Below are 144,179 nucleotides of genomic sequence, written 5' to 3' on the forward strand. Positions count from 1 at the left end.
ATCTTAATTCTTAGAGACATGATAACACCAACATATTTAGTAACTAGGAGATAACTCTTAGGGTCATAAACTTGATTGAATTTGGACAAAGACATGAAAAATGAGATTCACATCTATACAAAATTGTGCTATTTATCACTATATAAATATACAAAAATATTTCCTCAAAATTAACACACAATTGAATGGGAACTGACATAAGAATGCACCATTAAATTATGATGTATATACAAAATAAAAATTAAATCTTTTCCATTAATTTTGATATAATTTTATGCTCACCAAAATGATACCTTTAAAGATACAACCATAAAATTACTCCCAAAAGAGAACAAAATGAAAAAGAAAAAAATATGTGCAAACATATATTGAAAGAAAATACATAATCTATTGGTAAAAACACACGTTGCGTTTCATTTTCAAATGAGCGTTGTGGTATGCATACAGAGTGGCAGGTTTTGAAATAGCGAAGGCTTTTTCATTCAGTAACCTAGGGTTCCTCTGCATCCTCATCAATGGCGGAGCCATCTCCTCATTTTGTCTCCGACGAGATTACAATGGAGAAAGAGGAGGAGGAAGAGAAAGAGGAGGTGGAGGATGAGGAGGAGCAGGAGCAGGATAGGGAGGCGAAAATAGGGCAAGTTAACAGACTCATCCAGCGATTATCCCGCGAGAAAGTCCCAATACGTGTTCACGACATTAAGATAAAAGGTAACACAAAGACGAAAGATTGTGTGTTGGAAGGCGAGCTGGAGGAACTAAGGAACGCAGGGACGATGCAGGAGCTGGTGCAGGCGGCCACGCGTGCCAATGCCCGCCTCCACAGGCTGGGAATCTTCCAATCCGCCACCATCACCCTCGACGCTGGACCCCCTGATCTTCCCGACACCGCCAATGTCATCGTGGAGGTTGAAGAAGACACCAGCCCTTTCACTGGTGACATCGGCGTTTTCACTAAACCCCAGGTATTTCGATACTTCAATTTCCTAACGCCAACTCAACACCATACAAATACTTTTCAGTGCTACATAAATATCTTTTAAAATACAAATGCATACAATTTCAGCAGTCTTTAATGTGGCATAAAGCTAGCAATGCCGTCACTGACACGCTGAAGCAAAACAATGCAAAGAAACTAAATTAACCCATAGTCGATAAAAACAACATAAAGCTCACAACGCAAACCTTTTTTAACTATTCTAGCTCATAAATGGGAAATGAAACTAACAGAAAGAAAACCCGAAATGCAAAGTAGCTGATTGTTTTCCTTTTTGTTAAATAAGGAATGTTGGATTAGAGAATGTAACTGTTGATTTCTTAAATCACGCAAACACCGAATTCAATTTTTCTAATAATAATTCAACGAAATTCTAGATGTGATCTAATTGAGACGCAACCAATGGTGGTCTCCTAATATTGCAAAACTGAAATAAAAGAGATTTGCCAATTTTCTGAAAGGTACATTCCTCTTAGTCTTAACAATTATTATACTGACCTTCAGAAGTCCCAGGAGAGTTGGAGCACTAACTGAAATTTTGGAGTCTAATGGCCGTGTGATAGATTAAGGTAGGAAGGTGTTTGTGATCCATGTCTTGATGTATAGAAGCTGCTCAACCACATCCTATCCAATGTATGAGCAGATGGTCCTAGATCAGTGAGGAGGATTGGTCGAAAAAAGCTTCCATGATAACCCTTATGCTCTAATGTCCCCTAATGGGATATTCCTATATTTTTGCCCAAGCACCTTGTAAATGCACAGGTCTGCTGTTTATTTCAATCTGATCTGCTGCCTATACTCAGATATAGGTGTGTATGAGAATCCTTTCTATTCCATCAGGTTGAGTATGATTAATTGCTGTTGTTTGGATATAGTTTGGTGAAGATTTTTGGTTATGTTTCAAATATGTTATTTTTAATTAAAAATTCTGAAAGGGACATTACAGTGGTATCAAAGTACCTTTCTAGCTAGCCCGTGAGTGTGTGGTGGTGTAGGTTCATACAAATAAGTGATAGAGAAATCAGATACCTGTGAAGGGAGAAGAGAAAAGAATATATCGGTGATAGGAGTTAAATGGCATTCAAAGCCAAAATTTTAAAACGAGTATAGATAGAACCCTTTAATAAAGAATTGATGAGATATCATGTTTGTTGGTGTTGGAAATAAGCCACACCCGGACCGACGATGGACTGGTCCAAGAGGGGCCAGTAGCTCAGTGGTAGAGCACTCTAGCAGTGTATGGAAGGTCCTAGGTTCGAGTCCTAGCTGGTCCATGTCTCAACAACGTTGAATATATTGACCTGGATCCAACCATCCGTTGGGACATGACTTTTACTCAGTATGGTGAGTTTCAAAGAAATGGGTAGGGGAGAAGAAGATTTGAGGAGCAGCCTTGAAGAGAGGGTTTTGGAATGGAACGATGGGATAGAGATGACATGAGGGATTTGAATAAAAGAAGCCATTATGACTTCATAAGAAGAGGGAGAAAAGAAGAGGGAGATTCAGATTTCACTAAGGAGATTGAGGAGTAGGAGCCAAAAGAATCATTCTTGAAAGAGGGAGAGCTTAAGTCAGTGGAACCTGAAATAATGAAGAGTATGCTAGAGCCAGAACCACAAGAGAAGGTCAAGCAAGAAGTGATGTTGTAGAGGAGGAACAAGAGGACACCTCAATTAAAGAAGGTAGTGAGGTCCAAGATCACACAACATTGTCATTGACGAAGAGCCGGTATTGCTTGTTGAAGATGTGTCAGTAATTACAAATGATGTCCAAGAGACATCCACCTAATTTTCAGGTATGGAATTATTTGCACTTACTATAATGACAATTTGCAATGTATGGGAATGATTGGACCATGTAATGATGATTTGCAAGATATTTCATATTAGTTATGCTGCTGTGAAGAATGATTTGACTTTGAATGACCCCCATGAAGAGGAATTGCAAGTTGATCATTAAAAACCTAATGATATCGGAGAGATGAAGGTTATAACCTATAGCTTGGGGCATGGGGATCTTTTTATTCAGGATCAAGGACATTCATGTGCAATGGTGTGGGATATAGGAGAGTATGTCTTTGATGGAGTTACTCTCATTGTCACTTGTAGATTTTCCATCTTTTACATGTTGACAAAATAATAATTAAGCTTGATCATGAGCAAGCTTGAGGTATGTGGTGACTTATATTTTGGGACTAACATGTTGAGGTATTCGCCTAATGACATCTCACAAGTTGATTGGATGCTTGATGGAGTTTTGAAAAACAATAGAGAGTTGCTCAAAATGGGCCACACATTTTCCAATCCCTTTGCTCTTTCGGCAATTGTTGACACGAGGGAATGGAACTCCATGATGATGCATGTTGGCTACATAGATGTTGATCGGGAAACATTAAAATTGCTTTGCTCCAAGATCATTGAGCTTGTTGATTGGTTAGTTTTTTGACATGAAAAGGAGACTTGTGGTTCACACATGATAGATCTAGGAGAGGCCAACATGGACACTAAAGGACAATGGATGCATTCCCCAAGTTGTCACTTCATTACACTTAAAGATGAAATGGAGATAGTCACCTTGGGAAGTTTGATGCTAGATGAAGGTCAGCAAAATGGGTGTCATTTTGATGTTCAAGATTTTGTGACTAAGCTTGGTACGGTGTTGTGGGTTTTGAGCTACAAGCAAATTGGATGATTCATGAAGATTGAGACCCCCAAGAATGAGACACCCCAAATGCCAAGCATCATGGAAGCAGAGTGATTTGTTGCCATTTCGGGTGAACATGTGATATGCAAAGACTTCTATGTGGAGTTTCAATTGGCAACAAGAACCTTATTCAAAGGTTAGTCATTTATCAAAGGCTATACTTGGTCTAACTTGGACCGGCAGTGTGTGAAACTTGATTTTTTAAGGCTATTGTTGAGCAGAGAATATCATCATGAGTTTTGGCACCATGGTGTTTTCATTGAAAGATTCTAGGGAGAGTCTGTTGTATGATAGGGTAGCATAGCATGAGTAGAATGGGATAATTGATCTCCAACAAAGCAAGGTGGTTGAGTTATGATAAGATGGTATTGTTATATCACGACAGGGGCATTCCTAGGATAGCGATGAACCTAATTTCCAATCCTAATATTATTGTCATCATTGTTAACAGCACCTTATTACTTCATTGGTGTTCACACAAGTGGTTTTGCAAGGATTCCCAACTATGGTGAAGAGCAATTTATAGTTGGTAGCTTCTAATGAGGTGTTCTCAGTTTGTGTGTGGCTGTTTACCACTCCTATAGTGATTAGATGGCTAATTTTTGCATAGGTTGCTATGGAGGTGTAATGTCCCCTTCCAATATTTGTCCTAGAATTATAATTATAACAAATTAGTGTTAGGGTTACTCTTAACTAAGTAAGATTTATGATACTTCTTACTAGGAAGATCAACATATTTCAACATAACTATTATGCTTAGATTCAATGATTGCAACTAATCAACATTTAGCTTTTTTAATACATTTGATAACTATTATATTTAATCCCCAATCCCTACTTCTAACCTAATCCTCAACCCTACCAAGGATGGGGACTAACCATGTTAGGGTGCTACAAACTATCCTTCACAAATAGCGCCTTTATCTGATGTAATACATGCCCATTCCACCGCAGGTCTTATCTTTTGCCCTTGTATGATGTAGCGTGGTCCGTTCCACCGCAGGACTTACCTATCTTGCGAGGTATTTGTAAGAACCTCAAAAGGCCCTCAATTGAGACAACTAACGTTTTGCTGAACCTGTTGTGTTTCAAGTGTGTTCTTTGCAAATAATGACAATTTTGACAATCTTAAGCACAAAAAGCAACTAATGGTATTTGCTGGAAATCAATTTATATTCAACAACACTGATCAAACCCTCATTACATCCGTTCATCATTTATTTAATACTCAAATAAAAATACAACAAGCTAGAGAAGAACTGATAAATACCAGTATATTCTGTTAAAACCCTTATTTTCCTATTGCTGGTCATGCACAGATTTTATGACAGCAAGCTGCAATTTATTTTAAACTGACCCGAAATACTTGCACATAGCCCGATGGAAAGACATTGGCAAGGCATCCCTTCTGGCATTTGTTTCGGAATTTTTGGACTCCTCCTTAGCAAAAATCGTACCCTTTCAAGGAAGAAAGGTATGGCAGATCAGCAAGCTGTACATGCACAAAACCCCCATCTGTCACACACTTATTCCTTCCTCTGTTTTGACTCTGCGGCTGCAATCAATCTTTTTCATAAAAATTAATAAACCCCTTTCCAATCTGTCCAATCTTGGTTTTTGGATAAAACCAACTGAAAGAGCAAGATCAGCTGATATTTCACAACCTCTGATGCTGTTGCACAAGAATCCCACGTTTTCCTGTACCGATACCTCTGATCACTGCAGAAGAGTCTTCTGCTGAAACCTTAGGCCAAAAATCCTCTCAGAGCTCCAAACAAAAATATCAAAACTTAGCATAATGAAAAGAAGACCTAAAATCTTCTTTAATCTTCTCCATTTAGGGTTGGCGCGATTCCCAAGAAGGGTGCGACTTGGCCTTTAATGATGTTTTAACTTTTATTATTTATTTTTGACTATTGAAGTGTCAAAAATAAATCATCTTCCCTTTAATATAAAAACTGGCCCCATCTGATGAGAAATAGACCCTCACTTAAGTTATAACTTAAAGTGACTTTTTAAAACTTTAAAACATTAAAGTTCGCCATTTAATATTTAATTAAAAATAATTAAATATTAATCTCTCTCTAAGTATTCATCAGAAATGCCTGTAGTCTGAACTGGAGACTGCCAAACCATAATCTGTCCTTGCCCAACCTACTGGCTATAAATAGCAGGACTGCTAAAAATAGAAAGTATCTCAAACGGAGTCTTGGAGACCTCAAACAAAGACCAGACCTGGAGTGCTTGCTCTGAAGGTGGTGAATCAAACTCTAGAGGACCCTCTACCCAACCTCATCAGCCTACGAGGGTCAGTGATAGGCTAATCTACTCAGCTGACAGATGTCAACTAGAAGGGGACATCACAGTATTAATATTGCCTCTCCCTAACATTCCTACATTCGCACATTCAATCCTTATGAGGGGCAATAGGAAAGATTAAAGAATGTATATGAAATTAAGCATGACTGTCATATAAATCTGAAGTCCAGTATTATGCATATATTCAAGGACCACTATATATATATATATATATATATATATTTTTGAATCTACGGTGTTTTCCATTTCTTATTTTATCCCCATCTCCCCCTTTCCTTAAGTGAACCTTCATGAGAGGGAGAGGTCACACCATTTCATCATAAATGCCCTTTGGCAAGAGACAAAACCTTTCACCATTAGCATCCTTTGAAAGAGTGCCACTCTTCATTATTTCCTCCTTCTGAAAGGGACACAACCTTTCACAATCAGATCTGCACTTCTTATTTAAATGATAAATCAGATCTGCACTTCCGATTCCCAATTATCCCACCTTCCAATGAGTTCCCTTCTCCCTTTTATACCTCATATTTGGGGGAGTCACAACTTATCATTTCATGCCTTTTGACCATTCATTAACTTTAATCAAATTTTAATTATATTCTTTTATATTTTAATTTTTTTTTTTATTGTTTTGTATCTTAATTTTATCTTTATTATTTATTATTAAATTATATTTCAAAGTGGGGACATTACAGGAGGGCAATCATAGCATTGATAAGGAAGAACAAGTGGCTACAATAGCTTGCCACCATAGTAGATGGATACATGGAATGCAACAACTTCTACATCATGGGGGAATTCACTTTGAAGTTTGAAGTTGAATCCCAAGAGAGAGGTGGTAGAACTTTCAGGCACTGAAGAAGGAGATTGTAGAGTTGCCATAACTCTATGGATGAAAGATCATTTGATGCCACTCACAATCTCCTCCAAAGGTAAGATGCTTAAGGAAGAACAAGTGGCTACAATAGCTTGCCAACATAGTAGATGGATACATGGAATGCAACAACTTCTACATCATGGGGCATTTCACTTTGAAGTTGAATCCCAAGAGAGAGGTGGTAGAACTTTCAGGCTCCGAAGAAGAAGATTGTAGAGTTGTCATTGCTCTATGGATGAAAGATCATTTGATGCCACTCACAATCTCCTCCAAAGGTAAGATGCTTGACCCAAATGGTATTTTGTCATGCTCAATATTACACTTCTAAGCTTGACCAAAGGGAATAAATGTTAAATGATTTTTTTTGGTTGAGGAATATCAATTTGACATAGTTGGGATGAGTATTGGTTGCAATAGATATGAGTCAAGGGCCATTTGGAGAATGGTTCCAGAATTTGTATCTGTTACTGTCAACATCTCTATTAATTCCCACAGTTTTATAGCAGCCAAAGAAGAACTTCCAGTCACATGATGATATTTCCAGATCACTTTCAGTGTTGAGGTTTTGGCAGGTTGATATCTAACCATTACATTTCTGATTTTGAGTGAAGAAATGCAGTATTACATGGATGTTTTTGGGAAGATCATCTTGCCTCATGCTGTGTGTAAAATTTCACATCCCTTGGGAATATTAAGTGCCAATAGTCTAGCTGATATATCACTGTTTGAAGGGAGATTTCAAGCCAAATATGACTGTGACAGCTACCTTCCAGTATATATATAATCTGATATGAATTATCTTTGAAGTGGCAAAGCTTGGGGCATCATTTGAACAGTCTTTGGCGTTCAAGGTGAACATCATAGTTGACAGACATTGGCCACATTTTGTCGAAAGGTATATTATAGAGATAAAGTTCAAGGGAAATGAGTCCATACATGTGCATTCAATCACATAAAACTGAGTGATCTTTAGTTTGATGCTGCTGTTGGAAAATTTTCAAGCATCGTATGGTTGTTTTCAGTGTTTCTGTTGCTGTTTTTTGCAAGAGATTTTCAGTGTTGTAGCAATTGTACCATTTTAATACTGTTGATTTTTAGGGTTTTTGATATTGAACTGCCATTTTAAAAATATATCCAACTGCCAGATTGCAGATTTTTGGAAAACTTTCATGAACCATGCTATTTGTGAAAGGGTTCAGCCATTGGAGCTGCAGAGGACAATTGCTTCAGCTACTGCACTGCTGTTTTGGATGAGATTTGGGATAAGTTTTGGTTGTTGCAACTTGATTCCACCGTGTATGTAAGCTAAGTGGTCCAAACTCATAAGGGTTCCAACCTATAGTATGAGGATAGCATCCACTAGGACTCAAGGGATTTATCATCATACTCATCTGGAGATTAGAGTGGCACAACAAAAATATGGTGGCCAATGCATAGAGAAGCGTTTGGTCTAATGGGAGTTTGTGGATCATCAACATATGGATAATTGGTTGTCTTATTACTTTCCGAGCCGAATATGGAAAGGTACAAGATCCAGATTACATGGGCATTATAGTGGGATTCATGATATTGGCATGGAGACACTTGATCATTCGAATTTGCATAAGACTCATTGGCAGAAGATGATCATCTAACAAGTATAGAATTTTGGCTCTATGAACTCTACATCATGATTTAACTCACTAGCACAAAGATACCCGAGCATTCCAATTCGCATTGCTTGAGAACAATCAATCTTGGGGAGGGAGGATTTGTCATGTGCCCTTTTGCAAAAATCAGACGAAATACTTCTTGCTCAAGGAGACATAGAAGATAGGGGGTTGGAATTGCTACCTAAGTCATGCTAGAGAGATGTCTAAGATTAGAGATCTAAACTATCGCTTGAATCATGCCTGAGAGTTGTCGGAGATTGGGGATTGAAGTTATTGCTCAATGCATGCCAAGAACCTATTTGAGGTTGGGGAATGGGGTTGCTACTCGATGCATGCCAAGGACACGGAGATATCGATGATGAAGGGTCGGGAGTACGGCTTGACTCATTCTTGGGAGACGTCGAAGATTGAAGATTGAGACTATGGCTTGACTCAAGCCCAAGAGGTGTCAAAGTTTGGGGATTGAGGTCGTTGCCCAATGCATGTCAAGAACGTATTGGAGTAGGGATCAAGGTTGTTTCATCAAGGTTGTTTCTTGATGCAAGCCAAGAGCTTGTCGTAGGTTGGGGATTGGGAGTGTTGCACAAAGTATGCCAAGGAGCTATTAGAGGTTAGGGATTGGGGTCATTGCCCAACACATGCCAAGGACATGATGGATGTCAGGGATCAAGTTTGTTACTTGATGCATGCCAAGGAGCTATCAGAGGTTGAGGATTGGGGTTGTGGTTTGCATGTCAAGTCAGAATGAAGGAGAAGTTTTGAACCTTCAACGGGAAAGTTAATAACGCCTGTAAGGTTGATATGCGATGTAACATGCAAAAGGCCCACTAAGGCCACCTGTGATGTAGCATGTAGAAGTCAAATTCAAGCCTTGGCCCCGACTTGGGTCTAGGTTGACTTGTTTGATCTTTTTTTGGGGGGAGGGGTAGCATAGAAAACTAGGAAAATATTTCAATTGTAAATGTCATTTTATCTTCTTGACACTTTGTGTTAAAGTCTCTTCTATGGATGAAAACCCATAGGAGATCACAATTAGTGGACAAAAACCCATCGGTTGTTGGAATCAAAGGACGTAAACGCTTTGGTTCTTGAGGGCATTCTCACTCTAGGAGCGCATTGGAGCTTCAAGGTTTGCAAAATAGTTTAGTTTTTCAGTGAGTAAATCACTTGCAGATTTGTAATTTTTGTTTGCTGCTGTTGTAATGATTGTCATAACAATTCCATTTGCTATGGAAATCAAAATTATATCAATATAAGAGCTGTGGGAATTTTTGAGTTGTTTATGCAAGTTGTCTATGTTATTTGGTGCTTTTTGTCATAATTTGGTGAAGTTTATCATTGTTGTAGAGATCTGATCTAAGTTCATATAAATTATTGTTGGAGGTGTTATTCAATTGTGCAAGTTTATGTGTGTCTAGCCAATTACTTGTGCTGTTTTGGTATGATTAATTAATTGCTATTGTTTGAATATAGTTTGTTGAAGATTGCTGGTTATGTTTCAAATATGTTATTCTTATTTAAAATTCTGGAAAGGGACATTACCTCTTGTTCTTTAGAAAGCCATAGCAAGGTCAATAATCCATGTGGCCACAGCCTGGACAAGCCTTGTCACTGACACAATTATACACTTGAATGTCAAAATACTCACAAAATGAAGCTTTTGATCCTACTCCATATAAAGGCAGCAGAAGGGAGGAGCTACATAAGCATCTACATACTGACACAAGAACGTCAAAATGAAATTCCATATCACCAATGACTAGCCATACTGAATATGAGACACATCATTCCATGACTTATATGTAATAAGCTTGGTCGGGGATAACTTCAGATTAACAAATATTTACAGAGGCATAAAATCAAATAAATGATTAATCCCAGGCCAACAATCCAAATTATCACTGTGGAGGGCTGAAAAGGGAGCTTGATTTATTCCAACATTCAAAACAAACCGCCACTTTAATCCATTCCCTGAAGCAATGACTGAATTGGACAACCATAAACTAAGACAAAAGAGCAAGTTCTTCTTCAATAAAGCAGCTGTTTCTCCAACTTGGAAAAGAGCCTTTCTTCAGACCTCGAATAAATTTTTTTATGAATCATCCTTGATCATAAGTTTCTTACAGTTAGCTGAAGAAGCCAATGTAAGACCAACAACTATATCAACTATACGTTACTGTCCAGATTTATTATTTGATTTGTTGCCTAGTAAAAGGCAACACCTTTTAACAAAATGACCCACAAAATCTCTAATTACCACACGCATATCAGCGAGGCCAGGTTTCCCCTTGAGGAACCATCAAAGTTGAGCTCAAAGATTCCCTTTAGAGGTTTTTCAAGAGCAAGAGTCCTGAACATCCTTTTTAGTGATAACACCATTAATAGGGTACATATAGATTGCATCATTAGTTTATAGGCTCGCACAATTATCTACATCTCGACCTTAATCCAATTCAAATGCAAATACAATAATCAGGTTCACTTCAAACATAATAAATTTTGAAGAATTTTTGTAAAGAAAACTTTATTGATTTTGCACGTCTGAATTGCTTTTAGTATTAAAGCAGTTTTCAAGAATCTGTACCTTGTGAATAGGGAAAATTTTGAGGGGTTGAAACAAAGTTTCACCAAATTTCATGGATGTGGGGACATGAGAACAAGGACAGATTTTCAGAATGGCAGTTTTTTTTCTTCAGATTTTGGTGATGGTTGGGGGAAGGCAAGGGTACAAGTACAACTATTGAAATAGTATATAAATTAATATTTAAATTAGGCAAGGGTATGACTCTTAAAATAGTATATAAATTAATATTTAAATTTAAAAAATATAAATAGACAAAAATATCTAAAAGTAACATAAACAAACCAAAAGAAATTGAAATTCCAAAGACTAAGTACAATAACAGTTCATTGATTCCATGAGAGACTGATAATCATACACATTATGAAACATGATGTATATTGAGACTGCCAATAAAATAAATGTTACATAATGTATAGTATATATGCCAAAAAAAAAGGAATATTGCATCATGCATAGCACATGGGTATATTCTGAGCAACAAAATCAGAAACCAGTCATCATTTGGTAGACATCTTGGTAACTAGTTTGTCCTCTCTTTACTCTTCCTGTTATTCTCTTTTGGTGAATGCAAAACAATGATGAGCATGCGTTTAAAAAGCTTTTTTTGGGTTGGGGGCCTTGGTGGGTCCCCTTTTCAGACCTATGTCTACCAATCTCTGGGGCAACCTTTCCCTAATTCCATAGTAGTAGCAGCAATGGATTCAAAGCATGGGTATGGATCTGTTTTATCTGTTTTTCATGATTTTGATTTGGGAGACACCCCAAAGTGCAGAGGATGGCTAGGGAATATAGGGACATGTAGGGGATGCCAAAAGGTCCTCAAAAGGACCAAGAAAATGTTACGAACAAGTAATTGGTAAAAAACTTGATTATATTTACAGAATGATCGAAAGATCATTATAAAGAATTACAAAAACGATGTTTCTAAAAAGAAACAATCGTAAATAGAAACAATCTAATTATTCACAATATAATACATAATTGACCATTAATTAATGATAACGATATTATTCTAATACCCTCCCTTAATGGTCAATCTGTCAACAACACCAAGCTGCCCCTTGAATTTAGCAAACTTATCTAGGTTGAGAGACTTGGTGAGAATGTCTGCAGTTTGATCCGCAGTTGGAACATACTGCAACTAAACTGACCTGTTTTCAACAAGCTTTTGAATAAAATGACAATGAGTTTCCACTTGCTTGGTTCTTTCATGGAAGATGGGATTCTTGGCAAGTTTGAGAACTCCCTGATTATCATAGAACAAGGGAATTGGATCTGCTTGAGATACTTGCATATCCGCAAGCATCTGACGAAGCCAAACTGCCTCACAAGCTGCCTTAACTGCTCCTCGATACTTTGCTTCTGTCGAGGAGAGAGCCACTGCCTGCTGCTTTTTACTAGTCCATGTGACTGCACAAGATCCCAAACTGAACACATACCCAGATGTTGATTTCCTGTCATCAACCGAACCTGCCCAATCTGAATATGTGAAACCATTGAGTCTAGGATCATGACTCCAAGTGTAAAGAAGTCCATAATCAGAAGTGCCCTTCACATAACGCAGCACAGGCTTCGCTACTACCCAATGATCAGCCTTAGGGGCTGTCATGAAGTGTGAAATGTAGCTTAGTGCAAAACTGAGATCAGGTCTAGTGGTAGTGAGATAGATGAGATTGCCCACTAGTTGCTTGAATGTTGTTTCATCTATATGAGGGGAATCAGACTTGGCTAACAACTTCAGTCCTGTCTCCAAAGGTGTGGAAGTAGGTTTACAATCCTGCATTCGAAACCTATCAAGCAAGTTCCTGGTATACTTAGATTGAGAAATAAAAATGCTACCATCAGTCTGCCAAACCTCAACACCTAAACAATAATGGAGAAGCCCCAAATTTGTCATATCAAAAGCCTTGCACAGGTCTTGTTTGATTTCTGCAATCAAATGTGCTGAACTACCAGTGATGATCAGGTCATCAACTTAGACAACAAGAAAGAGATCATCATATACAGATTACTGTCAAAAGGGCTATGTCGAAAACCATGAGCAACCAAGTATTGATCAATCTTGATGTACGACGCTTGAGGAGCTTGTTTGAGTCCATAGAGTGCTTTCATGAGTCTACATACTTGATGTTCTTTACTGGCAACCTTGAAACCAAGAAGTTGCATCATGTAAACTTCTTCTTGCAGCTCACTGTTGAGGAAGGCACTCCATTTGATGGACTTTCCATCCAAACTAAGCTGCAATAGCGGGAAGAAGACGAATTGTACTCATCTTGGCAGTAGGAGCAAAAGTCTCCTCATAATCAATGCCCTCTTGCTGTGTGAATCCTTGAGCAACCAATCTGACCTTGTATTTATCCAAGGTACCATCTACATGATACTTGACCTTATACACCCATTTGCAGCTAATGGACTTCTTCCTTGGAGGAAGATCAGAGAGAACCCAAGTGTTGTTCTTTAGAAGGCTCTGGTATTCTGCGTCCGTTGCCTGTTTCCACTCTGGAATCCCTTTTGCCTTTGTATATGTCTGAGGCTCATAAATACTATGAATGTTGGCCGTGAGAGCAAAATTAATTGTAGATTGGTCTTTGCTCTTGTTTTTGGATGATCTACCCTCAATGAGCTCATCAGGACGAAGATCACTAATGGTCTTAGCTCACCATTTAGGCCGAAGAGTAGAAGAACCAACATCAAATGCAAAAGGAATAACTGGAATTGGAGGTGGAACTGAAGGTGGAGCAGGATTTGGAACAAGTGGAAGATTAGCATCACCTGTAGGAAATCGAGGTAGTGCATCGTCAAATTCAGAATCTGCATCATCCCTCTCATCAGGTGAACCAAATGGAAGACGAACACCTAAATAAGAAGCCTTCAAAGGTTGATCCTCAAAATGTTGCTTAGATGAGGAAAGCTGAAAAGGTCCTCGTTCTTCATCAAAGACAACATCACGATTGAAGATAAGACGATCATTGTCGACATCAATCAACCAGTAAGCCTTGTGGTTGTCACTGTACCCTGTGAACATAAGCTTCTGACTCTTGGAATCCAAATTGGAACGCTTGCCATCTGGAATCCAAACATGTGCTAAAGAGCCAAAAACTTTTAGATGATTGATCTTGGGTTTGCGACCAATCCAGGCTTCCTCAGGAGTCTTCCCCTTAACAACATGAGTGGGAGACCTATTAAGGAGATAGACTGCAGTAAACACTGCTTCTGCCCAATACTTCCTAGGAACATTCCTGTGTTCCAACATTGACCTAGTTATTTTTGTAATGGTGCGGTTGCGATGTTCTACAATGCCGTTTTGTTGAGGGGTGTATGGTGTGGTTAGTTGACGTTTTATGCCATGTGTATCACAGAAAGTGTAGAAATCAGTAGAACAAAACTCCCCCCCCATTATTAGACCTAAGAGTAATAATAGAACAACCAAACTCTTTTTCTACAAATGCCTTAAATTTCTGAAATACAGGAAATACATTTGATTTTTGTTTAAGAAAGTACACCCACATTTTACAACCAAAGTCATCAACAAAAAGCAAGAAATACCTGCACTCAGTAACAAAAGGTGTATTCATTGGACCACATACATCAGCGTGGACCAACTGTAGTACCTTAGAGGCTCGCCATGAGTCACCATCCTTGAACGGTGTCTTGTGTTGCTTCCCAGCTTGACAAGCTTCACAAACTCACTGATTATGAGTTTGAATTTCAGGTAGGTCATGTACTAAATTTTCCCGAACAAGCTGAGCAAGGTAGTGAATGTTTAGGTGACCATATCGCTAATGCCAGAGACTGCTTATAGAGGAGGATTTAGGTGCAAAAGCATGCTTAAGAGAATCACTCGTATCCACAAGTCTGTAAGGACCATGGTCCTCGATGCCAACAACTACACTAGTGCGAGATGCACGATCAACAATCGAACACTTGTGTGAACTGAAAATAACATCAAGCCAAGGAGAATGCCGCATAATTTGACTCACTAAGAGTAGGTTTAGTTCCATGCCAGGAATGTCGTATACATTGAGGAATATGAGATTCCTCTCTCCAGACTTATCTGAACGTTGCCCTTGCTAACAATAGTATACTCTTCAACTCCAAAAATGACTGAATCAGTATAGGGAGAGAATTCTGTAAACTAATCACGCCTGTGAGTGAAATGCCGAGATGCACCAAAATCTATATACCAGGCAAAAGACTTCACATGGTCTGTAGGTCTTTTAGCCATGAAGGTGTAAAAGGTAGACTCTTTCTGCTCTGTGTGCTCAATGACATTGGCTTTAGGCTAAGACCCCCCTGCTTCTTCTGTTTGGAAGCTATGCGATTGCAACAATCCTTGATCATATGGCCATATTTGTGACAGTAGTTACATTGAATCTTCTTCTTCTTCGAACCATCCTGAGATTGACTGGAGCCCTTCTCCTGAGATGACTGAGATTTGCCTTTATCCTTGTGAAAGGTTTTAGTTGCGAAGGCCTATTCTGAGGAGGACGAAGTGGCACTGCTACCAAACTGTTGTTTCCAACGATCCTGCTACAGAAGTTTGGTGCACAACTCTGGAAATTTCAGATCAACATTCGTTGAAGTAATGTTGAGAGTTTCTATAAAGTGCTCATAGGATTTAGGCAGACTCTTCAAGGTGATAACTACCATATCCTCTTCCTCCATTTTTCGACCAATAGCTTTGAGCTGATCTCGAATGTCCTTAATCTTCGTGAGATGTTCCTGTAAGGACATACGTTCATCCATCATAATGGAGAACAACTAGTTCTTCAAAAAGAACGCTTGACTTTTGTCGGATGTCTCCTGCAATTCCTTTAGATGCTTCCAGATTTCTGATGCTGACTTGCTAGAAGGAATCTGAGGTAATTGGTCATCTGTGATCTCAAAGCTTGAGAAGCATGACGACTTCTCGATTTTGGTCATCAAACTTGTCTTAATCTGATTCGGCTATGGTAGGACGAGACTCTTTTCCCAAAACAAGATCATCAAGGCGACAATATTAAAAATAGTCAGCATGCGCTACTTCTAGGTGTTATAATTTTTGTCGTTGAATCTCTGATTGCCTTCCAACATTAAGTTGGTCAATGACGCCATTGTGCATAATTCCCAAGGCACAAAAACGAGAAATCTGAACAGGCGTGAAACTGAAACAGAGGCAGAATTGGGTACAAACTTCGAAAAAGACTAAGTACGATTGACACGAAACCCAATGCAAAAAAAAAATGGTTGACCAAAAAAATCTGTTAATGATCCAAGAAACTTCTCGAAAAACCCCCAAAGAATATGTAGGTTAAATTTGATTCCGACCACAAAATTTGAGGGTTTAGATAAAACCCTAGTCAGTTGAACCCTAGCCACCGAAAAACACAGAGATCTCGCCAAAATACAGTGTGAAACCCGTTTAGAAAAACTCAACACGAAATTCAGAAGTCCTAGCTGAGTTGGGTTTAGGAGGAAACATGGGTGCAAAAAATTGCGATTTTCGCAGGTCGCGAGCTACAAAAAATGCAAGCATGAAATTTTTCCTTCGCATGCTATTGCGCGTCACAATCCGTCGTGCGCAGAGAGGGAGGCGGGTCGCGTAATGCAAGAAAAAAACTTTGAAAAATACCCTTGTGCTAAAAAGATGTGATTTAATGAAAAAAGCGCAGAAAAAATGCCTAGAAATCCAACGTGGGTTAGAAAAGAGCACAGAAAATCGCAAAATATGCAAAGAAGAGTCGCATCGGGAAGAAAAATGCTATTCGTAGAAAAATTATTTTCGAAACTCTATGCTTACAAAAATGTTTTTCAAGATTTGAAAAATTTCTCTAAAGAAATCTTTAGAAAAACAAATTTTTTACCTATGTGCTTTGATACCATATTACGAACAAGTAATTGGTAAAAAACTTGATTATATTTGCAGAATGATTGAAAGATCATTATAAAGAATTACAAAAATGTTGTTTCTAAAAAGAAACAATCGTAAATAGAAACAATCTAATTATTTACAATATAATACATAAGTGCCCATTAATTAATAATAACAGTATTACTCTAATAGAAAAGGGATACGTCCCTAGGCCGGCCCTCTTTTTAGTGGGGTTCTTTGGGACATCTCGTCCAAGTCTCCAATTTCTTGGGTTGCTTTGGATGTTCAAGATGTCATTTAGATCCAATGGACGCATCCTTGCTAACACAGTCAGAAAATGAATGAGCTCATCTTCTTTATGGTCTAATGGTTGTTTGTCTTTTGACATGATTAAGATTTCCCCACTTTGGGTTGATCCTTTTTAAAATCAGAATGTTTTTCAGGTTTTATTTTACTTTTATCAATGTTTTAGCTTGTGGCTTATTTGGAGTGGCTTTTTGTCTCCCTCTTGGTATCGTTTCTAGTTGTATTTCTGAGTCCCATTGGCCTATTATGGTCACTTGTCCACATTGATATAATACCTTTATTTATTTCTTACATCAGTAGTGAAAGGAAATATAGATAACCAATAGAGAGAAGCTATGCCAAAATTGGTTATAAAATCCAAACTTTGTAACATAATGTAAATCAACAGCAAACATATGTGGACATGAGTTATCCCTTGGGAAAAACTTTTATGAAAAACCAAACAACAACACAACACGACAGAATATATTATAAAATGATTATTACAACATATATAGATTTCACTTTTCTTGATTTGATGTCTTCAATCCTCTGCTCAATCCAATATCATAATACAGATGCAAAAGCATATGGATTTCAAAGAATCGATGTTGTTCAATTAATCAAGGAGACAAAGCTCCTTTAAATAGAGCTACAAAGATGATGTTTCTAAAGAAACAATCATTAACTAGAGGCGAAATTAGAAACAACTTAAATGACCATTAATAACACAAAGAGAAAGATATTATTTTAATACCTTCCCTTAATGGTCATTGTTCTAACTACCAAGAGAAATAACAGAGAAGGTTGCCCCCTTCTTCTTAGAACACGCTGCAACAGAAGACAAGAGCTTGCCACTAACTCTGCCACTTGAGATGAGTCTGCCACCAACCCTCCCAGAAACTGCAGAACTTTTGGAGATACCCAAAACAACACCAATCGTCCAACCTGATGTTGGAGAACTGTTCCTCCTTGTAACTAGAGACACGCCAAGAACAGTTGTCACGATTTTGAGGAAAAAATCGGCAAACCCTCCAAACTATTGCAGATGAGCAAGATCCCCGAAAATAGACTGCAAACAAGAGACAAGTGCAGATGTTCGCACAACAACTCCAGGTGCGACTAAATACATACTGCAGCAAAGTACAATTTTTGAGGAAAAAATCATAAACCCTCCCATGGTTTTTGTTACAGGGAAAAAAAATATTTAAAAACCCAGAGACTTTTTTAAGGGAAAAAAATATTAAAACCCATCAGAATTTTTTTTCAGGTAAAAAAATATTAAAAACGGAAAGAAACATCGATTCCCATAAGCCATCTTCATGCTTTTTGAGGCATGGAAAACGAGGTATTGAGAAGATGCTAAGTGCACAAAACCTGAGGTACGAGGTTCAATGCATTGAGACAAGTCCAGACACAAATTCCAATGCAGAAAATAGAGGTAGATATAGGTACATACTTCAAAAAATAGATGAAGTACGGATGACATTGATTTCGAGAAAATTTTATGGCTGACCCAAAAAAATCCGAAGACAACCCATAAATCCTTGCGAAAAACCCAAAAAGAATCTGAAATCAGAATTGAAATCCATTGGCACGAAATTCAAGGCATGGAAAACGATGCACCCCCAAAATTCTGAAAACAACCCAGTTGACCTCTCGAAAAACCCACCAAGAATCTGCAATCGAAAAAACCCTAATCGAAAATGCAGATTTCTGTCCAAAAATAGCAGAATTTTTTTTTTGTAGGTGGAAAAAATTGCGTCACGTGCAGAGGATTAATGGCGTTATGGGACAAAGGTCTGGTTAAAAGAAAATCCACCACAGAAAACACGAAGAACAGTAGAAAAAACCGCCTGAAAGAAAACCCTTTAGAAAAACAAATTTGAATTTCGAATTCTAAAAAAATCACAAGCCCTAGATTTGTTTTTTCAGTGATGAAAAATTTCATTCGAAAATTTTTAGAAAAAACAAAATTTTTCTTTCTGCTCTGATACCATTATATAGATGCAAAAGCATATGGATTTCAAAGAATCAATGTTGTTCAATTAATCAAGGAGACAAAGCTCCTTTAAATAGAGTTACAAAGATGATGTTTCTAAAAGAAACAATCATTAACTAGATGCGAAATTAGAAACAACTTAAATGACCATTAATAACACAGAGAAAGATATTATTCTAATATATCACGCACCTTTAGAGAACCCATTGTTGACCTCAATCTTGTGATCAATTTGACAACATGTGCCCGCTTTAAAAATCTATCATAGCAATTTATTTAAATATAATCACAAGAACTTGTTTAATGAGCAACAAACAAACTGGGAAACAAGGAAAGGTTTCCATTAACTTGGGCCAAAAACCATGAGCCCAAACATGATCAACACTCCTTTAATTAGATCTAAATGCTTCATCTGGTGAATGTACCCCAATGAATAAAGTGGAATTTCTTTACGAGATTCCTTGACTTTTATAACCAAGGAGTTTACCTTGTCAAACCAAGCACTCCAATTTTGTGCAATAAGTCCTCCTACACACTCTTACACAACTATATTTAGCTAGTTAAAAATGCTTTACAATGTCTGTCGATAACCCCTAACTTTCCTCTTATATGTCATAAGAAAATATCGAAGTGATATAGAATTGATCTTACGATGGGAATCCCAATATTCCTCTCCAGTGTGGTGCCCAACTCATGAGAATCAATACTGCAATAATATTGAAGTTATGCAAACTAAATGACAAACCTTTCTAACAATCTTCCAGTTGTTGCATATATTGGATAAGGGGGGTAAACATACAAACAAACAAACAAACAACTAGGGACAAAAATGCCAAAAGCTTCCTTGCACTAAGTAAATATCCTAGTTACAACTGACTTCTTCATGTATTTACTCACAACTCCCACCACACAGGCACTGTCAGCTTGATACATGCCATGACAACATGGCTTACATCCTCAACATTATGAAGACCCTCAGATTTGAATTTCACCCGAGACACCCTTTTGCCACCAACAGATTTAGGAACCATGGAATATCCCCCAGTCATAATGTGGGCATTCAACTTTTACATGGTCCCAGGAAAGGTCTAGGCCACTTTGCCAAAACTTATGGTTCTTTGACCATCTTGCAGCTATCTTTGCTAAAGACTACCAACACGTATGCATCTTTCATCTTATTCACAAAGATTAAATTTTTGGCTAAATCGGGAACAGGAAAAACTATAGGGAATGACTTTACTCTTCTATTTCTAACATCAATTTGACCTTACCCCGATCCATGATTTTATGACTTGAGCTGTCACTTAAGAAGACATCACCTCCATTGTAACTTTCATTTTCAGAAAACTACTTCTTACAAGGAGTCATACAACAAGAAGCTCTTAAGTTAATTGCATGCATGTGTGTTTGAATATGCCAAAAACTCATCTTTTTGCTTCTTTAGTGGAAGGTTCCAATTCCAAGGAAGAGGCATCATTAGGTGCCTTGTCTTTTTCAGTCTCCTTAAATTTCTCTTCTCTTTTTATATGCTGAAATTTACCTGAATTCCAACATTTTACCTTAGACTTTCGAAGAGATTTACCTCTTGACTTGCTCTTGACTTTATTGTGGAATGACCTCTCACAATGACAAGGAGGCTACAGCCAGCTCTTCAAGCTGTGACTTAGCAGAGGTACCCTGTTGCCATAAATCAAGCAAAGAACATAATAAAGTAATGCTCTTATCTTCCTCATCTGTATCAACTCCAATAAGTGTTAACTAGTTTACTATAGTGATAAAAGCATCCAGATGCTTCATCTGAGAGTTAACGTCACTCATTCTAAGGGAGTACAATTCTCCTTCCAAAGAAAAAGTTAGTTTCCCAAAGACTTTGTTTGATACAAAGCTGCTTCTATTATATGTCCAATAGCTTCTCAACCATGTTCTCTTCCAAGACATTTAACAACATTGAATCTTACAAGCAAAGCTGAACTTAGTCACTTGCTCCATACATGATGGTTTCGTTTTTGAAACATGTAATGTATACCCCTGAATTTTTTATGAAAAATTATTCACAAATGAAATTCATACAAAATATGCAAAGGGAACACTTGACCGCAATAGTCTGATATTGATTTTATTTCAGTTCACATACACATTATTACATGCTCTTTGGTGGATAAACAATTGCCAAGGTATGTTCAACACATGGGTTGAGAAATACATGAAGCCAACTTAAAAAGTACCTTATATTGAAGATGAATCTGAAGGGTGCAGGTTTGATACAAATCTTCTGAGGGCTACTACAAGCAATGGAGCCAATTAACACCACCCAACATTCTTCCAGCTCACCTACCACACCCACCAATAGACTGTTCTGAGGTTGTACCACAGAAATATCAAACCCCTAGGAAATGTACAGATAAGATGTGGTCAAGTCTGCAACATCAAACTAAGTTGATTTTCAGGTCTGCAACAGCTACCCAAACACTCTGCTATCATCTAGCAAAGATAACCAACAAGTAAGAGTACTTCCAAGTTCCAACTAAGTGGAACATCACCACAATGACAAATGGAGTATGCAACAAGTCTTAAAACACCTTCAACAAGATACCTACAAAATCTAAACCCTTTTAGCTTTTTTTTCTTAATGCTAAAGAAGGTTCTACAACTAGAGCATCATCAGAAACCCTCAGTTGCACAGGCAGCTATAAGAGAACTTGAAAACACAACCAAAAAACACCCAAAATCTTTGCTAATCACCAAAAAGCAAACCCACAAAGCTGCAATCAAATACCTTGTATATTTTCATTTTCTTCAAACCTTGATTTCGGAAATCTATGAAAACCAATATATTTCCTGTGTGAAAACACTAAACTAGCTAGGAAGGATCTTTCACCACTGAAACTAGTGTATTTGATGAGGCTTTTCATTATTAATCAATCTTAGAAAAATTCTCTGTCCATTCCAGCAGCATATCCTTAAGTGTGCAAACTTTGAATAATGCAAATGAGAGCTCCAATTCTTCTTTTATAAATTTTGAGAGCTATTTTAAGAAAAAGCGTTTTTTTTACTATTTTTTTGATTTTTTTTTTCTCTTTTTCGCTATTTTTTGCAATTTCCACTCAAAAGACATCTTTGAAATATTAATAACAATTCATGTGCAACTGCAACCCCCCCCCAACTTTCCTAGGCGTCCACTTTTGAGGAACATAATTTAACTTTATTATATTTAAACACTAAAGTAAATATTAAAATATAACTTTATAACTTTAGTGCAAATATTAAAATAATTTTAAGCACATTGCAGAAAGGCCCACCAAAGCATAGAAAACTAAAACCAAACATTCCGAGACATTACTGGTGTCGAAGAGTGATGTTTGGTGCCGGAATGAGCACATGCTATAAATAGCAGTGTCTCTGCTAAGTTATCAGGTTCGTCTAGATAGCTTGTCGTATTTGGACCGAGCTCGTTTGGGTCCAGGTCCATGTCTGGGTATGCACGAGTGCAGCTCAGGTGCACCCCACGGGCCATAGGTTTACTATAGGTCGGTGAGTGTAGACCCACAACGAACCGGGGGCCCTTGGGTTGCACCTAGGATGCACTTGGGAGAACCCATGTGTGAACTTGAAAGAACCTAGGCCAAAAAGTTAATTTTCATTGAAATTTGTCTAAAATTCATATTGTAAAAATGAATAACGTTGGCAATATTCTCCACTTTGTGCTTAAGTCCTCTTTGTTCATCTTTACCTTTGTTATAGATTTCTTCTACACTGTCACTTTCGATGTTGTGGCTAAGTTAAGCATGTTAGTCACGACCAACGCGCATTTACTTTCTATTATGTTATGCTTCCCCAAATTCATATGATTGCTTAGTAAGCATGTTGTGTTGTTTAAAGATGAGGACGAGTTTGGGTTGATATACCAAGGTACTGCCATTTTCGTTGCGATTGCAGAGAAACGAAAAAATTTCGCTTTGAGAAGATTGAAAACCATATTGAGCAAAGGACAAAAAAGTATTTTACAAAATATCAAACAATGATTTTATATTGACAATAGCAAAAAGTCATATGTTTTAATTTACTTATCAATTATTGGTTTTTTAAATAGAATAAAATCTAGTATTTTTTATTAACAATATTTGCGTTTAGTGTTTTTTATTTTATTTTTATGTAGATTTAATATTTTTATAGTTAAAAACATTTTTGAACTATCAGTTGGCATTTGGCATTGATCAAATGATGAAGTATCATACTATCAAATGTATTTAGTTTGATAATTTTGTATATTTCTTGAAATTTCTGTGTGTGTGTGTGTATGTATATGTACATATACATATGCATGCGTATGCATACGCATACACATGCATCCATATATATATGTATATGTACATATACATACACATGTGTGTGTGTGTGTGTGTGTAAATATACATATATGTAATGTATGGAAATTGGGAATTATTTTTTCACCAAGTAAATCCACTAAATAACCCAATTAACACCATTACATTGTAAGAGGAGTGAACCTAATAGATCTAAGATCAATCCCAATGGGGAAAGAGATTGAGATTCTGATTGGATTGATTGGTTGGAGATTGGTTATCCTCTTTCTTAGTTGAATTTAGAATTTAGTTATGAAGTTAGGGCAAAACCATGAATAATTGAAGTCTATTGTCGAAAACAGATTGCCACAAATGTACCATGAAACCACCAACAGAGATTTGGGCAAAATAAGATGTTTAGAACTTGTTCCTAGAAGTTCGGCCTAATTTTTTGGAACCAGGTAGTATAGATCTGCTCAAGTCCTCCGAATTTTTTGCTGTTGAAAGCTGAACTTGTTTGTCACTGTCAACACTGTCGAAATTCCCGAGTACAACTCTTGCACCTATTTCCTGCACACAAAAAGAAAGTGAAAGCTGTTGGGGATAGGGGTTTGTCTAAGTCAAACCTTGGTTTTGGAATTAACCTTGAATGAAATAATCCAAATACTGAAATGAATTGTTAAGGAGATATACCTTAGATCTGCAATTGTTTATGATTATGCAATGCTCTTTGAATGTAATCACAAATGTTGAATGTAATGGCATGAAAAACCCTAATCACACACACATGCTTGCATGAAGATTGATGTAACTTTGCTCCACAATGCTTGAATGACAAATATGTAGCTTTGAATCTCTAAAAATACTTGATGATGAATACTTCATGGATGCACGAATAATAGGGTGTATAATTCATGTCAAAATGAATTGATAAGATGTCTTTATATAGGGTTCCCTAGGTAAATTACCGATTAGGCCAACCTCCAACGATCATGTGTAGCCTTGGGGACCAAATGCCATTGGGGAGAGATAGGACCTACCCCATTTCAAATTGGGGCCCGTTTGAGGGGGACCAAGGCATTGTGGGGCGCTCTGGTACTTCTACAAATAGGACCAAAGCAAAGAGAAAGGGAGGAGGGGATCCCATGATGGGACCCACCAAAGAGTGCTCATGACATCAAAGTTGGAGAATAGGGTCAAATCGGACCTAGAGAGGGTATGGGGATAGGACACACTAAAGTTGACCGGTTACAATTTACGACACTACAATATATATATACACACACACACATGTATGTGTATATGCATATATATACATTTATGCATATATATATATATATATATATATGTACCTAGAGAGGGGATGGGGATAGGACATACTAAAGTGGACCGGTTACAATTTACGACACTACAATATATATACACACACAAACACACATGTATGTGTATATGCATACATATATATATATATATATATATACATTTATGCATATATATGTATATACATATATATGCGTAAATGTATATATATATGCATAAATGTATATATATATGTATATGTATTTGTTCTTATACATGTATGTATACATTTATATGTACACATACATGTGTGTGTATATATATATCTATATACATATACATATATATGTACACCCACACATGTGTATGGACAAACCCAAACCCATGAACACAAGGGCAATTTTTTTTTTGCTTGTACCCACGAAACGGGTTCACGTACGCAAACCCGTGCCTAAACCTTAACTGGTAACTTAGGTTCTTTGAGAACCAAAGAGATCAAAACCATAAAAACTCAAAAAGATCAGTGCCATGCAAGCACTTACTATAAATAGTAGTGTTCTTTGAGGAACAAAGAGAACAAACCCAAAAAAGTTGGTGCCATGCAAGCACTCACTATAAATAGTACTATTCTTTGAGGAACAAAGAGAACAAACAAAAAAAACCCCCAAAAGTTGGTGCCATGCAAGCACTTACTATAAATAGCTACTACTATCAAAACCCATTGAAAATGAGAATTGAGTGCACCAAGAACATTGGAACTCTCCCAGTGCATTCAAAAACCTACGGAAAGACCTAGAATCTGGCCAACGATTGTAGAATAGGATGGCGTAAAAATGGGGACATTACACAACAATCCACAAATTTTATCAATGAGGAGATCATCTATCTCGAGCTTCCATAGCTCAAAGTTCCATTGATTGTCATTGAACTTTTTAATCTCCATCCTTTACATTGCTCACTATTTCTTGTGCTCAAAACCTTGATTTAGCTACACATAGCTACCAATGAAACAAAGGTTATCACAAGGCCAAAATCCCCTCACAAAACTTAGCAACCTTGTTTTGATACCAAATGAAAAGAAATACAAGTAATCAGTTTAGATAAGCTTTGTTAATTTGGTTACAAAATCCAAACTATTGCCACAAAATGCAAATAAATAGCAAATTTAATGAGCCAAAGATATACATGTTGTGGCCTTTTCACACATCGCCCCATTGCAAATGGGGATCCCCTTGTTTGCTTAGGTGTCTAGTTGCTTTTTTTAGGGTTTTGTTGGTTTGGCAATAGTTCTCGATCGCTAAAAGCAATTCACTTTCAGAAGTTTGCACTTCGAGCTAGCTTAGGTGAAGGTTCCTTATAATCGAAGGGTAGAAGCAACTGTACAATATTGACAATTTTGTAAATGTTTTCAATATTGTCGATATGTTGCAAACTTGTCAGGAAAGAGGTCAAGGTGAGTGTAAATTGGAAATTTCCTTCTAAGGGTCGAATTTCCACTCATGGAGATTGAATGCTAAGTGAAGGAGAAATTGGAAATTTCCTTGTACCCATCGAATTTCCACCCCTTGAAATTGAGCGAATTATCAAGAAGGAAGTGAAGGTGAAATCTTCCTTCTAAAGGTCGATTTTCCACTCTAGGTGAATTTTTTTTTAGTGAAATAGAACGAAGAAGGATGAAAAACAAGGAAATCAAAATCTTCCTTCTACCTTGCATTTTTCCACTTCTTCCTTGTAGAGGTTGATTTTCCACTCTCCAAGCAAATTGATGAACAATGCAAGTAAAATGGAACAAAGAATGATGAAAAATAAGGAAATCAAAATCTTCCTTTTTAAGTGGTGAATTTCTGCTCTTCCTTGTAGGGGTTGATTTTCCACTTTTCCTTGTAGGGGTCAAATTTCCACTCGTTCCTTGTGCATGTTGATTTTCCACCCTTGGTTTAATTTGAATGATGAAAAGGAAAGTGAAGTTTTAAGGCAAATAAAAGTGGAATCTTCCTTGTGGAGTTCGAATTTCCGCTCTTCCTTCTAAATCAAGCATTGAGTGAAACTTGAAAAAACAAAATCTTCCTTGTGCCTAGCGAATTTCCACTCTTCCTTCTTTCCTATGATTTTCCACTCTTCCTTGTGAGGTGCGTTTTTCCAGTCCTAATCTTGGCGAGTGAAGGATGATTAAAAGGTCAATTTTGAAAGAAGAAAATCTTCCTTGTGCATAGTGAATTTCCACTCCTTGCTTCTACCTTGCATTTTTCCACTCCTTGTCATAGTTGAATTTCCACTCTTAAATGGCAAGTAAAACATGGAGTAATTACTGAGTGCTTCACCTTGAATAATTATTTAAAATGCAAAATCTCAAGAAGAGGAAGATGCCGACTTTACAAGTGAAACAAATTCAAATTTTAATTGCAAATAAAAAATGTTTTAAATGCAAAGTCGGCTTTGTTAGGAAGAGGAAAGGGTGCGACTTTTAGTTGCAAGGCCTACAAAGCAAGAGAAGGGTGCGCTATTCACTGCAATTCAAATTCATATTCACTAAACAAGTTTGCACTAAGGAAGTTTTTCTTAAATTCGCAATCAGTCATGTGTAAATTCGAAATTCAATCAGATTTTTCCAACATTGAAGGGTGAATTTAAAAGCAAATATGGAGTTATTGGAAGGAAGAAGAGAAGGCTGATCGAAGATCAAAGCCTAAATCGTTTCTTGTCAAGAAGAGCAATCGAATTCTAAGGCATACAGTCAGCATTCAGATTTAAAGTCAGACCTTGTCAAGTATGGAAAGTCAGGATTTTAGCCTAGTTTGTGAGGAATTTCATATTCAAATTTTGTAAAATTCATGATTCCATTCCTAGAATTAATGTTTAAGGTTTTCATTTCTGATTTTAGGATTTAAATTCAAGATTTACAAGCAGAAATCAGAACTTAAGTAATTCTGGAATTGGTGATTTGAAGGCATTTTTAGTCATTATTCATTTTCAAATCAAATTTTTGACTTCAAATTTCATATAGGAACATGTCGGGAACGAGGACTGGAGGGTAGTGCAAGGAAAGTTCAAATGAAATCAGTGCTTAGAGGTTTCTTCCCAGAATTTCAGATTTCATCAAGGAGGAAAGTTGGAGATACCAACTTGGAAGAGTTGGATTTGGTCAAGCTCAAGAGAAGAATGTTCGACACTTGAGATCAAATGCCATCCACATTAGCAAGCAACATGGTTAAGAACGGAATCTACCAAGTTGCCAGTTTCCCACCAGCAGTTCAATGCAACGAGTTGATGGTCGAGTGTGCAAGGCATTGTGATCCCCAAACAAGGATGATAGTAGCAGCTAACAGAGTAGTTCTTGCATTCCTCTCAAAAGAAGCAATTAGAGAAATATTTGGTATTCCTCGTTATGAGGAGATGTTGATAGAACAAAACAAGAATCATCGACATTATTTGAAAAAGCACCTGGAAGATGTATGGGTCATGTTACTTTGGATTGGATGAGTAGACCAAAGAAACCACAATCCAAGCTACCAAAGAAACTCATGTGCATTGATTTCAAAGATGAGTATAGTGATATGGTGCTCATGTTAAATAGAATCATGGGGAGTCCGCAAGGAGTAGTGTTTGAAATGTGGATGTTCTACTATGTAGAAGAGATCTCGCTAGGTTTGAAAATGATGAATCGGGCTAAGTTGATTAGTGACAACCTAGATGTACAGTTGAGGAACTTAGAAAGAACAAGAACATTTTACATGAGTTCTTATGTGATATACTTGTTGGCCAGAAACTTAAGGTATAAGGGATTGATATGTAAATGTGAATTGCGAAATAAGAGGTCAACTTAAGGTATATGATTGCTATCCCCACTTGCAACTACATGAGAAGGAGCATTATAGAAGAGTAAACGATGCATTCTCAATGTTTCTCACTTGTCTACTACAATGAGGAACACACAAAAGATTATCAAAGGAAGCTATGGCACTAGTAGAAAAGTATGGTTCATGGTTCATCTAGTTTCGAACTTTCACATACATAAGAATCTAAGGGTGTACGTACCATCAATACAAGTTTCCAAGATATCCCACTGATAAGATGGTGTTACTTTAGTTGGTAAGGCAGTTATTCGAACTTGATTTCATTCAGAAGGAGAAGCATAGACCTGGAGTATCCTTTCCTATCTCAGTTGGCAAGACGTTAGAGACATGTCATACAACCCAAGCAGCCGAGACAATTAATATGGAATTACAGTTTTACTAACTTGGCATAGACAAGCTTAGATCGTACTTTGATCTTCATCATAATATTCACTTAGTGGAAGGGAAAAGATACAAGCATAGAGTCAATCTAGAAGATTATTGGGCTAACCTCATGGATGAATTTGCAATCAGAAGAAAGATGTGGTCTGGGATGTCAGTTGATTTCATTAGAAGATGCAATATTTTTCCAGTTCCTAATCAAGTGAAAGATAATGGAGAGTATGAATTGCCTCAATATGAGCAAGAAAAGGATAAACTTATCCTAGCACCAAGCTGGTCACAACCGGAGCTTGTAGATATAAACACATTGATGAATGAAGTAATAGACAATTCAAGATGGTGGATTGACCGACAAATTGACAAGTTGAGAAATCTGGGTATATCCCTTACATACAATAAGGTAGATGATGAGGATTCTTCTTCCAACGAAGATGAAACAGTGAAAAGTAACAAAGAAAGAAACAATGAAGGAGAAGATTGAGTTTCCAAGAAAAGAAAGGATACTATCAAGAGTCCTCAAGCAAAGAGAATTATGGGAAAGGAGGTTGCTAGTGCAGAATCTTGACATAAGAAAGCAAAAACAATTGCTACTTAATCAATTACAAGCACCTCATTAGTTATAGAACTTGAAATGAATCAAGAGAACGATTTCGGATTGGAACGTGGAATAGAATTTCAAGATCAAGAACAACAAACACCCTCTCAAGATCGAGCATCTCTGATTATGGATCATCTTGAGGTAGAAGAGACAGTTGCAAAGGAAAATTTGGGAAATCCTAACCCAAACACAAATGAAGAGCCAGATGTGGTCATCATTTCGGCCTTGAGAGGGATCAATGATAATAGTCAGCTAGAAGATGGAATTGGGCTATCTACAACATCTGATTGGTTGAGAGAAAGAATGAATAAGAAGCTGGTAGAAGAAGTTCAACCCATTGAGGACATAGATGATTTCTTTGTGAGAATTGGCAAAGCTAAGGAGCACAAGAAGGCAAACAAGTTCTCCCATATCACAAGAAACAACTCAGGATCACATGTTCTGCAAGTGGCAGTTCCGATGGTTAATAAGCCAATAGAGTTGATCACTCCAATGGACTATGAGGTTACAACACTTAATCTTGGACCGACAACAAAAGAGCAAGAATTTCAAGAGTTAAACGATTTCGCCAAGGCAATTCAAGAAAGACTCAATAAAACAGAAGAGAAGAAAGATAAGTTGGAATTGGACAATATGAGATTGAAGGAGTTCATACAACAATTGATGAAACTAGTAAGGCACGAAGATGATATGTTTGTCTCACCAATTTCCATTCCACAGGAATCATTTGAAAGTTTTGAAGCCATGAGAAGGACAAATCAAGAAGTAAGGAAGTGGATTGAAAATATTTCAAGACAAAGCATGGTCGAGTTTCACTAAGTCATTCATAGTTTCTTACATTCTAGGATTAGATTAGGATCTCTCAAGCCCTATTCCTTTTTTCATTTTTTTTATAAGTCATTAGTAGTAGTAATCAAAGAACTCCATTGCAAATCATTCGAAAGTATAATTTTGTGATATCAGACTTGTAGGGCATTTTCCTTCTTTTGAAGTGATCATCTCCTAGAACAACTATGTAAGTCCTCTTGGATTGCTAGCATACACATATACAAATCAGTCTATTTGCATGCCAAGACTTGATAGTATAAACCCTGGAGTCACCTCGTATGATCACAAAGTTTTAGCATTTGAGGAGATTTTGTTCAAGAGAAAATAGAGTACTCAATACTTTATTATGTGTTGTAAGGTGTCACAAAACACACATCAAAAATACCCTAGTCCTTTTCGGAAAAATGCAACAACAACATGACCTTACCCAATGTAGTATTAAATAGATGATTACAACGTAGAGATTTCATTTTCTGTGCTGATTTGCTGTTTTTGATCTTCTATCCAATCCAATAACTTACACCTTCAGAGTACCTATTCTCAATGCACTCTAGTTGCTCTCAATTCTGTGATCAATCCAACACATACTACACATACTTGCAACAGCTTTTTCAAATGCAATTCCAAACACTTGATTTATAGGCAATAGGCAAACTAGGAAACAGGAAATGGTTTTTAATACTCATGGGCCCGAAATCATGAGTCCAGACTTGGTCAACACCACAATTAGATCCATGCACCCCATATGAATAGAATGTAACTGATCCATAAGATTTTGAGACCTCTACAAGCAAGGAGTCTACCTAAGCAAATCAAATACTCCTATTTTATACAATAATTCCTCCTACACAATCCTACATGACCATATTTAGCTGGTCAAAGGTGCCCAAACCCACAAGAACCAACATAATAATATTTAAAAAAATTATTTATGTAAGGTTTATGACACCTTCCTAACAAGTTGGGCCATGGTGGTTGTATTTTCTTTGCTATGATTTGGTGTATGTCTTTTGTCTGTTATGGTTGGGTGGGCCATGGTTTTTAAATGTCTGAGAAAATTTAAAATGGGAAACTTGGTTAGAATCCCAATAATCCTACTTGAAGTAGTTATGCAATTGATTCCATGAGATCTGCCCTAGATTGGACAAAGGAATGTCAGTTTCATCCTATGTTCTGATGATGCAGTTCTATCCACAAATTTCAAATTCATTATGAGATGTGAGATGAGTTGCTAGTTTTGTGAGATATGAGATGTGAAATGAGTTGCTAGTTTTGTGAGATATGAGATGAGGACTTTATCTATTTTTTTGGCCATTCTTATTTGATTTCCGTGACGACAACTGTCCCTATAGTCTTAAACCAGGCAAAAAAGCCAATCCTACATGGACGAAATAGGTTGGGTCGGTTTCCCAATCAGTGGGTTAATGACTTGATTGATTTACTTATCAATTCAGTTAGTGGTCGTAGGGTCTTCAGGGCAGTGTCTAGTTGAATGATCAAATCTTGTGACTTTTGGATGGATATCTTCATCTATTGTAAGACAATTCAAATCAGTTGATAATTAAAAAACCTCTTTGAGGCTCCCAAAACTTTAATGAAGCGTAATGTTGATTCATTCATATTATTATTCTATGTAGTATATGGTTGTCATTGCTTGTAGGATTACTAATAGCAATACATATAATCTTATTATTTTTCTGTCTGTTTTAAATGGTAGAACAAATTTCCCATCAAGTAATCATTGTGTGCTCAAGATGGTAGGTTGAGGAATGCCTTAAGGGATTGAAGTGTGTGGTTGGGAATGATGTCTGATGGGATTCAAGGATACATTGGCTTCTTTTTGGCTTCAGCAGTTATAATTTCTCTCTCACCCCCCAACATCAAATTGTGGTTGTTGCTTTGGTGGTTAAAGTTCTGTTGTGTTCTTGGAGTCCACTGTTGTCTCTTACGAAGTGAAAAATGCTAATACTTTGTGCAATATTTTAGAAAAAGTGGTCATTGAAGTGGGTTTTGAGAATGTTATTTAAGTTGTGTTTGGAAATGCAGATATATCTAATTCTTGGGTGCTTAACTTGATGAGAGAGCAAACTGAAGGAAAGCACGTGTGCAATAAAGAATCACAGGATTTGCCACCAATTTTGTTACTTTGTAGAACACTGTAGCCTTGTTAACATCTCTTAAGCATATGCTTGTGAGCACTTGGTGGTTGAAGTCCTCGTGTTTGAAAGGCTGGAGGGCAAATGCTTATGGAGACTAACTTGATATTATGTTTGCCAAGAGCATGGATGACATCCTCAAGTTAATTTTAAACTTAATGATTATGAACTTACAAAGTAAGTTACTCAAGTACTTCGTAAGTGTGTATAACTTATAAATTTAAGAAATATTTATAATTTATGTTTTGTTTATTTTTACTGTTGAAATTATTATTAGTTTTAATTTAATAATTGCATACTGTTTTGTTTTGGGTGACTGTTAGAAGTTTTGCTGTTTGTGGATAGGGAAAAACTCCAGTGGATCATCTCTAGGGCATGGACAAGGCCAAGGAGGCCATCCGACCTTAACTATGGGATAAATAAAAGAAAAGATGAAACCATTTGAGCTCCACTAGCACATGTGCATAATGGCTTATTATTTGAGCCCCAATATGTTTCCTTTGATTTATTCAAGGTTGATCAAGAATTTATGGATGGGGTTAACACATGTATAATGCTTGATGGATTGTAGATTAATGAGAATGTGAAGGGAAAACAGTTTTCTTCACCTTGGGCATTTGAAGGAGAATGGCCCTACAACTAGTTTAAAAGAAATTGAGTCCTCCAAAGGTTTAATTGTAGCTTCGTACATATTTAACCTCTGTTATAAGTGCAAATCTCACTTGCTAACAAAGTTATCACTTATTTCGATGCAGATTTGTGATGGGAATATTATGGTGCAAAAACATCAAATCTTTAGAGCGTAGGAATCCCCATTTTGTGTCAGCCATATATTACTTTTGCGTGTGAGTGCAAGTGGATTGTATTTGAGGCCATTCATGTGTAGTGCAATATGATGACCCAAAAGTGTATCAAGTGTACCTTGTTTTTGAGTAATACAATCTTTGTTTTCGCTTCAAAAGGTGGGGGGGAAGGATACTTCTGATTGAATTGGATAATACCAATCCATATTCAGAATGGATTGCTGAGGATGTGGAGCACTTGTTTACTGAGGAGAAGATCATTAATTTTAAGAGAGAAACAATTGAAGGGGTAGAGGAAGAAAAAGCAATAGGTGGGAGTCGGGACTATATTTGATGATGATATGTTTGTGGATGAATCTGTTCTGGAAGAGGAACTTTTACCATCCAATATGAGGGAGCAGTTAATGGCGAGCTTTTGGTGGAGAAACAATTTATCTATTTGTAGTTTCATATCATGCTGCTCAATCACAACATGACATTATGATGTTTGTTGCACTTATTTTAGGTCTATAATTAATAGAAAATTATATGCTTTCTCCGAATTCTCTTTTATTTTATTTAATGGTATTTTACAAGTTTTTTCAATAGGTTAACTGAGCTTTCTACAGGGGCTCTCATCTAAAGGAAATAAGGAGGAATACAATACAGACCAGAAAATCCGAGAAAAACTGAGAAGGCTTGATACAACATGTAGAGCTAAAATGGCCAGGACAAAAACATTTTCTAAATGAAATACACTGAGCAGTTAACATCATACAAAATTTAAGACAACAAAAAACTTACAAACCTAGAAAAGGAAATCAACATGAGGGTGCCATTGTTGACTCCTCTAGTTCTACCTTAGCTCCAGGCTTTGAGGAAGAGCAATGAGAGTTGCAAAATACCCCACTCTTCCAAACTGATTTTAAGTTGTATAAGCTTGAAACATCAAGACTCTCATCCCAGAGAACAGCATGGAGATTAACCATATATAGGGCCAAGTCTTGACAATGCAAAGACAAATTTGCATGATTTTTTGGATAGAGACTAAGAAATATGATTTAAGTCTGCAATTTCCTCTCCTTGCTGCAAGGCACATGTGTTTCCTCCTAACACGAAAGTATTTGGTAAAAACTGATTCAATTAATGAATGAACAAAACGTTCATTTATAGATTACAAAGGAACGATGTTTCTATTAAGAAACGATCGTCAAAATTAGAAAGAAATCTAATATGTATAATATTTACAATATTGACCATTAAACTAAAATAAAAGGATAGTATGAAGATATTATACTAATACCCTTCTTTAATGGTCAATCTGTCTACTACACCAAGTTGCCCCCTGAACCGAAGAAACTTATCCAAATGTAGGGACTTGGTGAGGATATCTATAGTCTGGTCCTTAGTAGGAACATACTGCAAATCCACGGATTCATCTTCAACCAGCTTGCGGATGAAGTGACAATGAAGCTCAACATGCTTGGTCCGCTCATGGAAGACTGGATTTTTAGCAAGTTGTAGCACCCCTTGATTATCTGATAGCATCCTTGAAAGCCAATCTGCCTCACAAGTTGCTTTGACTATTCCTCAATATTCAGCTTCCGTCGAGGAAAGAGCTACTGCTTGCTGCTTCTTACTGGTCCAAGTGATAGCACCGGTACCCAAACTAAAGACATACTCGGATGTGGACTTTCCGTCATCAACAAAGATTACCCAATCCGAATCTGTGAAACCAATGAGTTTGGGATCTTTGGTTCGTCCATAAAGGATACCAAAGTTTGAAGTGCCCTTGACATAGCGCAGGATCCGCCTCGCTACAGCCCACTGTTTTGATGTAAGAGTTGTCATGAAGTAGGATATGTAACTCACTGCAAAGCTTAGATTAGGTCTAGTGGAGGTGAGATAGATTAAACTGCCTACTAGTTGCCTGAAATTAAATTCATTCTCAACTGGAGAACCGGATTTGGCCGACAACTTCAGGCCTTTCTCCATAGGTGTAGATGCAGGTTTGAAGTCCAGCATTCGAAACTTGTCTAGCAGAGCCCTGACATATTTAGACTGAGAGATGAAGATGCCATGAGACTGCTGCCAAACCTCAACACCTAGGCAGTAGTGCAGAAGCCCAAGGTCGGTCATGTCAAAAGATTGGCATAAATTCTGCTTGATTCCCCGAATCAAAGATGCCAAGCTGCTAGTGATGATCAGATCATCAACATAAATAACCAGAATAATGATATCACTGCCAGTAGTCTTGACATACAAATTTAAATCGGAAGGACTCCTCTGGAAACCTTGATCTGTGAGGTACTTATCAATCTTCATGTACCATGCCCGAGGAGCTTGTTTCAGGCCATAGAGTGCTTTCATCAGTTTGAGGACCTAGTGTTCTTTTCCGGCAACCTTGAATCCAAGAGGTTGCGTCATGTAGACCTCTTCTTGTAACTCACCATTCAGGAAGACACTCTTGACGTCCATTTGATGGACCTTCCAGCCACACTGAGCTGCCATGGATAGGACTAATTTGATGGTGCTCATCTTTGCTATCGGAGCAAAGGTCTCCTCGTAATCAATTCCTTCATGATGAGAGAAGCCTTTGGCAACGAGACAAACCTTGTACTTATCCTAAGTACCATCAGCTTTGTACTTGACCTTATAGACCCATTTGCATCCAATGGGTTTCTTCCCTGGAGGAAGATCTGACAGAACCCAAGTGTTATTTTTCAGCAAACTCTAGTGCTCAGTTGCCATAGCTTGTTCCCACTCAGTTATGCCTTTCACCTTTGTGTATGTTTGTGGTTCATACACTCTATGATTGTTGGCCATGAGAGCAAAATTGACATAATCAGGCTGCTTGATCTTTTTTCGAGCAGTTCTACCCTCGATGAGCTCATCATCATGAAGATTGGCAATTGTCTTAGCCCACCATTTAGGTTGGAGAGTAGAAGTGCCAACATTAGATGCAGGAGGTGCAACAGGATCAGGTTCATCAAACAAAAGATCGGATGAATCCCGAGGAAAATCAGGTGGAGCAGTTGTGTATCTAGGTGATCTTGCAGGAGAAGGAATTGGTGTAGGTGTAGGAGTTGGAACAGCTGGAGCCCTCCCATCAGGTGGACCTAATGGAAGACGGACACCCAAGTTTGAAGCCTTCAAAGGCTGATCCTCAGAATCCACGTCACAACTGAAGATGATACGATCTGTCTTGATGTCAAATAGTCAGTAGGCTTTGTGCATATCATTGTAGCTGGTTAGCATGAGTTTCTGGCTCTTGGCATCCAACTTGGTGTGCTTAGCATCAAGGATCCAAACAAAAGCAGTGGAGCCAAAAACTTTCAAGTGATTGATTCTCGGCTTGCGGCCTGACCAGGCCTCTTCTAGAGTCTTTTTCACAGCCACAGTAGGAGACCGATTCAGATAGATTGCAATGTTAACTGCTTCAGCCCAAAACTTCTTTGGAACATTCTTGTGCTCAAGCATAGACCGGGCCATTTCAGTAATCGTGTGGTTTCTCCGCTCAACAACACTGTTTTGTTGAGGGGTGTAAATTGTAGTGAGTTGGTGCTTGATGCCATGTTCATAGAAATCAGAGAAGGCAGAAGAACAAAATTCTCCCCCATTATCAATCCGAAGAGTAACAATAGGTTGACCAGATTCTTTTTCAACTAATGCTTTGAACTTTTGAAACACAACAAATACCTCTGATTTCTGATGAAGAAAATACACCCACATTTTTCTACTATAATCATCAACAAAAAGTAGAAAATACTTGGACCTAGTAACAGAATGAGTAGCCATAGGTCCACTGATATCAACATGGACAAGTTGTAGTACCTTAGAAGCTCTCTAGGAGTTGCCATTTGAAAACGTAGTCCGATGCTGCTCCCCAGCCTGACATGCTCTGCAAACTCCAAGGTTTTGAGTCTGAATCTTCGACAATCCAATGACAAGATCTTCCCGAACAAGCTGAGCAAGATAGTGTACATTTAAGTGCCCATAACATTGATGCCAGAGTGTACTAACAGAGGAGCGCTTGGCTGCCATGGCAAGCTCCTGAGAATCACGAGAATCAACTAGTCTGAATAGACTATGTTCCTCGAGACCCACAGCAACAGTTGCCTGAGTCTTCCGATCAATGATACTGCATTGATGTGAACTCAAGGTCGCTTCAAGCCAAGGAGAATATCTTAGAATTGGACTAACTAAGAGAAGGTTGAGTTCCATTCTTGGAAAATAGTACACATCGAGGAAAATTATTTTCCTCTCTTGACTAAATCTGCACATTGCCCTTTCCGACAACGGTGTACTCTTCCCCTCCTCAAAGATAACGAAATCTGAGTAAAGCTGAAAATCAGTGAACCAATCTCGACGATTAGTGAAGTGGCATGGAGCACCTGAATTCATATACCAGGCAAAGGATTTGACATGGTCTGCAGGTCTTTTAGCCATGAAGGCGTAAAAGGCAGACTCGCTTTGCTCAGTGTGCTCTGCTACATTTGTTTTTGGCTGCAAACCACTTTGCTTAGCCTGTGTAGCCAAGTGTTTACGACATTGAAGTTTCATATGACCATACTTATGGCAGTAATTGCACTGAACATTTTTCTTCTTCGAGCCTTCTGATGACGGAGTAGAGTGTTTCTGCTGAGAAGACTGTGATTTGCCTTTATCCTTCTGAAAGGATTTGGCTACAAAAGCTTGTTCCGTGGAGGATGAGCTTGTACTGTTGCTTCCACCGATCTTGCTGCAAAAGTTTAGTGCAGAGATCAACAAACTTTAGATCAACACTAGTTGAAGTGATGTTGAGAGTTTCGACAAAAGCTCGTAGGACTTTGGTAAGCTCTTCAAAGTGATCACAACCATGTCCTCCATTTCTTGGCCGATGGCTTCCTACTGGTCACAGATTTCCATGATCCAATTGAGATGATCTTGAAGGGATTTCTTTCATCCATGACAATAGAGAAGAGCATATTTTTCAGAAAGAAGGCTCTGCTCTTATCAGACGTCTGATGCAGCATCTTGAGATGCTCCCATATCTCGACAGTTGTTTTGCTGGAAGGTATCTGAGGAAGCTGATGGTCGGTCATTGAGAGCTTGATGAGCATGACAACTTCACGATTTTGCTCATCGAACTTGGTCTGATCAGGACTGGATGCAAAAGGACGTTGGAATTTTCCAAGGACTATCTAATCAATAATGCAATACTCAAAAATGGTGAGCATTCGTTGTTTCCAGGTATTGTAGTTTCTGTCATTGAATTTCTGACCCCCCCTCAAGCAGAATATTTGTCAGACATGCCATCAAGAAAAACTGAGGTCAAAGTAGGTTGATCGAATGATGGCACAAATATCGAGGTAGGAGGAATCAATGTGTGAAATCGCGTAAACATGACACGTAATGATCAAAACTGAGGCAGAATAAAGACACTGATTTCAAGGCAAAAATGTGACTTTTTGGGCATGGATCCCAATGTATGGATTTTGAAGGACTCCGAAAAAAATTACAAGTACGTAGAAGAGTTCTCAAAAAACCCAAATAGCAGATTTTTGAGAACGATTTTTCAAAAAACCCTAGCCGCAGAACAAGCACGGATGGGTTCGTGAAAAACCCTAGGCGGCAGAAAAATGTAGTGACCCAAAATAAATTGCAAAAATCTTCACAAAGGCACAGAGGGTACAAAGATATTGAGGGAAAGAAAATTGCGTTGCAACTTTGCAAAAAAACCCGAAGTCGGTGGTTTGAAACAGGAGCCGTCATGCAGACCCAATGCGGAAAATATAGAGTACACAGACACAAAATCGTGGGCCGTCACACGTTGCTCAGGCAGGGACAAAGGTCGCAAAAGATCACGAAACAAGCAGAGAATAAAACACGTGGGCCTTGAAATATCACGATTTTTGACCTTCGTGTGGGCGCTATTTTGAGTGGGAGATGGAGACGGAAGTCGTGCAAGGGTGAGAAGATGGATCCGACCCACGAACAAAAGCCAGAAAAATAACTGAAAAAATAAAATAAAAAATTGACCTTCTAAAAAATTTCATAAAATTTATTTTAAAATTTTGAGAAAAAAGTTTTGACGATTTTTTTTATGTTCTGGCTCTGATACCATAATACGAAAGTATTCGGTAAAAACTGATTCAATTAATGAATGAACAAAAGGTTCATTTATAGATTACAAAGGAGCAATGTTTCTATTAAGAAACGATCATCAGAATTAGAAAGAATTCTAATATGTACAATATTTACAATATTGACCATTAAACTAAAATAAAAGGATAATACGAAGATATTATACTAATACCTCATCTCTGGCTTTATAAACTCAGAGCAGTTACCGAAGAAAATACCATCATCATTGGAAACTTAAACAGTGAAAACCCAATCCTTGGTAGCTTTTTTAGGAGTCTGGGTGCTTAGCTTGACTATACAATCTTTAATAATGGAGGCCCTGGTATCCATAGCCTTAGCATTACTCAAGCTGTCATCCCCCAAAATCTGTTTGACACAGTTGAGAGTGGTTGAATTAGGAATGCAAAGGTTCTATGGAGGTGGTAGTCAGAAACTGCCCTGCCTATGAAAAATCCCCAGTGAAGAGCTGGGTTTCACTTTGCAGTGTTCAAAATCCTGCAACCTACAGATACAAGAGAACGAAACAAAATCAAATTACTATGGCTTGAAAAACAAAGGCAGACTGATTTTAAGATTCTTTTCACATGTTCAGCTGCACGTCCACATTAACTCTGCAATGATAGAAACAAGAGGGGTCAGTCCAAATTCCTATGCTTTTGCTAATAATGAAAATTCTAGATCATCCAATTTTTAAATAGTTGGGGACAAATGAAAAGATGATAAAACCTATTTTTTAAGGGAGAGTCCTTCCTAAGCAAAGGAATTATCTCTCACTCATTAGGGAGTTTGTTGACTTTAGTCACAAACTGGAATTAATCAATGGCAGCATTTACTAGATGATCAACAATCTGATTGCATTCTGTCAAACATAGGCCAAATTAAATGTTCTCAAAGCTTTGAGACAACAAACTCTTTTTCTATGATATTTCACAATCTCCAATCTTTGGAGGGTTATTTTTCAGACCTGGAATAACTATAATAGTCTCTTCCACTTCCAATTTTTTACACCTTAAGATGACAGGCATTTTGAGATATTCTAAATTGTGAAAGCCTCTGCTTCATTGTCGAGTTGGACCTAAATAGAAGGGTCTGCCTCTGATAAAACAATCTGAGGGTAAATTAATGATTACATCCTTACCTCCTTTACTTGGATTGCCTCCAACTGTTCCATCGAAGTGCAGTTTCCAATAAACAACAGTCTGCTTGGAATAATTAAGGATTACCCCACTAACAGGGGAATACTATTTGATAAGTGATTTAGTCTATTTTATGAATTTATGCAAACTTTTAATATTCAAAGTTCTTAGCATGTCCTGAGTGTCAAGTTCAAGTCAATATTTTGGCTTGCTTAGTTTTCGCTGAATTCAAGTTTTAAAACTATGAAGTCAAGGCTTTTTCCTTTTTGATATTTGTTTCACCCTGTTTTTCTTATTTTTGTGCATTAACTTCTTCTATGTCTTACTTGTGTAGTTAAAGTATGGCACCTTTCATATTCAACGTCTTGAATTCATGCTCCATATTTAAATCTGATTCACAGAGCACCTTGGGTTGGCAATGATAAATCTACAATTACTCTTACTCTGACAATGTAAGAAATTTATTATTTCTTCTGTCTTATACTGCTATGTAGCAGGTTGCAACCATACTTCTAATCTTGAGTAGAAATTCTTCCTTCAAGAACTCAGGTGATAGCCTGTAAAATTGGATCCAGATAGGGGCATTTGCATGATGAGCTGTTCATGGTCAGATGGTAATCCACTCTTCTGAAGAACCATAAACATTGTGTTTTTCTACAATTGACTTTTATTTGGAACGTGACTAGGAATAAACTCTTAGGTAAAAATTTGATTTTTGTCCTTCAATGCAACCTTGGTTTGATTCCAATCCATCTTTTGAGTGCTTCTAAAATTAGCCTTAGCCCTAAATTTTTTACAGGCTATCCTTCTTACCTCTTAAAACTTGTTTCATGGGTATCCTCTTTTTTGACAAAGATTACTGGATTTTGACAGGTAATTCTTATATGGATGTTAACAGTAGAGAACGTCTGTTCTTAATATTCTTGGTTTTTACTTTATTTTTTCTTTTCTGCCCTTGCTATTTTCTAGTGTTTCTTTGAGTTTCCAGGTTGCAAGGACATGGTTTTGGGGACAGCTAAAATTTTGCTGAATTTCAGGGGATGGTTGGGGACTACCATGAGAATAACTTAAACAATTTAAAAGAAGCTTAAAGTTTAAGAAGCAAATACCATGTGTTGAATTTGCAATGGCAACCCCTCTCGCCATAGCTTTTTAGGTTTCTAAAGTTTTTTTTAATTTTTTCTTAATTAAAAAATTATGCACCAAATGGTGCAGGATAATGGAAGATTGTTAGTTTCTTTGTGATCCAAAGTCTTCTCCTACTTGTGCTCTTCTTTGCATCTATCTTCATTGGTGCTTTCTTGTCGGCTTATGCCACATAGACGCTGGTTATGTAACTTAGGTTTTTCTAATCATAATTTAAAATAAATATAGGTTTTAATCTATGTTTCATACAAAGTTAAGTTTTATTAATTATTGTTGAAGGGAGTATTGTCCATATGATGTCAAATAGAGCCTTCCTTCTGACCCCTAGCCACATTTTAAACCAATAGCCAATGTCTTGTGGTAGTGGCCACTACTGATCCAAATTTGCCATGAATAATTTCCAACATGCTTTCGCATATGGACAACTTAACAAGAAATGATCGGTTGTTTCATTATCTGATTTTTATAGGATGCATCTGCCTGGTCCTTGAATCCCCATTATCTCGAGTCAATCTTCAATCATTTGCAAACCAAAATACATCATCATATAACACTAATGGGCATACAATAAACTGATATTAGAGTAATTTCAACTTCTGCAACAAGCCCAAAAAATGAATACTACTACAGCAAAGCAAAAAGGCTAAGAAATCACACCAACTAGCAAATACAACCCCCGAACAAACGTCAATCTGCACCAAAATACTCCTATGAAAGCTACAATCAATAATGTGTCTTCACTCTTTAGCAGCATTCTACATAAATATAAATACCTACCTGTCAACTAATTTTCTGCTCTTATTTGAATTGAACCTGTTGTATCTGATAACTATGGGGAATTTTGTGTGGAAGACTAGTTCTTGGCTGAGTTGCATGGTCTAATATGCAGCCGGGCTGTTGATTATACATTCTCAAGAAAGTTTCCTGTCATCGTGTATACTGTTCTGAATTGTGCTTGTGATTATTTTTGCGTTTTCCATCTTTCTGTCCCAAATATTTTAGATTTTCAATGAACTCCTGATTAAATTCAAAGAAAGAATGAGAAAATTATATCTTTTCATTTCAGGCTTCATGTTCTAGATCCTTGCTCTTTTCAGAGCTAGTTTGAGTTTCTATGAGATAGCTGTTGTTTCAGCCAGTTTTATTCACTTTAACACTAAAAGGAACTTGGTAACATCTTGGGTGGGCCTGGTGGTGATTGCATGTTTACTCTACTGAGGAGGTCACATGTTTGAAACTAGAAGGGGGTAGGGTTCTACACCATAGAAAGAATTTTTTTGTCAGGTTCCTCAAGGCATGTTTCACACCAAATTGGTGTTTTGCTTGGCAGTGACCTGAAAATACTTTTACTATTACCTTAAATGGCTTATTGTTTAAGCAAAAGAATTATTACTTGAGATTCTAACATTAGTATCTACCAAAGATGTGGCACATGTATGAGTAGCGTTTGCGATAATTCTGTGTGTTATAAATTGTATTTTATGTTTCTATCCAAGTTTTACTCATGCAATATTTTTTGTAAGGATTTGTAGGCACAGACTTGGACAGTCGAGGGATCATTGAAATCAAAAAACTGGCTTGGATATGGAGAAACTTGGGATGGTACAGGGTCCTATGGATGGGACAAGACATCAGAAATGAGTGTTGGATTATCTTATCCTAGATTTAAGGGTTTGCCAGCCGCTCTAATGACTCGATTATCCCTACTTACAGAAGACTGGGTGAAGTATTCATCTTACAAAGAGGGACTATTTGGAGTCTCTGTTGGATTGGTTTCAGATGAACATCATGATTTGACTTACAATCTCACTTGGCGTTCCTTAATGGATCCTTCTCATCAAGCCTCTAGGTCAATACGGAGGCAACTGGGTCATGCTTTGCTTTCTTCAATAAAGTACACCTACAAAATTGATGAAAGAGATTCTCCTGTGAGGCCAACTCGTGGTTTCGCATTTGCTTCTACATCACAAATCGCTGGCATTGGTCCAGATAGCCGACTTTTACGGTTTGTACGTCAGGTGGGATTTTTTTATTCTATATTATGTTTGCATGTTAATTTATTTATATTCATATTTTGATGTTGATCGTCAAAGTCAGCACTATTCTTTCCATTTATCTATATCCTGTTAGATTTTTATGATCATAAGTAATCAACAATCATCTTAAGCACAGCAAGGCTGCTGAATTAGGTGTATTTTTGCAAGTTTTGCTGAAACAATAGGATTAATTTTCCTAGTAACTTTTCTGGCAAACACTCCTATCTGAGGTGGAATCATGATTGGGTGTTAAATGCATAGAGATGTCTCTTGTATGACAGATTTAATTGTTATTAACTTATTTGCATGCACTTGCTTTTACAGCATCGTATCTTTTTTTATTTTTTATTTTCTCCTCTTCTTGGTTTTCTTCTTGATTTCTTTTGGGAATTTGGTATTAAGTGTGTTAAATGTATGTATATTAGTTCCGTGTCTTGACTTTAACCACTTTTTTGTGCCTGCATTAACTTTTCCAAGGACAGCATGTCTTTACTTCCTTTGTCAGTTTTCTTGTTAACTGTTGGCTGTAAATTTGTTGCAAAGGATCACCTAAGTTTTGCCATTCTGTATCTGCTTCCCATTTATTTTTCACTATTTCTTTTAATTTGGATTTCTATTTTGTTGACTTTTTTGTCACACACTATTTGTGCATCTGGGGATAATGAATTCAATAAATCTATCTTTGGCCAAAGTTTGATTTATATTTCATTATAACATTCACCTGGCCAGGAACTATTGTTAATTTCCTTTTATTGTCTTCTCTGCATATGTAGATTTTCTTTTTCTGTGCTGCGTGAAGTGAAATTATAGATCCCATTATTTCTTAACTGTAAAATTTTGTTGTAATTGTATTTAAAAATCTAATTTTTAATTTTATTTTAGCAACTCTTTGCTCTCTTGCACCCCAAAAGAGTAATTAGTCTATTAGATAATCAGAAAATAAGAAACAAATCAAATGGTTTTTTCCCACTTTTTTCAGTCTCCAAATTGTTTTTAGTTTTTACCTTGCCTTTTCACCAGAGTTTTCTTGTCGTACTGTACCATGTACTATTGAATGTAAACCATTGGCAGTAAAAGTGAGAATATGAAACTTTTGGATATAAATTACGTCAAGAAGACTTTTGAGCAAGAAAAGTAATTTGAGTTTAACAGTCTATCTATATACAAAGTAATAGATAATTAGAAAACAAGAAAGAAACCAAATGGTTTATTCCCACTTTTTTCTGTCAACCAATTGTGTTTAACTTGTCTGTTCACCAGAGATTTCTTGTACTTCTGTTCCACATTACTATTGAATGTAAACAATTGGCAACAAAAGTGAGAGAGGAGGAAACCTCTGGAAATAAATTATATTGAGAAGACTTTTGAGCAAGAAACGTAATTTGAGTTTGACAGTCTCTAAAGTTATTTCCTCAAAATGTCGCAAATTATAGGACTATTAGGCTATCTTGTAAGAGCCGCTCCAAAAAGTCCCTTAAGCAGTATGATCTTCTAAGTAGTGACATTTTTCTTTTCCTCCTTGATAAAAGGAGTAGAATGATCTTCAATAAAATCATGTCCTGAAGTGCGATAAGTTTGAAATTTTTCCATCAGTCTTTACAGGATGCCACCAAAATTGTTGAAGTTAAAATCAGATATTTTTTTTCAAGAAGACAACAGATAATTTTTATCGAATAGTCATGCATACTAGATTGCATGACCTACATTCTCTTAAAAAAATCACAGAGATACTCATTTCCAAGCACTGTATCACACGTCGTCAACAGTCCTGGAGTGGATATTTGGAGCAAAAATATGAGTATAGGTGACAAGCCTTGATATAAATCATGGTAAGTGAATTTTAAGCAAAAAGAGATGTCTGATTTAATCTATGAACGCATGTCACTGCAATTTAGAAGAAGAATAAAATCAATCCAGCCTTGCAAGAGAAGCTGGGAAAGTCCCTTGCCTGTAGGGGTACAGAGTAAATTTTGTTTCTTACTTTTTATTTTATGCCAGATTAAATTATTATTAGCATCAATAGGTGCAGAGAACTATACATGATTGTTTTTTATATCCTCATCTAGATGATTTTCTTCTAACAAAAATTCTGTTCGCATTCCACTTTTCAGCAGCTCAACAAAGCTAGGTGTTATACTTTTGTCATGCTATGTTTTTCTGGCATCAAGAAAATCTTGGAAAGTCCCTACTTGTAGGGGTAAAGAGTAATTTTGTTTCTTACTTTTTATTATGTCAGATTAAATTATTATGAACATCAATAGGCATGGAAAACTATATGTAATTGCTTGTACATTGCCATTAAGATGATTTTCTTCTAGCAAGAATTCTGTTAGCATTGCGCTTCCCTGAAGCATAATAAACCTAGGTGTTATAATCCTTTCATGCTATGTTTGTTTAATACAACCCTAATTATTTACTTACTGCTTGGCAATGGCACATTTTTATCAATGAAGGTCTAACTTCTAAGAGCATAGTTGAAAAACTCGGACTCAGCAATAACTTGGCAGGCCCAAAAATTTTAAAAACTCGGCAATAACTTGGCAAATTTATATAAAGTTTTTTAAATAGTCTTAAAAAGATAAATATTATTGGATTTGTGGAACATATAACCGATTTCGATTATATATAAATCAAAATCAGATACCATTTACATATATATTAGTGATGATAAGTATAATCCTTCAAAGATATTAATAATTTAATATAAGCTATAACAATTATTTTCATTTTTTCAAAGTTATAAAATATCTAGTTGATATTTAACAAAAAGAATAGTATTTCAATAATAAATTTAAAGATATTCAAATTATTTTAGTTTTCATAATTAAAAATAAAATAGAAATTAAATTATACAATTAAATAAGATTAATTTTGTACAGAATTTTTTTTATTAAAATGTCCTAATTAATCTTAATTTTTCCTACATCATCAGATGGATCCATTATTTAATAATCCTATTTTCCATTATAATATGCATAATATTATTTTATTTCTCATTATTTCATTTCACATCATAATATATTTTCTATTAATATTCATCCATCATGTTTCATTAAATCCATATATTCAATTATTCTCCATTAATTCATTAATATATTCCATTATTATCCATTTTCCTAAATCTCCTACACATCCACTACACCCTTTATTTATCATCTCTCACCTTTAACCATTTCACTCATCTAATGCATGTGGAATAAACACTCTTCATTTCTACACTATTCTTTTATCCCACATTCGTCCTACAACCTGGATCCACCCTAAGGACACCTATTTAAGCATTGTCCTCTCTCATCTTTTGACATCCATTATTTTGCATCTTTCATTTGCATACTTGAATCTCTCTAGCAATTCAAACTATCATTTTACATTTTTGCATTTTCAAAGTTTTCTATTCATTCGTATTTGCTCATTGTGTTCATCGTCTCATTGATTTGTCATATTTATTTCATTTCATTGCATTTGATAATCTTCATATCCGTCCATTGTAGCTTCTTGTGTACATGCTTATGAGAGTACTCATATTTCGAACACAAGATCTTGATTGGTAGGAGAACAATGGAGTGAATTTTTGTTGCATGCATGTGTGTTTTAGCTTAGATATTTACATTTGCATGTTTGTTTCTTGCAAGTACTCCATTGATAAGAAGTTGAATCATCTAGATCTTGTGCCATAAGATCTCAAATTCGATTTTCTCCATCAACAAATTTTAAAAAAACTAAAAAAATATATTTAAAAATAGACTATATATTTAAAATATATTCCAATTATTTTATGCCTTTAAAAGTATATATTAAATTATACTCTTATATAGCCCTGTAATAAAGTTAATGATAAATTAAATATTATTCTCCATGTTTGTGCGAATGATTGGCATTTAATTGCAAAAGATTTTGTTTTTGGATGTAAGTTTTAATCAGATTTACACAGTATAATTGTATCAGATTTATACAAAAGGTATTTTTACAAATTTAAAGATAGAACATAGCATAACATAGATTTAATATGAATTGTCTTGATACAAGTTCAATAAATATATATATGTACTATATATGGACTACTGTCAGCATCTGACAATTTTAAACTGCTGTATATTTCTTCTAATAATCTGAGTCTGACAATCTCCAGTATGTATAGATATCAATCTTTATGTATTATGTATGAGCCTGACTGAAGGAGACAATCGACTTTTTATATATAAGATTATTCAGGGATGGGTTCACTGAACTTCGGTCTGCAAATGATTCGATGATTATATCTTCAATATCAAAGTTCAATTGATCTGGGAACTGTCTGATCTGCACACAATATCACTATCTTATTAATCTGAGAAGTACGTGTTGATATATATAATATTTTGATAGTCTTCCAGACGTGCAGCATTAAATCAAAATCATCTACATCCGCAATGAGATAAATATAATAGTGGTTGCATCTTGGGAAGACGTGACTTCTCCAAAGGTTGCAATCCCAACTGATTCATTTATGAATCGTTTTAATTAAACTCCGCTAGTTATATAAATGAAACTAGATAAATATAGATAGACAATTTAGATAATTACAATTATGAATTAGATAAATAAACAATAGTGATTTGTTAAGTTAATAGCTGATTTAAACAATAAAGTATATAAGAAATTAAGTAATTATAAACTACAAATGTCAAAGGCCGATTAGGCCAATTTGACATTTGTTTTATCTACATAAGATAATTTAGGAATTAACACTCCCTCTTTATCTATGTATATAAAAGTAAGGCAACACTTCATATTCATGATTTACCATGGAATCACTCAACATGGTGAAATCAAGATTAGACTCTGATTCATCATGGACTCACTCAACATGATGTTCATCATGGAATCACTTAACATGATGTAATGCCTAAGTGCTCAATTGTGGAATTTCTCAATGCAATGAGTTTAGTCAAGGAATCTCTCAACATGGCTTATCATGGACTCTCTCAACATGACCTTAACTATGACATGTCATGGACTCTCTCAACATGACTTTTGCAACCGGGGTTGTCATGGACTCACTCAACATGACAAGGAAGAAGGAAAGAAACATGTTCATACCTCGAGGATTTATTGATGAGAGAACTCCCTCTCAGCAATAGCTTCATTCTCCACAATCCCAAGCTTGTCTCGAAAGTACACAAATTTTGCTCTAGCAAGAGGCTTGGTGAGAATGTCGGCTGTCTGTTCATCAGTTCTAATGTACTTGAGTTGAATAGCATTCCTTTGAACCATGTCTCTTATATAGTGATACTGGATTTCAACATGTTTTGTCTTGTCATGGAACACAGGATTTATAGAAAGCTTTACACAGCTTTGATTGTCACAGTGGATAGTTGTAGGAGTTACAAGTTCACCAAATAATCCAGCTAGTAGCTTTCTTAGCCACACTGCTTCTCGGGCTGCCATACATGCAGCAATATATTCTGCTTCAGCTGTGCTAAGTGCTACAGAGGATTGTTTCCCACTACACTAGGAGACAACATCATATCCTAAATTGAAGCAAGAACGGGAAGTGCTTTTCCGGTCAGTTACACTCCAGCCCAATCTGAGTCAGAGAAACCTTGCAGATTTAGATCCACATTGCATGAATACTTCAATCCATAACCAATTGTACCTCGCAGATATCTTAATATGTGTTTGGCTGCAACTAGGTGTATATGCTTTGGTTCATTCATGAATTGACTGAGTGCACTTACAGCATAACAAATGTCAGGCCTTGTGTTTACAAGATACATCAAGGATCCAATTAATTGTTTGTACAAAGTAGGGTCTACAAGATTTGAATTAGCTGCTGATTCTTTTAACTTCCTTAGATTGGTCTCCATGGGAGTTGACATAGATTTGCAATCTAGCATGCCGAATCTTTTCAAGATGTTGATAGTGTACTTTCGTTGACTGAGAAGAACTTATTAGACTTTTGCCATATCTCCAATCCTAGAAAGTAATGCATAGCAGCTAGATCCTTCATTTTGAATTCTGATGCTAATTCTTTCTTACATTTGATGTTAAGATGCTCTTCACTGGTAAGGAATAAATCATCCACATAGAGAACTAGAATCAGAGCTTTACCATTAACTAGTCATTATGATCACTTTTCTCAATTGAATGACTGGACAAGTTGAGGTGAGAATGTTTAGGCCGTGGATGTTTTACATCTTGAATACAACATGCAAAATTAAAATCTAATTGGATTGGGTCCTCTTGATTAGTAAGTGTATTCACAAACATGCAAACCCGTTAATGCCAAAAGCATGTGAACAAACACTGGTTGAAAGTGAGCAAGAAACAAGTCTTAAAGGTGTTTAGGTGGAATGAGTTCAAGGAATAACTAGTCATTATGATCACTCTTCTCAATCGAGTGACTGGACAAGTTGAGGTCAGAATGTTTAGGCCATGGATGTTTTACATCATGAATACAACATGCAAAAGCAAAATCGAATTGGATTGGGTCCTCTTGATCAGTGAGTGTGTTCACAAACAATTGGTAGACTTTGATCGCACTCACAAGTTCCTGATTTCCTCTTATTTTTTCAATGCTCTCGCAAAGTTAAGATCTTTTACAAAATTATCAATAGCGGGATCATAGGCATTTACCTTAGAATATATTAAGTCTTTGAAACGATATCAAAGGGTAAATGACACCTCCTTGATGCATTCTATAGGAAGATGGATGGGGAGCTTTGTATTAGGATTTTAGAGTAAGCCAGGGCTACAATTTTAGAGTGGGCCAATTGGCTCATCAAGTTTCCTGCTTTCAGCTACATCAGGGTGTTTGGCTTTAATTATTTCCCTACATTCATCCCAACATATTAGTGTGATTAGATTGTTTTATTGGATTTTGGTAGGGAGGTGGATGATATTCATTTCTTCTTGAGGGATAAGCTGAAGCAAGCAGGTGTCATGTTCCCATCTTTGACCTAGAAAGTAACAAGCAATGTACAGTTGTGTGATCAAGCGTGGCAGCCTTGATAACAAAAGTTGAGTAGTTAAGAGTGGAAAATAATGAAGTGTACATAGTATCAATAGTAGGTTATATGGTTGACAAGAATGATAAGGCATAAAGACTTGCAAGCATCCAAGTAAAGCATAGAGAATAAGATAAAGTAGTGAAGACAAGAAGTTTGATATGCTATCTTAAACAAGGAGTGAAGGTTTTAAGAGCATACAACATACTGAAGCTATAATCATCTCTTATGCATCTATCTGACAAGGTATATGAAGAGACATGATATTGATAGACAATCAGCATAGAGAAGGATTGAACAATTAATGATTTTGTGAGGCACGAAAATGACTGAACAATGATAACGTCTAATTGATGACAAACAGAGAATTATATTATGTAATAGTAATTAACAAAGGATGCAAGGGGAGAATATATAATTAGTCCTCAGGCTCCAATTAATGAGAAAGCTAATCGATCACATATGAAAGGAGGCGATGAATATTAAAGAATTGGGTTGCAGCAAGTAGCATTCAAGCAAGGAGTGTTAAGAAACAAGTTAATGTTAAGCATGTGCGATCAAGGAGTTTAATAAACAAACATAAACTGATTCATATATATTGGGAAGAGATGCAATTAAGAGGCGTCATGTCTTTTCAGAGTCCAAGAGATGCAACTCTTAACATTTCAAGCTATATATTGGCGATCCATTCCACTTCAGAAATCACGGTGGATTTTGTATTATTTCTTTATTTAATCGGGATTTAGATCTGCTCTGTAAGAGCAAGTGCCATTGGCTTTATCGGTTGCAAGTAATATCGTGCAGATCAGAGACGGCACCAAGTGGATTGCAAGTATTAAAGATTATCAGAAATAGCATTCATTACCAAGTGCAAGCATTCAAATATCAATCTGAAACAGCAACATATTGCTTCTAGCGATATTATTATATTTGCATAATCAAATTGATATATCAGATATAGCCAACTATTGCTGAAAGCGATATAAATTGATTTCATAAATATACCGTTTATATCGGACATAGCATAATCTCTTTATCTATAAGTGATAAGAAATCTCATTTATAGCATATTTCATATCAGACATTGCTATCAGTTTACTACCAATCTAGCATAAATTTGCATACATATGACAGAAATATCAATTATTTGTAGACATCCTTTTAATTGATTATAATTGCAATTATTTGGATAGAGTAAGAAGGTTAAGTTAGGTGATTGTTCCACTTCCCAAGTTGGTCAATATGGGGACATTACAGCAGGTTAGTTTTGCTATTCAGTTGGATAAGTCAAATTTTGATTGTGCTTTCTTGTGGAGTTAAATGTTAAAGATTTGTTGCCTCTTAACTCTAGGTTTAAATGCAATGAATACAGTGTCATGCTGAATTTCTGTTATAGGGAAAGGTTACAATACCTTGGAGATAGATTAGCACATCTTTTTGTTGACAAGGACCTATTTGATCGAATGGTATAAACCTTTTCAGCTACTTTAAAAGTTCATGGATGCTGGTCTTTTATTTAGTTTTGCTCATGTTCGTGCTCCTTTGACATTCTTTCTGTATTTCTTCTAATGGTCTTTCATTTAAAATTTTATTTGAGAACTTAGTTTTGCCTCCAAAGTTGAGTAGTATGATTGATGTAAGTAGGTCAAGTTAATATGTCATTTTAAAGAGGCTCATGCCTCTGACTAAATGAGTTCTGCTGCTATAAACAATTTTCACAGAAGGTATTTTTTCTGTTGCAATGCTTGCTTTTACATAATCTTGATCTTACATCATTCTCCAAGATTTGATTTTCTGTTACACCATCTCATTGTGGGCAGCCTCTATCTTGTGATTTCAGTTATTAAGCAGTGCTTGCCCTGATTTGATACTTTTTGAGTAAATATATAATCTTCAATAGAATTTCCATAAGACCTGAAAGGTTTAAAATTTCAATAATACCTTTCCTCCTACTCCAATCTTGAATAACCCGACCTATTTTTTTAATGAGCAATCAATTATTCCTGAGTATGATGATGACTCTAACATTTTTTGGGACCATATTGATCAGTGGAACCCATCAAAATCCATAAATATTTCAATTGCTTCAATTTTTGCTGCAAAGGCCCATGTCAAATTTGTCTTTGATGATACTAACCTGTACTATCTTTGGACTCTGCACAGCTGAAGTGCCCCGGAAAAGAATCAATGAATTATGAGAAAATGAAAATGATAAATAATATACATAAACACTAACAGCCTTGAAATGAGATAAAATTAAGAGAGATGCTTTCAAACACACGATCAATTCAAATAAAATAAAAAGCTATTTTCTTGATAATTCTACATGTGTTACCATTTTTAAATGTTAAATGTTTTGATCATTGTTTCTTTTAAACGTTAATATGCTTTTGAGGAATAGTGTTATTAATTGTTTATAGCAGGGCCTAAAGATGCTCGTCATCACAATAGTGGCATAATTCATAATTTGTAGACATTACTGTCGAGAAGTTTGTTCTGGCTACCCCATTTTCATTACTTCTTTCTTGATAATGTTTGCATTCGAGACATAATTTGAAGAAGATTGTCTAATATCTAATGTTTGATTTGAAACTAATAATAGCATTAGGAAATCTCCTGACAATATCAATATTTGTAATTATTTCTTCAAATTTTCTATGATGTAATCTTGTAACTTTACTATATTTTGCATCTTATCCGTTCTTTCGGATTTTTATTGTCTGCAACTGAACAGGAGCTTGATTTTCGTTATGCCATTCCTTTGGGATTTTACAATACAGCTCTGAATATCGGACTCTCTGCGGGGATTATATTACCATGGGGGAAAGGATTTAAGAACCTACCAACACCTGTTTCTGATAGATTTTTCATGGGGGGTCATTCTTCTCCAGTGTGCAGTTTAAGGGGTCCCACAAGCCTGTTGGGATTTAGATCTAGAGGTGTCGGTCCAACTGATGTGAGGAGACTCTTTTCCGATACATCTATGACAAATGATACGTCTGGATCTTCTGGAAGGGACACACTGGGAGGGGATCTTGCTGTCACTAGTTTTGCAGACCTCTCATTTGATCTCCCTCTGAAAATATTTAGGGATGCAGGCATTCATGGACACTGCTTTGTTTGTGCTGGGAATCTTACAAAATTAACAGGTGACTTGCACCGGTCATTGTCACTTCGAGAGTTTGGTAGTTCTTTCCGCTATTCTGCAGGAGCTGGTATCATTCTTCCAACTAAATTGTTTCGTATTGAGGTGAGCTGCTTGTTGTAATCCTTATTTTTTTAAAAATAATATTGCCCTTGACTTAAACAAAGAATAAGGTCCAAATATAGTATAATTACGTACTGTTTGAAGAATATGAAGTTCATGAATCAATTGGTATTCAAATTCTTTACTTTTTCTGCTCTGAATTTGCAGGTCAATTACTGTCAGATTCTACGACAGTTTGATCACGATCGAGCAAAACAGGGCATACAGTTAAGCTTTTCCTCTCCATCTTGAAGGAAAAAGCATCCTCCTAGACTGGATACATTCGACAAACCAATCTTGCCTTTCACATTGCCATGTTCAGATCGGTTGGTCAAGATAGGAAGTCCACAAAGTGTAATGCTTTCAAGTACAAACTTTGGTGAATTTGTTTTGTTGTCTTCTGATGTCTACCAGCTCAGTTCAACGCCAATTCAACACTAACTTGACACTCTAAAGCTTATATATGCCTCATTCTTCAAAAGAATATTTGAGCATTTTTTGGCAATGTTAAATTTTTTCAACGGTATTAAACAATTTTCATTGAGAATCTTTGGGATGGTTGGCTCAACGAACATTTCTTGTCATGTCAATTCATTTGTTGTGAAGTATAGGTATGCCACTGTTATTGGCAGGCTTTCCTTGAAAGTTCATTGCAAAATACTAAATAGCTATCCCACAGTTATTGGCTGGCATTCCTTCAGTATCCAAATAAAAGCATAAACTATTGGCGGGTTTGCCTTCAAATTTTATTACAAGTGCCAAAACCTATGGTTATGCCATAGCTATTGGATGGTCTTCTTTCACATTTCAAATAAAGCGGAGTGCAGGCAAGTCTGTCTGTGAAATTTTGCTTCACGGCAGACATGTTTACACATATAAAGGTAGAATTCTGTTGCTTCATAAGGCGTAGTGTTGGTAATGGTCATTAATATTCAAGTTCGTTGCTGAATGTGGCTACTGGTTGTATATTTCTTGTAGTTATGTTCTGTAAATGAGGTCTAACTTGGTTGATTCAAGTTTTGTTTCAACTTATGGGATAAATTTGTAGTCAATTCCTGAAGTACTTTTGGGTTCAAGTGTTTCATATAGGGCATGAGAACTGTTTTTAATTCTCCTAATAAAAAATAATTTCTCCAAGGGAAACATTAATTTTTTATGTCAAGTTCAAAAGCAAAGTATAAAGTGATTTATCCATTCCATTCTGAAGTGATTACAACTTCTTATATTTGGGATTGTTGGAACTTCCTTCAAATATTAGTTACCACTTCTTATATCTGGGATTGTTGGAACTTCCTTCAAATATTAGGTAGTGCATGAACTGTCTTCAAATTTAAGTTAGCATGCAAGCTGTCTTCTAAATCAGCCATGACATACATTCCTCATAGTGACATGAGGAAGATAGAATGCATAATGCCCATATAATCAATTGTCTGTGCTCTTCAATATCATTTCCACCTTTAATCTTGAATTTCTAATCAGTATTGGTACAAGTACTGTGGAGTGTTGATGTCAAAGGTCTATAGTTATGTTTCAGAAGCCATACAAATTCAGGCATGTATTGATGCCAGAGATTTTGTTCAAATTAAACTTGGGCTTTATTGAGTGTTGTAGGCAACAGGGTTTCTGAAAACTGACTTCATTTCATGGTTGACATAATGAAGCAAAAATTAAGGGATTCAGATAATTAAGTTTTAACTTATCTTCTTCTACAACTATTTCTGTAGAGGATATGGAAATAGACCTTCTGATGAATTGAGTTGTTGATGGGATCATAGCCCTTACTGCACGTTTGGGCAGAATGAGGGACTCAGTACACAAGGTTAGAGGTCATGTTAAGTTCCGCAGGCTCTGGGTGAGTATTTTATAATTCCTTATGCAAGCAGGGGAATGGGGTAGGGCCAACAAGATCTGTAGTTTTGAATTGATGTCTTCATGCATTATTTGACTGTCAGTAGCCCCCTTATAAGAGTTGCCTTTTGTAGGGTATGCTGGACTTCTGCAATGAATTCTTAGTGCAATTAGATATTTTTTAGCCGTGCCACAGTCTAATGCCTTGTGGAATAAGCTATTACCTGATATAACTAAGCCTTTTTTGTACGTTCGATAACTATCTCGATATCAGAAGATTATCTCCTTATTAGGGGGTACCTATTTAACATCTAGTACTATCTAGAGATGGGTATTCTGCTTAACACTTCACTAGGGTAGTTTAGACGTTTACAATATTAAAAATGATCAAAAAGCACAACACACCACAATAGGAATGACTTTTACAAGGTCAAAAAATACATAACGTCACAAGAAAGAGACATATACTATGGGCAATGTATCATCACCAAGGGTACCTAATATAAAAAATTCCTTTAGCTAATTGTGGAGTTGTGTAAACGATACCTTTCCAAGTTTCATTGTTAGAATACCAATACATATAAGTATGTGAGAGCTCGAACCATTATAATAAATATCATTACGTGAGGCGAGATGGCCTGGAGAATTTAACTCCCAGTAATTGAACCAAGAGGTCTTCAAGTCTAGGAAATATGTACATATTTTTGTTGTTATTTTAATGACACCCAAATTGTATACAAAATTGACAACTTTTTGTTTGTTTCTTTGGTAGGTAGCAATAAAATTCTTTGTGAATAAGGTGTACTACTCGATTTTGTGAAGCCCATATCTAATTAGGATTTAATCTGGTCCTTGTCTTCCTTGCAGTCCCACAAATAAGTATTACTTATAGGCTTTAAGTTAAATGATTAACACTTGGGATCCAATTGAATGGAGTATTTAGTGTATTAGCAGTCTAATTCATATCTTTCAGTGTGACACAAAACATAATAGATGTATAGTAGAACCTCCCTTCTAATTAGAGGAAGCATTTTGTAAATAAAAACAAACATTATCTATATAATATATACTTGTTATTTAGAATTTGTACATAATAGATGTGTAGTAGAACCTCTCTTCAAATTAGAAGTCGAAACATTTTGTTAATAAAAACAAACATAATTTATATGATTTATAGCTGTTATTTACAATTATTTCTCTGTTGTGGAGAGGTTCATGATGATGTTGAATAAAGTTAAAACTGTGTTTTTGGATTTGTTTAAGGCAAATGGTTGAGATGTTTTTCCACTTTATTTATTAAGTGAAATTTAGCTCAAGAAGCCTCATTATTGTTTAAGACCACTTCTAATAATAATTTATGAGGAAAAGAGTACTAAATGCTTTTGAATGAATAACAAATTTTGAAATAACAATAACAAATACTTAGTGAACAACAAATAGGGTTGAAAATTGTGATTAGAAACATAAATGCAAATGATATTTATTAATGATGCTTACAAAGATATTGTATGGAATCAAATTTAAAGATAGCTACTACTATTTTATGAATTGAGTGCTTCAAGGCAATGCGAGTTTTATTATAAAGATCCTATTCACTAATGTTAAAACTAAACCTTGACAATCTCCAATTAAAATGTTAGTGAAAAAAGACTGGAGCATCAACTTGAACTGAGAACTTTTGGCAAGCAATTGGATCCGTGTAGGACGACAACATTTAGGTTTCCCCACATTAGTAGTCCTTCTAGTAATACATACCTCTAAGCTTCTAGTTTTAATGTCCTATTTTGCTTATCATCAACTTAAGAGGGTAATTCATTTTTTTAAAATAAAATACTATGTCCTTATACCAAGGACGTTCCTTCATCTAACATGGAATAGTAGTTGGGTCAAAGTTTACTTGATTTACTTTAGTAGCTTCTAAATTTGCTTCAACCATCAATTTGTTTGAACTTCAATGTCAAAATCTTGGATCTTGTTGATACATCTACACCTCATGTATGATGCTCGGTGCACAAATATATCCTTGATAGCTGCATGTGGCACAAAGGTTGTGATTTAAGCCCCTCTAAGGCATGGTTTGAAATTTTCCACAACCTTAACAAGTGTTGTTATATGGAGCCTAATCAGACTCGAAGGTTAAATTTTCCCTACTTTTATTGGCGCAATTTCCCCCCTAATTATTCGATGGGGGTTAGGGGGCAGTGCCCCTGGCGTGCTCCCTGTCACGATACAGGGTGGCCTTGTGAGGCTCAAATGATTTTTATTATTTTATAAAGGCGTCGAGTGTTATTTTTCTATTGGTTGACATATTCTAACCCTATTTTTTTGTAAGCGACATAAGCCTTGTTAAAACGGCTAAGGGTTAGGGTTTTTGGTAGAGAATTATGTAGCATTTTTGTAGCGATATTGAGTTGAAAGGGATTGTTGGTTGTAATCAGTTCAATTTGTTGGATAATAATATTGGGCTCTCTGTTTGGTGGATGTAGCCCAAATTTGGATAACCACGTTAATTATTGTCTCTTCGTTGTTATTATTTCTATGTTTTTCATTCCTCTATTTAATATTTATCTGCATATAATTGGTATTTTCTGCATGCAATTCCTAACAACAAGAACATAGAGATGTTTTTCTATCACAAAATTTATTAATTTTTTGTATCCTTCAACATTTAATGTAGTATGACAACATGGTGCTTTCTTTAATGCATCTTTAATCTCTTAAAAGGAATCACTTGATTCCTTATTCCAACTAGAAAATTTCCCTTTTTCAACACTTAGACGACCTTTATTTTCTCAACCAAGTTGGGAACAAAGCTTACAACAAAATTTATTTGTCCAAAGAAAGATTGCATTGCCTTAACTGTCTTGGGCTGAGGGATAAGACCAATGGCTTTAACACATTCTAGATCAATTCTTACCCCATCCTTGGACACAATATTCCTAAGAAGTTTGCTTTCTTCCACATCAAAAATACACTTCTTGTGTATTCAAAGATATCCCATAGTCTAAAAAACTTTAGAAAACCAACTATAACTGTTTGTAGTGATCATTTCAATTCTCGGAGTAACTTGTCAAATCATTGTGGTAGACAAGCATGATCTCATCTATACGGCCTACAAAAGCTACATCCATAGTTTTTTAAATGTGGCTCCAAGATTCTTTAATCCAAATGGCATTCTAACATACAAGTCCCCCATGGTGGTAAAGGTTGTCTATTGGGATGGTATATTGGAACAAGTCTTCCCTATAGGCCTTTAGTTTGTAATAAGACCAAGTAGAGTATTTTTTGTATTTTCTTAATAACGCATTCAACATTTTCTTCTCTAGTGGTTTTAACCTCTTACCAATATAAATCATTTTAGAAGCTAATTCAATTCCTATATTTATACCTTCTATATCTTCTTCATTATCAGGCTTACTTCTTGTCTTATAACAGTCAACATTATCAAACATCCTTTCTAAAGCAACAAGACCTCTAGGAATGGTATTTGTTTGGAGTTAGCTTCTACTATTTTATAAATTGAGTGCTTTAATGTAATACAAGTTTTATCATAAAATTCTATTCATTGATATCAAAACTAAACCTTGACAATCTCCAATCAAATTGTTAGTTAAAAAGACTAGAGCATCACTTGAACTAAGAACTTTTGGCAAGCAATCGGATCCCTTTAGGACCACAACATTTATGTTTCCCCACATTAGTTGTCCTTCCAATAGTACATACTTTTGAGCTTCTAGGTTTAATGTCCTATTTTCCTCATCATCAATTCAGGAGGGCATTCAATTTTTTCAAATAAAATACTATGTCCTTATACCAAGGACATTCCTTCGTCTAACATGGAATAACAGTTGGGTCGGAGTTTACTTGATTTACTTTAGTAGCTTCTAAATTTGCTTCAACCATCAATTTGTTTGAGCGTCCATGTCATACTCTTGGATCTTGTTGATACATCTACGCCTCTTGATTGATGCGCATTGGTGCACAAAGATATCCCTGATAGTTGCATGTGGCACAAAGGCTATGATCTTAGCCCCTCTAAGGTATGGTCTGGAATCCTTCACAACTTTAACAAGAACACAAGATACCTTTCTATCACAAAATAATTCAATTCAACATCTCATATTTATTGAAGAAGTTTATTAGTTAAGTATTTAAGCTTCTGGATTTGACTGTGTGCCTTTTTCTTATCAACATTTTGAATCATACTCTACAAGTTTATTAGTTGTTTATACCCTTAACATTTTATGCAATATGAAAACATGGTATAAAAAGATGTAAAAGAAAAATAATTGGAAAGGCTTAGAATAATTTGGGCTTCTCAGGAATGGTACTTTCTTTAATACATCTTTAATCTCTTAAAAGCAATAACTTGATTCCTTATCCCAACTAGAAGATTGCCCCCTTTTCAACACTTAGATGGTCTTTATTTTCTCAACTAAATTGGGAAGAAACATTCAAACAAAATTGTGGGTAGAAAATGATGTACACTAGGGGAAATATTCAAAATTGTGGTTTCAACCACAGCGTGTGAGTAAAACTCTCCTAATTAAGGGAAGACTCCCCCTATCTAACTACAACTTTGAAAATAAAATAGGATGGGACAACAATCTTTCTTCTTCTTTCAAGAAAGACAATATCATTTTCTCTTCACAGAAAAGTGATAGCAATGTGATATAAAACAACAGTAACAACTTTCGAAATGAAATGAGAGAAAGGAAATGAAGTTTCCTGAAAGCTCAAAGATCCTTCAGGACAAGAGAGCAATATCAAGCTCAAAGACTTGATTATATGAAGTCCTATCTACCATTTTCTATACTAATTCTATCAAGAACAAATTATAACAGCTCAAGACTGGAATATCTTATTCTTTTCTACTTAAAACAATGGGAAGTAGTATAAGCTCAAAGACTCACATTTATTTCTCACAAAATCTGCTCCTAAATTCTCTTAAGAACAAGTGAAAGCACAAAGACTTACAACTTCTCTCAACAGAATATTTATTTTAATCTATATTAACCTCAAATACTTGCAGCACAAAGACTGCAAATCAAATTCGATTAAGCTCTTTAAGAAACACTTACAAGAAAGATAATATAGAACACTAACTCAGGAATGTAGCACAAAGACCCAAAGCTTGAGCAATTTCCTTCTATTCCTTTCAATTCTTGAATTCACACATGAAAGCTCAAAGACTTCTTTGCTATAAATTTGGCAGAGTTTTTGCTTGCTTTCCAAAAGATAAAGATTACAATAGACCCCTCAAGTATTTATAGAAGAGGATCCTTGAGAAAAAGGTGGGAGGATCCTAACTAACTTGAGAGATTCTCTCAACCACCAAGACTTATTCAATAACTAACTAAGACTACAATAACTAACTAAGACTTATTCCAACTACAGTCCTAATTGAACACAACTTGTAGTTGCTTTACATGTAATTACAAAAGTGCAAGTAATGAGTTAACTTGCATTTACAAAGTTATTTTTTTACATGTAACTTGTCAAAACAAAATTACAAATGCATAACTAAAACTATTCCATGTGTCTAAAAACATGACTCTAACTGCATCATCTTTTGTCTGTGATGATCTTCATGTCGCTTCAAGATGCTAGAACTTGAAGTATTCTGGATTGGTAAAGGCATATTGAACCGGAATGGGAACTTGCATCCTTGTCTTCTTGCTTGGGGTAGTACTAGCTTTCAAGAGGGAAAGGGTTGCCTTCCTCTTTTCATGTCATGACCATCTTTGCCTTGAAAGCATTCTATGCTCTCAACCATGAATTGTTATTGTATCTCTTTTTTGTATCATCCTCCATTCTTGAAATTTTCTTGCAAAATAAGGCCCATGCCTTAATCCATTGATTTGGTAGATCGTGTGTGCAAACTGAACTGACAAGGGAAGGGATAAATTGATGCAAAAATGGGCTCACAAGTAAATTTCGGGTTTTGGAAGTTGCATTACATATGAGAAAAACAAGAGCATTAACTTGCAATTGTGGAGAAAAAACATGCAACTTCATATGTGTGATGGGTAACTAAAAGTTTGCACTTGTTATTGGACCTTTAGAACTCATTTTCAAGTGTTTTTTTAGTGCATTTTGGACCAATTTCGGGTTCTGGATGGCTGACCGCAGGTAGACTTTAAATGGGGAAAATGAATGAAGGTGTGAAATGAGTGGATGAAATGGTATGTACGGATTATGGAAATGAATATGAGTGAAAATGAAAATATTTTGGGAAGATCGTTTTCAAGAAAATGGGAAGAACTTTCAACATGTAATCCAGTTCTAAAAACCCGATTTTGAAAGGATGGGTATTTCTCATCTTTGCAACTTGGAATTTCAACCAAAGATGGTTAAATTATTTTAACCGTAAGGGAAGAACAATTATTTTCATCCAACTTGCAATCGGGATTTAAAATCCCGAATACAAGTAAAGAGGGAAAATGGGAAAGAACAATGCAATTCACAAATTGCCTTGCAAAAAAGAAAAGAAAAGAAATCATACCTTGCTTCAAACTGAAATGCCACTTCAAAAAGATGATCAATTTTTGAAAGAAGGGAGGAAACTCTTAAATAGAGATTAATTGTATTTCAAAACCCTAGCCACGTTTTTACCAAAATGCCATTGGCAGCAAAACACCTTTCAAAAGCATGAAGAATTGGTCAAATAATAACTTCACCCTCCATGGCTAGATGAAAGAAGCCAAAATGACTTAGGAGAGGTATGATTCATGGCATTTGAAGAAGTAAAACGTGACATTTTCAAAAATGTTTTTTCCTGTTAAAACGCCTTCAAACCAGCAAACAAATCCACCAAATGGCATGAGAAGAATTTCAAAATGCATGAAAATAGCAAGGAATCCAAAACGCTTTTCTCCTCCCAAGATTTCTCCACAAAAATCGGTGGAAATTGTCAACAAAATCCTCCAATATTGCTGGTCGGGTTTTTAGGAAAGAATAAGAAGTTTAAAATTGCATGCAATAAGGAAAATTGGATTTTTTAGAGCAAGCAACAAATTTAAAATGGCACTTTATTCATTCCAAGGAAAAATCGGGTTTTTGAGAGAGATGTGCAAGTTTAAAATCACTTGTAAAGGGAAAATAGAATCCCTACAACAAGTTATAATTCACTTGCACACATGTAATAGGGGTTTAAAATCCCTATTACATGTAAAAACCATTAAAGTAGGGGTTTTAGAAAAGAACTACAAGTTTACTTGTAACTTAACCAAAAAATCCCTATTTTAACTGAAAAAACAAAAAAATAACAAAAACAACAAAGGGGAAATAAAAAGCAAATTACAAGTTTTATTTTTCAATAAAGTGCACATGTAATAAGCTAAAAATTTCTCTACAAAGACCAAAACAATGGAAATCATTAAAACTTGCATTTCAAGGAAAATTCTCCACCTGCAGTCAAGGAGAAAAAACCCGAAATTGAAGGAAAGACATAGCAAACGAATCCAAAATGTGACGAAATTAGAAAAGTGGTTTGAGGATGGACTGATAATTATGCCAATCCGAGGATTAGTCGAAATTATACTTCGGGAAGCGTGTCAAAGAGTAAAATTTTCATTTTTTCACAAAAAATTCATGTAATGGTCCTTCATTTTTTTAAACAAAAATGAGAACAACAAAATTTTAATTTGTCCAAAGAAATATTGGATTTTGCCTTAAGTGTCATGGGTTGACAGATAAGACCAATGGCTTTGACACATTCTAGATCAATTCTTACCCCATCCTTAGACACAATATGCCTAAGAAGCTTGCCTTCTTTCACATTGAAAATACGCTTCTTGGTATTCAAAGATATCCTATATCCTAAGCACCTTTGGAAAATCAACTCTAACTATCTGGAGTGATCATTTCAATCCTTGGAGCAACTAGTCAAATCATCATGGTAGACAACCATGATTTCATCTATAAGGCTTACAAAAGCTACATGCATAGTTTTTTTAAATATGGCTCCAAGATTCTTCAATCAAAATGGCATTCTAACATACTCAAGTCTCTCGTGGTAGTAAAGGTTGTTTACTAGGGTGGTATATTGGAACAAATCTTCTCTATAAGCCTTCAGTTTGTAATAAGACCAAGCAGAGCAATTTTGTATTTTCTTAATAATGCAATCAGCATTTGCTTCTCTAAAGGTTTTAACCTCTTGTCAATATAAATCATTATAGAAGCTAATTCAATTCCTAAATTTATACCTTCTATATCTTCTTCATTATCAAGCTTACTTCTTGTCTTATAATAGTCAACATTGTCAAACATCCTTCTAAAGCAACAAGACCTCTAAGAATAATATTTGTTTGAAGTTAGCTACTACTATTTTATGAATTGAGTACTTCAATGCAATGCAAGTTTTATTATAAAAATCCTATTCACTAATATTAAAACTAAACCTTGGTAATCTCCAATTAAATTATTACTTAAACAAGACTAGAGCATCAACTTGAATTGAGAACTTTTGGCAAACAATTGGATCCCTTTAGGACCATAACATTTAGGTTTTCACACATTATTTGTCCTTCCAATAGTACATACTTTTGAGCTTCTAGTTTTAATGCCCTATTTTGCTTATCATCAATTTAGGAGGGCAATTCATTTTTGTCAAATAAAATACTATGTCCTTATACCAAGGACATTACTTCATCTAACATGGAATAGCAGTTGGCTTAGAATTTACTTGATTTACTTTAGTAGCTTCTAAATTTGCTTCAACCATCAATTTGTTTGAACTTCCATGTCATACTCTTGGATCTTGTTGATCCATCTACACCTCTTGTCTAATGTTCATTGGTGCACAAAGATATCCTTGACCATCGTATGCAGCACAAATGTTGTGATCTTGACCCCTCTAAGGTATGGTCTAAAATTATTCACAACCTTAACAAGACCATAAAGATGCTTTTCTATCACAAGATAATTCAATTCAACACTTCACATTTGTTGAAGAAATTTATTAGTTTTTTTAATCCTTCAACATTTTACGTAATATGACAACATTTATAAAAAGATGTAAAATAAAAATAATCGGAAAGGGTTAGAATAATTTGGGCTTGTTAGCAATTATGCTTTCTTCAATGCATCTTTAACCTCTAAAAAGGAATCACTTGATTCCTTATCTCAACTAAAAGATTGTCCCTTCAAACAAAATTTATCTATCCAAAGAAAGATTGGATTGCCTTAACTATCATGAGTTAAGGAATAAGATCAATGGCTTTAACACATTATGGATCTAACTCATATCTCATCCTTAGACACAATATGCCTAATAAGTTTGGCTTCTTCCATATTGAAAATATAGTTCTTGGAATTCTATTATATTGCATATTCAAAGCACCTTTGGAAAATCAACTCCAACTGTTTGTAATGATCATTTCAATCTTTGGAGTAACTAGTCAAATCATTGTGGTAGATGGCCATGATGTCATATATAAGGCCTACAAAAGTTGCATCCATACTTTTTTGAAATGTAGCTCCAAGATTCTTCAATTCAAATGACATTCTAACATACTCAAGTCCCCCATGGTGGTAAAGGTTGTCTAGGAATGTTATATTGGAACAAGTCTTTATTATAAGCCTTCAGTTCATAATAAGACCAAGCAAAGCAAATTTTTTATTTTCTTAATAATGCAATCAACAACATTTGCTTCACTAATGGTTTTAACCTCTTACCAATATAATCATTTTAGAAGCTAATTCAAATCCTAAATTTATACCTTATATATCTTCTCCATTACCAAGCTTACTTCTTATCTTATAACAATCAACATTGTCAAACATCCTTTTTAAAGCAACGAGACCTCTAGGAACGGTATTTATTTTAAGCTAGATAATTTTATTCCCAAACAGAGTGTCCTTACCTTCTTCATCCTTCTCTACCATGGACTATTAGTCAATTATCAAGTAATCAAAATGATGAATTTCTCATTGAAGACTTGCCAAATGTAAACGTATCTGGAATATTAGGCCTAGTAAGGACTTCGACATCATTCTCATAGTGAGGAGAAACACAAGAAGCATCAAATTTTGAGGACAACACAACAAGGACATCAACCACAAAATTATTTTCTCTTTCAACTCAAATGATTTTGAATGCATCAAAAACTTCAATAATATCCTAAATAACATTCTTATATATCCTCAATCTCTTTTCTTTTACTGCATATGTGCATTTCACTTAAAACACCATGAGCTTTTATAACTTTGCACTCTAATGCATTTGATTTCATATTTTGAAGCCATATTTAAACCAAGAAGCAAATCTTCATACTCTAGTACATTATTGGTGCATTCAAAACTCAATCTAAAAGTGAACTTATAGTCTTTACCCTTAAAGGACACTAATACGATACTTGCACCATTACCTTCTTTTGAATATGCACCATCAAAATGCACATTTCAAACTCCATCATGTCCCAGATGCTAATGTGAGGGACTTAGTCATAGGCAACTTGTTTATCAAACTCATCATTATAGTAGCCAAGAAAGCAATCAGGCTCCACATCAAAGTTACAAATTTGATTCTCTGGTTCATTTAGATTCTCTACAAGAACAATCAAATTCTTTTCCTTGTGAAATTGAACTTATTTCCACATGGTAGTATGGTAGGATAAGACATATTCATCTAAATACTACCACCAATTGAAGTTTCCCACTTTCTGGACAACAACATACCCCACTTAGCTAGACAATCAACTATAATAATATCCAATAAAAAATTTACCTAGGTATGCAACAAGTTGTACTAAAACATCATTTACTATTCCAATCGCATTCATCTTGTGAGAATCCATGGCATAACACTTTTGATAAGATTTTGAAACTTGCAAATTTAGGTGGTTCATGACTTCTAATGGCATCACATTACTGGATTCTCTAGAATCTTACATATAATGATGCACCAACCATTTATTAATAGATAAGTATAAAATGGGCCAATTGATTGTTTGTTACTTGTAGAAATAATGCCCAAACATATCTAAGGAGCCTCTTGTGTGTTGACTTTATTTGTCCTACCCTTGTGAACATCTACAACCTCAATTGGTTGATCAAACATAGGAACAGTGAAATACAACAATGTTCTTTATGTATGGTCAAGGATTGTCAGCATTTCCCTTATCGATACTTGAACCTTTAGTTGACTCAAATCTTGTGTCGTCCCAATTGGATGATAGGTATCTAAAGGAGTAAAAGGTAGAATTGTCACAACATTAATATTAGGAACAAAAGACATATCCTAACAATTAGTAGCAAATTACTTTGAATTCATTGTTTTATCAACCTCCTCTATTATCTTTTGTTTTTTTCTTTTTAATTTCATTATCTTACTGTTATTTGGCATTGCATCCAACAACCTCTTAATTTTCTTGTATTGTTAGTTAAAACATCAGTGGCTTTAAGACATATATGGTGCCAATTTATTGGTGATCTAAGTTGGAGGCCCCAAATCCCTAAAGCCTTGTAATCTCCCAAGTGTCAGGGGGGTCAAACTTGGGGAGACCACGACAAATCTATATTCAGGTTGAGCTGATGAGGACCAATGGTTGAGGTGGGTAAGACCCCTTCACTTTTGGCTTTGCAAGACCAAAGGGGATTCCTTGAGGTAATGAATTAATTCATAATGAAAAGGTTACAAACTTCCTTATATAATACTATACCCACTACATAATGTATTATAATAATGGTGTCATAATATACCTATATGCTAGTTTGAACTGATAAGGCTTAGTATACTATTAAATAGATGACTTGTCATATAATTGTTAATGAATTTGTTTTATGATGATCCCCATTACTTTCTATAGACATGCATACATAGAAATAGAATATACAAACTACGAGAACTAAAAAAGATGTTTAATTTAATGCATTTTAGTATGTTGGGGATGGTGGGGAGAGAAAATCAATGACAAATTGAAGTCTTATCCATCTAGATGATGGAGTCTCTAGTTAATCAAGTGTGCAACAACAACAAACAAGGTAATGTATTAACCAATATGCCACAAAAAGACTAAATCTTCCATAATGCATAAATAAGCTAGTGTCTACCTATTCTTTCAATAAAATCATCAATAATTGCAAAATATTAAGTTAGTCTACTTAGTAATCCATGAATATGCTCATTCATTCCTTTTATTATACCAAAAAGATACCTTGCAAAGGCTTTACAAGGATCTTACAAACATCTAATTGAAAAACCAAACAACATATATCTATAAATCAATGACAGACATGAAGACACGCAACTAAGGTTTATTTTTCCTTTAACCACTCAATATTTAGTACTTACAAAGTGTTGTTACAAGCATGAGATTCTTTTTCTTTTTACATCACCTTCCGTATCTTATCTTTTTCTTTCATTTGTACACCATTTCACTTTGCCTTTGATTGACAATTGAAGTTAATAAAGAATCAAGAATCAATCGATGATTCTAATAGTTCCTAGAACCACCAAGAATTATATGAAGATATATAATTCTTGATATAGTGATTTTAAGGAGTTTATACATTCACTTTTTTAAAATTTCTATTTAAATTGGGCTTCTAATTGTTTCTTAATTCTACATTTTTTTACTTGTGATTATATGTTACCTTGCATTATCTAAGACTTCTATATGAATCCACTTTATTTTGACTAAAGAAGGATTTAAAATTTTCTAAAGTTGAGCTCTCTTGGTATGCATTGTGGGAGATGGGAAGATAAATGTGTGTCAACATCTAAAATGTGGTCTCTTTTGCATGTGGTCAAGCCTTTGAAAAATGAATACCTTGATAATGTTTTAAGACCTCCTCTTTAATATTTCAAGATAGAAATTGACTACATAATAAGCAATGTAATACATGACTTCAAGATAGAAATTGAAAGATAAAAAATGATTGATACTAAAATGACAACTAACAAGTTGCAATTTAAAACCAACTTGATAAGTATAATAGACAGTCACACCCCCTACCTTTTAATATATCTATACTTAGTAGACTGTATCTCACCTTTACTACCCCAGTTCATTACACACCTTACATAAAAAAAATGGTATAGTAATAATGAAAAATATTAATCACCGTAATAGAAACTACTTAAAACTAGAAAGATTAATACCTAAAAGAGAAGTAATTTTTTATTATTATAATAAAAAATTACTAATTAACTCATTTTCCATAATATCATACAAGTTATTTAGTTTAATATTTGACTAAGTAGGTTGAAATTTAAGGGTAGTAAAATTAAGATTAAGGGGATATTTTTCAATTTGAGTCTACTTGTATCAAATTGAAATGTTGAAAATCTAGACATTATTCTATTAATACTTAAACTGCCTCACCATTACATTATTCTATTAATACTTAAATTGCCTCACCATTAGGGTGTTTTGGTTTTGTTTTTCATATTAAAAGCAGCAAAACAAGGGTGGTCCCCAAATACAACAGTCCAAAGGGCATAAAGCCAAATAGATACCCGATAGTAGCACATTAACAACACATTAATTGCAACTACAAAGATCAAAACAAAACCTAACCATAACAACACTTCCACAACAAAACAAGCTAGAAAAAATCCTTGTCAAGCCAAAAACCCAAAACTTAGCTTAAGGAGGAGGAGAAGCATCCAAGCCTTGACAAAGAGGGGTTTTGGGGGAGGGTGGTGGACTTCCCCTTCCGCCTGCGACAAACAATAATCCAAGCAATACTGTCACAAGGATCCACAATGGAAGGATCAAGTGGGGAGACCCTACAGTGAAGCTATCCACCATGGAAGCAGGTTGTTGAAGCAAAACAATAGGTGTTTGCAACAAAACAACATCAAAAGCACGTTTAACAAGAGTGGAAGGAGGTTGTGGAACAAGAGTAGGGGCCTCATCAAAGGAGGCTAGAACAGTAGAAGTGAGAGGATCAATAGGAGCATTTGCAACAATGAGGGGCACAAACTCCTCTTGAGAGGCATCATTCTCATGAAAGGAGCCAATCGTGACCATCAAATGATCTGCAGTAGCATTTTTCCACCAAATAGCAACACCCTTATGACAAGAAATAGAATAGTTTGAAGCAAGATGACTTGTTGAGAAGCATTTCCAACAACAAAAGGGGAGGCTCTCATATAATCCAACGGTTGCATCCATAGCACATCCCCAACCATAAGAACCACATCTCTTGAGAGAGACAAAGAGATGTTAATGTCAATTAAAATGAGAGCAAAGGTACAACTCTCCATAAAAGATGTGGCCTCATCCACTTTCAAGAAACGTCCGATAGAATTGTCAATGGCCTCATAACAAGAAAACTCCCAAAAATGGAGAAGAAGATTACAAAGGCAAATCCAAACTGAACACACATTAAATGTTTCAATAAGAGGGTTAAAAGAAGTTGCCTAAGGCTTCACATAAAGAGTGTGATATCCCAAAATCCACAAATTATTTAACACAAATCTCTTTTCTTTTTATAAAAAAAATAAAATTAACAATAAAAAACCCCTTAGCACAAGAATAGAGCTCAATGTTATGTGATAAAAATCAATATTATCCACAACATCCTATCAACCAACCACTGACAAAAAAAGAAGTCGAATCTACTTAGAAGGATGAGCAGCAACTCTAAGCTTCGTCCACACAGAGAGGTCTCGGAGGGACCACGACATCAACATCAGGAGCATCCACATCCCCATCGTCCACACCAAATGCAACAAGACCCCTCAGACCCGCAACAATTGAAGAAACAACCCTCAGTACAAAATCAACGGATGCAAGCAAGCAATCTACAGAGGCAAGAGAGCCGTCTGGAGAGATGTTCGAGTCCATTTCTTTGGCTGGTGTTTTGGTTTTGTTAAGAATACATTTATGCTTGTGAGAATGTTTAAAGAGACAAATGTGAATCTATCGTGTGAACTCATTAACATATACTAGTGCCTATAAACTCATTAAATTGTTACTTGGGTCTTACATTGTGGGCCCATTACTGACAAGTCTTGAAATCATTTAGATAATACGATGTTTTATTTGAATGAGTTTAATGTTTTAAGATTAGAAACGGGTGCATGTCAAACATTATAGGAGAGATAATTTATATATTCAATAGTTATTTATTTTTAAATTAAAATGAAATAAAATCATATTAATTAAATAAAAGAAAGAATTAGCATTTTTATGAATTGCTTTGTGGGTGGTCATAATCTATTGTTATTTGTTGTTGTTTGTTGCTTGAGATGTTTGTATTAACTTTACATACTTTTTTTGTTATTGAATTTGATCAACTCAATAATCTTGTATATGTGTTTTGTATAAGATCAAAATCCTTAATATGTAATATCAAAGATATTACTTTGATGAGCCTTTGACATTATATCAAAACTATTTGTGACTAGGTTAAGATTATAGACACCATTTTGATAGCAATAAAACAATTTGCATGAATCATTGTTAAATATATAAATCCTAAAATAAATTGAAATGATATCAACTCTTTCAAAGATAAGTGTACTTGTTTTCTTAATCATTGTTAAATATATAAATCCTAAAATAAATTGAAATGATATCAACTCTTTCAAAGATAAGTGTACTTGTTTTTTTAATCAAAAGAGCAACATTAACAAGGGCACTAACCCTTTACATAGCCTAAAGGCTATCAAAAAATTAAATAGCATTAACTAGAGAGCTGATGACCCTTTACAAAACCAAAAAGCTTTGGAAAAAAATAACACAAAAGCTACAAATAAACCAAACAAGGAAACAAAACCCCAAACAAACAAATTTAGAGGGGGGTGGAAAAAGGAGGCAGATCTTCCTTTCTGCCTGCAACAAACAACCCTCCAAACAACACTATCATTAAAAACATTCAAAAAAATAAAACAAAAAGAGCCCCACAAAAACACTGCCAAATTACTATTGCAACACAACAACAAAAACAAAAAAATCAACAAATTGTTGCTGACAAACAACAACAAAAATAGAATCAGCAAAGAAAAAACAAAATTGTGAAGCAAGAGCAATAGAGGTAGGAGCCTCCACCACAACACAATCATCAACAATAAGAGACACATCATCAACAATAAGAGACACATCATCACAAGAGGAGAAATCATCCTCTTTTGAGCGAACAAGAGCAAATTCAAAAGCATTAATCGCCAAAAATGCATGATTGACGTCTTGATAATTGTACTTGTTTCCATTTAGTCGTATTTGGTATAAGAAAAGACCGTACTCATATAGTCTGAAATGCATGATTGACGTCTTGAAAAATATTTTGAGCATAGATATTAAGCAGCTAATTTTGATAAGCACGCGAATCTTTTCTCCGACATCTAACCTACACTGGAACCCAAAACAATACCATTTGAGCCCACTCAGAAACTTAAATGAGGGTCTTCGTCTGAATTAATTTGCACCAGATACTGTGAGTGTCATCCACCATTCTCTCACAAACATATTGCGACAATCTTTTTTTACATCACTGAAATCCAAAAACATCAAATTCAATAAAATTTGACATATTACAATCAAATAAACAATTATTACATACAGCCAACAAAAAAAGAAAAAAAAGCAGACATAGTTTAACAAAGTTCTCAGCTCTGAGGGCATCAAATGCGATTCCATTGCGCATGTGGTGTTCCAAAAACACCGTTAAAACTTTAATCTCAGCAGCATTTAACCGCCGAAGCCGTACAATGTCCTGCCCTGCCTCTTGAGAGCATAAACTACATCCATGGCGGTCACAGTCTTGCGGCGTGCGTGTTCAGTATATGTAACAGCATCCCTGATCACATTCTCCAGAAAGATTTTTAGTACACCCCTGGTTTCCTCATAAATGAGGCCGCTGATACGCTTAACGCCCCCTCTCCTGGCCAGACGTCTAATGGCAGGCTTAGTTATGCCCTGGATGTTATCTCGGAGGACTTTCCTGTGCCTTTTGGCGCCTCCTTTGCCCAAACCCTTGCCGCCCTTTCCCCTTCCAGACATTTTTGCTTCTCTCTTCAAAATACTGTGATTGCAAAGAAATTGAATAAAACAGCTCGCAAATGCAGTTAGAGGATGAGAAGTGATCCTTTACTGTTTTATAGCAACAACTTGGTCTGTTCATCCGCGCCCTTTTCGACCGTCGGATCCGTCCGTTATATACGATCCGTGGCAAAAGTCGGGACGGATTTTCAGCCGTTGGATTTTGAGATATAAAATTTGATTGGTTGTAGTAAGCGTAAAGGATCGAACTGGAATGGCAACTGCTTTGTCTTGTTGTTCGAGCCCCTAGGGAAAGGGGACGACGTTTTCGTTGGCTGGATGTACTCTCTTATTAACAAAATTATAATTAATTAACACATAAAGCATCGTCAAATGGATTTTACAAGTAATTAATTTTAATTTTTTATTTTATTTTAGGAAAAAAATAATTCAGGCAATTAATTTATGTTAATAAAATAAAAGTTGGAATAATAAATGTAGGATTAGATCTGTAGAAATTAATTAATGTAAATGTGGTATTTAATTTGAATTTTGAATGGAGTATTTTGGGAATAATTAGGTGAGCATCATAGAATTTACAAATTGGTTGTGGCTTGTTCTATTTTAGATCGACACGTGATTGCAAAAATAATTTGCTATGCGATATTAATCTTAGACCCATATAATTGAACTGACACATATGGATTGGTTATCATAGATGTGTCTCAACTCGTTCTATTTGTTCATATAGTCAATGATGTAAATGAATAATGTTTGAGAACTTGGTTAATGATGTCATATTTATTGGGATTAAGGTGTCTCAACCTTAGAGTTCAAACTTGTTTATTTGAATATTATTTGTTTTGCACTTATTTTGGAAGTCCTAAAGTTCAGGAGACTAGTATCATAGGTTGCTATGTTGGGACTATGACAAATTTCTATTACAACTATGACGGTTACTTGTTCAATGGAAGCGTCATGGAGAGTTATTTTTTGGCAATTAGTATTTATGGTGGAGTTCATTTTTTACAAGTGATGTGAGGTAAGGAATGCGCCTATTTTTTGTCATGGTAATTTCTATGTTGTACTTACATTGTATTTGGCAAGGCAACCATTATGGATGAGATAGGTGTTGTTGCTTTCAAAGTTGCTATGTGTAACATGTCATGGGAATAGCAAGATATTGTTTATGACACAACTTACCTCTTAGGTGTTGAATATGGTTTTGGAAACCATGAGTACCTACCTCTTTCTGTGTATATATATGTGTGTTAGTGTGTGTTGATGCCTTAGTTGATTTCTATGAGATAGGTTTATTATTTTCTAAGACGTTGTTACACTGTCAAAATTGCTCTAGAACTCTTTTTTGGTGCAGTTACTTGTGAAGAGCATTGCTATGTGCATTGTATGGTAATTGTTGATTGTTGCTAATAATACAATTGAGTATAGCTTTTGGAGTGTGGATTTTTTTCTCAAAAGGGTTTTCCCACATAAATCTAGTGTTATGAGTTTATTTGTTTAAATCTAAATTGCGTATCTAATCTGTAACAATTAGAGGGTTTGTAAGATTTTTTTTGCATTCACTCTCCTATTAGTTTTAGCATTTGGAATTGTTATTCTACACTTTGCTTCCTTTCAAATGGTATTAAAGCTTGGCCAACTTTGTAATTGTTGTTGGGTTGAGGGGCTTTTTGTGTTGATCTCGTTTTAGTGGGAGTTTTGCAAGGAAGATTTCATAACCTTGTTTTAGATTTGAGATGGCAAGCACATCAAGTAGAATAGAGATGGATAAATTTAATGGTGGCAATTTTGTGTTGTGAAAACTCAAAATAGAGGATATGCTCATAGATAGAGATATATGGGATGTAGTTTCTTCAATGAAATCCAAACTACATTGTAGGGTATACGAGCTATGATGGATCAAAAATCCAAGGGTTTGATAAGACTCCATCTGGCTAATTTTGTATTCCTAAATGTCCATGAAGAGAAGATTGCAATTAAGCTTTAGAAGAAGCTTGGTGATATTTATCAAAAGAAATCCTTGGGGAGCATCACCTTAGTGCTCTCAATCACCTTAAAGCATGTGAAAATAGGTTGCATCATGATTATAACAAGCTCATCCGCACTAAAGAGTTTGAGATTGGGGACCTTCTATTTGAGAAAAAAACAAAAGAATACTACCCAAGGCAGAGAGAAGAAAGGAAATTTTAAGCCAAATTGGCTAGGCCCCTATGTCATCATTGCCAAGTTTGGATCTAAAGTCTAAAAAGTAGCCACTATTGAAGGTCATGAACTAGATGAGCCTATGACTATTGTCCATCTCAACCACTTCTACACTTAATCCATTTAGCACCAAACTTCCAATTATAAAAAAAGGCAAAAACTAAATTGAAAAATAAAGAAAATAAAAAATGTGAAAAATAGTAAAGAGAAATAAATTCATTCAATGGTGAAAACCACTCCTTGTGGCGCCTTGGACAAGTACTATGATGAAAACCTAGCAAATTGGCATCATATGTAGTAGAAAATTGCTCTAGTCTATGAGCATGCATCATTATTCCTCCATCATGTCCTATGCCTCTCATTATTCAAATCTAAATTGCGTATAATTCTCCTCATATATGAGATGATGCAAAGAAATGGAGAGTAACTCAACCTCTATTGGAAAGATTGCTTTAGACCCATGGACAAGTAAATATGGAGTGGCACTGGTGGGAGTGTGGATGGAGGTGCGGTAGGCCCAAAGAGCATGATTAAGATGAAGATGCCAATCACAACCAACATTATTGATATTTTTCTTAAGGTTTTTAATGGTTTTATTGGATGCCTTGGCTTGACCATTTCTTTGGGGGTAATATGGGGTGGACCACTTGTGTTTAATATGAAAATTCTCACATAAAGAGCGCAGTTCATGGTTTTTGAAGGAATTTATATTATCAATGATGATGGTGGATGGAATGTCGAAATGACAAATGAGATGGTTAAGGATGAACTCGAAAATTTGGATGCTAGTGGTGAAAGTGAGTGGAATTGCTTCAACCCACTTAGTGAAATATTTGGTAGCGGCAATAATGAATTTGTGACCATTGGAGGAAGTGGGATTAATCTTTCCAATAAGATTAAGGCCCCATGTGGAGAAGGTTTGTGGAGGGATAATAGGCTAAAGGGATTGTGAGGGTGCATGAATAAGGTCTACGTGTTTTTGACAAGCAATACACTTCAAGATTGACATATTGACATGCATCTTTTTCTATGGTAGGCCAATTAAATCCTATACGAAGGAGTTTCTTGGGTAGGATTTTGCTATTTGTATGAGCACTACAAATGCCATCATGAACTTCTTGAAGTGCATGATTAGCCTCATCTGAGTTGAGACATCTAAGCAAAGTGCCATCATAACCTATACGATAAAGTGAGCCACCAAGGAGAGTATAATATGGAACTTACATTTGGTGGATGACATATATTGGGATGGATGGTTTGGCTTTGGAGATAAGCATAAATGGCATTGTACCAAGGAGTGTCGAGATCAATGATGTCACATATCATGTTAGAATCCGGAAGATCATAAGCAGGTGTAAATAGTTGCTCTATAAGAAAATGAGACTCTTGAGCTTCACTAGGCATATCTAGAAGAGATTCAATAGTAGCCATTGCATCAACAACTTGGTTATTGATAGGCCAGACTTGTTCAAAAGATATATCCAAGAAGTACAATTTAAAACTATCAAACATGCACTTATAAGCTTGTCATCCTTAGTAAGGAACTCATCATTGACTTGTTTGATTACCAACTGTGAATCTCTAAAGATGTACAAATGTTGAATGTGTCATTGAACTGCTAGTTTTAAACTAGATATCAATGCCTCATATGTTGCTATGTTGTTTGTGCAAGAGAAAGCAATATGGAATAAAATTAGCTTTTGGGGTTATAAAAAGGATGCTGGCACTTGTTCCATGTGAGGTAAATGATCCATTAAAGTATAATGTCTATGGTTTGGATTCTTCAATATGAAGGATGGATTCACCAATAAATTCTATGTGCAAAGGCTAATAACCCTAAATGGGAGTCTTTGCTAATTGATCTATTGTAACTTGCCCCTTAATTACCTTTTGATTGACATAATCAATATCAAACTCACTAAGGAGCATGATCCACTTTGCCATTTAACTAGTAAGTGCTACTTTTGACAATAAATATTTGAAGACATCAATTTTGGGAATAAAATGAGTGGTAGCATTAAGCCTATAATCACAAAGTTTCTATATGACAAAAACTATTGCAAGGCAAGATTTCCCCATGGATGAATAAATGAGCTCACACCCAACTAATGTCTAGCTAAGGTATTAAATGAATTTTTCTCTTCTCTGATCATTATATTGAGCTAAGAGGGCACCTAAGGCATGTTGTGTAATTGAGATGTATAGCAACAAAGGCCTATTTGAAATGGGTGCCACTAAAACTAGAGGATCACACACACGTTCCTCGATTTGGTCAAATGTTTTTTGACATGATTGATACCACTCAAAGTTGACATTCTTTCAGAGTAGATGTGAGAAGGGATGGCATTTATCTACTAACTGGGAAATGAATCATCTAATAGCCTAGAATTTTCCTTGAAAAGTACACAACTGTGTAAGATTTTATGAAGGTGGCATTTATATCATTGTGTTGGGTGAAAATTTAGTAAGCTGATGAAGGTGGCATTTATATCATTGTGTTGCATGACAACACTTGAGATGATATCTTTTAAAAGGCAAGATATGGCCTCTCCTAATTGTAAGGGAAGGCTCCCCCTTTCTACTGCAATTACTTTCTATTCTATCTATCTGCTAACTTTACACTATTCCAAGATGATACAACAACTTAGTTCTCTTTTTTCAAAACCAGTTATATCTAATTCTCTTTTAATAACATATTCCCTTAACGAAAATAATTATAATCTCGCAGTAATATTAAAAACTAAGTTAAGTGGGAAGTAAAGTGTCCATGAAAGAACGAAGTCTTTCGTTACTTCCCTTTTTCTCAAAAATGATATGGGGATGAGAATTGTGCACACTAAGAACTCAAAGAATTACAAATATATTAAGAGAACTTCTACTCTAGCCAAATAATCTGTACAACACAAAGATTTTACTTTTTATCTTTCCAATACAAACTCTTGAGATAACTTGTAAAAACTCAAAGACTTAAAGAAACCTTCACTCAACCAATTTCCAATTCTTGAATTTTCAAAGTAACTCAAAGATTACTTGTAAAGACTCAAAAAAAAAATTCAACATTTAGCAGCAAGAACTATACTCAAATCTAATCATTCTAGAAATTATGATACTGATGACATAAGAACATCCATACCATACATAAGTTTGTTCTCAAAATAAATTTTGAATGCCAAGCTTATCTCCCTTTTGATTAAATCGTAAATTTTACAAAATGAATGGCAAGTCTCAATTTGCTCTTCACTTTAGTAGAGTTTTGTTGCATAAACAATGATGGAAAAAAGATTTGTATTACAATAAAAATCCTCGTATAGAGAGAGGAAAGGTGCAACATGAAATTAGGAAATTATAACTAGTTCTAAGACTAAGTCAAAGGAAGAGTTCAATTTGACTTATGAATTGTGCACTCAAAATGTGCACATGAGCATTTACAAAATGACACCCGAGGTGTTGATTGACATATTTAAATGCTACTGGAAAAATCATGAAACCTCAAGTTGAATCTCACTTCTAAAACTCCTCAAACTTATGTAAAGCATTCTTCATTTGAACTCCATCAGGTCTCTATGTATGGTTGGTGATGATCTTGATCCTGGTGATAAAATCCTCTAAGTCTGTACCACACTTCTTGTGTTTCCTCAAAATAGTATCCAGAAAATGCAAGATAAATTGGAGATCAACCAATTTATCAATCGAAGTCAAGGAGAAGTCCTTTTTATCTATTTCAGTAGTCACAAGCAAGATGAAATCCTTAATGATTTCATCAACATCGAGGACTTTTCATTATCATTAATCAACATTGAGGACTTTTCATTATCATTAAGGAAAGCATAGGAAATTTCAAAGATTTTAGCAACAATCTCCTTCTTCTTATCTGCACATTCTTTTTGGGCTTTCCTCATGTCCTTGACTAGGCACTCTATGATATTCATTTGATTTTCCAATGCCTCTCGTTGCTCAACATACATGTGTTGTGAAGGAATAACACCATTTTGAATGAGGTCATCTAGATCAAAGTCCTCAAGTTTCAACAAGCTTTGAAGTCTTTCTCCTCTATTCCAATTTCTTGGGAGAAAGCTTCTATGGTGTTGTCCACCTCTATTCTTACAACATCAAGATTATTAACAATGGTGCAAGCTGAGCTCAGGAGTCGTGTACCTTGACTCAACATTCTATCCATCCATTCCCCTACAACTCGGCTTCATGATGTTGCTTGCTTTGCTCTTTTCACAACTTGGTCATCCAAAGACGAGCCCACCGGTTCAATAGCCTCTAAAGATCTAGTTACTTTGATGAGAATTGAGGTGAGTTGATCCTTTTTTTCTCTATCTTTATCATATCTAATACTAGGGCCTCCAAAACTTATTGAGAATCCTATGCAATGAAGCCATGAGTCTGATTACCTAGATCAATCTCGTGGATCACATATTCTAACTCCTAAATCTTATCAATATTTGTGTTTGGAGGAGGCATGACAACCTCAACATACTTGTTCCTTTGTTTGCCAACCTTTACTCTTGACAGATTTTTAGCCTTCTTGGTAGTCTTTGGTTTGATAGGAACAAGTTGACTGAAATCAAAATCTTCAGGAGAAACTACCTGCTTATTTATCTTTGGTTTATTGGAAGATAACCATGGCAGAAAAGTCAAATCATCACCCTCACATGCTACCACATCTTGAGAGGGATTGATAGAATCTTGAACGGTGGTGGTTACAACAGGTGATGTCATTGTGACAACATGGGAAGGATTTTCAAGAGATGATTCATTTGACCTAGGGGAAGACTCAGACATGAACTTGTCAAGATCATCTAACATAGTTGTAGATGCCTCAGACAATGTGGGAAAAGCAGAGAAAACATTCTCGATGTTGTCATGAGGAGTATCTAGGGTAGACTCACTTGCACTAGTAGAAGATACACGAATAACATTGGTGGGGGAAATACAAGTGACTACTGAAGACTCTAACTCATAAGTAGAAATGATAACCTATATTGTAGATGGAGAAATAGGTACCTGGGGTAAAGACATATCTTCTTGCGGAAACTCTTCTTCATCAAATTCACCTTGTTCTCGTTCACCTTCTTGACCTTCTCCAGCTAGTCAACATCAATTGGTTCTTCATCATGATGCTCACCTTCTAATATTTCATCGAGTACTTCAGATGCCTACATCTCATGAACATTAGAAGCCAATGGATCTCCTTGAGATTTCCCTTTCTTGGTTCCAATTCTTTTGAAAAATACTCCTACATCTTCAAGTATGCTTATTTTCTTGAGTACTCCTGGTTCTTCTTCCACTCACACTGAATCATCATCTCCTTCTGAAGATACTTTCTCACCAAAAAAAAGTGATCTTGGAAGATGATTGGAGGTCCTTAGAATTTACACCTACCTTTGTAGGAGAATAAAAAGTCCCTCCAAGAGAACCTAAGACTAAAAAAGAAGACAATATGGTGGAAACTAAAAAGCAACCTACTTTGTCTAAACAACTAAGTAACAATTTTGTGGTTACTTCTAATTCAAATAATTCTTCAGAATCTTCTTCTTATTCATCTAATTATGGCATTGATACGTATGAGGCCCCACCATCTCTTCCTGATACGGCATCCCTTTATGATCTAGGTTTTCACATTTTAGATAAGAGTGGATATAATGGCAATGGTTGTGGCACAAATGAAGAAGGGATTAAGGTTTCTTTAGAACAAAATATACGTGAAGCTTCATTTGAAATTGGATATAATCCTTCAAAGCCCACCAAAACATCTAAAAGACCATATCCCAATGTGAATTCTATATTTAATAGTGATGATGACTTCACCTCAATTAGATCATCCTCTACATCTCTCAACACTTATCCCAATCGTAAGGAAATTATGGTGATTGGCAAGTCTCTTTATGAATCTCCCTAAGAGATTTCCAATCCCACTTATGAGGTTGATCTTCTATTCATTCTAATGTCCTCTCTTCTAGAAACAAGGCCCTAATGAATTATACTTCTCCGTCTCCTAAGTTTTCCTCTATGTATGAGAAAATTTGTGTGCAAGAGGAACATGACTTAGTGGCCTATTCTTCTATTAAAGAGTATTTTTTTTATCAAGACATTCCAATACTCATCATCTTATACATGTTTTTGCTCTCACTGAGTGTAGAGCATTTAACATGTCATATTCAAATTCCTCATCCAATTTGTCATTACTGCAAATAACACTAACGACTATTATGTTGCTCGTCATTATGTGACATTGCTAGCTCACTTATTGGAGGCTCATTTTCATTCATGATAGTACAATTTTACGTACAATCATACTTTGAAAGCAATATAATAGCCTATTTTTGTCCCATCTCTTGTCTCTATGTGTGGGGGCAAGAGTGATTTCAAACATCTCTCCTTCTTAAGATTAAAACTTTCCCCTTTGTGAAGTAGTATCTTCTATAAGAATCTCTTATCGATTGTAGAGGTGTATATTCCTTTTGGTAATTCCCTCTCTCATATTGGAACAAGTATCCCTAATGAGGATCTGAAGTACATATCATTAATTGGGACCTCTTCCTTGGTGTGGAAGTCTATAATCATTCATCAAATCATTGAGTGGTATCTTTTATAATGAACCCTTCTATGTTGTGAATGTGCTTATCCCTGATGAGGATCCATGTCCTTCTTTTAGAAAAGTGTTCCTTTTATAAATGATCCCTCTTTGATGTCTTTTCCTATATGCTTGAGGGGCAAGGGTGGTATTTCTATCTTCTATATCTCTTTTTTTTATTCCAATAATTCAACTTTCCTTTGTTGAGTTGCATTGTTCATTCGATGTCATTTCTTGCATAGAATATGTGTGTTCCTTGTTAGGAACTATTCTTTGTTTGAAATAATACATCTTTCGTGAATAATCTCTCCTTAGTGTAAGTGCATAGTCCTTCACTAAGAATCCACTTTTTCCTAAATATTGGAGAAAGTGTGTATTCTTCTTTTTCTTCTCCTCTTACTAAAGATGTTATCTTTATCAAAGATTCCCTCTATTCTTAAAGGAGGATGTCTTTGGATAATGACCTCTTCCTCATTCTTCACAATTTAAAAGGTAATTATTTTCCAAACCCTAATTCGACATTTTTTTCTTATTCTTCCATCTTGCGCTAGAGGGGTTCAATTCTCACACTCTTGGTTGTGTTGGAGTTGTAGCTTAGTTCTCTTTCTTACCAAATTATTATCCATTGGTTTTGATCTTGTATCAAACCTGGCTGTGAGCATTTGTCATCAAATTTTCCTCACAATTTGATGTGGTAAACATGATACCCTATTTCACCTCACTAATTAGCAAGCTGAAATAGGAGGGGCATATAGCTACCCACAAATTTCATCACTTCCATAGTAAGCATTTAGGTGATTTTGTGATTTTATCTAACATTGTGGTTTTGCAGGGTGTGGTTCCTAATAGTGTATTGCATATACCATTGGGGGCTTCGTCTGAAACCTTATGGATATATCCTATTTCATAAATGTTTACTTCTCTATACTTTAGCTTGCATATGCACGTAGTGTCATATGACCGCTAAAATGGGGGCTAAATGTAGCATCGTAAATTGTACACCCTTAATTGGGTGGTACAATTCCATGCTTAGGTTATCACTCACCTTAGTGTGTTTGCATCTTGTATTTCAATTACCTTTAAGCATTTAATTAATTCATCTAATTAAATCTAAAGTCCTCTTTTATCACTCTACACATCATAAAATTGGGCCCTTAACCCAAGTGTGCCCTTTTTATTTTATTATTTCAATTAATCAATTCATCAAAAGCCCTAATTATGTCCTCTTTCGACCTTCAAGGCTCAATTTTGTATACCTAAACACCTTGAATTGTTGCATCCTTCTAGAAGTGACTTTAGAATCACGATACCTTGCTTCACTAAACATTTGGGAAAAAGTCGATCGGACCAGGATGATGCCTCTTGGTCCCTACTTTTTCTCCTTGAATTTTGGGAGCATGTTTTGGTGGTATTTTTATGTTTAAATCCAAAGGATTGTGAAATTATATTGATTTTAGGTTGGCCTATGATAAAAAAAAACAAAGTTAGGGTTTCATACATATAGCCTTCTCTTTCCTCGTTTGAAGGATCCATCTACAAGCAATTGAAGGGGCCTATTATGAAGTGAAAGTGCAGGTTTATGTGAAGTCTTTAATTAGAAAATCAAGCATCTATCAAGTCTACATCAACTATTTTCATCATCAATTGAAGCTTTGAAGATATTGAATAATAATAGGAGATCACCAACTGTTGATTGGCTTGTACCTCCCCCTTAGGGTTTGGTATAATTTTATGTTATTTTTACATATTTGTATGAGTTTCATAACAATCATTTTCAGATTTACATTCATTCTCTAGATCCATTATCGCATTTACATTTACATTTACATTCATTTGGGGTTTACTCTGCAAGCGTAGGGTAGAACTCTAGATTTACTTTCTTGTTCATTTAGGATATTGCATACACATTTCTAGTACATTATCAACTATTTGTGGAGGTGGAAATCACCAAAACAAGGGATTTGACTAAGGAAAAACTCCATATAGCCACCTAGACACCATTTTTTAAGTTGTAGGTGTAGGTACAGGAATTCGACAAATGCACGATCTTCAGGACTGACTGAACACACAGGTGCAGACCTAGTCTCAGAGGTAGATCTCAGTTTTTTAAGACTAGGGTGTGGTGCCTTGGTCTAGGACCAAGGTGTGGCGGCTTGTTCCTCTATGTTTTGCAACTTTTTGTGGCAGTTCAACAGTATAGACTCTCAAGTAGCAATTTCCAAAAGTACAACTCTTTTTGGTATCAGGGACCAGGGCGTGACATTCTGGTCCTACTCAATCAACCTCAAATTTCAGCGATAGGTGCACCTCTGAGTTCCTTTTCCTATTATGTACTCAATCTCTCAGTTTCAAATCTGCAAATTTTAGCATTTTCAATTTGAGTTTGAATCTTTGCTCATCTCCTAGCATAGTTTGATCATTGCATTGCATTTCACACATCTCCTCTTCATAGTAGTAAAGGAATAGAAATCCTAAAGATATTCCTCTCTCTCTCTCTCTCTCTCTCTCTCTCTCTCTCTCTCTCTCTCTCTCTCTCTCTCTCTCTCTCGCACGCGCTCGTGCGCGCACAAGAAGCAATCAAAGTGAATTATTTCCTTAGGCTCTTTCATATTCCAATATGTGCATGAGATTAGGTCTTAATCTACTTGATTCCATTTTCATCCTACACATAGTTGTGCACTGCAACTTGCCTTTCGTCCCCAATTGCAGATAGAACTGGAAAATGTCTCATTGAGGCTACAATGTACACCAAGTAAGAATTCATATAGAACTTGAGAGTGGTGGGCACCTTGGAAATTTTCTCTCAAATAACATCACTGATTTGTTTCCCCAAGAATATTTTATTCTTATTCTGTCTGATCACATGGATATATTGATACATTCATTTGTAGTAGGTGTTGGAGATGGGGAGACCTTTCACTCTACTCAAAATTATCAAATAATTAACTTCTTCAATGAAGTCACTTCTTGGAAGAGTGTTTGGCCATGTAGCAATGGTTGGCCTTGGGGTTTTTAGCCAGTTATCATTCATGTTCTACCTACACTTGTCAAAATTTCTATCAAAATAGGCTATAGCTGATTGCATTGTAATGTCAAAATACTTCTTAATATTGGGACACTTTAAAATAGTGTCAAAGAAATCCTCATCAAGCCTAATCAACTTCTTTTCAGTTTCATCCTTCAAACTTTTACTAACTGGATCAAAATGGTTCACAACTGCCATCACAAACTCGGGGTCCTGAGAAAACATGGGGAAGGCCGCCACTAGATGGATGCTACTATTGATGATAGATTCCATTTTACTATAGGATGAAGGTTGCTCAACCCTCTTAAGAAACTCAGATAGGTCAACATGACATATTTTTGTATCTCTTATGTGATCTATATTGGATGCGACTGAAGAAGGCGAGAAGACCGAAAGGGGGTCTTACTTCTTGAAATTAATTGTTCTCTTGCTTGGAGAAGCTTATGTCATTTGTATGATGATAATGCCGAGAAAATAAAAATCATCAGTATTACAGTGGTACAATTGATTAATCATTTTGTTCATCTATATTTAATAATCTTCAGAAAATGATGTGCTTGTCACCATTAGAATTTCCAAAAAACCTCTTCATAAGATGATATATCCAAGGTAAATTGGGCTTAAAATCCCAATTCACATGTGTGATAAGTGAAATTCAAGTTTATAAGTTTGAAATATCACTTATGAAAAAGTGTGTATAACTGGTGTAATTCGAGTTTTTAAACCCGAATTGCACTTGGGGAGATACAAAAACAAGGTGTAATTCAGGTTTATAAACCCGAATTACACTTACTTAAAATAAAAAAACATCAAGGTGTAAGGCGGGTTGATAACCCCGCCATACACCATGAGAAAGGCATCTTTGGTGGAGAGTGGGTTTATAACCCTGCCTCACTCTAAATAAAAGGCATGGGATAAAATTGGTGTTTGGCGGGGTTGTAGACCTGCCATACACAATGTTTTGGTGCATGGTGGGCCTATTGTCCCACCAAGAATCAAACACTTGCATAACATAGTGAAGGGAAAAACAGTGAACACGGTATGGGGTGGGGTCACAGACCCGCCATGCACCATGTCATTGTATGGTGTGTGGAGGGCCTATGGCCTCGCCACATACCACAAAGGCATTACATGAAGTGCATAGGTTAATAATGAACACAGTGTGTGTTAGGGTCACAAACCCGCAACACACCATGTCAAAGTATGGTGCATGGCGGGCTTACAGCTCTGCCACACACCACAATACAATGGTAGTATACAATGCATAAAAATAAAGGCTTAAACTTAGTGTAGGGCGAGGTCATAGACCCGCTATGCACCCCAATGAATTATGGTGTGTGGTAGCCCTGTGGCCTTGCCCAACACCACAAATACAATGGCAGTGTGATAAATCATACCAGTTATGTCACCTGGAACCATAGACCCAGACGACATAGAAAATGTGATGTCATTTGGGCCGATGATCTTGAGCAACATCGCATGCCAATAATTCATTCAAATCAAATGATAAAAAGATATGCATTCAAAAAATAAAAAGGGTATTGAAACCCTAAATAACTGGAGATAGAAATACATACTTGAATGGAAATTCAAAGAAATCCTTCGCTCTCATCTTCAAGCAAACTCAAATGGATAAAATGCATACTTAAATGATGAAAAAGACTTAAAAACAAAGGAAATAGACGCCTATTTTGATTTGCACAAATGGGCATTTAAAAACTTGAGTGCCATAAATAGGTGCAAATCAGGTTTATAAACCCGATTTGCACTTGCTAAGGTGTAAATCGAGTTTATAAACCCGATTTGCACCTAGGGGAAAAAATGAGTGAACTGAGGTGTAACTCAGGTTTATAAACCTGATTTGTACCTAAAACCCATACTTGGTGTAAATCGGGTTTACAAACCCAATTTGTACCTGAATTTTACACTTAAGTGAAAAAGGGACAAACAAGGGAAACACATGCTCACGATGATGATGACATCTCGTAAAGAATTCATAGAGATTTAAGACCACAAATGGACAAAAAATTTGTCGGGTACCCTCGATTTACACAACGCAAAAATCAAGGATAACACATTGCTTTTACTTTATCTGGATCTACTTCAATGCCACGTTGAGAGAAAAAAAATCCTATGAGTTTCCTGGACATGACCCCAAAGATACATTTCTTGGGATTCAATTTGACCTTATATTCTCTAAGCCTCTAGAAGATACAACGTAAAATGGTTAGGTGATCAATTGCAAGTTTGGACTTCCCTAGGATGTCATCGACATAATTCTTAACGATATCATGGAATATAGCTGTCATGGCCCTTTGATATGTGGCACTATCATTCTTAAAAGAAAAGGATGTGACTTTGTAACAAAATATTCTCCAAGAGGTGATAAAGGTTGAATTATGTTGGAATTTGAGTGCTATTTGAATATAGTTATGTCTCAAAAACCTATTTATGAGAGACAACATCTCATGTCCAACTATCAAATCTATAACCATATCAATGTTTAGAAGAGAAAAATCATCTTTGGGACAAGCCTTATCAATGTCTCTAAAATTTGTGCATACTTGGATCCCCTTGGGTTTCTTGCTTATTGGAACAACATTAGACACTTGCTCTAGATCGTCAATGGTTCGAGTGAAGCCAACATCTAGCAATTTTTGAAGTTCTTCCTTCACTAGGAGGGCCACTTTAGGATGCATTTTTCATAGTTTTTGATGGAATAGTTTAGTATCATATCTAACCATAACATGGTAAACAACCAATTATGGGTCCAAGTCAGGCATGTTGACGTAGGACCAAGGAAAAATATATATATTCATAATCTCTAAGTATGATGGTGATATTTGTCTTTAGTCCAGGATCTAATGCAACTACCATCTTTGTCAACCTAAGTGTCTCATTTGTAACCAAATTTATGTCTATGACTTTAAAAAAAAATAGAGGTCTTTATTTCACACATGTGAAAAAATACAAAAATAGAGAAAAAAATCTTGAAAATATCCATTCCCTAGGTATTGATGTTCTTATTTCAACAAAAAAGAAGCTAAATCAAATGCATACAAAAAAGAAATGCAATATGACATATATTTATGTCCAAATTATAATAACTTTGACTTAAAAAAATTATGAAAAATACATGAATGAAAAAATATGAAAAATATTTATGCACTAGGTATTCGTGTGACAAATCTATATTTTAAAAATTAGAATAAGATGCTCCCTATAATAATTTTATGCATTACGACATAAACAACACTTTTAAAAAATGTTGTTTACCATAACAAACAAGTTATTGAAAGTTAAGTAAAAAGATTCACAATTTATTTCTAATTTTCAAAAGGTATATTTAGAATCTGCACACAAAATCTCACGAACCACTAGTTTGCATCATCTTTGAATTCTTAATTGTTTAGTTGCTATAGGTGTCTAAAAGTGAAGAATTGGTGAAAAATGGTGATTTCACTATTTTGATTTGGTCAAAAAGTGGGACTCATTATTGTGGGCTGCTATATAGTAATTTATGGACATGGGTATTTCTCTTAGAATAATCAATGAATTAAAAATTATTTAAATTATTTCGTGTAGTATTAGTACACAAGCTAATCAATAATTATCCATATCTAATTATCATGTATTGATGAATTATGAGAAAGAATGTTTGCAATTATAACTAGACCCATTTCTCCTAGTTGCCTATATATTTACTATATGTACGAAATAAATTAATATAAATTTTTAAGATAAAATGAATGAATGATAGTGATTCAAAATTTTGTATGGTATCATCTTATGTATCAAGGATGGAGGCATGTGCGTTAGTATAGAAATCTCTTTACCCCTTTATCTCTCTCCTTATTAATGTTTGCGCTTATAAAAATAAAGTGAACCAATCAATTTTGTATCATGCTATACTCTTCTCTTAGTGCATTTATGCAGTATAACCAAGATATGGGTCGATGAATTTAGTTGTGGCATGTTAGGGATTCATGTACTAATTCTCGTGTAGGAAAAAGAGAATATATGCTTTAGATTATTATTGGCTCTACTCTATGCTTATAATTATGAAGATAATTCCAATGATCAATGAATTAATTGTTTGTACTTCTATCTTTCCTTCATTCTTTCTTGATGTTTGGTGATAGATCTATATATTGATTTTAGTGTGAGAATATAATACCTCTATCCTTGTTACAGTTGATGGTTTAGTATACCTTATGTAACTTTTTGTATGCATATTATTTAATATTTTTATGTATACTTACAAAGTCTATTTCTTACTTTTTTGTTATGTCCTTTTTTCAAAACTTTCTATTAAATAGAAATTACTATCTGATGCGATGCAAAAGGGGCACAAGGCACAAACACAGGTTCAAACGTTAATAGATTAGTTCCAACCAAAACCAAACACAAATGAACTCAAAAACCTTAAGATGCATACCAAGAGAGATATAAAGCAAACAATGAAAAGCATACAAAAATGAAAGAGAGAAAGAAGACTCCCTAAGATGCTCCCTAAGATGCTCATAGATGTTCCTCCCTTTCTCTTCTCCTCCCCAAGATCCAAATGGGTTATTGTAAGTAGCTCTCAGCTTTTAGCACAAAACCATGGATGATATGAAGATTTGAAAGTGGTTGAAAGATGATCTAAAATCTATTGCTATACAAATGCCTATAATAAGATTGTTGTGAGAAAGCTCTATGAACATACAAGTATAATAATAATGCAAAAATGCTTCCTCCTTTGCTTTAGAAATGAGGTCCTTTTATAGGGAAAAATGTTGATTGAATAGCCAAGATTGAGTGAGCTTGTGAAGGGCTAGGATTGATGGGTTTGTGATCCATGTGATGGCTTTCAACCTAATCCCATGATGACAAGTGTCAACATGAGATGGATTGAGAGGAGAAGGAAGGAGCATTTAATGCTTGAGGAGACATGAGAGTTACCCTAGGAGGGTTTGGTTAGGCTTGAGCTAGTGGATAAAGCTTTTATCCAATGGATAAACTCTTGTGCAAGAGTTAAATGGATAACCATGGTCAAAGCAATAAATTCTTGAAGATACCCATGAGTTAAAGGATGGTTGAGTTAGAGAAAAAGTCTCTAACCAAGGGTTGGGTTTGAGCTAACCATTTATGATCATGTAAGAGCCTTTAATGGTTATTGAAGACTTTGGAGGGTAAATTGTTGGAGACACAAAGCCTTTAATGGTTTGTGAAAACTTTGCATGTTTTGAGAAGTGACATTTTTCTTAAAGGAATGTGCAAATGATTAGGAGGGGGGTTAGGCTAATTAGAAGGGGGTTAGAAGAATCTAGAAGGAAGTTAGTGGGCAAGTGGGTTTGGTGGGTGAGAGAAAATAGGATTTTATTTAGAAATAAAATCTATTTATTTGTGCAACTTGCATTTGTAGGAAAATGCAAGTGGGATGGGATTTTAAATAAATATTGATTTATTTAAAAGGGGAATTTGATTTGTGTTTTTAAATAAATGTTGTTTTATTTAAATGAGAGGAATGAGGGAAATTAAATAAATTAGATTTATCTAATAACTGGATTATAGATAGGGATTTTAATTTAAATAAATTTATGTAATTTATTTAATTAAAATAGCAGAATGGGGGTTGAATGAATTAATTAAATGTGAATTTAATTACTAGAGGAATATTAGTGTATCAAATAAATATTAAATATTTATTTAATTTAATGGATAAATTTATGTGTCTACTTTTGCCCCTCTTTGAGACGGTGCGGTTTATCACATCATTTCAAAGAAAGAAAGATAGGTATGAGAAATATGCCCCATAAATGTTAATTTAGTGGGTGGTATGCCCCCTCGAGAGATGGGCCATTTTTTTTGAAAAACCAGGCGATCTCTTGAAAAAGAGAAAGAAGTTGGGGGGAGGTAGAATAGAAGAAATTAGAAATAATGGTGAAATAATGGGAGAAGACAGAGTGAATACGGAGAAATGAGAGGCTTCCAAAGTTCACAGGGACCATGGCGGTGAGCGGGGCTAAGTAGGATTAGGGCGAGGGGGGGGGGGGGGGGAGGGGGGGGGTGGTATAATTGGAGGGGAAGGGGTAAAACTGTCTCATTTGCACCTATTTCCTTGGCAGTTTGGAGCTCTGGTAGTGACCTTGGGCGAAGGAGTGAGCATCAGTCATCATGGTCATGCCTATAGTAGATCACCGGATAGAGCGAATCCGTCAATACCAACGGCTAGAGGACTACGGACTGTCGGTATGCAAATGTTTAATTTTGCTTTTGATGCATTTTTAGCATGTTTTTCCAAGTGTCAAAGTCCAAAGAAGACAATAGCGCTAGACCTGTGTTTTAGCGCTTTTGTCCCCTAAAGTAACGCTATTGTGCAGAAATGGCGCTTTTGTATAGTTGGTTTAGTGCTTTTGTTAGTGTAGCGCAATTGCATCATAAGTATAGCGCTTTCATAGTTCTAGCGCTATTATGTGATTGTGGCGCGTTTGTTATGGTATAGCGCAATTGTATAGTTTTGGTAGCGCAATTGTATAGTTTTAGTTTTTTTGTGCATCAGTTGTAGAGCTATTGTTTATGTGTAGCGTTGTTGAGAGACAATGAAGTGCTACGATTTTATTAGCGCTTTTGTGTTGTATGTGAAATAGTGTTATTGTCAGTGGAGTGACGCGATTATGATAGACGTCCTAGTGTTAGATAAAATATCACTTGATGCCTGTGTTGATTGATTGATTTGTTGTTTTGGTGAATCATAGCAACCCCATTGAAACTAGGTCATTGTGATAAATGCTTGTTGTAGTCTAGGATTTCCATAATTGATTACCTGTTGAGACTCGAAGATACTTGATAAAAAAATATCTGTTGATAGTCTAGGTTGAAACTTAAGAAAGTATGTAGCAAAACAACTGATATTTATTTATATGTGTAGGAGGATCTACCCATCTTGTAGATGCTAGAGCGACATCCAGTGACACAGTAGTTGCGTGAGAAGTTGTCCGAGTTGGAGATTGATTGTGTGAGTGCGACTGGATTATACTAGATGATGTATGTGCCCGTGATTCAGATGAATCACGGATTGATGACAACACTAGCCGAGTGGTGGCATAGTGAGACATGCTTGTTTCATTTGGCGATGGGAGAGATATCGGTTACCATGGAGGATGTGTGGCGGATACTACAGATTTCGATCATAGGGGAGTTCGTGACGTATGATCACCACCTAGGGACAACAACCTTACGAAGGATATTTGTCAAGGATGTATATATCGAGGATGGCTCTGTGGCTTCGGAGGACATAGCAGTGCTCTATAAGCCACTACCAGCAGTGCTAGCTGGTATTGTCAGGGATTTGATTTGCCCTGATCGACATTCTCATGGATTGGTTGTTGGTTGGGGCCAGGTGCTAGAGCAGATGGTTATAGAGGGGACCCGTTATGAATGGGGTCCATGTGTGTTGGCACACCTCTATAGGGACTTGCATGAGGCAGTGTATCGGGAGAGTAGTTCACTGGGTGTAGGGATCACATTGTTACACATCTGGGCTTGGGAGCACCTGCCAATCACACGACCAGTGTGTATGAGGTTTAGGGCGATAGATCAACCCTATGTATTTATGTATGGAGGTTTGATGACCCAACCCCATTTGGGGAAGTTGGATTTTTGGCGTCATGCATTAGATGACTTAGATAAATTCATATGGAGGTCGTACATTGATTGTGAGCCATGGGAGGATGATGGAGAGGCCTTATCATATGTATATGTGACTCAATTTTTGATTGGTCACACATCCCATATTGTGGAGAGATAGTTGCCAGGGAGAGTGATGAGACAGTTTGGGCGGAGGCAGGGTATGTCGAGGGGTTCGGGGGAATATGCACAGGTAGTGTGGGAGAGATTTCAGTGGGGGCCGATTTTGCCCTATAATCAGGCCCTTGTGGAGTTCTGGACATTACAGGCAAGGCCATGATAGATGAGGCCAAAGATTACTAACGCAGGGATGACTGAGGAGTATGCTCAGTTTTTTGCAGCACATCCCTTTCCACGGATTTCAAACCTTGGAGAGTCCATTCATGCGTTTGAGGATGAGAGGAGACCATGATAGAGATGTCAGAGGAGGAGATTAGATGGAGAAGGAGGGGGTGGAGGTGATGGTGGTGGAGGTGGTGGTCCAGCAAGTGGAGGTGGTGGACGGGGGATGAGGAGAGGGAGGGGTGGTCGACCGATGAGATTGATACAGGGGCCATTGGCATAGGTTCTAGCAAGATAGGGATAGGTACCCATTAGATAGGCACCACAGGGACAACAGGGTGAGCAGATGGAGGGTATTGAGATAGGCAGAGATGGTGGATAGATGGGAGGAGAAGATGTGGGATGGGCTCAGGTGGGTGGACAGATGGGAGGAGAGGGGGATATCTGAGATATGATGTTGATACGTCTATGGTCTCAGATAGATACCTTGACAACATAGTTGGGTGAGCGGGATGCACGAATTGGTGCCCTCGAGGGAGAGTTGGAGGAGAAAGAGGAGGGGATAGCTATGCGGGATACACAGTTGTTTGCTCGACAGGAAGAGTTGGGGAATATTTTGAGAGAGAGAGAGAGATATAGCCGTGGAGAGGTATGAGTAGGCATGACAATAGATACAGGTATTAGAGAAGACTTGTGCCTGTGGATCTATAGGGGAGGCCTTTCGAGAGATGCGACGAGATTAGGAGGAGATAGATTACTGGAGGGGTTTATATGAGCAGGTAGTGCTGGTGAGCCAACGAGCGATGAGCTTCTCACAGATGCGAGTAGCGAGATCAGAGAGGTCACAACGGCAGGCCAGCAGTGGGGGTGTGATGGGTCCTCCTAGGCATCGAGGATCAGTAGGGGGAGAGTCATCTAGAGCAGGTGTGGGCACATCATCTACAGTGGTGGGTACCCCTACTTTAAGAGCAAATTCTTTTGCCTCGAGGTTAGATACCCCATGAGTTTTATGCATTTGCATTGATATATATTTATATACATTGTATTTGTATGGCTCTTTGGTAGCCGATATTTTTGGACATCATTGTACTCTGAGTATGCATTTTTGTATGATGACGACGATTATGATATGCAGGCTTTGTTGTGTATGATACTTTTTATGATGATTCTTTTATGGATGTGTGATGGGTGATGTGCATGATGTATGATGATGATGTTGTACTTTATATTTTTATTGATGCAGTATTATAGATGGATGGTTTATGATGTATGTATGATATGATGATGATGATGTACTTTATTTTCTTATGGATGTAGGATTATAGATAGATGTTTTTATGATGTATGGATGATATGATGATGATGACAAGAGTCTTTATGATTTTATGGATGCAGGATTATAGATGGATATTTTTATGATGTATGGATGATAGGATGATGATGATATGATTGTATGGATGCGGGATTATAGATGGATGTTTTTATGATGTATGGATGATATGATGATGATGAGATTCTTTATGATTTTATGGATGTAGGATTATAGATGGATGCGTTTTATGATGCATGGATGATATGATGATGATGATATTCTTTATGATTTGCAGGATTACAGATAGATGTTTTTATGATGTATGGATGATGTGATGATGATGATGATGATGATGATGATGATGATGATGATGATGATGATGATGGGTGTTGGTGAAATGTGCAACTAATTATGGTAATGCACCCATTTAAGATGTAAATGAAATGATTGATTGATTGATGAAAAAAATGGTCACGAATGAAATGAGATGTAACTAATGATAAAATGATAATGATATGCGTATGTAATGCAAGATGAAACGATATGCAACTTAATGCAAGATTAAAAAATGAGAATGCATTTGAATGTGATGATAACAATACTACTAATAATGATATAAAAATGTTAATGCACCTAAAAATGCAATGAAAATGTAATGATGAAAAAAAACGTTAATCTAATTTTATACGTTAAGGCATAAGGCAACCTAAGTGTGTATAAATATGAGATGAAAAACTATATGAGTGAAAGATGTGAAATGCATATAAATGAGGTGCGATAGATGTTAGAGTACTCCGTCATGATTTTAGGGATAGTCTTTTACACGTAGATTTCTCATAGCAACCCTATTCCTTGTGTATGCATGCATACAAAATATTGAAATGAATGGGTGGAATGCAACAAAATACAATATAAACAGATGAGATGGAGCAATCCATGGTTTAAATATTGTCAAGTGATATGTTTTCATCATTGAGCATGGTAGTACCAAGCTTGGCCGAGGTATCTGAGACCAAGATCAAAAAGTGTCACTTATAAACAAACATCGCAAACAAGGAAAGTGACCCTCCATTTTGATTCATATGCAGATGGTCGAGGTATACGCCGTTTTAAATCAAGTCAACAAGGATCCCTTTTTTCAAAAAAAAATTATGCATAGGAATTTGTTAACTCAGTAAGCATAGACACCATTAGCACATGTATCAAAACTTTATTGGTCCGATCCATAAATAGAAAACAAAAAGATATTAAGAATCATCACAACCGCTTTAACTGCTCGTGTGTATCCTGGAGTAGCATAGGAACTTAATAGAAAAAATATATATATATCAAAACGACCAAATGCCAATTATCCAAACAAAATTTTCTTGCCAAAAGAGATATGTGATCATGTCTTGTTTTAAAAAGAAAGATGTATCCTTGTTTAAGACGGTTGATTTTGTTTGTTGTCGCTCAGGTGTATGTTTTCTGTTTGATTGATAGTTGAGCTTCCCGTGTTTGTTTTCAAGTTGGTGCGATGTTATATGTTTAAGGAAATAAATGTTTATCTACAATGTTTTGGATTGATTTTGAAGATTTTTCAAATGTTTTTGATTTTATGAATGTTTTTGGGATTTTGTTGGTTTTATGAATGTTTTGGGATTTTGTTGGTTTTTATGAATGTTTTGGGATTTTGTTGGTTTTTATGAATGTTTTGGGGATTTGTTGGTTTTATGAATGTTTTTGGTTTATTTTAGAATATTCGAATGAAAAACATGGTAAATTCAAGATCCACTTCCATCATATAAACAAGAACGGGTTTCCCCCAGCTAAGTGGTGGTACGAATGGATGATATGTGAGGTGATAACCCTAATTGCAGATCAGTAACAAGCCATGATGTGAACAACTTTTTCAGATAACCAAGGATAGTGACTATGCTAAGTGTGTCTAGGATTTTGATTTTTTTGTTGTTCTGATGGTTGAGATGGATGAGTGCAAAAAGGATATGGTGGGATCGCAACGAATCTGATAGACAATGGAGCCAAGCTCTTTACAAATGACGTTTGTTTGCTAGGTTTTCACCACTGTACTTATCCAAGGTGCTACGGAAGTGGTTTCACCCATTTGGATTTTATTTATTTTTTTAATTTTTTTTAAAATTTGTTTTTTATATTTGATGAACCTGATGCTCTGCACAACTTATGTATGAAACTTTTTGAGATGCATGTTGTTGATTGGATCTGCTAGTGGTTCTCCTTCTGAAATTGCTAACTGATATGCCCAAGACCCGAAGACTGTAGTGATGACATATGGACCCAGCCAATTGGATTCAAATTTGCCTCGGTGTTCTCAATTTGGTTGATTGCGTGGATTCTCCCTGAGAACAAGATCACCTACCTCAATTGCATGAGGCTTGACCTTATGATTGTAGCTTCTGCTCATACACTGCTGATATGCTTTGAGGTGGTTGTAGGCAGCCCGTCGCTTCTCATCAAGTAATTCCAAGTCCTGAAGATGTGAAACTCTATACTCTTCATCATTGATTAGGTTGTGCCAGGACACCCGTAGGGATGGTAATTCAACCTCAATAGGTAGAATAGCTTTTTCTCCATAAACCAAAGAGTAAGGGGTTGTGCCTATAGGGGTTAGAATGCTAGTTCGATATGCCCATAGTGCGGGATTTAAATGAATGTGCCAATCACGACCAACATCATTGACTATTTTCTTTAGGATCCAAAGGATATTCTTATTGGAGGCTTCTGCTTGACCATTGCCTTGTGGGTAATATGGGGTGGAAAAGTGGTGTTGTATATGAAATTTCTCACAGAGTTCTCGGACATCTTGATTTTTGAAGGGAAGCCCATTATCTGTGATGATGGACATGGGCACACCATACCGACAGATGATGTAATTGAGGATGAATGAAGCGATCTGCTTGCCATTGACTAGGGTGAGTGGAACAGATTCGATCCACTTGGTAAAGTACTTTGTGGCAGTGATGATGAATTTATGGCCATTGGATGAGGATGGATGAATCTTACCCACAAGGTCAAGGCCCCATTGACAAAAGGGCTATGGTGTTGCTATGGGTTGAAGTTCTTGTGCTGGTGCATGTATTAAATCCCCGTGCACTTGGCACTTCTTGCACTTTTTGACAAAATAATAGGAGTCCTCCATGGAGGGCCAATAGTATCCGACTTACATGATTTTCTTTGCTAGTGAAGGACCTCTTGAGTGAGCCCCACAAATTCCTTCACGTACCTCTTCCAAGGCTTTTGTTATCTCATTTTGTTCCAAACATCAAAGGAGAGTATCATCAAGACTTCATCTTTATAGGGTTTCAGTAATGATGGTGTATCTAGCGGTTTGGCGGATAAATGTTTTTCGTTTGTTGTTTGATTGGTTAGGGGGAGTGTGTGGTCACGTAGGTAAGTGAAAAACTCACCGTACCATGGGGAGTCAAAACTGATAAGGCGACATATCATTTCAGATTTAGGGATATCATAAGCGGGGATCGAAATACATTCCACCAAGAACTCACAATGTGTCGAATTTTTTGGAAGATCCAGGAGAGATGCGATTGTAGCCATTGCGTCGATAGGTCAATTATGATCTCTTGGTATTTGCTCAAATGTGATAGTTGTAAATGATTCTTTGAAATTATCCACCATCCTTTTGTACGAAATGAGCTTATCATCCTTTGTTTGGTATTTATTAGTGACTTGTCGGATGACCAGCTGGGAATCTCCATATACTTGTAGCTCTTTTAGATTCCATTGCATGGCCAGAGTCTTGTGATCAAGGCCTCATATTCTGTTATATTATTTGTGCATGGAAAAGTGAGTTTGTATGACTTCGGGATACTAACACCTTGAGGTTTGATAAAAAAAATACCTGCCCTTGAGCCATGTCTAGTGTATGAGCCATCAAAATATAGCTTCTAGGGTTGTGTAGCTGTGATCATGAAAATTTCATCCGAAAATTTGGAAATAAGAGGATGGTTGCCTTTGAGTGGTGCATCAGCCAACTGATCTGCAATAACTTGTCCCTTGATAGCTTTGCGGTCCACATACTCAATATAAAATTCGTTCAAGATCATAACCCATTTGGCCAAGCGGCCTGTCAATGCTGCCTTGCTAAGTAGGTACTTGAGTGGATCTATCTTGGCAATAAGTTGTATTTTGTGTGTTAAAAGATAGTGTCTTAATTTAGTTACCGCCAAGATAAGTGCTAGGCAAGCTCGCTCAATAGGTGTGTAATTGAGTTCATAGCCTACTAGTGTTCGAGAGATGTAGTAGACAACACATTCTTTTCCTTTCTCATTATGTCATGCAAGCAATACTCCTAATGCCGCGGTTGTAGCTAAAATGTATAACAATAGAGGTCTACTTGGATCTAGTGGAATCAACAATGGTGTATTCATTAGGTAGTCTTTAAGCATTTGGAATGATTACTGGCATTTTGCATCTCATTGAAAGTGGATATTTTTATGTAACAGATGGGTGAAGGGATGACATTTATCAGCCATTTGTGCAATGAACCGCTGAATGGATTGTAATCACCCTTGTAATGTCCTCAACTAATTGATATTCTTTGGAGGTGGCATTTCCATGATCACCTTGAATTTCGCAGGATCTACCTCAATGCCTTTATTTGAGACAATGTATACTAAGAGATTCCCAGAAGTTACTCTAAAGGCACATTTCTTTGGATTGAGACAGACGTGGTATTGTTCCAATCTATTGAAGATTTTATCTAGTACTGCAAGATGACCCTCTCTTGTTAATGATTTAGCTAGTAACTCATCCACATAATCTTCCATTATTGTGTGCATCATGTTGTGGAAGATGGTATTCATGGCTCTTTGATATGTTGCCCCTGCATTCTTTAGACCAAATGGCATTACATTCCAACCGTGTGTTCCCAATGGACATGTGAAAGTAGTTTTGTGTTGATCCTTTGGAGCAATTTTAATCTGTTTATATCCTAAAAAGCCATCCATGAGAAAAAGCATCGCATGAAATGCTGTTAGATTGACAATCATGTCGATGTTTGGTAAAGGAAAGTCATCTTTAGGACATGCTTTGTTTAAATCTTTGAAATCCGTATAGATATGGATGCCCTCATTAGGTTTACCAACAAGTACAATATTTGAGATCCATTCTACATAATCAATTGGTCTGATGAAACCAACATCCAAGAGCTTTTTAAGTTCAGCCTTGACAAGAACGACAATTTGTGGGTGTATCTTTCTGAGCTTTTGTTTGACAGGTTTAGCTCCTTCTGCTACAGTTAAGTGATGCATGACCAAATCTGGATCTAAGTTGGGCATGTCTGCATAAGACCATGCAAAGTTGATTTGGCACTTTTGGAAGAAATCCACAAATTTGGGCTCTTCTTCAGGAGTTAATAGAGATTCCAAATGTATCTTGTGAGGAGTCTCAAGGGTCTCCACATTGAATTCTTTCATTTCTTCTATTAGGATGGTTGATCTCTTCTGATTCATACTAAAGGGGAGGATGTCAAACCTTTCATCCTCAGGTGCCTCAGAGAGGTTTTCACCTTTGGATACACTCTTTGGTTTTACTCTTTTGGGATCTAAAAGTGCCACTGTGTGGTTTTCACTAGAAGATCCATGCTTTATTGTAATATATTTACAGCTGAAAGGTTTGGCATTTGCCCCAAAGTATGTTGCACTGTTAAGTTCAATGGCAAACCCAGCTTTATGATCTCCGCTTGGTATGTTATCTCGTAATTCTAGAAAGTCTATGAGTGCCTCATCGTTTTGGAAATGGTCAAGGCATGGGGGATTTGTTTGGTTCCATTCAATGAGTTTGGGATGAATGATAGGCATTACTTCATCGATTAAGTTGACTTCGTAGGAGGCATCAGTGAGGTTTAATATGGAGGCATGAAGTTCATCGATGGTACTCTCCTTGTCAGATTCGGGCGTAGGATTTGACATAGGGCCTATGGAAGTTTCTTCTAGCTCAGAATCCCCAAAAGTTTTAATCCATGCTTCTCCATAAACTAGTATATCCTTACGAGGTGGTGGAGGTGATGTTTCCTCCTCTTCTGAATCATTTAAATGCACTGAATCCCATTCCCACTCATGTGAGTCTGTCTCAGAATCACTCTCTAGCATCCGATTACTATACCAAACTGGGATGTCGTTTGAATGGAATAGTGCATTAGTTACTGGCCTATGTACTATTAGAGGTGGGGTTGCTAGTGCTGCTGGGATTTCAGATATAGTCAAGGATTGCATCCTTGGGGTAATTGGCCGATACACAAATTTGTTGGTTTTTCCTTTGAATCGAAGCTTAGGAGCAAACTCTCTTTGAAAACCTAGTCCAGTTTTATCTCTTGGTTTCAACTCAGGTTGTAAGGGCTCTTGTTGTCCTTGCTAGCAAGGTCCCAAAGCACTATGGCCATCATAGCCTATTTTTTGTGTTATAGTGAATCCTTTGCCATATTTGTCAGTGGGGAGCTTAGCCTTTGGGCTTTCTTTGTTGAGAGGGTCTGTGTAGATCCATCCTACCAGGTCTTCATCCTTGGTTTCCTCCTCTTGACTTTTACTAGGGGCAAATTGTGCCAAAGTGCAAGTTCTTTTGGCCAGCGGTGATTGAAGTAAACCTTGGGGTTTGCCATGAGTCTTAGGGGATGTGAGTAACTACCCAACATAAAAGAGTTGGCTAAGACTATATTCACCGGGACCTTCCTCAGCCATTTTCATTTTTAATTTCTCCTATTTTAGTGTAGGGGTTGTTAACCTAGAAAGAGAGGTTGGATTAACATACGATAAGGAAGCGACAACTTCCCTGTTGCTAGGTACGGTGATGTCTGGTTGATGCTGAATATTATTACAATATGAAAATGGATTAGCATCACCTAGGATTGCAATTTCTACCCCATTATGTGGAAACTTGATACATTGGTGATAGGTGGATGGGACAGATTGCATGACATGTATCCAAGGTCTCCCTAACAAGAGATTATATGGCAAAGGAAGGTCTAGAACTTGGCAAACTACATGCTTCACCACTGGCCCAACCCTGATGGGTAATGTAATAGCTCTGGAAAAACGTTCTACATCATCATATGCTTTGATGGTTATCTTCTTGATGGCATCCACCGATTCTACAACATAACCCAATGTTGTGACTAACTATAAGGTGCATATGTTTAAGTCGGCTCCATTGTCAATCAAGACTCACTTGATTCTATGTTGGTCTATGAACCCTTCAATATGGAGGGAGGCATTATGGGGCTGTTGGAAGTATGTGTTGTCACTTTCGGTAAAAGTGAGACATGGTGATGATTTTAGACTACCAACCATGGCTTGAAACTGATTTGTGTTGAGGTTGGCGGGGACAAACGCTTCTTGGAGAGCTTGGTCCAAGCTTTTTTTATGTGAGGGGGATAAGCGTAAAATCTCTAATATGGAGATGAGGGCTGGCATCTTATCCAATTTCTCTAAAAGATTATATTGTTTGGGGAGGGGTGTCATTCCTGATGGTGCCCCTTGAATATTAATCTTGGTATGATGTGTAACAACGTTGCATGTAGGATTTTGATCTTTTATGGTAAGAGTTGCAACTTGTTCATCCACATCATAAAGGTGATTCACAGTATAATTGTATGCGGCTTGTGTGTAATTGGTTGTGGTATCTGTGTTTCTCCCTGAGGTTGAAGGACCCCCTTGATCATGTGATGGAAGTGGATTTTTGAACATTAAGTGATCATCATTGGATGTTTTTGGGTCAAGTCCCTCAATTTCGATTTCTCCTCTATCAATAAGATCTCGGACAAGATCTTTTAGCCAATGGCAATTGCTTGTTTTATGCCCTCTTCCTTGGTGAAATTCACAATTTTTCGTGATCTCGCCACCATGGAGGCTTGACTTGAGGCTCATAATTGGATGTTGTTGGTAAGTTCACAAGATTGGAGGATATTAATTGACATAAGATTATTTCAATAGGTTCCCCTAAGGGCATATATGTGCGTTTTGGCTTGTAGTTTTGATACTTTTGTTTTGGTTCCTCTTGTTGTGTATCGTGACCTTGATTTTGTGGATTATTGTTGGTGTTGTTGTTAGGAGGGGGATTTGGTCTTGCAAACCTAACCACAAGTTGTGCAATTTTCACTATTCTTGTGTCCACTATCCCGTCATTGACAATATTTTTGTTTTTGTTCCAAAATTTTGGTTTGTCGCTATTATAGTGTGGACGAGGACCATCTTTGTGTTCGTTATAAATTTTGATAAGTCCCTTTTTTGATGAGGGCTCTTTCACATTTGAGTTATCATTTCTTCAAAGGATTATGTGCCCTTCATGTCCAAATGAAATTCCATTTCATCATTTAAGTTGGAAATGAAAATTTCCACTAATTCTTTCTCAGGTAGTTGAAGAGAGCATCTGCTAGACAGTTTCCCCATCGTTGTAGGATAGTTGAGAACAACTCCCTTGGTTTTTGTTTTGTGTTGCACAAATCTCCCATGGTGACATCACATTCTATGTTGTGTGCATAATGAGCAATAAATTTTTGGACCAGTTCTTCAAATGTTCTAATACTACCCGATAGTTGTGAAAACCATTGTGTGGTTGTGCCTCCCAAAATTTGAGGAAAGAGGCGCATCAGATATGTGTCCTCATAGGCCACCTCTAAGCAAGTGGAGTGAAATTATTGTACATGGTCCCTAGGATCTCCTTTGCCTCTATATTTTTTAAATTTGGGTGTTTCGAATCCTCGTGGAAAAAGTGGCATAAGCATGTTCTTGTCAAATGGATATGGACAAATATCGTTAAGTGAGAATCTATTGGTCTTCACACCACTATTCAGTTATTGGGCAAGATTTTGTACTTGTTGCCTCAATGTGTCTATTTTTGAAGGATGAGGTGGGGGATTCCCTTGATGATTATGGTCATAGCGGAAGTAGTCTCTATCTCCTCCACCATTGTGATGGCTATGTTGCTCAAATATTTGTCGTAATTATGTTGTATCAAAATTGGAGGGAAGTTTGGCACCCTCTTGAGCGAGTCTCAAGAAATGAGCATTGGCATCGGTTCTAAGAATTTCATCAAAGAGTTTATTGAATTTTGGATTATGTTGTGCTCTTTCCAATTCTTCTAGAGTTGGAGTGCTGGGATATTCATCATTAGTGCCTCCTCCAAAGGCCTCATGAAATTCATTGATGTTTTCATCATCCTCTTCAATTTATGGTTGTCAATTTTTCATTGCTCTTGTATGAGCCATGGTTAAAAGTTGATGTTATGAAAATGAATACGAGGTGGTCTTCCTAGGATAAATTCAAGATTCTGAAATGGTGAGGGCATGATGAAAGGGTTGATGGAAGACAAGATTTTTGAAATGTTTGGTGGAAGATAGATCTCTAATACTAAAGGTTGGATACCAACAAAGTTTGTTTTGAATTGCTTTTGTGTTTTTCAATAATTTGATGCGATGAGGTATAGCGAGGTTTGAGATGTGTTACAATCCAAGCTACCTAGTAATGAGAGGATGCACTCATAAACTAGTTTTAACCTATCTAGATGTGTATAAATGCCTCTTAGGATGATTGATCCTAGATGTAGAGACACCCTAAAAGTGATTTATTGGTTTGTTTAAGCAATATGGTGGAAATAACCAAGGACAAGACCTCTTTGTGTGTTGATATTGTGAGATGGATATTGGGATGTTTAGATGTGAAAGTGGATAGGATATGTGTCTCAATAAAACTCTTCCGTTTTCAAAGGGGGTTTCTACTTCTTCCTCTCTTATAGGGGTTGGTGGTTCCTGTCGAGCTTTGTTGTATGTGATACAAATTTTAAGAAAGAAAGCAGGATTGATCTTGCTCCCTTTGTTCTTTCGATAAAAAAAAGCTCTATACTAAGTGAAAGCTCTATTTATCAAAGGCTCTTTGTCAAATTCATTAGATTTTCCCTGAAGGTACAAGCACATATGACGCAAGAATACTCTATGTGAGAGAAAGAGTTGTCTATTGATATAGAGAAATTTCCTCCTATTGATAAGGGCCCTTGGACTAGGTTGTCTCTTCCTCAACTTAGTCTTTTGATGAAGACTTCTTCTTCTCAAGATATGGGGAATGGTCATACAAAATGATCAATGTTGATGTAGATTTGTTGGATGGATACTTTGTTTCGAAACTCAAGCTTACTTGTCAAGTAGAGGTTTAGTTTGATATGATTCAAGCCTCATGATGTAGAGACTTATTTTTGACAACTTGAGATCAAACTAGGTATTGATGTTGCTAAGATTATTGGATGGTGGAACCTTTGATCACTCTATTTGATATTCCTTAATCTAGTTGGATGAAATCTTATCTCAAGATAGTTGATGTTTTTGAAAACCGTTTTCACAAAGGTACTTGTTAAATTTAGAAACTTACTTCTTTGTTTTGATCTCCTTTGGACAAGAAAACATGTCAAGCATACAAGCACATGAACATCACTATGCTAAACAGTGAGTGGATGTTCTTTTGAGGATGTTTTCAAATCCTCGATGTTTTCACTGGGTTGGATACAAATAAGACACACCAAGTAGACTCTTTATTCAAGGGTCATTAACAACATAATATCCCACTAGTCTCGATACTCTGTCAGCTCAAACAACCTTGTCACCCCCTAGAGGGTGCCCATTTTTTTTTTCCTTTGTTCAGAAATTAACCCAAGGTGAATTGCTCCACAATTGGGCAGTTATCTTGGGAGATATATGGTAAGTAATCTTGGGGGCAGATTCTTCCCCACCCTTGCACTATGATATTATCAATGTTTGGATACTGACTCGGCTCAAAGTTTATAATGCTAAGGTTCTTATTTAGGCTTTTGTTCGGTCTTCAATGATAAACTCTCTCAGGAGGCTTCCCAACCTTTAGAACAAAGGCTTTACATACCTTAAACATACTGGGGGAAGGCTAATCATTGAGAAAAATCATTGGAGGGGACTTTCATCAGCCTCCACATTTGATTATAGTGAGTTGGAACACTTGGTGATAAAGCTGTTTCCCACTTAGGTCGTTCCCCTCTCACCAGCCTTAATGGCACCCTAAGGGCAACTCATGAGGGAAGGCCTTCTAAAGGGTTTAATTTAAAGTAAAAGAAAGCATAAAAGAGTGGTTTGGTTTTTTGATCACCCAATTAAGGGGAGATCATATACCTACCACTTTCGAGACAAGGCAAACAATTTTCTTTTTAACTTTCCAAAGCAATGATTTGTTAAGTCCTATTTGGAGATGCTGCTCCAACAAGCATGGTGTTCTTTTTATCCCACAAAGTAATTTGTTTGTTTAACTAGGAATGGAAATCCTAGTGAATGAAATGAAAGCATGTTGCTTGAAAGTAAATCGCTTTGTAATAAATGGACAAGTTGATTGTTCTTTTTATAGTCCAAACTTGAAGTGTAAACCTAACTTGCAAAAACAAATGTTGAAGTTGTTGTAAATTTTAGCTTTGCAAGTGATGTTCTTTTTAAGTCCAAAAGACATGTTTTAAAGCACCAAAATGAAATTGCGAGGTCCTTTTTACCAAAAAGGAAATATGAATTCTTTTTAACCAATCTTTGAAAAAAAGCTAAAAAGAAATAAAAAACCCTAATTTTTACTCCTCCAACCTGCAAGAAACTGTTAGAAACGTGCAAAGAAAGAAGTTAGTGAAAATCGAAAACCTTAGGTGGGCTCCCACAAGCCTAAATTTAGTTCTCGGTTACAATATTGAACTCTTTGGAACAAAATTGCTAATCTGTGGGAAAACCTAAGCGCTAATTCCGATAACAACACCTAATTATGAACAAAAGTGCCATAATATTAACAAAAGCGTTATAATAGAAGTTTCAGACAGAGTAAAGACTAACAGACAGAGAGCACAAAAGCACCTTATCACTTAAAAAGCGATAATTAATGTGTTAAAGTGCTAAAACCCTAACAAAAGCACCAAAGGGGAATGGTCAGGCCCAAAATTCAATTTTTTTGGGCGGGAGACCTGGAGCAGCATCAGGACAACAGGTAGCAGGAAGATCAGGTAGCCCTTTGGAGGGGGATGGATTAGATGGTAAGGAACCCAATGCCCCTTTGGATTTGAATCACCCAGGTGGGGGTCCTAGATCATGTGGACCCAGACTTGAGAAGATCGGTAAATGGTCTTCTCTGTTTGGCATAAAACCCAAAGGTAAGTCAACTTTGCCTCCTGTCAAAAATATCTTGAATATTTCTCAGGGAAAGTAAGCCATATCCATTCCTGATCAAATTATAGATCATAATATTGCTGGGATGGAAAGTACCCTAATAGGAAAATTCTTTGGGGCGAGATCTAACATTGAGGTTGTTCGTAGATTTGTTAAGAGAAAATGGAATCTGAAAGGCCAGGTGGATGTGGTAGCTATGAATAAAGGTTGTCTCTCCTTTTCCTTCTCTTGTGAGGAAGATCACAAACAAATCCTCTGCAATGGAACCTGGAGGATAGGTAAACATATAATGTATATCCAGAAATGGTACCCTAACTTGGGTTTGGATGATGAGTTTGTGGTCCAAGTGCCTATCTGGATAAGGCTTCCAGGTCTTCCAATGGAATATTGGGAGGAAGCTATGTTTGCTGGGATAGCTAATGCTTTCGGGGAGCTTCTCTCCATTGACTCGGTGATGGCGTCCAAAAGAAGACTTATTTATGCCAGAATCTGTGTAGGGGTTGGGCCTGATACGGATATGCCAGAGGAGATAGAGATAGATTCAAAACTTGGCAAATGGATGCAAAAAATTATTTATGAATCTACTCCCTTTGCCTGTTTTCACTGTCAGAGAGTTGGGCATGAGGCTAAAAAATGCCCAAACAAAGAATCCAAACCTCAAACCCAAACCAGGGTTTGTAAAAAGGTGGAAATGAACCCAGATAATAATATAGAAAAATCTTTGAAAGCTTTTCCTTCTGATGGTTTGGATCAGGAGAAACAGTCCCAGATTGGAAGAAATGAGGAGGAATTAGCTAGGGAATCAAAAACGATGGATGGAGTGCAAGATAAGATTTCCTAGTAGGAAAATGAGTAGGAGAAAAGTGGAAGGGATTCTAATGATGGAGAGAAGAACTCACAATGAAACTACCTAAATAACCAAAAGGACACGATAGATCAAAATATAGTTAAGAGTGAGAAGCAGGAAAGTAGTCAGATGGATAAGGGAGACAGTTAAACCAAGGACAATAAGGAGGAGGGAGATGTTCCTAACTCAGAAGAAATTTATTCTGGGCTAGAAAATAGAGTAACCTAGGTTCAAGATGCTCAACACTCATAATGCAACTACCTAAATAACCAAAAGGACACGACAGATCAGAATATAGTTGAGAGTGAGAAGCAGGAAAGTAGTAAGATGGATAAGGGAGACAGTCAAACCAAAAACAATAAGGAGGAGGGAGATGTTCCTAACTCAGAAGAAATTTCTTTTGGGCCATAAAATGGAGTAAGATGGGTTCAAGATACTCAACATGATAATATCCTAGAGCAAGGGCTCTCAGAGATATCTCTAACCTCTTCGGCAAGCTGACTTTCTCGAAGGAAAATGCTCCACTATGGGGAAATGAAGAAGACATAAAAAAGGCTCTGAGAAAGAGTGGGAAAAAACAGGAGGAGGAGGAAATATTGGAGAACAAAAGAAAGGGCAAGAACAAAAAAAATAACAAGAAGTAGACTAGGGGATGTGGGGGCTCAACACACATCACTTGGAAGATATTCAAATGCAAAGAAGAGGACCATGGAAACCAACAAGAATCTAGTGGATGGTACTCAAAGAACCATCTTTGAAGCAGGTAGTTCCAAAAAATCATGAAGATTATTTATTGGAATATACGAGGATTGAATAATCCTCATAAACAAGATTTAATAAAAAGTATGAGTAGAGACAAAGACCCGGATATTATTTTGATTCAGGAAACCAAAATGTCTAGGGAGAAGGTTGAATGTCTGAAAATGTTTAGTAATGGGAGAGTTAGTGTTGGTAGTTCTGAAGGGCATCTGGGGGTATAGCTACTTTTTGGAATAATAATAATGTTAAGGGGGAGGTGTTGATCCAAGATAACAACTTTGCTTGTATTAGATTTAAGCATTTGAAAGATGGTACTTCATGGGTCTTGACTAATGTGTATGCCCCTAACACCAAAGCTGGTAGAAGTGTTTTCTGGAGAAACCTATCCTTGCTCAGAAGTAAGTTGGTAGAAGATAGGTGGATTATCATGGGGGATTTCAATACCCCTCTAAGAGAAAATGAGAAGAAGGGAGGGAGACAAACCATTTTGGACAACAGATTGGACTTGATGGAGTTCATTATTAACCATGCTCTCCATGATCTGGACTTGCAAGGGGTTAAATACACTTGGACCAACAAATGGAGTGGTTAAGACTTAATTTAGGTCATGCTTGATAGAGATTTAATCTCTCATGATTGGTTTAATTCCTACTTTTGTTCTTTATCTGCTCATATCAGAGCTGGGTCGGATCATTATCCCATATCTTTTACTGCTGATCCCAAGCAGGGAAGGAGGCATTTCCCTTATAGATTTGAAAGAATGTGGACCAAACACCCGGACCTTGAAAGCAAAATCAAGGATTGGTGGTAGGTTAGAGTTGAAGGAAATTCTATGTATAAGGTGGTCAAAAAGTTGAAGTTTGTGAAAGACAATATTAAAAGATGGAATAAGGACTCCTTTGGGAACATTTTTGTCTCCAAAGATGCCATTCTCTTAGATCTAAAAGATATCCAAGATGAGATTTAGAATAATGGCTACAACAATGTCTCTAGAGAGGCTGAAGACGAGATTCTTATGAAATATCATGACATCATAGCCAAAGAAGAAACTTTCTGGAAATAGAGGTCGAGAAATATATGGCTGAAGGAGGGGGATAGAAACACCAAATACTTTCACATGTCCACTTTGAAATACAAGGCTATAGACAGGATCTCTCAGCTTAAAGTCAATGGTAGATCTATTGATGATGAAGATTCTATTAAGGAAGATTGCCCTGGAGTTCTTCTCCAATCTTTTGAGTAAGGATAAAAAACTGGACCTTCAAGCTCAAAGGGACCTTATGGACTGCATCCCTTCTATCTTGGATGCTGATAAAAACTCCTATCTTACTGCTATCCCAACTAATGATGAGATTTTGAAAGTTGTCAACTCTTTTGAAGGTAATAAGGCCCCGGACCTGGATGGTTTCCCTATGTTCTTTTTTCAAATGTATTGGCATATTGTTGAAAGGGATGTTTCCAATGCTGTGAAAGAATTCTTTGGTGCTAGGAGAATTTTGAAAGAATTGAATGGTACTTTCATTTCTCTTATTCCCAAGAAGATAGGAGCTGACTCCATGGATCTTTTTAGACCTATCAACCTCTGTAATTCTTTGTACAAGATTATCTCTAAAGTCTTGACCTCTAGAATTTTGACTTTGCTCCCCTCTATCATATCTCCCCAGCAAAGTGGTTTTGTGCCTGGGAGGCAAATTTTGGACTCGATAATCACAGTCCATGAGAACATTCATTCCCTTTCTAGGGCTAAAAAAGAAGGTTTCTTTCTGAAACTTGACTTATCTAAAGCCTATGATAGAGTTGACTGGGGCTTTATGCAGATTGTTCTCTCTGCCTTTGGATTTTGTTCAAGAAGCATCAGTCTAATCATGCAACTGTTTTCCTCTGCTTCTTTTTCTATGTTGGTCAATGGGTCTCCTTCTCCCTTTTTCAAGTCCTCCAGGGGTCTCAGACAGGGAGACCATCTCTCCCCTGTTCTTTTCATAATCATGGTGAAATTCTTGGGCAGATTTATTAGAAAACTAGTTGAGAAGGGAGAGTTTAGAGGGCTTAAACCTTCATCAGCTAACCAAGTGTGTTCTCATCAATAATTTGTGGACGACTCAACTATTATGGGGAATTCTTTTGTGAAAGATTCTAGAAGTTTAAAGAAAGCATTGGACAGATATGGGATTGCTACTGGTCAACTGATTAACTGGTCTAAAAGTTTTGTTTATTTCATAAACACTTCGGAGAGAAGACAGACAAAGGTTAGTAATATTTTGGGTAGCCAAATTGGGAATCTCCCTGCTTCCTATCTTGGGCTCCCTTTATGTCAGGTGCCTCCTGATACCTTCTGGGGCGCTCTAGTGGATAAAGTTCATAAGAAGTTAGTTGGATGGAAAGGCTCTTTGCTCAGTCAAGCGGGAAAGGTCTAGCTTCTGAAATCTACTCTTTCGAGTATCCCTCTATATGCCATCAGTCTTTTTAGAATCCCTATTAAGTTTGCAGAGGCTATTGAAAAAATTCAAAGAACCTTTCTTTGGACTAGGGTTGAGGAAAAGAAGAGAATGAATTTGATTGCATGGGACAAGGTGTGAAAACCTATAAGAAAAGATGACTTGGTCTTAGAAGAATCAGAGATATGAATGAGTTTCTCATGGCTAAGCAGATATGGAGAGGGTATAATACTGAGGGAGAATGGAAATTGATATGGGACAATAAGTATAAAAGATAACTCCCTACCCTTCATAGTTTCCTCAAGGCTGAAGATATTTTGATTGGCTCCAATATCTGGAAAAATGTCACTAGAACTAGAGATATAATAGTCAAAGGAGTGAAATGGAAGGTGGGGAAGGGTAATTTCATTAAATTTTGGGAAGACACTTGGTTGTTAGACTCACCCATTAGTGACAATACTGAGTGGGGCAAGTTTCAGGATTATTGTAAGGAAAAAATTGGTATTACTGTGGCTGACTACGAGAATTTAGGTCAGTGGAAGGACTTATCCTCTGTTGATCCTTCCCTTGAGCATCTGATTAAAATTATGAATTCTATGGTGGTGGTTGATGATGAGGACCAACTTATCTGGAAACTTAGTGATGATGGTAAATTTTCTATCTCCTCTCTTTATTTTCAGCAATATTATAGTCAGGAGAGTCCTTGCTGGGCTAAGGCTTGGGTGAAAGGACTTATTCCCAAAATTAATTTTTTTTTCTGGACTGTCCTTCAAAATAAGATTCTAATGATTGACAATCTCAAAACTAGAGATTTTTGTTTGCCTAGTATTTGTCATCTTTGTATGCAAAATGAGGAAACCATCAATCACATGTTTATCCATTGTCCCTTCTCTGCTGATATTTGGGCTAGATGTGTGGACAACTTCAATGTCAGATGGGTCTTCCCTGAAGCTGTCCAAGATGTTTTTAATTCCTGGTTCCACCCTTTGAAGAACAATTCAGTTACTTTGTTATGGAGATTTTCTTTACCCCATATTTGTTGGGGAATCAAGAAAGAAAAAAATGATAGAGTGTTCAAAGATAAGGCTTCAAAAGCTCAAATTATTTTTGAGAAAATCAAAAGACATATGGTGGAGAACCTCTACATCACTGGTGGAATAATGAACCCCAAAGATCAAGGTGATAACATCATTTTCAAGAATTGGAGAATAAATGGGAGTGACATCATACATGCTAATCCTAGAGAAGAGGCGAGATGGGAATTCCCCCCTCATGGAAGGATGAAAATTAAATTCAATGGTGCTTCCAAGGGTAACCCTGGAAATGTAGGGTGTGGTGTAGTTTTAAGGGATGAAGGGGGAATATGCAAAGCTATCAAATGTATTCCTATAGGTAATCAAACCAACCATGTTGCCGAGGTCATTGCTTCTTATCATGGGTTAGTTCTTGCTAAAGATTCAAATTGCACTAAAGTTTGGGTTGAAGGAGATTATTTGAACATTATTAATTGCTTGAATAATATTTTCCCTCCCTCTTGGTCTATACACAATTCCATCAAAACTGCGAAGTAAATTAGTGAAACTTTTGAAATGTGTATTTTCACACATGCATATAGAGAAGCCAACATGTGTGCTGATTGGGCTGCCAACCAGGCTTGTTGCTCTGACAAAATCATTGCCCTTTATGGTGAGAGTAATCTTAAGTGTGAGGTGAAATCTTTGTTTGAACTGGACCGTATCCAGATGAAACAACGTGTCTTTGCTAATCACAATTTCTAATGCCTTTTCCTCATTTTTCTTTGATTGATCACTATGGTGGCGAGGCTTGTTTTATTATTTGTCATATCATATTAACTTGGAACAAATTCTGGGTGGTTGTTCATAACAACAACAAAATTGTTAGGTTTCTTCACAAAGATCACAAAGAAAATAACAGAGCTAAGATAAGGAGGAATTGTGAAATTAAGGGTAATATGGGAGGTAATAAAAAGAGGTTTGAACCGACTTCTTGCTCAGACTGGAAGAAAAACAATGAATTCTAGGAGATTCTTCAAGAGGGAGGTTTGAGTGTTTTTATGAAAGGCTCTGTGGAAAAGACCCTACTGTCACTAAGCATTTCATAAAAAACTCGAAGAATGGTAAGGTTCTTGTTGGTACCCAGATGATGAAGGTGGATGAAGATGTCATTGTTGAAGCTACGAGTATGGTTAAAGAAGGTATTAAATTTTACAGAGATTGAAGTGTGTCTGACAAGGCTGCAGATAGGTCTCTTGTCACTGATGGAGGAAAAAGGAAATTGGTGAAGGTGGATAATCCCTACCATTCCCCTAAGCATATTTTAAGGCCGTGGAGGTTTGTGCTGTTTGCCACCATCAACTACATTACTCTGGACAAGAGATTCACAAGGGCTTATGGGCATCATTTTGTGCTGCTCAATCACTTTCACCATGGTGACAAGGTTAGTCTACCTTACTATCTTTCTTTCTCTATGGATCATACTATTTGTCAAGTGCAGAAAGACTCTCAAAGAGACCATGCCCTCCACCAGGGTTTAATGGTTTTAGTTTATAAGATGTTGAAGGGGAAAACTATTGAGAAACCCATTAGTAAAGGTAAACAAATTAGGGATGATGATACTGAAAGTGAGAATAGTGGGTTCAATCTCTATTCTGAAACTGAAGGTGAGTCTGAGGATTTCAGCAACAAGGGGAAGACCAAGGGAAAGAGCAAGGGGACTGTTTTGGATTCTGACCTTTCGGACTCTGAGGATGAGTCTTTTGATGATAAATTCATAAAAAGCAAGAAGAGAAAGGGTATGGGCAAGCAAACCCAAAGGACCAAGAAGACCAATAAGGGGATAAACAAGGTGAAAAGGAAGATTATTATTTCTTCTGATGAGGATACTGAGGTTGAAAAAACAAACAATAATAAGGGTAAGGAGGAAGATGAAATGCTGGATGGTGATCATGGGGAGAACCTGAGCACACAAAGAATGTAGAATGAGGGTCAGGAGAACAACATGGGAAATCAAAATGATTGTCATGGTGCCATTGGTAATCACAACATCAAGGGTTTTTGTGAGGTCATTAGCAAAATGGCGAAAGAGATTAGTGACTTGAATACTGACCTCAATATGATATAAAAGGCTACTATGGATGAGAAGCCTCTCTCTGAAAATGTTAAAGAATTAATGGTTGCTATTTACAAGGCTAAAACAATTGAGGCTATGGTTAGTAAAATTCTAGAAATGAAAAAGAAGGTGAAGGAGCTGGAAGGGATCAGAGATGATAAGGGTTTGAATACTAACCTAAACAATTTGGTCAACAGAGTGGATAGGATGGAGCTTACTGTGAAGAGGATTGCTAAGAAAAACTTCCAGATCCTTAAGGCCACTATTGACCATGTTAACATCCTGATTAACAAATTTGAACAGATTAAATGCAAGGAGGATGATAAGGATCAGATGGAGAAGAAGGGTCATGAAAAAAGAACAAGGGCCAACACTCGGAAACAGGTTGATATCAAGGAAAAAGAGCTGGAAGAAATGTAAAATTTTGCGGTCAATGAAGCAGATGGTGATTCATGCTGAAGAACTCATGAGAAACATTTAGCTATCCTTGTGTTGCCTTTGTGTTGTCTTCGTGCTTTCCTTTTGTTGTCTAGTGTTGCTTCCTTTGTCTCGTGTTCCCTTTTTGTTTTGTCTAAGAACTGTTCTATGAGTGGGTGATTAGGCACTATTGTTTTATGCCTCTTTTATACTTTATCTTTCTCCTTCCCTTGTAACAAGGTTCTGGGTTCCTTTCAAAAACCTGTTTTTAATTAATCAAAACAAAAGCACCAAAACTTTAGATTGCAGTAGTGCTAAAAAAAACAAAGGCGCTAAACAACAGAACAAAAGCACTAAAGTGCAACTTGTGCGTGAAAATCTGGAAAATCACAAAAAAAGATCAAAAGGTTGCGTGTTCGATTCACGTTGGGTTCACCAAATGACGCAATGCAAAAGGTGAACAAGGCACAAACACAAGTTCAAACATTAATAGATTAGTTCCAACCAAAACCAAACACAAATGAACTCAAAAACCTTAAGATGCATACCAAGAGTGTTGGTGTAAATAAATATTCATTTTGGATATTATTACACTTACTTAAGTTAACTTAGGATAATGCATCTCTTCGTAGTTTGGATTTGAGACACTTAGGGAAGTGTGCACATAGGGATAGAGCTTGTAGGAGAAATTCCACCTTTTGTGGTCTTATTTTGCTGTTACACTCCACATTCGGTGGGTCATCCACCTCTTGTGGAATATTATATTATTTCTCCTACCTACCCCTAGTATTTCTTACCTACCCTTGTTTCTCATTGAGCCACATGTCATATTTGTGTGCTCATACATCCATATGGCCTTGCCTATATAAGCAGGCCTATATTCATTGTATTGGTTAATCCAGTTGATCATTTGCATATTGATGAGAATACAATTTGTTCTTGTCATTCTATTGTCTCTTTTTAAGCTTTTCATTGTGCCCTTGATCTTGGCAAAATCCTACAAAGAGAGATATAATGCAAACAATGAAAAACATACACAAATGAAAGAGAGAAAGAAGACTCCCTAAGATGCTCCCAAAGATGCTCATAGATGTTCCTCCCTTTCTCTTCTCCTCCCCAAGATCCAAATGGGTAATTGTAAGTAGCTCTTAGCTTTTAGCACAAAACCATGGATGACATGAAGATTTGAAAGTGGTTGAAAGATGATCTAAAATCTATTGCTATGCAAATGCCTAGAATAAGATTTCTATGAGAAAGCTCTATGAACATACAAGTATAATAACAATACAAAAATGCTTCCTCCTTTTCTTGAGAATTGAGGTCCTTTTATAGGAAAAAATGTTGATTGAATAGCCAAGATTGAGTGAGCTTGTGAAGGGCTAGGATTGATGGGTTTGTGATCCATGTGATGGCTTTCAACCCAATCCCATGATGACAAGTGTCAACATGAGATGGCTTGAGAGGAGAGGGAAGAATCATTTAATGCCTGAGGAGACATGAGGGTTACCCTAGGAGGGTTTGGTTTGGCTTGAGTTAGTGGATAAAGCTTTTATGCAAGGGTAATGCTTTTATCCAATGGATAAACTCTTGTGCAAGAGTTAAAGGGATAACCATGGTCAAAGCAATGAATGCTTGAAGAGACCCATGAGTTAAAGGATGGTTGAGTTAGAGAGAAAGTCTCTAACCAAGGGTTGGATTTGAGCTAACCATTTATGGTCAGGTAAGAGCCTTTAATGGTTATTGAAGACTTTGGAGGGTAAATTGTTGGAGACACAAAGCCTTTAACGGTTTGTGAAGACTTTGAATGTTTTGAGAAGTGACATTTTTATTAAAGGAATGTGCAAATGATTAGGAGGGGCGTTAGGCTAATTAGAAGGGGGTTAGAAGAACCTAGAAGGAATTTAGTGGGCAAGTGGGTTTGGTGGGTGAGAGAAAATAGGATTTTATTTAGAAATAAAATCTATTTATTTGTGCAACTTGCATTTGTAGGAAAATGCAAGTGGGGTGGGATTTTAAATAAATATTGATTTATTTAAAAGGGGAATTTGATTTGTGTTTTTAAATAAATGTTGATTTATTTAAATGAGAGGAATGAGGGAAATTAAATAAATTAGATTTATTTAATAACTGGGTTATAGATAGGGATTTTAATTTAAATAAATTTATGTAATTTATTTAATTAAAATAGCAGAATGGGGGTTGAATGAATGAATTAAATATGAATTTAATAAATTGAGGAATATTAGTGTATCAAATAAATATTAAATATTTATTTAATTTAGTGGATAGATTTATGTGTCTACACTATCAATAGTAAGCGCCACTATCTTGAAATAGAAAATTAGGATACATTGTTAGTTCAAAAAATATTATCAAATTTGATATCTTGGGTTAAGTCATGGATATTATTTGCCCACCAAATATAGTTAAATTAAATATCTTCCCAAATTGAGGCATTGTAAATTGGAAAGCCTATCATGGCTTGTCTTTTTGACAATTAGTAGCTTTCAACAATTTTTGAGAAGTTGCATATTTACTTGGGAGTTTTAGAAGTTTGCAAACACTTGGAAAGATGAAAGTTTCCTTTCCCGAGGAGTGGTATTTTGGTGCCCAAACTTGGGTTTTTTAATTGTTTTCATTTCTACATGTTTTTTGCTTCATTTCTCATCATTTTTGTTGCAAACTTTATCAAATATTTTACTTGTTTCTGTTGGCAATTGACACTCATCTGGTAAGGTTCATGTCATTATGGGTTGTCATTGATGGCAACTCATCATCTGAGGGTAAATGGTTTCATTGTTTGGTTAATCAACATTCATTGCACTTAACTGGTATTGGTATTCACATTGATTTACACTAGCACTGACACTGACATTCACTTCATACCCGGCTAAGTCCTGATCCCGGTAACATATCCAGATCCTGGTAACGTATATATGGAACTCGGTAATGGATAGAACCCGACTAAGGAAATCTTTTGGTCCTGATTATGTCTTCATGGATTTTGGTGCTAACGTGTGATGGCCGACATGGTCATTGGATTTATGTTTGATTTTCATTATGTTCCATCAACCGACTGGTTTATAATTCTTGTTGAAGCCAACATAGTTAAGTTAGAAGGATATTTAAGAAGATCACTTCATCAATAGATAAAATGTATTAGATGGAATGCGAACTTGTGGCTGCGAATATATTTTCAGTAAGTGTTGGTATGCATTTTGGTATGCGATTGGAAGAGACTGTGTGCAGTTTCACGTGCACAACTTAACCGGTAGCAGAACAGAGTATCATAAAACAAGAATACAGAGGAGGTTACCAGAGCATTCACCAGAACTTATCCAGCATGGTCAGATGCAATTTATAACTTCATTTTTAGTTGTAAACACTTGTAAGTGTTCTGTAAGTCAGTGAGACTTCCTGTATTTTGTGTTTGAGCAGTGAGCTCTAGGCGGTTGGCCTTTCTGCATGTGAAGACCCTCTTATGTAATATTTATATACCTTGATCAAGTATATAGATATTGTGGGTATCAACCCCACTGTGGTTTTTCCCTTTGCAGGGTTTTCCACGTATAAATCTTAGTGTTATGGTGTTGCCTTTCATTGTGTTATTTTATGTATGCATTCTAATTTTATTTATTGTTAACCGGTTAATAAGGAATAAGTTCAAAAATAACTTTACCAGGAGAACACTGATTCACCCCCCCCTCTCAGTGTTCTTGGATTCCAATAATTGGTATCAGAGCTTGGTTCCTCAAAAGAAGTTTAACCACTTGAGGAAGATCCAGAATTTGGAATCAATGGAAACCGGTTTGCAGCAACAACTTAGACTTTCTCTTGAGGATCTTGATAATGAGCAGATGGAGAACAATAAACTGGAAAATAAATTGAAGCAAGCCCGTGAACACATCATTTCATTGCAAGGAAAGCTTTTAGTTGTCAAGGCTAAGAGAAGGGAACTTTGTGATCAATTGCAAAATCAGAGCAGTGATGAGGAAGATGCTATGAAGGATCATTGTTAGAAAATGACTCAGGAGAACACCATCTTGAAGAATGAGATGCAAGCCCTAACTTTGAGGATGTGCAAGGAGATTGAAGATAGAAAGAAAAATGAAGAAAACCTAGCTCAAGCATTGAATGATAGATATGAGGAATGAAACAAATTGACTCATGAGAATGATATGCTAAAACTTGAGTTGATCCAGTCCCAGAACAATGAATAGGAACTTGAAAGACATATTATAATCATGAGGGATGATTTGGTTATTGAAAATGAGTACAAGGACAAGTTCAAGGATAGCTATGCTAAACTTGATGAATTGTTGAAGAATCAAAGAGATTCTAATGAAAAAAGAGGCCTTGGTTATGAAGAAGGAGAAAGCTCCGGTAGTGCACAACAAGATCAATCATCTGGACATAAGCAAAATCATGTCAACCGAAACTAAAAATCACTGGTAAGACAACCTAATGCTCACGAATTCAATGGTACATGCTTTATTTTCAATAAATATGGTCATATGGCTAGTCAGTGCAAAATTAGGAATAATCAGAACAATGCATCATTCACCAGTCTTGTAAATGTAAGATGTCATGCATGTAGTAGATTTGGACATATGGATAACCAATGTAGATCAAAAGGAAATCAAGGAGTTAACAAGGCAATATAGAAAAACAATATTATCTGTTATGCATGCAACAAGATTGGGCACATTGCTAAATATTGTAGAAGTAAGAATCCACCTGCAACTAATGGAAATGCAGATGAGAAGGGCAGAGAAAAAGTGGAAGACATAAGGAAACAACATGAGATGAGATGGGTAAGAAGGTTTGATACACCACCAGCATAGTCATTAGGTCCTACATCGGCAGTAGATACAACCGGTAACTAAGGCACTCGGCCTTAGGGGTAGGAAAATCATTGAAGATCATGTGGATACCCCAGATTAGGTCTGTAGTCAGAAGATTCTAATTGTGGATGGATACTGAGGAGATTTCAGTGGTTTACCAGAATCTACTTATAGATCATGTGAACTGGTCAAGCCTAACTGACAAAATTTATTACAATAGAAAATTAGGGTTAATGGAGATAAAAGGGGAAGTTAAGCTATTTTCTTTACACAACGATCGAGTATTCAAGCAGGCAAATTTCCAGAGCATTTCAGAGTTCAGGAGAAAATTGAGCAAACACTTTCTTTTGAGAAATTTGATCTCCCGATAACATTTTCAAGTTATTTTTGTGTTTGTTGAAACCCTAGCTTTCGTGTTTGGTTGCAATGGCTTCATCTTCATCCATCATTGATACTCCCTTGGTGGTTGAGATTAAGAACCACCCTTGTCCCATTTTTAGGAAGCATCCATACAAATCCCTTTTGGACAAGCCATTAGGAAATTTTTTGCAAGTTTATCATGGAGTTCTTCATACAGAGAATATTAGGGCATACATCCACTACAATATTGAATAACTTAGAAATTATGAATTGTCCTGCGTTTTCACTGAAAACCTAATCTCTAACAACCAACTGAAACCAAAATTTGCACATTTGTAGAGGAAGGGTTTCACATGGTTTATGTATTTCCCAACTTTTGATGAGGCAGAATGGGTATGCTATGTTTTGAGCTGCATTCCCGGAGAATTTATCTAGTTGGACCGACCATACAAGATTATTGAGGAAGTTATCAAGAATGTCATATGTCTTCACAGAATTGGAGGCGTTCTCGGTACTAGATGTAATTTATCTCACACTGAAATGAATAAACTAACTGGCACAACTTTTGATGGAATGTCTATGAGGGTAGATGATGTTAGGGACATATATGTTAAAATTGCAGCAATAGTTATTGGTTATAAGGTTTATCAGTTAAACCGGTTAAACTCTGTAGTAGGCAACAACATTTTGGTTGCTTATTAGATGGTAAGGGAGGATGTCCATTATGATCTATGCAGTGTAATGCTAAAGGAACTCATGACTAACCTGCAGAATATCAAGCAAGACAAAAAGAATACTTTCCGGTATGGCTCCATCATTTGTTTAGTATTTTACTTTTTGGGCACTGTTCCCAGTTTTGGAAAGACTCAATGGGCTTTTGATCACCCGGTAGCAACCCAAATTTATCAAATTTTGGATAGACAAGGTGATAAGGATAAGAAAGCCAATCTATGGGCATTTTTCAAAACATTTCAGGAGGAAATGAAGAATAGGTCCCGGATTCCTAAATCTATAGTTGAGAAATATAAGGACATAATTTTCTTTATGGTAGATAAAGATGAATGTGTGACGGAGGTTGTACAACCTAGGACTATATGGATAATGCTTATGGGTTATGAGGTTGAGGAAGCTACTCTGGTTGCCTATGCACAACACCTTTTGCAGGCACCGGTAGATGAAAAGGAAGAGAAATTTGGAACTGCTAAGGAGAAAGGACTTAAAGTTCATCAGGAAGAGGTAGCTCCAACAATCCAAAAAAAGATGACCCAACTAGCAACAGAGACATTGATAAATGAAGGTGTTGACCGATCTAAGGTTGAGCAGCATGTTAAATTTTTGGAAGAATAGAGGAAGAAAAATTTAAAATAGAAGAGGAAAGAGGAAAGGGAATCCTGAAAAGTGGCTCAGGCCACACCCAATGTGGTCCCAGTTACATCAGGAACATCCAAACAACTGGAAGCTGAGCCTGCCAGTTAGACACTAATAGAGTCACCCAAGAAGAAACCTAAGGTGACCCGACAATATATGTCTGTTTCTTTTGAAATAGAATCAGATACTGAGATCAAGGAGGTTCCCAAGAGGAAAGGCTTTTTTGCTAGAATGGTAAGGGAGAAGAAAGAAGAACAAAAGGATGAACTCGTCAAGGAGACTCCTTGGAGGCCAAAGATCACCATTATACATAAGAGAAAATCCAAATCAGATGAGCAAGATAAAATTGAATCTAAACGAAGAACTGGTAAGAAAAAGATGAATGCACAAGACTTGATTGAACATATTGTAAATGATGGTAATTTAGATAACATTTCTTCAATATTTGACAATTTTGGTGAGGAGGAAAAGAAGCAAATAGAAGAGGCTATTATTTTATATATTGATTCATTTAGTAGGGCATTGATAGAATTAGAGAAAGTTTTGCCTAAGAAGTTATTTGATAGATTAAAGGTCATAAAGCTACACACTCAATCTTTGGATAGATAGATTAAGGAGACCGAGTTGGTCAATCTTTGTCCTTCTATAACTCCTTCGAAAATGGATGATTTAATAAATAAAACCAGATCATTAGAATTCAATCCCAAGTTCAGAGTTAACAGTCTCATGTTGGATAGACTTGAAGAAATAAAAAAGGAGACAATTGATATATGGGTGAGAGTTCTTTTGGGTCTCGTCTATGAGTTAAGTTCTAGTTTTGTACGATCACAAAACATTCAGTTACCTAAGGATATGAAACCAACTGATAAACCAACTGTAAATACAGAGAAACCGACAAGAACTCAACCAGATACCACTGTACCGGTTACTAAGTCCCATTTTGTAACAAAGGATATCCCGATAGATAATGTACAGATAATAGAGGATACAGAGGCAGATGTAAATAAGGATACAGGTGCATAGGATACTTATGTTTTGGGTGAGGCACCAAGTGGCGAAGCCACCAATGCACAAGAGCTAAGGGATACAAAGGTTATCTCTCTGACTGATAAGGGTAAGGAGACTATGGTGGATCTCTCCTCTGGCTTGGCAATTGACACTTCTGCCATAACTAAAGGGGATTTAACCACAACTTTCCATCAGTTTTGACAAACCATACCACTAGATGTCACCGACAAAGAATATTTTGGCAGTGGTAGCTCTTCAAGCACTGGCTACTCAGGAATTGGCTCAAGTAGAGTCAAAGGACAAGAAACTAATTAAGCACAGTTTTGAGGTTTTGAACCAGTTAGTCCCGAAATTTCAAGCTCCGGATGGTGCAAGCTCTTTGGGTAAATTAGAAGAAATCATTGATTTTATTCCCAAACATTATGATTGTTTACTGAAGATCTCACTAACAGAGGCTAAAGAAAGTTTTGTTGTGGCCCGAAAGTTAACATTTTTGCAAATGATTGATATGGACAAGGAGAAACTTCAGACTTGTTTGCAATCCATTGATGCAACTTTGGCTGAAGGAGGTAATGTTTATAAGACTTGTCTAGATTTTGATAAGCTAACCGGCTCCATAGACAAGCAACTGTCTAACTGTAGGAAAAACTTAATTCAAATTTCTAACTCCTACAACCCGACAGTCAATTTGACAAATTCTTTGGATGGTCCAATTTTGATGGTTATGGATCAAGTTTTTGAATTGGAGAAGGATAGGGACAGGATAATAAGGAAAGAAAATGAGCTCTAGAATCTAATTGGTCCCCGACTTGATAATCTGGTATTTCATAAAACGAAGTGTATTTCTAACTTGCAGAAGGAGGTTCCCACTACTTTGGAAGAAAGAGAATATTATGCCAACATCTTGAATGGATTCATCTCCATTATTGAATCTCTTAAGAAAGGTTGGGACACCTACTTTTCATTTTTGAAGAATATGTATGTAGATGTTTTGAAGTTTATATAGAACCAGCTCATGTCTATAACTGTACATAATTCTTTGTGGGCACCCCGCTTTGTCTTTGATGTCAAAGGGGGAGGAATAAGTGAAAAATATATATATTTCTCAGGGGGAGCATCAGATGTATATAGTAGACACACGTACAAATCAACATATATAGATTCAGTGGCAATTTCATGGATGGTGTCATTTTTCACATGAGTGTTGCCATCAATGCCAAAGGGGGAGATTGTTGGCAATTGACACTCATCCGGTAAGGTTCATGGCATTATGGGTTGTCATTGATGACAACTCATCATCTCAGGGTAAATAGTTTCATTGTTTGGTTAATCGACATTCATTGCACTTAACCGGTATTGGTATTCACATTGATTTACATCGGCACTGACATTCACTTCATACCCGACTTAGTCCTGATCCCGGTAACATGTCCAAATCTTGGTAACGCGTATATGGAACCCGATAATGGATAGGACCCGACTAAGGAAATATTTTGGTCCTGATTATGTCTTCATGGATTTTGGTGGTAATGTGTGATGGTCGACATGGTCATTGGATTTATATTTGATTTTCATTATGTTCCGACAACCGACTTGTTTATAATTCTTGTTGAAGCTGACATGGTTAAGTTAGAAGGATATTTAAGAAGATCACTTCAGCGATAGATCAAATGTATTAGATGGAATGTGAACTTGTGGTTGCGAATATATTTTCAATAAGTGTTGGTATGTATTTTGGTATGTGATTGGAATCTACTGTGTGCAGTTTCATGTGCACAACTTAACCGACAACAAAACAGAGTATCAGAAAACCGGAATACAAAGGAGGTTATCAAAGCATTCACCAAAACTTATCCAGCATGGTCAAATGCAATTTATAAGTTCATTTTCAGTTCTAAACACTTGTAAGTATTCTGTAAGTCAGTGAGACTTCCTGTATTTTGTGTTTGAGCAATGAGCTCTAGGCAGTTGGCCTTTCTGAATGTGCATACCCTCTTATGTAATATTTGTATACCTTGATCAAGTATATAGATATTGTGGGTATCAGGCCCATCGTGGTTTTTCCCTTTGTAGGGTTTTCCACGTATAAATCTTGGTGTTATGGTGTTGGCTTTCGTTGTGTTATTTTGTGTATGCATTCTAATTTTATTTACTGTTAACCGATTAATAAGGAAAAAGTTCAAAACTAACTTTACTGGTAGAACACTGATTCAACCCCCCCCCCCCCCCTCACAGTGTTCTTGGATTCCAACAGTTTCTTCAATGACTAATAAACCAATGGAGAAGGAGATATTGAAGGGTTACAAATGAAATAAGCATTGGGGTCAGAGGGTCATCAAGGAGTAATCTCATTCAAAGATTGCCATTGTGCTAAAACTTTTTCAGATTTCATAGTTTATTCTAGAAGTTTGAAGGGGTTTGCTAATAGTTTGAGATAATATTTGTGGGTTTGCTTTTTTATATCTTTGATAACAACATTGTGGATATGATTTTTTTTCTTCTTATAATTTCAGACCTATTATTTCATCATTCATTAAGTTTTGGTGTGTTGAATGAAGTTTCATTAAAAAAATGTGGTTTTGCAGTGCCTGCTAGCTCCCTGTTTAGGAGTGTTTGGGGGTTTTCTTGTAATGTAAATTGTAGAATTTTGTTTCTAGCCTATAGCCCATGATTTTTTAATTTTGGATATGCAATTTCATATATAATATCATCAAATCTAGATTTGGGAAGTTTGGCGAAGATTAATTGAAAACAATTTTGATTGGTTATGCCTGCGAACACTATTTTGTTTCCAATTATGAAAAATTGATTATAGAAGCTTATTTTTTGTATTAACCATCTTAAAATAGTAAATAGAGTTTGTTTCTTTGCAAAAATCTAAAATTTTATTTTATTTTAGAAATCATTATCAAGTATGATATAATTTTTGTAATGGATATTACATTTTCTATGTGGGATATTTGCATCAAGATGCATGCCACCCTTTGTAAATCAAGATGACACAACCTTTCTACTTGAACATTATTTACATGTATCTTCCATAGATGTAGAGTGCTAGTGTGTGGTATAGTCATACATGAAGGTTACGACTATGTGTGAACATTTATTACTTCATTTTAAAGTTTTACAATTGTTAACATAATTTTTTTGTCATCCTTTTTTTTTCTCTATTTTATTTTTAAGCATTACATTGACAAAAGTTATAAAAAAAAAATCATATTTGAATAATATTGAAATTGGGATATTGGTTAATTTATACTAATTTCAAATTGTAATAATTTGATGCTTAATAAAAATAGTTCTTAGTAATTATAAATACCAATTCAAATAATTAAACAACATAGACCTCCCTTCATTTATTTCAAATTTCTACAATTCTTGGTCTTGGAAGACCTTTTTTATCTAGTAACCTATAAAGTTAAAATAAATTATTTCTAAAATTCAAGACAAGTGTTATTGGTGATTCTTTAGATCCTTCAACACAACCTTAGTTATATTTAATTATTATTTGTTAGATCTAGTTAATACCTTAATCTTTTCCATTCAAGAGCAAGCCTTCACTATGAGTTTCATGATTATTTTATCTCCCTTCCCTAAAAGATGAAATTGATTTTTAAATTTGATGATGAAACTTTCAAAGTACCCTCAAAATCACCATAAGAGATTTAAAATTGTTATCCATCCTAAATTTATTAGAAGCCTACATCAATGACAACAAATTAGATTTTTGTTTAAGATATATATTTGACTACCATTCCAACATATAAAAATCCCACATGATTCCTCTCGTGGTGAAAATGAATTAGGGTGTCAAGTAAAATTCAAGTCTATTCTATTCAAAAGTAGCAATTTTAAGAATTAAAAAAACTAGAACATTTTCTAACCCACCTTGGGATTGAGTTTTCACAACACCAAATATTGTGTCTCTACTTAGCTCTTTGATTTTTTCTTAAGAAATCAACTCAGTTCATGATTATGTTATGCTCTTCTCTTGAGATGATACACCCTATTGATGTTTTTGATTAATCAAGCGAGGAAAAGGGCCCTGATCTCAAATAAAACAATAGTTTAGTGCATCCAGAACATAAGCAACTAAACCTAGAAGCAACAAGAAGCTATTGAAACCAACCAAACATATCAAACCCCATTAATCAACCAAAAACATCAACAATAGTAACCAGAGGACTGAAAAAAATGGAGAACATAATAGCATATATACCCTATTGATGTTCCTCATGGATTAAGAATTCAATATTAGTTGGAGAGCCTTTATAATTCAATGTCTCTTCTCCTTGTGAACTATTTTAAATAATTTGGATGCATGACCCTTCTTTGAATTAAATAATTTAATTTCAAATAAATGAAATTAATTTACATACATAGTTTCGACTAATTTAGACTCATCTTCCATTATCTTAATTTAAAATATCACTCATGTATATATTATTTTTAATTAATAATTACACGTTTTGAATTATTAAGATTAATTAGTTTTTCTTTTGATAAATAAATCGCTGGATATGGCCAGCATCCATTATATTTGATCAAAAAAGTTAAACAGTCCACATGGTAGTAGTCAATTACATAAAACATAATTTGGACCCATTTCCCACGATTGATAGCTTCAACAATTACAAAAAAGATAACAAACTCACTATACCCATTACCCCAACATGATTCTGCACCTAGTTCTAATACATACGTGCTACAAATTTTTGCACATAATTTTGTGACAAAAACAAACTTAGAAACCAACTAATCATATTTCTAAAAAAAGAAGGCCCAAACCAAGTGAAGCATAAACACGCTAAGCTTTAGATCATGGCTAATCAACTACCCCAACTCGCCCACTAGCCACATTGTCTCTCACCATTTCCAATTTCATTTGCCTGTCCCGTTTAGCTTGTTGCACAACCCAAAAATCTTGACCACAACTCGCATGGGCTTTAGTCTTGGCAATATCTTTTACATCCCATTTGTCATTTGGAATCCATTCCTCTCCTCGACCAAAAGGAAACATCCCCATCATCTCAGTTGTATCATCCGATGAGAATTCATCTTCGTCAAGATACCCTTCAGTGGTCAAACAATCCCAATGTCATTCCGCCTCCTCTGGAACCTTGATTCCAGCCACACACAAAAGGAAACTGATGCTCTGATTCACTTCATTCCTACGAGCCTATAGCTCCTCAAGTTGCAATGTGGTCACTATTGGGTGCCTACGTGCTTGACTCAAGTAGTATTGATGCGGGAGGGGTATGTGTAAATTTGCATCCAAGTTGTCGAGTGCCGCATCATTTTCACCCAAAAATGGGTGCTTGAAGACCATTTGAGTGAGGCTTTTGTATCACTCCTTCGATACACCCATATACAGGAGCATGGCTAAGAAGAATGGATATCAGAGCTTACCTTGTACCTGTGTTGAGACCACAGGAATTTCCTTCCCAGTATCCCCTTCTCCGCATACTGAATATAATTGTGATTGTTCTCTAACACCACACTCAACCACTTGTCAGTGATCTCACCCAGGAATGCCATCTACGGTTTTGTGGCAATGAAAACCATCGGTGTATCCATTGTGCTCAGGTCTACCTCAACAAAAAATAGATGTGATAAAAGAATGCTTCTTCATCACACTTTGAGGGTGGATATAGCACCTAAAAACTTTCCTCATTTATTGGCATTAATGAGTCATCAAAGCACCCTTGCTGTTAGCGCAAGGGAGAAGTCATTCTAAGAGTTGCTATGATAATTAGAAATACGTCCAACTCCTTTTGGAAAGCACATGCCAACTCCATACACCAAGGTGTACCATGTGATCTGGATACCGTACTCTCATATCTCATCTAGATAGGACACTCAACTCAACACCTACCAACTTAGTCATCTTGCAGATATACGTGGATGACCTATCAATCCCTGCCATCACCGCAATCAAAATGATTGCATGCCTCTCTTTATGCTAAGTCATCAACCACATTGATTCCTCCTCAACATATGTGGCTATCCATGGGATCTGCACTAGTCCTCAATAATCCTTGCCAAAGATTTGAGAATAGTGCATATAGACCACATCTATAAGCCCACCCAACTTGGATTATGAAATCCCCACTTTCTCTTCAACAGAGCTCACATCATGATGTCATACCAACAACCAAAGATGTATGTACACTCCAACAAAACTATTAAACTTCCCAAACTTATATGCAGATCCCTAGCCTCAGGTTAATCTCATAGACTTCTACTTCCCTACTGCTAATTTTGCCAATTCATCTACCACATTGTTCCCCACGGGATAAATGTGACTTATCTTGAATTCTGTTAACTCATCGAGAAAACCTGAAGCGGGTTCTAACCACCTCTGAAGGTTCCATCTTGGGGTCCATTTATTCCTTATTGTGTTGACCACTATGAGCGAGTGCCCCTCCAGATGAATCCAATTCAAACCCAATATCTTGCCGAATTTGAGGCTTCTAAGAGCTGCTTTAAATTCAACCACATTGTTGGTTGTTACCCCAATATGCTTCTCCACTTTGCCTATGATGACTCCATTTTTGTCTCGTACCACACAAGAAATCCCCACGGGTCCCAGATTCCCTAGAGAGGCATCGTCGAAATTTACTTTGATCCAACCACCCTCAAGAGCTTGCCAGACTGTGTTCTTTCGCACTGACTCCACATGATCCTTAGGCTTAGAATTGATACCTTTGGGAACAATCAGCCCACCAAAGCTCTTCATTATTTCACTATCCCTATTTGAGAAAATGTTACACTTATTAGATTTCCTCTTTGCTGCCTCATTAGCTAATTCAACCATTGAGGCTTCCATCTTCGTGACCAAAACTTTCCTAGGCATGAACTGATCCTTGAATATTATGCAATTTATTTCCTTCCAGATCTCCCAATAGATGACTGAAGGGGCCACTTGCCAAATGCTATTAAACATTCCTTTGTAGACGCGAATCAACCACGAGGTGAATCAATCCCGCAATCAAGGGGGTGTCGCAGTTGGGAAGTCTAGTTTCATCATGAATAATTTCTAGCAATACTCAGCATAAGGACATGTCCATAACAAGTGGTCAGCAGATTCCGCATTGTGCTTGCAGAGAGTGCATCTATTAGGCCCTTTGAAGCCAATTTTGGCCAATCTATCTTGGGCTAGGATTTTACTTTGTATGGCCAACCAAGAGAAAACCCCCACCTTGGGAAAAATATTCTTCCCCCAAATAAGCTTAGTGGGCCAATGATCATTATTATCCGCAACCTCTTTAATTTTGTATCCAATCCTCACCTTATACTCCCCATTTGTCGAGGCACACCATCTCAGCTTGTCTTTCAATTCTGACACTGGAATAGTTCCGTTTCTTAATTCATCTACTAGCATATCTTTTTGATCTTGCGGGGCATTTATACCATCCAGTGATTTCCCGCACCATCTCTCAAGGCCATTGATTCTGATCACATTCCCATAATTGCAAACCTCTTTGCCCCAAATCTTGATTGTTTCTCTCCTAATATCTTGCAGAATTGGGTTATTGCAGAACTTTGGATGCCCGTCCCAAGAGTCTTCCCAGAAAGAAGCCCTGTGTTTATTATGAACTTCCCAAGTTGTATGCTTAGTTATAATCTCCTTTCTATCACAGATGAAGTTCCAAATTGCTGATCCTCTTAGAGGGTTTCTGAACTTGATAATGCTACTAGGGTCCTCATAGTCCAAATCTTTTCTCCTTAAAATCCTAGCTCATTTCTGATTGCTTTTGAGAATCATCCAAACAAGTTTGGCTCCCATGGCCATATTCATCAAATTGACTTGCTTGATCCCAACACTTGCTGCCTTCTATGGTCTGTACACTTTCTCCCAAGACAATAGTGATAGCTTCTGATCATCATGCGGTCCACTCCAAAAGAATTTTTGCATGATGTGATTGAGTTTGTCCTCGATTGAAACTGGAAAATTCAAACATGACATCAAATAGATTGGGATTGCAGAGAGGACCGCCTTAACCATCAACAATCTTCCATCCAATGTCAACCGTTTCCCCTTCCAAAGCTCCATTTTTTCCTTGCAACTATCTAACAACTTATCCCAATAGCACATTTTGTTTATCCCTCCAAAAACAGGAATGCCAAGAATCTCCCTGGAAAGTTTGCCACCCATAAGCCCAAAATACGTGTTGTGCCTCATTGAAGGCCCAACTACACATTTAGGAAGAAGAATTTAGATTTCCTCCAATTTATGGATTGCCCTGAGGACTTGTTGTAGTCATCCAACAATGATCTCATGCACCTGGCCTCTACTCTAGATGCACTGCCAAATAGAATAGTGTTATCAACAAATTGTTGATGTGTGATTGGCTCAACTCCTGGAGTTACTCTTATCTCAATCCATCTCTTGTCCTCCCACTATCCTCCCTAGCCTTTGTTATACTTCTGCCTAGTGCCTTTGCAATGATAATAAACAAAAATAGTGATAAGGGATCTCCTTTCCTAATACCTATTGTTGTGTTGAAAAAACCTTGAGCTACTCCATGGACTAAGATTGAGAACTTGGGAGTGTTGATACAACCTTTAACCCACTCTACCCATGACCTAACAAATCCAAATCTAATCAAGACATCCAAAAGAAACTGCTTATCTACCAAGTCATATGCTTGTAAGATATACATATTGACTATCATACTGGGTAGCCTCAGTTTCCTTGTAGTGTGGATGGTTTCATGAGCTACAATGATTCCTTCCGCAATAGATCTCCCTAGGGTAAACCCACTATGTTCTTCTTATATTAATTTGCTTATTACCTTATTTAGCCTATTTGCAATAACTTTGGTAATGATCTTATAAAAAGTGTTGCAGAGAGTGATTGGATGGAAGTCCCCCATGCAAGTTGCCTCTTTTTTCTTTGGGATGAGAGCAATGAAAGTGTGGTTGACCACCCCTAAAATAGTAGATTTCCTCCTCGATTCCTCCACTGCTCTCAATAAATCATCTTTCAAGATATCCCAATAAAGATGATAAAAGCAAGTTGGGAACCCATCCGACCCGAGTGATTTGTCTGATCCCAATTGAAAGGTTTCTTTTCTAAGGTCATCGATATCAATTTTTTTTATGTAGCTCCCTATTTTCTGCATCTACGATTAAGCTAGGAATCCTATTCAGGAAATCAATACTTTCTGCTTCTTGGTTCTGATTAACCTGATTCATTAGAGTCTAGAAGTAATTGACAACTTCTTGGCTTATCTCTTCTTTCGTTTTTGCTATAGACCCATCCTCCCTAACCAATTTGATGATCTTGTTTCTATTTCTAAATTAATAATTGCTAAATTATTGAAGACCTTAGTGTTTCTATCCCCTTCTTGAGCCAGACCTCCCTAGATTTCTATCTCCAAAAATTTTCTTCTTTGGCCAAGATTTCTGCTTGGTCAACTTTGAGGGCTTAGGCTCTTTGGAACTCTTCTTCTCTCATACCTTTCTCAATGACAATTTCATTAAACTCCCTCAACTCTACCTCAATCCAAGCACTCTCTTCAACAATGTTCTTAAAATGTACTTTATTCTACTCCCTCAGCTTGCACTTAATATGTGATAATTTTTTATGAAAGAGACATTTTGGAATGATTTCCTACCCAGACTTTATTCCACCATTAGGCTAGCAATTCATATAGTGATGGATCTTTGGTCCACATATTTTCAAACATAAAAGGATAGCCTTCATTGTATTTGTCCACAACAATTATTAACTAAATTGAGAAATGGTCAAATATATTGAAGGGAAGTATTGAGGCTTCAACCAATTCAATTTCCGTGGTCCACCTCCCAAATAGGAAGAATCTATCTAGTTTCTCTGCAATGCAGGTGAAACCTTGTTTTCTATTGGTCCAAGCAAACTTCCCATTTTTGGAAGTGACTTCTCTCAACTTATTAGCATCCACAAAATCCTGAAAATCCTGTTGAATCCTAGTCAGATTGTTTGACCCACCTTGTTTCTTTGTGTTGTTGAGAGTGGAATTGAAATCCCCTCCTATGACAATCTTCTCTTCTCCATATTGACCGAGTTCTTGACAAATCTCCCTCCATAACCTCCTCTTTGTAATTGTTGAAACAAACCCATATACATCAATCACTTTACATAATTTGTTGCATTGGTATTCTTTGTAGATTATCATCATCCAATTTAGGTGAGCTAAAATTAAGGAGCAAGAGGCCTTTAGTGGATTCCATAGCACCCTAATTCCTCTATAATCCCCATCTGACTCCACAAACAATCTTTCCCACTGTCTCCAATATTTCATCCTATTCTCTTGCTCCTCCTTACTCCATTTTGTCTCCTAAACTAAAACTAGATCATAATTACTAGTATCTATCTGACGCCTAAAAAGGTGCCACTTGCTAGGGGTATTTAAGCCCCTAGCATTCTAGGTTATTATCCTCATGGCTCCTCAGGAAGGGGCAACTCCTCATTTCTAAGAATTGTTTGAAAAAGTTTTGTTTACCTTTTGGCACAACCTGCCAATGCAAGTTTTTCCTTGTTGGTTTTACACCCCTTTCGTTTAGCAGATCTAATCTTGGAAGTCTTGAGTCCCGATTGGATTTTCTCAATTCCTCCTTCCTCCATAATTCCTAAGTGGTATTCCTCAAATCTGTCATCCAGATCCGAGTCTGAATTGACACTCCCAACTTCCTCATCATCCTACTCACTATCCTTTTTACTAGCCAACCACTCCTCATTACTCCTAATTGTGTTAACAATGTTCCCTCCTTCTCCTATGATTTCCTTGAAAAGATCCTCCCCTGAATTATTCTGGATCAACTTGGACACATTGATAGACAAGGAAGCCCATCTAGTTCCACATCCTGATTGACTATATCCTCTGAGTTTCCTATCATTGCAATCAAACGATGCTCTATATTGGCAATGTTTACAAGCATTGGATCCACCCATTCCTTATTAACTATTTGGAACTTCTCAACCAAATTCCCAATCCGAGCTAGAATTATCCCCATCAATCCCCTTTCCTTTCTCTATAGGTCAAATAGACTCAATCAATTCCTTCTCCATGTCTGTTAAGGGGCCTCTAATAGATGTGCCCACCTCTGCCAAACTTGGTGCAATCTAGACATACTTGTTAAGGCCACTTACTAAGACTGAGGATAAACACCTATCCTTGCCATGGGCCATCGATTTACATCTAGGACATAGATCCATCTAGTCTTCCCTATCAATTTTTTGTTTCCAGTTACCAGTATCGGAAGCCAGTTCAATTGCAGATGGGATCTCTACCTTGCTTGGTATGGATACACAGATTCTGAAGTATGATCCCAAAATCTGATCTTCCATTATTGAATCCATAAACATGAACTTACCCATTTTTCTCCCTACCTCTCTAGGCACTTCTTCTCCCCAATACTTCGTAGGTAAATTATAGAGACAAAACCAAATTGAGCTCTTTGCTACTGTATATGCCCATGGATCAAAATTAAGGCACCATTATATTAGGTGCATCTACGCTCCATCAAGGAACAAAGGGTCCAATCCCTGAGCCTTAATCTTCTCCTCATTAGATGAGAAGGACACCAAATAGAAATTGTTTGCCATCGGTTTAACTACCATGTTCTTCCACCATTGCTGAAAACACCAATTCTTTATTGCTTCCAGACTTTTGCTACTATCCCCCCCATATTATATATAGTCCAAATTTTTGATGCCTAAGTGTATCATCATCTACATGAACTGTGATCAAGGGGTTTCGAGGAGGTTTACTCGTTAAGAGCTCATTTTGTCGCGAAGGTCCCTCTCCATCATTCAAAATTCCTTTACCTTTGGGGTCCTGGATATTTGGTCCTTGCATTGACTCCTCCATTTGTTTTGCTCTCCAATTGTTCGAGGCATCTTCCTTTGGGATTTCATTTTTCCTAAACCACCCATTCTTCCCTCTTTGAAACCCCATCTCCATCCATCATCACCTTGTGCTCAACCATGCATTATTGGTTTGTTGCCGATTTTGGTTATTCTGAAAGTCTCTTGGATTAATCTAAGGAGGCTCCTTCCTCCATTTTTGCCTATGATGACTCTTCCCCTTATCCAGCCGAGGGTTCCTTCCTTGCTTGCGGTGCGAAAATTTAGGGCTTCCTGTTGCCAGGTGAGAATAATGGAGTTTGTCTACCCATCGACCCTTCTCATATACCCACCGTGGTCTATATGGATCATGAAGATGCTCAGGGTTGATTGGAAGCCCTCTTCCACCCTACTTTAGTCCCAATCTAGGGTTATCGTATGCCTTCCAACCATTGTTGATTTTTACTTTGAAGGTGTCCATAGGAATTTCCTGATCCACATCTTGCCACCACCTTGTTGCTTGTTGTCTGTTGCCTTGCTACCATTGCATCCTGTCCAATAATTGCCAACTTGGTCTTGCTTCTACAATTGATCATGACCTCCCCTCCGCTCCTCGCACCTAGCTTCAGTCTCCACACGTGCCATCTCTCTTTCTTCTAATATTAAGATTAATTAGTTACAAATAACACTTATTAAACTAAAAAATATATTGATATGCATGGTTAATATAAACAATTTAATTGATTATACACAATTTAGACTTGATTAGTACTTGTATTTTGGATTAACATAAATATATGTACATATATTAAATTTTATGGAAATTTTTTCACAAAATGGTTCTTTTATCTTATGACATCGATATAAATAAAAAATTCATAAAAAACTAAACTATTATAAATAAATTAATGTTATTTAGTTTACTCATTTGGTAATACAGATTATAATTCCATATACAAAGAACCACATATTAGAATTGTTGTAAGTGTATGCCAAAAATGTGGTCTTCAACCTGCAAGAAGAAAAACACTTCAAACACACCAATGAAGCATTGCATTAGAGTTAGAAATCATACACAAGTTAGTGGATTTAAAACTCCTAAAATCACCTCATTGTTCTCTATCTCTAAAGATCTTCAAGATTCAAGCTGGCCCTCACTTGGCAGAGCACTTGATCTCTTAGATGACAACCTAGAGAACTATATTTTAGTGATGTGCTAAGATCAAAATGGATGCAACTAAGATCTTAGCTAAGATATGATGCAAGATGCAAGACTAGATGATTAAGATGTTAAATGTATTCCAAATTCAAGATTAGATGATGCTAGATGAGTTAATTAAACTAGATGAGTATAAAATACTATGACATGATATGCAATTAACTAGATGATATGCTAAAATGAAGCTAAAACGCTAATGCTAATGCTAAATAGCTTGGATGCTTGAAGATGACTTGAATGATTGAAGATGACAAGATGGGCTCCTTAACCTGCAAAATAGCTATAATTTAGATGCACAATATTGAGATATGAATTGAAGGAGAAATGGGCTCTATTTATAGAAGAATTGGAGAATTGGATGGCCAAGATTGAATTGGCTTAAGGAGGGTCAAGATTGAAAGTTATCAATCCATGTGAGATTTTCAATCCAATCCCATGTTGACAAGTGTCACCATGATATTGCTCGAGAGGAGAGGGAGGAGGCATCAAATGCTTTAGAAAACTTAATGGTTAATCCCATGTGGGCAAATTCATGGAATAAAGCTTTTATCCAATGAATAAAGATATTGTCCAATGGACAAAATCTTATGCAAATCTCGATGTGTTGAAAATGTGAAGTTTTGTGAGAGCATTAAAAGCTCTTTGTAGACCTTGGAGGTTATCTTGTTGGAAGTTAGATAACCCTCAAGACTTTTGTGAGAGTCCTACAAATTTGGGGAACTCAACAAAGTTAGCTTGTTGAAAAGATAAAACTTTAAATGCATTTAGAAGACTTTCTTCCAAAATTAGAAGTGATTTCCCCAAAATGTAGGGATGTGATCATGATAGAAGAATTAGACTAATTAAGTGGGTTTTGAGAGGTTCTAGAAGAATGCTTAGGAAGTTAATGGAAAATGTAGGAGAATGCAAGTGGGAGAAATATGAATTTTTAATTAAAATAAAAAGATTTATTTCAACTAAAATGAATGCAAATTGCATTTGGATAGATATTTAAATTAATATTAATTTATTTAAATGTGAATGTGAATTTTGAATTTTATTTAAATAAATCTTAATTTATTTAAATGAGAAAAAGGGGGATAAAACATTAAATGCTTGAAGACTTTGAGGGAAACCATTAAAGGCTTAAGAAGACTTTAAGGGAAACCATTAAAGGTTTGAGAAGACTCTAGAAGGAAGCCATTAAAGGCTTGAAGACTTTAAGGCAAACCATTAAAGGTTTCAAGTGGGTGGGGATAAATAGGATTTCAAATAAATAATTAATTAATTTAAAATTATGGTGCAACTTGCATTTGTAGGAAAATGCAAGTGGGCAAGGAAAATAGGATTTTGTAGATAAAATAAAAGATTTATTTTAGCCAAAAGGAGATGCAAATTGCATATGTTGTAAAATGCAAGTGGGGTGAGGGAAATAGAGATTTTTAATTAAATGTAAATTTAATTAAATGGGACGGGGGATTTTCATTAAATGTTGAATTTAATTAAAATGGAAAGGGGATTTTAATTAAATGTTGAATTTGATTAAAATGGCTAGAAGGGGATATTTAATTAAATGTTGAATGTAACAAAAATGGCTAGAAGGGGATGTTTAATTAACTATTGAATTTAATTAAAATGGCTAGAAGGGGATATTTAATAAAATGTTCAATTTAATTAAAATGGCTTAGAGAGAAGAAAGGGGGAGTTAATTAAATCTTTAATTTGATTAATGATTGATTGGAAGAAAAGAGATATTGATTAAACCTTAGTTTAGTCAATAGGCGGATTAGGATAATTAAACAAATATAAATTCATTTAATTAGTTGTGCAAGTTTTAGGTGTCTACAGTAAAAACTAAACTTATTCTTTCATTTGGATTTAAAAAATATTCTTAATTTTATATTTAAATGTTAATCCATTCACACAAAAAGTTTACAAAGTTGTCATATAACTCACATAATTTTTTAAACATTTAAAAAATAACAAATAAATAAAAATGTAGTGAGAATGATTATAAATAAACTTTTATAATTATTTTCAATAATTTTAAAGGTTACATTATTTGTTGATTCAAGTGGTCATATATGATACAAAATTAATCAATCTAAGTGTTTTCCCTTTCTAAGATCTAAATGAAGTCCAAGCATATGTAACATTGTCTATAAGAAAATATGAAAAATAATAAAAAATTATATCATTATCCACAACATATATATATTTTTTGATTAATTGAATAGATATACTATATTGTAGAAACCTTTTGTTCTAATTTTCTATCTATTTACACTATAGTAACCCTAATTATTTTCCTCAAACTTTAATTTAGAAAAATAAAGAGCTTTAGGGGATAAACGACCTTCTTTGGTTGTAACGACTGATAAAACACCTCCTTCAATTTTTAGAAATAAGATTTTGGTGAAATCACCAAATAAGTCTATTGATTCTAACATCAATGGGTATATTGTATCAGATGATAGTACTTTTCAAAGTCATGATATAGAACTTGTAAAGGAAACTCATGAAAACCACGATTTACAATTTTTTTTTGGTGAAATGGATCCTTAGGTTTTGAAGATGATACGTGGTTAAGATCTCTCCTAAGCCCTCAATTGGTAGAAAATAAAATTTCTAGTATCTCAAAAATAGAGATGATTGAGTTTGCCAACAAGATGGTAGAGAAACCAAAGAATGGATTAACTAAAGAAAGAGCAACCCAAATTTTGATTGAGGTTGATGGTGAAGCTTTAACAAATTTCTTACCAATCTCTCAAAATAAAGGGGATATTGTAATGGTCGACATCCCCTCAAAATGTAAATTGGATAGAAAGCCTAATACCTTCCAAACTCAAATAGAAATTGCTGTTGAAATTAAAAAAACTTTAGCTTAGTGTCTAAAAAAGATAATGTAATAAATTAGTAAGATTCATAAATAATGGGACTCAACCAGTTCCTAGGTCTTCTCAAGACTTGAATAATAATTTGCAGGCTTTAACATCAAACAAAAGAGGTGTAGAGAGCATGGGTGCTAAGAAATGTCCTAATTCCAAAATGAAAACCCCACAGTTAGGTATGACCTTTGAAAAGCAATTGATCTTGGGAAAAATATTAGATCGAGGAGAGTTTTGACTCTCCTCAGAAATAATGAAGATTTTATCATAGAATGTTAGGGACCTTAATGCCCCTAATAAATGATGCTTGATCAAGCATCCAATAGATATTAATAATCCCAATATTGTTCTCCTTCAAGAGAGTAAATTAACAACAATTTTTTATTGTTTAGTAAACTGTAAATTTATAATAGCTCCTACTAAAGGTGCCTCTGAGGGTGCGGTCATCCTATGACAATCTAAATCTTTCTAAGTGGAATTGGTGTCCTCTATAGAATTTTGGATTTTTATTTCTTATCGATGTCTCTTCTTTGATAATATTTTTTAGATCTTCAATATATAGTCCTTTAGGAACTAATAAAAAAAGAGTTATACGGGATCAATTTTCATCAATTTTTGTCCATATAGAAAATGAATTTGATGAACGACTACCTCACCCAACACACATGAAACTATAAAAAAGATTAACTAGACAAATACAAGAGAGAAAACAACCAATTTCTATGACTCATGAAAATGAATTACAATACTCATAAATTATAGGCTATAGCCACATATGATTTATTATTACAAAGAAATCTAATTCTATCAAGAAAAATCTGCAACTTGGAGCCACAATAGCACTATTGAATTGTCCTATGTAACCCCTATTTAAATTCCTTACCCTAAAAAGTATATCTACCCTAGAATGTTCTAGAAAGTGTAACTCCCATTCCGAGCGCTAGATGTCCAACCATTCATTTTCCTACTCAAGAAGATATTTTATTGGAAATTAAAAAATAACAACTTTTAGGAGACACGACTTTTGATTCGACTATTGGATCTTCAATAATTATATATTGTTACAAGGATGGTGAAGAGATATATGATGCAAGATTGTGCAAATATTTTTTTCCTAACTTTCAAACCTATAAAAGGCTTCTAAGAGCATCAAATTTGAATTTGAAATTATACGTATGTGCAAGATCATGAGGGGCCAAAAAGTAGTGATATGAAAAAATGCCTTTTCCGTTTGTCAAAAAATGCAAAAAATCCGTGTTGATTTTTTGGTTGGTTTGGATGTTAGTACATGTAGCCACGGAAAAGGTCAAAGCATAACAGGTATCGAAAAATATCCAATATCTGATAATATCGAATATTTGATATTATTAACCATATATTATATAATATCTGATCATATTGGATATCAAATATGAAGAAGTTGAGAAATATAACTTCAGAGATCCCAAGAACACTTGCAAGCAAAATACCTATCACAAGAGAAGAATGGAGGCAAAAAAAAAAAAGGAAAAAGATTATCATTCAGAGAGGGAATGAATAAAGAAATACAATACAATTCTTATAAAAGGATATTATGCAACCTTAAAGAAACCCTAAAGGGATAAAGTGTATTTAATAATTAGAATAATTTTCTAATTATTAAATACCTACAATATTATTAAATGCCTAAGTTTAGCTTAAGTGTAGAGTATAATAGACTAATAATTAAATAAATAATTATTAGCTAATGCATGATAACTCTAACACCTCCCTTTAAGATGAACTTAGGGAGTAGCTAAAAACAATTAAGGACTAAAAATGCATGAAAGTAACAATGGGTCGCAACAACTAGGCCTGATGAGGTATCCAAGTACAAAAGATCTATGTAAAGCAGAGAATTAGAGAAAACCTCATGGGAAAAAACTCTACTCCAAAAAGAGATGAAGGCTAGTGAAGGATTGAAGAAGCCTCCAAACTAGACAATGTTCCAGAAAATAGGAACAAAGGATGAACATGAAGAACACCACTGAAGCATGAAGCTTCAAACACTGTCAAAGAATAACTGTCGATCTGAAGAACCTCCATTGAAATAGAAGATGATCATGTAGAGAAGACTATAATATGCATGAGTGCCCTCAAATAACACTACTCGAATCAGATGGCAAACAAAGGCAAACAACTAAACTCGAAGATACAGATGGCAAAAAAAACTAAAGTATGAAGAGCTGATCAATCGAAGATGGAAGGTTGCCTCCAAAAATAGGAATGAAAGAGTATCCATATGGTAAATGACCATCTCACCGAAATGCATAGGTAACTAGCCAGTGCATCCGCCTAGTACATAGGAACAAATACTGAATACATAACTCACTCCAATGAAACAAGGAAGCATTAGAACCGACAACTAACAGGTGAAACCCCCCCATAATGTTGAGAAGAGAGAGGTGACAGGTACACTAAAACTGAATGCCAAAAAAAACTGCATGACGAAGAACCAGGAACAACGAGAATGCAGCAGAAAGTACAAACACATATAAAGGCTAGTGTCATGGAAGGAACACTCACTTGACACACATCATGAGGCTAATGTCATGGAAGGAACACTCATGTGACAAAGGTATATGAAAAACAAAGGCAAACATCAAACCCCCCATGACACTTTATAATGGAGTGCGAGTACAATAAGGCACAAGATGTGCAAGATCCCAAGCATGTAAGACATAGTGGCATTGTATCTCAATGCGTTTGCAAAAAGGAAAATGCTTACAATGAAGGCTCATAATGTAAAAAAAAGACACAAGACTGGAAATACATGAATAACAACCAACAACAAGTCATCCCACCCAAACGAGAAGTTTCCATGACGTCACATGTCTAAGTAATTCACTAGTGTGAAAATACAAAAAACTGAATAAAATGTACCTCGAGTAAAATCTAGAAAAAGTGCAAGGATGGCTGTGAAAAGCTCTAAAACAGTATCCCAACGCTGCTGGAATCGCGAAAAATAGAGAAACTGACGAAAAGATATGAGCTCGGGATTGAAAGAAGCACATCTGACTTCAAATGGCTGTAGAATGTACTAGCAGTAAAAACATGTGATGAAACCCACAAATCTGGAAAGCAGTCAAAACTAGCTTTTCGACGATATCTCGTTTGCCAAAAAACGATATCGTATGCCCAAGTTATGACCTAAAGAAAAAAAACCCCCCTTTTAGGGCACAAAGAGGGTCTCAAGGCCCATGCAAAGGCTTCTATACTGTTGACATCGACATGATGTCATGCTGATGCAATGTACTTTTGCTGCAAAGGGTTGACTTCTTTTTTTTTATTAATTTTTTTTTATAACATGCACCAACTTGATTTTTAAAATTTTTTTTTAACAAAAAAAAAATTAGCAACCCAACAATCAAATTTTTTTTTTTTAACTAGCCAGTTGATTTTTTTTTTTGAAAATATTTTTGACGCAGGTGCAGGTACAACCGTACAGATTTTCGTGCCTTGAAAAAACATGCCAATAAAAAATCATGCCCCTGTCACTAAAAATAGTCGAATTATATATCAAAATTCATCCAATTAGCCTCCTAAATCTAATCGTGAGGTTTGTTTGAGCCCAAAATGCCCAGAAACTAAGAAGCACCCCATACTCAAATAAAAAGCTTTGAAAAACTTGAAACCCTAGCCTCCAAAAAATTCTTCAGAAAAATCAGGAACAAGTAGCAGCAGATGTAGGCTCTAATACCATGAAGAAGTTGAGAAATACAACTTCAGAGATCCCAAGAACACCTACAAGAAAAATACCCGTCACAAGAGAAAAATGAAGGCAAAAAAACAATAATGGCTCTGAAGAAAAAGATTATAATTCAGAGAGGGAATGAATAAAGAAATACAATACAATCCTTATAAAAGGATATTATGCAACCCTAAAGAAACCCTAAAGGGATAAAGTGTGTTTAATAATTATAAATACCTACAATATTATTAAATGCCTAAGTTTAGCTTAAGCATAGAGTATAATAGAATAATAATTAAATAAATAATTACTAGCTAATGCATGATAACTCTAACAAAATATTATCTGCTATTCGATATTTTTTCATAAGGGCGCAAACAATTTCGTTGCTGCCCTACCTTAGAGGTATCAAATATCGAATAATATCCAATATCCAAACCTCTTTTAGGAGTAGGAGAGAGAGAGAGAGAGAGAGAGAGAGAGAGAGAGAGAGAGAGAGAGTATTTTGGTTCAGATGGACTCTTGATGGCTACTATGTATGTGTGTGATTTTATTTGCTTAGTGTGTAGACATATGTGGTTTCATGTGGATGGACTATTCATGACATCGCTATGTTTGGATCATGCTAACAATTATGATGATTAAGTTATGATCTCTTATTGATGCTTATGTTAGGATTCCGTGCATAGATATCTTGATGATTACACTTGAGATGTTATGTTATATTCATGATGGTTTATGTTACTAACATCATGTGAAGTGTTGATTAGATAGATTACTTCTTGATGTGGGTTGTGTAATTAGGTGAAAGGGATGATATCATATCACTCGTTATGAGAGGCATACGATACTACAATTCTCCTTCACCCAACTTGTATTCTTCAATATGCTTTAAATATGGATATATGTATATGTTGTGCATAAGTGTTTTGCAGGTTGCAGGTACTAGGCATCAACTCTACTTGGCTACACGGGTCTGAGCATGCCTTACAATTCCCGATGGTGGTAATGAAGATAGTACATTCAAGGCCCAAGTTGTCCTAGCACTAACCTATGTCCTATATTAGGACATTTATCTTTGGTCATGTGTTTGCCCATTCAAATTGCCACATAGGCAATATTCGTTTTCCCTTCATCAGTGGTTATGAATATGAGATGGGTGATGTGTTCCCTTAATGTGTCCTTATTTAATTGATTTACGAGGTGGTGAATATTTATGCTCTATAGTTATGTTATTGTTAGTAATTTTGACTTTGAGTCCATCCATTATCATATGGAATATTTGGCTTGAGATGCATAACAATTTTTTTAAGAAGTCGAGTTTGAAGCAAGTTTAGTTTATGATTGAGCAATCCATCTTAGATGTAACCATTAGTTAATTATTAATAAAACTAAACTATAGGAAGGTTTTATCTTCATGTGACAATCATATTTTAAAAATTTGGAGCCTTCTCAAGCCTCCTTCTTATGACTCAAGATTTTTGATGGAGCTTCATGTGAAAACCCTAAAAGATCAAGCGTTAGAGTGGTTTTGAGAAATCACAATAGAAATACTCTAAAAGTTACTTGTAAAGTCTTGATTGTTACTAATAATGTTGAAGTGTTCAATTCTCTCCTTCTCGACGGGATTCAATGTGTTATTTAATGCTCTTTCTAATTCAACTACATCTCACTTGAGATTGAACTATCGTATTGAACAAATTATAATCATACTATAGTGTTTTGATCTTTATGAAATCTCCCATTGCTAGAGGGAGGCTAAATTTGTTCGTAGATGATTGGCCATCGATGAAGATATTCCTTCTAGATAATTTAATGAATTGGATTTTTCCCTTTTAAAGTCTCAACCCTCTTTTCTTTAAAAATTTCTCTGGTTCCTTCTAGTTTCTTACACCATGATCCAATCAACTTGAGTTTATTTTCCGCATCAGGGGACCTACCTGGGATGATCAAGATGCCATATCAACTATTGTGGATGCGATAGATCTTGTCCTTTTTTGGCTATCACTACTATATTTTTTTGTGCAGTTATAGGTGTCTTTTATTCTGCTTGGCTCAAAATTTTTAATGGTACCCATCTTCTTTTGGTGTACTCTCTAGCGCATGTGATCTTTGCTGGTTGAAGCATGTGTACGGTGGGATTTTATTCACAGTAAATGCTTCATCTTGTCTCCTTCCTACTTATGGAATGGATCACTGATTTTGTATCTCATTGTCTGCACATTTTTGGGAAGTCCTTGATGCTTCTCCTTTCAGTAGTTCCAAACTTTGTCTGTAGTTCCAAACTTTGTCAATAGGTTGAGGCTGCCATAGTATCAAATGTGGATTTTGATTGGTTAAATCAAAATGGTTTGGCTTCTCTTTTTCCATCAAGTCTAATGGATGTTCTTTGGAGTGCGGCAATGACAAAATTCATGGTAGGTAACTTCAAATCCCACCATCTGCTCCTTTGTTGAGCTCATTTCTGAATTGAATGCATACACTGTTTGTTTATGTGGGTTCTTCAGCTATGGGAGGTTTTATCAAAAGAAATGAGTTTCTTCATGACTCAGTTTTTGCCGAGCCTTTGTAGATCTGCTTTCCTGTTCATGTTTGTATTTACTTTTACTTGCTCCCATGGGTGCTGGCTTGGGCCCTGCAACTCATTGCAATATGCTTCTTGGTTCTCAATCCTTTTTGGCTCATTTTGTGCTTGGTTTGCCTACTTTTTGTAACCCTTTTTATTATATTCATATAAGTTTCAATCATTATGCCTATATTTAAAAAAAACTAATTATTTCCACATCATTCACACTATTATTATTTCCAAGATTAGAATAGTATCAGCTAAGGACACTATGATTGATATTTTTATTTTGAATTGTCTAATGGAGGTCTTACTACAAAGGCCTCTCTTGATATAATTAGAGATGGAGGGTCATAAATGATTGTTAAATTACACAACCTTAAAAAAACATACAAATATTATATACATAAATGTTTAGAAATGGGGGATAAAAGAGGTTATAAAGTCGTCATTTAAAAAAAAATAGATAGATTGGATGAGAAACTGAAGATAGTTATGTTCAAAAGTTGAAGATGTAACTAGAAGAAGAGTTGTAGTGCTCTAGTGGAGGTCTTGCTATAGAAGTCTTTCTCGATATAGTCACAAATGGAGGGTCTTATAAATGATTGTCTAT

The 144,179-nt window shown here is 36.1% G+C and overlaps 2 protein-coding genes across 2 annotated transcripts; one reads left to right on the top strand and one right to left on the bottom strand.

Moving 5' to 3' along the window:
- Positions 1–387: 387 nt before the first annotated feature.
- Positions 388–54,898, top strand: LOC131068346 (uncharacterized). Its single transcript, XM_058003532.2, has 4 exons — positions 388–965; positions 43,413–43,898; positions 53,637–54,152; positions 54,318–54,898. The coding sequence occupies exons 1-4, from the start codon at positions 516–518 to the stop codon at positions 54,399–54,401; spliced, it is 1,536 nt and encodes a 511-aa protein (XP_057859515.1). The 5' UTR covers positions 388–515; the 3' UTR covers positions 54,402–54,898.
- A 17,441-nt stretch (positions 54,899–72,339) lies between these two features.
- LOC131068347 (histone H4) lies at positions 72,340–73,015 on the bottom strand. The gene has a single exon (XM_058003533.2). The coding sequence runs from the start codon at positions 72,950–72,952 to the stop codon at positions 72,641–72,643; it is 312 nt and encodes a 103-aa protein (XP_057859516.1). The 5' UTR covers positions 72,953–73,015; the 3' UTR covers positions 72,340–72,640.
- Positions 73,016–144,179: the final 71,164 nt, after the last annotated feature.

This window comes from Cryptomeria japonica, chromosome 11, assembly GCF_030272615.1.
Source record: "Cryptomeria japonica chromosome 11, Sugi_1.0, whole genome shotgun sequence".
NCBI lineage: Eukaryota > Viridiplantae > Streptophyta > Pinopsida > Cupressales > Cupressaceae > Cryptomeria > Cryptomeria japonica.

Excerpts from the sequence above, each read along its gene's own strand:
- LOC131068346 (XM_058003532.2), top strand. The coding sequence starts at position 516 with ATGGCGGAGCCATCTCCTCATTTTGTCTCCGACGAGATTACAATGGAG. Across the intron at positions 43,899-53,636 it reads TTTTACGGTTTGTACGTCAG|GAGCTTGATTTTCGTTATGC; the intron begins GTGGGATTTTTT and ends GCAACTGAACAG. Across the intron at positions 54,153-54,317 it reads CTAAATTGTTTCGTATTGAG|GTCAATTACTGTCAGATTCT; the intron begins GTGAGCTGCTTG and ends CTGAATTTGCAG.
- LOC131068347 (XM_058003533.2), bottom strand. The coding sequence starts at position 72,952 with ATGTCTGGAAGGGGAAAGGGCGGCAAGGGTTTGGGCAAAGGAGGCGCC.